At 38.8% G+C, this 113,472-nt stretch overlaps 8 protein-coding genes across 14 annotated transcripts; 3 read left to right on the plus strand and 5 right to left on the minus strand.

Moving 5' to 3' along the window:
• Positions 1-1,591: 1,591 nt before the first annotated feature.
• On the minus strand, positions 1,592-5,089 carry LOC146133383 (actin-related protein 2/3 complex subunit 5-A-like). The gene is made up of 5 exons (XM_083396671.1): positions 4,954-5,089; positions 4,530-4,686; positions 3,607-3,679; positions 3,163-3,342; positions 1,592-2,087 (listed from the first exon to the last, which is right to left on the minus strand). Exons 2-5 carry the CDS (start codon positions 4,676-4,678, stop codon positions 2,025-2,027), a joined length of 465 nt encoding a protein of 154 aa, XP_083252797.1. The 5' UTR covers positions 4,679-4,686; positions 4,954-5,089; the 3' UTR covers positions 1,592-2,024.
• On the minus strand, positions 5,005-6,333 carry LOC146133384 (SAGA-associated factor 29-like). Its single transcript, XM_083396670.1, has one exon. The coding sequence runs from the start codon at positions 6,197-6,199 to the stop codon at positions 5,315-5,317; it is 885 nt and encodes a 294-aa protein (XP_083252796.1). The 5' UTR covers positions 6,200-6,333; the 3' UTR covers positions 5,005-5,314.
• A 5,639-nt stretch (positions 6,334-11,972) lies between these two features.
• On the plus strand, positions 11,973-77,230 carry LOC146133385 (uncharacterized). 7 transcript variants are annotated; one of them, XM_083397997.1, is made up of 23 exons: positions 11,973-13,008; positions 14,091-14,215; positions 30,541-30,619; positions 48,852-48,925; positions 55,694-55,788; positions 58,913-59,084; positions 59,767-59,865; positions 60,144-60,286; positions 60,701-60,871; positions 61,550-61,796; positions 62,375-62,516; positions 65,070-65,217; positions 65,819-66,055; positions 66,695-66,896; positions 67,478-67,647; positions 68,471-68,564; positions 69,016-69,337; positions 70,806-71,567; positions 71,951-72,171; positions 73,157-73,390; positions 73,970-74,086; positions 74,751-74,833; positions 75,013-77,230. In XM_083397997.1, the coding sequence occupies exons 2-23, from the start codon at positions 14,117-14,119 to the stop codon at positions 75,383-75,385; spliced, it is 4,284 nt and encodes a 1,427-aa protein (XP_083254123.1). In that variant the 5' UTR covers positions 11,973-13,008; positions 14,091-14,116; the 3' UTR covers positions 75,386-77,230. The 7 variants fall into 7 exon arrangements, with proteins under 7 accessions (XP_083254123.1, XP_083254122.1, XP_083254121.1 ...); XM_083397996.1 differs by having other exon boundaries at positions 11,973-12,976; XM_083397995.1 differs by lacking the exons at positions 11,973-13,008; positions 14,091-14,215 and adding an exon at positions 26,109-27,834.
• A 1,139-nt stretch (positions 77,231-78,369) lies between these two features.
• LOC146133386 (torsin-1A-interacting protein 1-like) lies at positions 78,370-80,854 on the minus strand. The gene is made up of 4 exons (XM_083397317.1): positions 79,973-80,854; positions 79,641-79,791; positions 79,192-79,401; positions 78,370-79,045 (listed from the first exon to the last, which is right to left on the minus strand). Exons 1-4 carry the CDS (start codon positions 80,500-80,502, stop codon positions 78,839-78,841), a joined length of 1,098 nt encoding a protein of 365 aa, XP_083253443.1. The 5' UTR covers positions 80,503-80,854; the 3' UTR covers positions 78,370-78,838.
• Positions 80,855-82,855: 2,001 nt separating this feature from the next.
• On the plus strand, positions 82,856-88,376 carry LOC146133387 (sialate:O-sulfotransferase 1-like). The gene is made up of 5 exons (XM_083397725.1): positions 82,856-82,879; positions 83,502-83,668; positions 84,572-84,810; positions 85,017-85,214; positions 87,997-88,376. Exons 1-5 carry the CDS (start codon positions 82,856-82,858, stop codon positions 88,374-88,376), a joined length of 1,008 nt encoding a protein of 335 aa, XP_083253851.1.
• Positions 88,377-88,643: 267 nt separating this feature from the next.
• On the minus strand, positions 88,644-90,935 carry LOC146133388 (ATP-dependent RNA helicase DDX18-like). The gene has a single exon (XM_083396569.1). It carries the CDS (start codon positions 90,897-90,899, stop codon positions 89,100-89,102), a length of 1,800 nt encoding a protein of 599 aa, XP_083252695.1. The 5' UTR covers positions 90,900-90,935; the 3' UTR covers positions 88,644-89,099.
• Positions 90,936-94,367: 3,432 nt separating this feature from the next.
• LOC146133389 (deoxynucleotidyltransferase terminal-interacting protein 2-like) lies at positions 94,368-96,513 on the plus strand. The gene is made up of 6 exons (XM_083397726.1): positions 94,368-94,663; positions 94,925-95,042; positions 95,559-95,683; positions 95,857-95,989; positions 96,180-96,304; positions 96,383-96,513. Exons 1-6 carry the CDS (start codon positions 94,368-94,370, stop codon positions 96,459-96,461), a joined length of 876 nt encoding a protein of 291 aa, XP_083253852.1. The 3' UTR covers positions 96,462-96,513.
• Positions 96,514-96,726: 213 nt separating this feature from the next.
• LOC146133390 (uncharacterized) lies at positions 96,727-112,847 on the minus strand. The gene is made up of 12 exons (XM_083396568.1): positions 112,588-112,847; positions 109,562-110,018; positions 108,591-109,026; positions 105,155-105,394; positions 104,163-104,336; positions 103,311-103,430; positions 102,204-102,339; positions 101,249-101,454; positions 100,535-100,677; positions 99,512-99,659; positions 98,573-98,851; positions 96,727-97,838 (listed from the first exon to the last, which is right to left on the minus strand). The coding sequence occupies exons 1-12, from the start codon at positions 112,601-112,603 to the stop codon at positions 97,425-97,427; spliced, it is 2,769 nt and encodes a 922-aa protein (XP_083252694.1). The 5' UTR covers positions 112,604-112,847; the 3' UTR covers positions 96,727-97,424.
• Between the last annotated feature and the right edge of the window lie 625 nt (positions 112,848-113,472).

Here is a 113,472-nt window from a genome sequence, read left to right on the forward strand (position 1 = left end):
TTTTGGCGCTTAACTAATTAGGACAAACAAGAGCAAAATTGAAGAAAAACAAGGTTATACAGGTATGCACGGCTGTGTTTACTTGTGCTTCCTACATTTTGGTTCTAATTCATAGACATGATAATTATTTTATTATTTTGTCGTAAATTAAGTTGGGGTTTAAATAAAACATCAAGCTGAAATAGATAGCTCTCAATCCACACCTATGCAAATGTAATCAACAAAAGATTGTTTCAAACCTCACTAGTAGGGCACAATCACTTTTACTTTGTGGATGTTAATGATTAAATATTTTTAACACGTTCAAAACAGTTTTAACTTACACAAAAGCACATTAAAAAAAACGATTTTATTTACAACAAAAACGACTTCAGTATATCAATAGATTTGCATAACATATTTCTATTCTTAAATCCTAATGTAAAATTTATGGCAAATAAGCAATTCTCGATATCTTATTAAAACAGTGGGGGCTAGTCTAGAAACCACAACGCACATTATTTGGGTTAGGGTGCGGGTTAGCGTTTGGGTTAGGGTGGGTTATGCAATATTATTAAAAAATGAATATAATAATACTTGATTCACCAACACCCTAACGCTAACTCGCACCCTAACCTAAATATTGTGCGTTGATTTAATAACTGTGGTAGGATTCTAAACCAGCGCCAAACGGTGTTTAGAGCATTGTAAGGACGCATATACCGATATGAAACAAGATCACACAAATGTTAGTCATTGTCCTAGCCCGGGGTGATATTTTTCAAGACAAATCAATCGATTAAATTTGTTAAGTTTGCGATTTTTATGAAACTGCAATCAGTCAACAGTTGACGCAACAATGGTCTTTTTAAAACGTCTAGATTTCGACGAGGTTCTTTGAAAGTATTCATGGGAAACGAAAATTTACAAGCGTTTTGATGAACGCTACCCAGCATACTATATGTAATATAACTAACTATACATCATAGATATAACTGCTTAAACTTGCAACTGTCTAACATGTCCAAGAAAGTTTTTGTTATGTCTCAAGGCTTGTCTAAAACTTTCACATAAAATATCCAAAAATGGTGGACGTAATATTGTGAATGCAAACAATGGCAGATTGGCAGGTGATTAAGCAAAGTTAGGGGGCGCTCTAACTTGTTTGGGCGTTAAAATCCACAAAAGCAACGTCATACTTTCAATGGTTTCCTACAATTGCTCCAAAGTACTTAAAAAGTCATTTTTTATGTAAAGTTGTTTGTTATTTCAAATTTCAATTACATAAAAAAAGGTTTTTCAACACCCAAGTTAAATAAATGTTTTCCAACGCCCTTAGCTGCAACTTGCAATACCAGTCACATAAAAACTTGGATAATAATTTGTTTTTTCGTGCGAATAAAATTTGATTTCGTCACCGATCAGAACACTGTGTTTTCTATTAAGGATTCACTGCACTACAATGATAACAACTTTTTTATTTTCCATGATAGACCTATCTTAATCATAGATCAGAACTGAAAAAACTAAAGAATAAATTCAACCTCTAAACTTTAAATAGCAGAATAGTAACATTCTGTCTTTTCTATACTGAAAAGGGGACAACAAAGTTTTAAATCTGCATGAATAAAATGTAATTTATCCAAATAAATTGCACACCAAACCTAAAAAGCTGACACAATAAAGAATCACGTTTTGAGATGGGTGGCAAATTCTTACAAACCAGCACAAGGCAATTTAAAAGTGCAAGTTTGCGAAAAAAACGTTCTAATAAATGAAAGCAGCAAACGCTACACACAAGAAAGCATTGTTAGTGGATATCGGTACATCATCAATAAAAGTACAATAGTTATACAAAATTGAATAGATATAATATTCATCTAAGGGTGCGCAAGTTTTTACAACCGGTATTTTATGCGATAATATAGTTATAATTGGTTGAAATAGAAATGCAGATTAGCTGCTGTCAAAAGTTGGCTTGATTAGATGTGGAGCATTGTCTGCTTCTGTTGGTGTTGGTAAAATATATCTTCTCCAATTGAAAATCACAACCTCTTGCGATCAGCTAATACACGGATGATGCACCCCATCCCACCCTTGGCTGTAACCTAAAAATTAAGATTTATTGTTTTATATTAAAAGTGGTCTATATCAGGGGTGTCCAACTCAAACCTGCCGGTGTGCCAATTTTTATCTTATAATTTCTTCCGTGCCAAAGTTTCGTAACCGAATTAATTCTTTTTAATCATAAGCGCTTTTATACCAAAAATAAGAACGTTTATTTAAAATTGAAAAAAAAACTGTCTAGTAGAAATGCGCATCACTACATCAAAGTGTCTCTCGGTGAGCTCACTTTTGTTTCTTCACACCAAGCTATATAATATTATGTGAATGCTAGCCTCCACACAATAAAATGTTATTATATCAAAAGTAATTGTTGGTTTTCGCGATTTGCCGATTGTTTTATATTGTGAACAAACAATGGCAATTGGCTGTATAACAAACTTAGTATTTTCTGATAAATGGCTGAATGACAAATTGACCTTTTTTGGCAATTGGCTAAATAACAACTTTAGTATTTTTGGGGAGGGCTTGCGTGCCGCTTGTTGGACACCCCTGGTCTATAAGGAAACAAGTGAAAAAGTTTCTTTTTTGACTAGTATAATCTTGCAGCAAACAACTTTTGCACATAACTACAGTCAGACTCCTTTAATCCAGACCACATTGTTTTGGTACAAAATACTGGTTTACAGAGTCAACTGGGTTAAAACCAATTAATTTTGCCAGTGTAGCACTTGGTTCACTAAACTAATTTTAAATCAAAAAAATATTATTAGTAAAACCACAACATTATTATGCATATCAATTGGATAATTGTTATGTCCGACTACTACCGTAAATAAGAAAATGGTAATTAATAATAATCACTTCAAATGTTATAAACCGGTTTGGGTAGATTTATTGGAAATATTTGATGACTTTTTGTTTTTAAGGGATATAACAAACATGTCAGATTAGGGTTATAATGAAACAAGAATAAATCCGTTTCTTTCAGTTTATGTGGAATAACATGATTTTGTTTGTTTGAGGACCCATAAATAATGTCTTAAAGTATATATTTAAAAAAACTTTGAAGGATGGTTTAAAGAAATATATGGAAACCTAAAAACAACCAGCACAAACCTTTTCATGCCAAGTAAGCAGTGTCCCACATTGTCCTCCATCTAGGTTGAGTGAAAAGCCTTTGTAGATGTACTTCATTAGTATATCAAGCTCATCAATGTCCAGGCTATTCACAGCATTTGCAATCTCACTTGATTTCATTGAGGCCATTACACGAATTACTAACATTGTGGAATTTTCCTGCCCAAAATATATTGGTTAAACATAAATTGTCAAATTTCAATAATAATTAAAGACAACCAGCCAAAAAATATGAGGAGAAGGTTTGGCTAGGCTTTAAATAGGAAATATTTTATTTGAACAATTGCATAATCACATTTTTCTATAAAGAGTATTGTAATAGTCTGTGTTGCACCCTGAAAACCAGTATGATACTTATTATTATTTAATAAAGCATCCATTCAAAAAATTATAAAACCAATAAATGTTAGCCAACTTGTTTACCTTTATACAGGCATCTTTTGTTCTTACTGGTGGGCTTTGAAGAGCTGCCTTCAGTGCTGGCATGTTTTTGCCACTAAACATTTAAATTTTAGTAGTTAAGGAAAATGCTACACCGAGGTGAATAAACAAAATACTTTTCTAACAGGGTGGTGCAAATATTTGAGCAACAGGAGCTGCATTGTAAAATTCATAAGTTAAAAGAGTCCCATAAAATGGATTTAATGAGTTTAATTTCTATCGCAATAGCCGGAAATTGTTGATGTTTGGTTCTTGGAAGCAGCAACACCTCAATGTTACACAGGGTGAATTAATTTAATGCGGGGTTCTATAAAAAACACTACTGTTCTGTTATTATGAATTACATTATTAAACGAACGTCGTTTATATATATGGTACACCTCTCTATTGATATTAGTCTTCATAGAAGAGCCGCGAATAACATGCCGCAGAGCCGCATGCAGCTTGCAAGCCAAAAAAACTATTTTTATGTTGCTTTGCTATTAGTATATATATAATACAATACAGGGACAAAACATCAAAGACCTAATACTGTGAAATATGGTTTACACCAGGATTATCTAAATGGGTGCTGAACATAGGACTTTGGGCAGCCATAAACAAATATATTTTGATTTTTTTTTTAATTTACAGTTGTGGTTTGTTTTTATTACAGCTTCACAAAACTCTCTCTTGTGTTATATATTTCATAACAATTTTTTCTGAAGTGTGACCAGGGGGGCACAAATTTTGAGAGACTACGCAAGAAAAGGACAAAAAGCATACATAGATGAGAATCACTGGTCTAAACAAACACCCAATTCCTAATGTTCACAATGATCGGTTTGTCTCATTCCTTTAACAGTCTTATATTTACCAAGTGAACAAATTTTGTTAAACTTGTCAAATAAAAGTTGAAAGAATACCCTAGAAGTAATTGGGAAACTTCTTGTTCATCAGGTCCAGTGTCTCCTTGGTCTGCTTGTTCCTCATTGAACTTTTCTTCGTCATACTGGTCAACGTCGATACGACGAAATCCCTTTGCTACACCGCCGGCTGTGACGTTCTTTGACATTTTGAGTTCTACAACAAAAACCAAATACTTTAGAACTGCAGTAAACAATATGCAAAATATAAAGATTTGCCAAACTGCACAAAGGGATGAACATCCATAAATTCTTGCATGAAATAGTTATTTGTTTTTCACACTATTTTATGTTTCCTAACATCGTTATACATTTCATTTTAGTGTGCTTACTTTTGATATTTCTTTATTTATAAAAAATTATGTGGCAAAAAACTCATATATATATATATACATTTTAAATTGTATAAAGGAGTGCAACTCACCTATAAAAAGAGCTGAAGCCTAGACAATATTTACAAAGATATGTGTATATATCTGCAATAATACCAAACAAACATTTGTATTTTACAAATACATGTAGTAATTTAATACAATATAATAATGTATGTAGCATAATATAACTATCTTTCGCTACAGCGAACGATACAGTAAAAATGTACTTCATTTAGTTTTCAATTAATGTCATTGAGAAGAAAAACACTTTTGAAAATTGTTTAATATTAGTAGTAATGTCCAATCTAACTCTAGTGATGCTGTGACTTTAGCGCTCATAAAACTGGAAAGCAGCTACTAAAAATAAAGCACCACATATTGTAAACTTTAAAGTATAGGTTTGTCCATCGGTTATTTTCTTTTGGAGTCCTTGATCTCCTTCGGAACAACAGTGTATTTCTGGGCCACTCTGAGAGCTGGCGAGTATCCGTCAGCATAAGAATTGTCTTCAAACAAAACAAGGTACTCGTCCACGGCAGATTTAGGCTGCTCGCTAATAATTGCTCTGTAAAAGCAGGTGGTTTGAGGATACAATGCCATGACCAAAGTACCCAACTGAAATAAAGCCTCAGGGTCAGTTTCAGGGTTGGCTTTCCACTGCGGCAAAGGCACAACCCTTCGCTTGCTAAGAGTATGACAAGCCCTGCCTTCTTCATCTATGTCGTCGACTTCATACTTTGTCGATGAGCTATTGTAAGACACAACTTCTGCAAGTATCCATTGTTCCTCTTCTTCTGTCTTTACCTTGGCAGCAACTTTATCTCCGGGCTTTGCGATGTAGTCGGGTGCAGCACCAATTGCTCCACACAGCGCTGGAACTTTTTCGTGTGGCTTTCCAATCCACAAAGGCAATGTCTGAGCAGCTTTTTGTAACATGCTCATTAGCACTCCGCGGCGCATACTTTTCCTGGGCTGTTCTTCTTGTACAAACGCCTGTGATGCTCGGGCAGTTATTCTCTTTTCCTCTTGCAGTGCTTTGATCTCAGCAATCAGCTCAAGGCATTTTCGTAGCAAGTCACATTCTGTGTCAGCATCTCGCAATGCTGAACTATATAATGCTCTTAGTTTTTGCTTAAAGTAAGGTGAAATCTTTTGGTCTGATTGTACCTTTTCGTGGGTCTTTCCAATGTTTTCTAAATTGGTAAACCCACTTCGTCTTTCTGACTCAGTTTCAATAATAGTGTTGTAGAGCTCGCCAAGAAGGAGCTTTATCCTTTGGTCACTTTCAGACGTCATGCTTGGTTGGTTAACTAAACCATTAAAATGATTTAAACAAGTTCATAACTTTTATTTACTGTTCTAGCAATCCAACTTGTCTGTTTACCTTTATATATTACTTTTTAAGCTATTTCCTCTGCCTACATAATCATGCACCTGCAAAACAATAACATTCACAATTAATTTAGATAAATAACCTGCTGTAGCATTTCAGTCTGCATTTTATTATACTTAACGCCAAGTGAACAGCACTAAATTTTGAGACGACCAGGTGTGCAATTAAGGTTTGTTGCACTTGCACACCACAGTGTGAAAAGTATGGCGGATCACAACGAAATCTGGGTAGTGCCCGTCCGAAAAAAAATCGGGGTGTCAGGGTGTACCAAAGGTCTGAAGTGCGACCCCCTAGTATATAGGAAAATCAGGTTGATTTTTTATTTTTTGCAGGGCAGTTTAATGAAAATACATGCGGGTTCACTTGTCACACTTTTCAGTGGTCTATCACATCTCAACTTTGAATTTAGAAGTGAAAATTAGTATTTAAGTGAGCATACACATTAATTAAAAAAAAAATTGTGGTGTGCAGCTGCCACAGAATGCTGAAATGCTAGCAGTGTCTGACCAACTGTTAAGTGAAAAGTTTGAGCATATTGGGTGCTGGTTTAGAATCCTACAACTTTTTTTTAAAAAGCAACGAAAACGAGAAAATCCAAAGAACAAATAAATTATGGGATAATAAATATAACAATAATACTTAACCAAATACTTGAAAATCAAACGCTAATTCGCAATCTAAACCAAACAACGTTGGCAATATAAACCCAGATAAAAATGTGCTAGGATTCTAGACAAGCGCAGTTTATTGTGTTACCATTTCATCATTTACCTAAGGAACACATACCTAATAATCGAAATCACTTTAAAACAGATAAAACAAGTAGCAATAAGCTTCCGTGAAAAAAATTTAGTGAAGTGTTTTACCACTGTTGTAAGTTAATTTTGTAATTAAATGGCGAAAACAATATGCAAAGTAAAAAAAAAATACGAGGAAACCCGACATGGGTTAGTAACTTTTTGAGTTTACTCAACCGTTAAATCATAGAATACTATGTTTAAATAGGTTTAGCGTTTAAATTTAAAGGTTTTGCTTTATTCAACGACATATAAATACTGTTTATATGTCTTTGTTTTGTTGAACTTCTATAAAGTAAAATTTGTTTACTATTGATATGTATTCTTTGACCACCGTGTTGTACAAACTATTAAGACAATGGTAAGCGTTTACAAAAAATCCTAACATTACTTCAGCGTTGCGGGTTGAAGGCTTCTGCAGATTGTAAAAAATACCAAGAAACAAACATATTATTACCCACATCAGCCCATTTAAGTTATAATTTTGACATAGGACACGTTTTACAGATTTTAGTCAGTAGTTGTTGACAGGGTGTCACCGAATCAGTTACAGGATTTCACTAGATCGATGACAGGGTGTCACCAAATCGGTTACAGGGTATCACTAAATCTGTGACAGGGTGTCACCAAATCAGTGACAGGTGTCACCGAATCAATGACAAGGTGCCACGAAAAATCGGTGACAGGGTGTCAGCAATTTGGTGATACTGACAAGGCGTCAATAAAAAGTAACAATTCCTCTATTGGGTTACTACGGGTAAGTAATGGACTGGCCCTTAAGACGAGGGCTGACGACTGCCAAAGTAGCTTTATCTAAATCAAAGTAGCAGGCCGCTAAAAAATACCTGTCCTTAACTTCTTTAACTCTAGACACACTTCACTCAGTCGATATTGCATGTTTTTGAGTATAGTCACAAATCGCAGTAGGCCTACACACGATGGACATAAAAATGCCAAAAAATAATGTGTAGCAAACGCATTAAGTAAACTGACGTTTTAGAAAGTGCCAAATAAATGCAAAGGCATTTGAACTAAAAATATTATTTCAAACGGTGCTGAAACATACTAACATGCAAGAAAAATACCGCACATCACCAGGTTTTTTTTAAGGTTTGGTTTGGGTGACCGATAAGTAGTTTTAAGAGACCGCAAGTGTTTCATTTTATTCGACAAGGCACAGCTTAAATGATTGTGACAGCGAATTAAATGATTGTGAATGCCCAACACGGCCGCCAAACAAGTTTGCTGCATAATCAAACAAAGTGTGCTTGTTGGCTTCTGCTTGTTGTGTTTCCACACGTTAAAACTGATCATTATGCGCTATAAATCAGAAATAAACATTGACGAGTATCGAAGGTGCACTTCTTTGGTGAATAACTCTTTGATTCAGCTGTTAACTGTACCTCCACTTATTCTTTTTTCCGAACGTGAACTATTAATTGTAGGCTATATATTCGTATTATCGACAAGACATAGCGAGTAACAAACATTACTTTTGTACTGTAGTTGCAAGTCCAAATTTTGGCAAAACGCTGGAGAAATTAGGGGGACCGTTTCGGTCCCCCAAAACACCTTAAAAAAAGCACTGCACATCACACAAAGAAAAAAAACGCAACGTTTTTGCAAGATGATTAAAATAGTCGAATTTGGACGAGATGATTAAAATAGTTTAGATTATAAATAAAATAGTAAAAATATAATATATTTAGATTATTAATAAAATAGTAAAAAAAATATAAATTTGGGGGTAATGTGGATACAACATATTTTACCGATACGCCGTTCCGGCAATAGCCTAATCCTTTTGCGGAACGCTGTTTTAGACCATTTCGGCTTGTTTTATAACTACTTTAATGATAATACGCTAATTTGTAAAAATCACACCTTTGAAAGTAGAATACACTCAACTCAAACGGTGGCGGAAATTGTAAAATTATTTCAATAATATAAAAACACTTATTTTCTGCTTTAATCTGACAACGCATTTGTAAATCTATCGTAGCCTGTAATTCGAAAAATTGTTCACTAGGAAGTCAATAACGCACATAAGTAAAAATCAGCGCGCCCCGCTTTTCCCTATATGTTTGGTTTTAACATGAACCTAAATGTATTTTTGCGCGTCGAACGAATATATTCGGTCTTGAAAATATGAACAAAAATTAACATAACGGCCGTTTTAAATTCCATAAAACAACCCAATTTACCTTATTTTAACCAAAGTTTAGTAGAAAATACTATTATGAATTCGTGTTTCGCTCAATTTATACCTAGTCTGCAATATGACCATTGTATCGTATAGTGACACATCTTCGACTAAAAATCTCAATAATCTTGAACGCATAAAAAGTATTTTGGTGCTTTGACCTAACTCTCTAACAGTGTTTTTGTGCAACCTTGCCGACGTTGGTTTAACGCTCCTAAACAACTTGATAAATGCCATATCGAGTAATTTGCATATCTTTTATCTGTGCTTAATGCGTCACATTCCATCCTAAAATCTAAATTAAAGAATTTCTAACCAAATAAATGTTTGACGCTTCGCGCGACGCCAATTAGCATTTTCTTAAATTACACTTTAGTTGGACATACGCCCACAACTCCCATATACCTAATAAAATGTTTCTTAAGCCTATACTTTTTAAAGTGTCACGGTATTACGTCATACTGTGTATGGTTGAGATCCTATTTTGGACCCTGCCCGCTATAATATTTTATATTCATGAGGTCCGCTGTACCCCTGCTTCAGAGGGGGCAGGGTAATATTTGGATGAGGACTGCAAGCGGAACCGGACTCAGGACTTAAAGTTCAACGGATTCGGTTATTTGGCTGGTAGTTGTGCAGTCGTATGTTCTACCCCTTAAAAAAATAAATCCTTAACTTTTTGCTTCCCTCTGCTTTCGTGTCGACCTTTGTTAATACTGGTCAAATATTTCTAAATTGCCAAAAAATAAGATAGCAGAAGCACTGAAACCATATCGCAAAGAAAAAACACGCTGATGTTAATTTGCATATTTTTACACATGAACGAACAATAATACATTTAGGAGATGGCTCGTAAAAATATAATTTAGTAGGCCTATAGGTCTTCCGCTTGCACCAGTGTTTTTGAAGTTCTGAACCTTTCATACTCGGTGGACCGTTCATAATTTCGCAATATTGTGTTAAAAAAATGCGCCATGCAACGTCACAAGTAAGGTCATTAAAGACATAATAAAAACTACAAAGGTAATTTAATGGGACAATGATAAAAAAAATGTTTTCTTATGGCCCCCGAAGACTGTTGCGTGCCCTCCCCCCAAGGGACGCCGGAGAGGGGGGCGCGGGGTCAAGCGCCCCTCCTGCCCTTTGCTAAGGGGGACAAGGGGGGACAAAAGTGCCCTTTTCATGAAAAATGATATATTGCTTTCTACGAAAAGCTACGGAAAAACGCCAAAAAATTCGTAAAATGACATGGTTGACATTTGTTAAAACATTTTTGGTACCATTTTAAGCCAATCTAGAGGGCGTGGCCGCAAATTTTTTTCCGGGGGAGCACCCCCTGACACCCCAATATTTCGGCTCGCTACGCACGCCTGCGGTCTATTTTGCCCTTACCAAAAAAGTCGCCCCCCTTGCCCTGAAATCGCTCCGGCGTCCCTGCTCCCCCCATGGTGGCCCCCAGGATGGAGGAGGGCCAACGTTGAGAACCATAGCTTAGAGTTAGACACTGTCAACAATTTTAATTATTATGAACAACGAGGGGTATCCAACACCAGGCACGCGTGCCAAATGTGGCACGCAAGCCCAAGCCAAAATACCGCACTTATTTGTTATTCAGCCAATTGTCAAAAAATATTAATTTGGTATACAGCCAATTGCCCTTGTTTATTCACAATATAAAACAATCGCTACAATTAAGACAACTAACATTTACTTCTGATATTGTAACATTATACTGTGGTGGAGGCTAGCTTTCACATAGTTAGCCTATAGCAGGGGTGGGCAAACTGCGGCTCGCGAGCCGCATGCGGCTCTCCGGCATGTTTTTCGTGGTTCTTCTAGTTGAATCATAAAATTCCAACACATTGGTTACCAAGAGTAGGCTACCGTTTATAAACTTTTCTCTCTTTTTCTTTTCTTAATTTAGTCCAGAATTTCGTTTATGACCTAACACTAAACATACGGTATAGTCCGAAGAGTTAGTTAACAAAAGAATGATTTTAATAAATTTTGTGCGTTTTATTTTGCTATCACCGTTATATTTATTCTTGATTATTACCGTTTTGTTGTTATATTACAATTCTGTTATTATATGCTGCTAACCTTGCTGCTAAGGCTCTCTGGTACTTGTATTTTCTGCAAATGGCTCTTACGTTGAATACATTTGCCCACCCCTGGCCTATGGCTTTTGGTCGAATATGAATGGTTTGCTTGATTAAAAAGCGCTTTTAATATTAGAAATTAGAAACTAGTTTGGCACGGGAAGAAGCTATAGAAAAAAGTTTGGCACGGAAAGAAGGTATGAGATAAAAATTGCCACGCCGGCAAATTTGAGTTGGCTTATCATCTACTGAAGTAGTAAATTGAGTTGGTAACAAACTACCGCCAAAACATATGTCAACTCTCCTTAAAAATAGGATAGTCCCAAGGGAAATCCCCCATAAAAATGCCGTTGTTATGTTTTCGCTGCTAAAATCAAAATATACATCGACATTTTAGTCAATACATGTTCAGCTGCAATAAATCGAATAGTATTTAATTTAGCTGTTTTGTCGTCAATGTGCTTTCGCTTATCGGTGTCTCCAAGTCGACAAAAAACAAAAGAAACCTTTCCAGGCGATTGCGCGCGCTCCTTTAAAAGAGAAAGAGCAGCAACTCAAATAATTTTTGTGGAAACAACTGCCTGACGACAGATGCTTAAATGTCTGGAAGCCAGGCTAGCGCGAGGTTTGAAGGCGCTTTTTGTTTTCTTTCTCGGCCTACGTGCTTTGGTTACAACCGGTTGACCACTCTTTAAGTTGGTGTTTATGATGAAAGTGTTCATGCGGTCAAATTAATTAGATTCATAGCAATTCATTAGTGGAAGATGGTAGTTCTTCAGTACAAGTTTATATCGTGTATCCAAACGTCACGTTATTTGAAATTTAAAGTATTTTTGAGTGCTTTTGGTTTCCACATGCAGCAATTTCTTCAGTGCTATGTTCATTGTTCACTATGCATTTTTGTCATTTAAATTTCAATAATTGGAAAATTCATAAACTAACAATTTAGATTAACAAAGAAATCCACTACCTCTGTGGCGGATTTAACTTTTAGATAATGTTTGTGCTATTGTACAAAAAAGTTAAGTACCACGTTTTTTGCCTACAAATCGACATATTTTTCCTTTGGTGTTTTAAATCAATTTATCATTTTTCTTTGCATTTGCATTACCAAGAAGATAGTAGCCTGCCATTATTTTTAGTAAAGTGAACATCAATTTTCTTGTTTGTATATATTTATGTTAATAGATTACAAGTGTGCAAACAAATTATCTTACTATAGGTCTGCATTTATGTTTTTTTTTAATTTAAAATAGTTTTTTTGTAACATCTGTCATTTTTTTGCAGTGTAGCCCATATTTTTGCACTAAAAGTTAGCAAAAATTATCTTGCATTTTATTTAATGAATAGCAATTGCATATTAAATAATCCTTTTTTTTTAGAAAAATCTGTTAGATTGGTAGACTGTAGTAAAGCTGTTTGTTTTCATATTGATTATATTGTACCTATACTTAAAATCCTAAACTTGGCAACTAACAAAATATTTCTGCATATGACAGACAACAATATATTCCTGATAAGATTGCTTCTTAATTGAACAGTTGTCAAGCATGGACAATGAAGGGGTGCTTGAGGTGTATGGTAAGCAATTCTAGTTACTTCACCCTAACCATGTTAGTACATTTGCCGGTGTATATGTAGAATGTTATAGTTAAACTAATAAATTAACTATATACAAGGTTAAAAAGGTGTACTTTTTGTTCTTTGATTGATTAGTACATTTGCTGTGGTATAAGTAGTATGTTATTAGTTAATCCAAAAAATCAACTGTACTAGAGATTAAAAAGGTGTACTTTGAGATCTCTAATGAATTATTTGTATTAGTGCACTATAATTTCCAAAACAAAAATAAGTTTTCTGCTATGACACATTTCAACACATTCATAGCCATTTCCTTGTATTTAAAAACTCATTTTTAAATTATCTGTGGTTAATGTTTATCATTATCAGAAGCAAAATCGAATTCTATAAAATGTAACAGATATGAAAAAAAAAACACAATAAATTGTAATTTTGTTTTATATAAACGATAGTTCTTCCTTTAAGTCACCTTCCATGATCTGTGGTTTTACTGGATATTAAAATAACCAGCATCTCAACCCGTCAAATGATTCATTTCTGCCCCGAGTAGGTTCTTGGTCAGGAAGCCAGTGGGGAAGTTATCAAATTCCTATTGATTAGCTTTTTGTAAAGTGTGTAGCCTCCGCACATTCGCTCTGTAATTTAATTACAGAAAATTTAATCAATCCACTGAAAAACTACCAAATATATTGTTTTGTTGTTGCAGTGTCTCAGGTGTAGGTAACATTTGTTTACTAGCAGGTAACTTTGATCATATCAATTATATTAGTATAAATTCGAGTAGATCTAGAGCCAAAACCAATAATTTTTTTTGCATAAAGTATAAACATTATATATAAATATTTTTTTTGTTCTTCGAATCTATAGCTTTTTTATTATTTTTATACTGAAACCATAAAGTTTAAGTTAATATCTAGTACAAAATCTACTCAACTTTTTCGGTATAGTTAAATGTTGTTTTTCATGAGGCGTCCCATATAAGCTATTTATATAAAATCCGTCAGATGCTTCAGATAGCTACCCTCTCTTGAACTGCCATGTTTTTTTGAGATCATAAGATTGCAGTGAGGATAATCGGCTCTTCACTGCTGTTTTTTGTTTATTTCGTGGACAGATATCCACGGCTTGCCGAGCCACCAAATGTCATGCGGTCAAGTGACGTCGGGTGTTTGGATCGTAAAGTACTGTGTACTGACAAACCAAAAGCTTTGGATGTTCGACCTCAAGCAATCAAACAATGTAAGCCTGTGATCTATTAAATTGCTTAATTCTGTTTGGTGTTTTAAACAAGAAGTATGTGTTTAACAGGACACCGTCTAGCTTCAGCTTTTGTAACTTTTTTAGACTGTTTGCTCTGAGTGGATTAGTAAATACAAATATGTGTTTTGGTGCAACACACCAAAAGTTTCCATAAATAGAGTTCAATTATGTACTCAAACTAGAATATTTTTTAAATATATCAAACCTGTTTTTCTTTAATGTACTGTAAGCATTTCTGAATCGTGTTCAAATTTGTTAATGATGTACCGTTGCAGTCAAACTTTATTTAAAGGTGTGGTAAAACCGGCTCTTGATTTTAAGTAAGGAGCGTCACTTGTTGTCAGATTTAGGTAGAGTGAGTCATTTATTGTGCTGTTCTATGTCAGTGCTATTTTAAACCCTAAGTTTTCTTTGTATATAATTAAAACAGTTCAGTTGTCGAATTCACATCGTTCAGCAGGCGTTTGCTATTCAATAAAAATGTAACTATAGAAAAAAGTGTTTGTGTTTTGTCTTACCCTATTGGTGATTTGATACTTTGATCTAACATATAATAGATACATATTATTATGCCAAAAAAGAGAGAAATGCTGGAAAAGATAAATACTGAACATAAATAAACAAAAAAACGTTTTAGGCCCTGTCAATTCAAAACGTTTGATTTTACTACTAAGAAGTCTGATGAGTAGTACACAGGTTACATGTGGATAATCTGATTGTAGGTGATGCCTTGTATAGGTTTCTCTTTGTGTGAGATAAGCATGGGACAGATCTATCAATAATGCAAAAGACAGGCTACGTTTCAAGGCTTACAAAGTGGCGCACCAGGCAACTTAATTTCTACAGTGAATTGATTGTAGTGTCTAAGAGCATTTTACTTCATTGTTATTTTTATATAAAACGTTAGTCTTTTTATATAAAACTTTAATAAACTTGCATCATGGAATGTAAAATAATCTAATTAGTTGTTTGATTTCCGTCATATCAAGTTATTAAATTATAATCTGGCCACTACCTGCATTAGTTCCTTTTCAATTTTTCAAACCATCTTTGACACTCCAGGCGAAATTTGTGGATTTGCGCTGAAAACACTGAAAGCAAAAAGGTAAACCACTTCAGCGAAGTTTTGCGCAGCAACTGGGTACTCGCAAACGCTCCGGTGGATAGCCTAAACGGGCGAACGATGATCTATGCGCGAGCACCGATCAACGCACGAAAAACCCACAGTCACCGCTGCACCTCCATTCCATAATGCACAGGGGATTCGGTGGTGGCGGTCGAAACGAGCCCGTCACTGTCAAAGCAGGGCCGGAAGACGGCCTGTGGATGCCGAATGTGGCTCGCCCGATCGTTTCCCTTCGGCAGCAGCGGCGCCCTTCGTTATTAGTACTAGACCTTCGTTCGCATTCCCTGTAATACGGCCTCTGTTGTGTTGTTGGCTGCGGTTTGCAGATTGTTGCGGGCGCAATTGCAACTGGGACGGCCCTAGCTTTTCTGGGCGCCTTGCTGCTGCGTTTTTAAACGCAACTGCCTTTTTTGGCCGTGCTGTGTATTTGCTCGACTATGAAGTTTGGATGGTGTTCGAGAGAAACTCGATAATACCTCGCTAAAACTTTTAATTACCCAGCAGCAAGTCGCCCAAAAGAGAGCTAACTTTTCTCTTACGATTTTTGTAATTTAATCGTAAGAGAAAAGTTAACGTCAGATTAAGTAGTGTAGGAAAATATAGATGTTAGGTGTAATCTAGTTAGAATGAGATCATAATAGAGAAAAAACACGTGTGTGTGATTCTAAATGTGGAAGTGTACTTTAACGACATTCTTAAAAAACACTTGTTTCTCAGTTACAACCTAGACAGACTGTCCATGAAAATTGTTGTCGCGAAAGAGCGTTTTGCTTTAAAACGGTTTCTGTGGTCGAAGTTCTGCCGCTTATGAAACATTCCTTTTTTCCTATTCATATCATTCAAAGGTAAAGTTTCTTGTGTCCGGGTTTGTGCCTGTCAATGTGCCAAATGCAGATTACGAACAGAGATATGCGAATAGATGATGTATGTAGGCGCCCTTGTGCGGTATTGCACTGTGGTTAAGAATATTTGTATCGCAGCAAAGGCGTTTTTGTCATCCGGGTCATTACTCAAACAATTCGTATTCGCAAAACTTTGAGGCGTGAATTTTTATTGAATTTTACTTAACTTTCGAAAACTCTAGATTTTCAGTGATCGTATTTCCAGATAATGCTTTATAAAATGCGACCTTTGCTGTTGCAAAGATTATTTTGCTGTTACTGATCAGGAATTAAGGTCGACATTTATCTTGCAAGGGTCAAGGTGATTTCCATTATTCACATATCAAGTGCAACTTTGCTGTTGCATACAGGCTTCTATCACATCATGCTGTGCTGCGTTGCTCAACGAATATTACGATTGTAAACCGCCAACTACTTGTCATATTGAATTGCACATCCGCGATTGCTGTCGACGGCAAAATATGGCTGCTCCCTTGGGTTACAATTGTTTACCTAAAGTGCGCGTTTCTCCGAATTTACAGAAAGCGAAACAGCCATCACCGCTGCTTGCCTCTTTATGGCACACCCAGATCGTTCACTGCGAGTAAACTTAAAACGCTTGTTGGCTCATGCAACTCCCTTTCCCGCGGTTGACCTTTATGACCTGATCTTATGCTAAAGCTAAGAGGTCGGAGGTCAAATTGCCGCGACTGTGGCCGCTCCATTCGCGTTCTTACCGTTCACCATGCGACTATTCGCTGTGCTGTTTTCTGAAGTACGCTGTGTTTTTCAAACTTAGTACTAACATGCAAACGTCCGAATGTCAATTTGCCCTATCTGTGTGTTCTTACCCTTCGGGCCGTTGTTCCTAAACTGTGTTCGCCAAATCCAAAAAATGTACCGTCCGGATTTCAATGATTTAGCTCAGCATGGTCCAACTGCAGGCCCGCGGGCCAAAGTTGGCTCGCGAACTGATAGTCAGCTTTGGTTCAATCTGGCAATTTCACTTAATTTTTTGTTTTTTTTAATTTTTTGGTGTTGAAATTATTTCATAACTACCGTAACTGAACAAAGGTATACATTCCATAAAGTTAGTATATATGCCATAGAGCAGTGGTTCTCAACCTTTTTGTTCTCGCGACCCCCTTAAGTTTTCGATAACTCGCGCGACCCCCCAATTCTTTACAAATTTACAAAACGGTTAGTCGTTAACAGCAGTGCAATCTGTCTGTAAATTCTATTTCTCTTTGCCAAAACGACAAGACCAACATTTTATTACCGGTATTCTGTGGATGTTTTGGAAAAGGCTATTTAAAATGTTATGATGCCGCTGAAAAGTAGAAATACTTTGCCTGTAACCTATTGTAAACCTAGCACAAATTTTATTGTTACTTGGCCCAAATTTCAATTTGGAACTAAAAGCGCCATATACTACGCCTGACGCTTTAGTACTGCAGAAAATTATTGCAGAAATACGCATCAAAATCGCGAACAATTTTTCAATTAACGTTGTTAAAGTTGGTATAAACAAAGTTTGTAGGCCTCGTGAGCCCGTGGTTTCACTTCATCCCACAATGTTTCAAATCAATTCGGTCAAATTAGGACAGAAAGCTTACTGTCCTAATTATTTGCAAATCGTCGGACACAGCAGTTAAATTAGGACAATTTATTGTTTTTGATTCAAATTTTAGGCCTTCTGGCAATCCTGATTTGAGCGTCCATTCATTTTTATTAGACATCGTTTGACTGAAGCTAAGTTTAATTCATTATTGAAAAGTGTAATGGTGACGTCATTACCGCCACAGGTTCGCTGCAGCAAAAGCCGCACAAAGACAAATGTTAGACTGGCGGTTCTTTTGCTCAGGGCTGGGGAGCCACCGTAAAATAGCATTAGCTCCGGCTCCAGCTCCGGAGCCATCAGGCAATTATTAAATGGCTCCGGCTCCAGCTCCGGAGTCGTAAAACTCAATCCTTTGGCTCCGGCTCCGGAGTAGTAAAACTCATATCCTTTGGCTCCGGCTCCAGCTCCGGAGCCATCAAACACACATCCAATGATTCCGGCTCCAGCTCCGGTGCCACCAGTCACCTATTCAATGGCAAGTTTTAAAAATTGCTTCTGGCTAACTAACGTTGGAGATATAATTTCTTAGCTTTAGCACCACAAATTGAAAAATGGCTCCAGCTCCACAAAAATAATAAAAAAGGCTCCGGCTCCACAAAAATAATAAAAATGGCTCCGGCTCCGGCTCCGGCTCCAGCTCCACAAAAATAATAACAATGGCTCCGGCTCTGGCTCCAGAGAAAATGCTTAGCTCCGGGCTCCAGCTCCGGCTCCCCAGCCCTGCTTTTGCTCCTTATATACTGCTAAACTGTTAGTTCATATTGCCTAATTCTTGTGATTATTTCCTTAATGAAATTGTACATGGCGACCCCCCCCCCCCCAGACAGCCCTTTGCGACCCCCCTTGGGGGTCGCGACCCCCAGGTTGAGAACCACTGCCATAGAGTAATAGACCATGTATAATTGGCCAGCAATAAGCCTAAGAATAGCAATTTAAAAACATTGGCCCGCAAGATAAAATAAACCTTGTTTTTGGCCCGCGATGAAAATAAGTTGGACCGCCCTGATTTAGGTTGTTCGTTTTTTGTGGTCTGATGAGATGTCGTGAATGAAAACACGTGCATTTAACGCGAACATGCTTGCAACAGTGATTAGCTGAGTGGTTGTAAATGTGTTCTATTAGGGTTCCACTCTACTGAAAAGTTCGGAACCACTGACCAGAGGGTTAAGGCGGTAATTCAAAGCAAAGTACATGATATAAAGGTACCGAAATATCACTGAGCAGAAGCATTTCCTAACTGGTGTATTAATAGTCCCCCATCTTATCTGTCTGCTAAGAAGCCAATGTCGATATCTCGCGACAAACCTGTCAGTCCGTGCTGAGTTCAGCGATGATGTCACTTGTCCGTTTTGTGCGTTGTGCAATGACGCCGTCCATTATTTGTGATGCTTGTTTTTCAAGTTCAGTTTTTACATTTAAAAACACTTTCTGAGTAACGCATTTTTCACCTATTGCGAGGATCTAAGAGTTACGTGTGATTTGTGAATGTATTGTGACAATGATTTAACGCCATGTCTCATTAATGCAAGTTTGGTTGACTAATGAGTCAAATGACTTATGACAAAAGTGCCTTACCGAGTGTATTTGTATAAAAAAGTCAATCCGACTCAACGAACGTTGTTTTTAAAGCCCTAAAACAGTTTCGCTTCCATATACAGTTCATCAATTCATCATCATTAAGCGCATTTACTAAATTACTGCATAAACAAAACATTGCAGTTCAATGAAAACTGACGCTTGTTGTGGTATATGGTCAAAAAAAATACCTTTGTTTATCTTCTATCCTCGCAATGCATTGTAAAGGTAGACTTGGGTTTGTTAAAGGTGATAACCAATCACGCACATCCCACAGTAATACACGTCAGTTAGGTTTCTCTTCCACCAGAAAAAGTGTTTTTTCTTGTAAAACCTTTCTTAGTGTCGAATGAACCCTCGTAATCCTGCCAAGTTAGATTGGAAGAAAATAGGCTAGAGCAGTGCTTCCCAGCCTTTTTCAGTTCGCGACCCACAATTATGACCAAACGAATGAAAAACAAATTAGTGAGAAAAGAAACAATGTATACACATGCAATTTAGTATTAAGGCAAAACTTGAGCTTGCATACTTAATTGTTACGTATTGTTGCATTGTTGCATAAATGTTACGAATGAGAATGCAATAATTTCCCGACCTAATGGAAAAATGTAACATTTAAAAATGCTTGACGACCCACCTGAAATAGCTTCGCGACCCACTGGTTGGGAAGCATTGGGTAGACTACATCAGTGTGCTGGGTGCGTGTTTAGCCTGCGTACCCTGTCGCGCGTTTTTCTATTACGTGCAACATAAAGCGCCGCGTCAACCACAAAAACAAAAGCGTTTGTCAGACAACAACAATTGGTGGACAGAGACAGGGCGGCTTATTAATTGTCAGCAACCCGTAATGCCGAGTGACTGTGTTCATATTCAATGAAACTGCCAGGCCCGATTTCAATGTGGCTTTCGTGCGTATCAGCTAAAAGCAAGGCAGTTTGTAGCTGCAGCAAACCATTGAAGTCCAAGGAGGGCTTTAGTCTTCGCCGTGAAACCAAACTTCGTTCCACGGCGAAATGAAATAGATAGTTAGATAGCTTGCAGTTGAAATGGTTAATTTAAGGCGTAATTTGCGAAAGTTTCAGTTAATATCACGAATGCTATTTTTCTGTATTAGTGTTTACATTGGCGCTGACACCCGCGTTTATAAGGGAAAAGTTTTAAACAAAGGTTAGAGATCAACTGTGCGGGACTCCCCCGTCAAACTAAACTTGGCAAACCGATGTGACCGAACCCTGAACCCTCGAAGTTGTGCTCTTGGTCAGATGAGATCGACACTTAAAAAGCAGGCGATTCTCATATTTTTTCCTTGTATTTGGCGACCCGTAAATTGATACGTCCGAAAAATATAACAAAGCGTGTTTTATATAATAGAAGCGGTCCTATAAATAAACTTTCCGCGCAGCAGCTGCCCATGGCATATTTTAAAGGCAAAACGAACGCAGATTGACGCACACGTGTCATTTTTATTTGAAAAGGTTGGTGTTCATCCGGTTGCGCAGGTAACCATCCGGTTGAAACGTGACTCGTTGGTCATTAGGCACTGGTGTTGACGAGCTGTTCTGTGACGCTTTTGGTAATTAGTCCGGTCGTTAGATAGACTTTGCTACGACTAAAGCCTATAGACAATTGTTCGGGGAATTGGCTACAAATTATTTTCCTGTCTTTTCTGTAGGTTTTTGTCAGCGGTGCGGGTTTCACTAGTTTCTGAAATAAGGATGACATTTCGTTTAAGATTCGTTGATATTTTTCCTTTTTATCTTATGAAAGATACTACATAATGTCGCTTAGTGAAGGAACGCTATAAAGTTAATCGCCGCGTCTTGAAAGATGTTGATTGGATTTTGGCTTGTTATTCGTATATTTTGTTTTTCATTTTGTCGTGTCAGCACAATCTTTTTTTTTTACGTACACTGATAACTGGGGGTATTTGGGTGATCGGAAAAGTTTAAAAACACAAGTTTAGCTCTTCGTCATAAACGAATTGCAATTTGTTTGGTGCCCGATTCATTTTTTCAACTGAATTATTCCACTGACCTTGTCTGGGCCGTATACTAACACGAACAGGGAAAGAACCCACGTCCAACGCAACACTAAACTCATTGCACGAAGTCTGGCCACCAGTGATGGACAACCGCTTCATGCTACACCTCATGGAAGAGCAAGCCCAGAGCTCAATCGGGTTACGGACGAACTAATTGCACGTTCTTTCGCGCAATCGTTGTTCGTGACAGACGTGTGGACACAAGGCACACTTGTCCGAATCGGAATTCGCGCCGGGCAAATCACGTTCTTAGCGCCCGCGCCCGGGAGAAACGTAAACAAAAAAGAATGCAGAATGGAAATGCCTTTTCCGCCTTGAGCGAACGCCCCCGCGCCGATTTTACTGAAAAGAGTCTCAAGTCGTTGTATTTTGTTATTTGATTGAGGCAGAGTAGATCGCAAAGTGATCTTAGCCAAAGGCAAATCGATGCTACGCAAACTCAAAATTGTTGCCGCTTTTCCGCTGCTTTACTTAAAACAAAATCGGCGCTCTTAGTCTAGAAAAGACCAAGATCCCGTGGTATGACAATCTTCACAGGATCACAAAACTAGAAACTGGAAAATCTGACATTTGTACATCGGCAAAACCCTGGCATTCTTTTTAGCCTTGCAAACCGGGGTGTTTGAGTTGATTTACGTGGTTCGGAGACTATATGCAGGTTCTCAGGAATCAGTCTACCGATACATATACAAGTTGCACAATTTTGCTCAGAAAGGATTGAAATGCCCAGTTTGCCTTTCTTTTCAAAACGAAGGCTGGTCAGGCTATTCTGCGGTTTAAATGATATGCAAATGGCCATATACAATTAGGAAGTGGGGCGTCCCTCCTTCCGGAGTAATTCCGCGATTGTTCGATGATCAGCGTTTTTCGACTGACTGTCAGTCTGAAAACTACCTGTTCAAGTTAGGAAGCAAAACCTGCTCGTCGAGCTAAACTTGCGGTTAATAGAAAGAAACTGCAGTGTACAAATGTGCTGTAGAAAACGTGTCAAGCTCGAATGGAAACGATTACGCCTTAATGTGGGTAACTTTCGTTCACGTGAGAAGAGTCCGGTCTCTTGTTCATTTTTTGCTATGATTAACAATTGTTGAGTCTGGCAGTTTCGACGATTGATGCTGGGAAGCAAAGAAATGACTAATTGTTATTTGTTTAAACAATCAACGCTCGTTATAGTCATTTGTTTTGACAAGTCTTTTGAATAAGTAACGTAAAACTTTATCGTAAACCTGTTCAGGTTCAAAAATCAATCTAACCCGTTTACGATTATTATCTGTGTCCACCAAACTTACCTCCAATGTCTTGGAGGCCATACGATGACCACAACCCCACAGTAATAAATACTTGAAATATTTAAGTCACAGGTCTCTTACATGGTTAATAATGACAATAGCAGGAACAGAACGACGTACACGTCGCTTTTCCGTTAAACTTCTTTTATACTTTCTAACAACGTTGAATAAGGGAGATAGAGTACTATTCCTTATTTGTTTGCTCCTATTTTTTTTGGGAGCTGGAATCATCTTTATGTTGTCGTGGTTGCGTCACTGACTCCGTGTTGATGTTTGGACGCCAGTGCCAGAAAAAAGGCAGGTGCATCATTTTGCTGGACGTGTGTTGTATTGACTCCTAAACACGTGACAGAGTGGCATCCGGAAAGGGCACTTCCTTCGATTTCAACTTCTTGTTTATGCTGACGCTACGTTTCAAAAGAAAGAGAGAAGGAGAGAGTTATAACAAGAGAAAAACGCGCTGCTTACACTGCTCATTCTCTCGGTGACGTAGCGATTGTGACGAAATAACGGGCGTGATTGTGCGCCGGGCGTCACGCACACGCGCACCTCGTATTAATAAGGGGGAAATGCCGGCTTCGGTTTCGGCCCATAGTCAGGATGCGCCAGCTTTGATCGCACAGCGAGTAAAAGCACATGGGGAGCGCGTGCCCTGGTTGAAATGTTGGGTCACGATGTAAACAGGGTCCAGTTGTTTTTAGCCTGTACTCGATTAGGATTATAACACTCTTTTTTGCAGTTTAGTTTAAGCCTTTTGTAAGTTATCATAATTGCAGTAAAGAAAAACCGATCATAATTGCAGTAAAGAAAAGCGAGCAACGCAGGGCTTCCAGGTCAGGTCTTTGTCCATTTAGAAAGTCCAGTGAACTTGTATATACAGGCAATCCTATGAAAGATCACTATTCCAGGCCCTTATCGCTGGGTTAAATTTGCCGCTAGGTTTCCGCAAGCCTGAGCCCCAAATGAGTTATCCATTTGTTTCTGCATAGCTAGATTGCAGGCAGTGCTGTGCACTTTCCCAAACTGAGAGTCGAGACTCTGCAGGGATTCGCACGACGTGTCTTAGTAGGCCTACATCAATTTGACACCAAGTTTAACATAAATATGTATTGTATTTTTTTTTTCGCCAAGGGTTGTGGAAACTATTCATGAACTAAAATTGGGTCCATATATTTCGATTATCGAATTGTATTGGTTTTATATTTTTAATTTTAGTAAAAGATGACAAAGACTTAAAAAAGTTTGGGAAGCACTGTTTTTGACAGTCTCGAATAAAACGCATTTGAACAGCCAAGAAAATCAAACCATTTCTTATGTTTTATTTAACCATGTTAAGTTCGCTACTTTGGCCTACCTATTTTAGGTCCTAGTCTGATTGTCCTTACTTACCGCGCCACTCTTGTAGCTTGGGAAATTGCGCAGAGCCCTGATGCAGTACGTTTAATCGCACCGTTGCTAAATTTAACTCTCGCCTTTTTGCCATGTAAGATGGTCGCTCCGGTTGGCTACCTGATTGAGTCACAAAGGGTGCTATTGCATTGCAACCCTTATTTCAACGTGCTCGTATTGGATGTGTTAGCTAACTTTATTGATCAGCGTGTTTTTAAGTAAAACGTGTGAAGCTTTTTGGCCCCTTAGCTCTGTTTAGCTCAATCGTTTTTAATTGTTAAAAAAATAACATATATAAATCTAAGCCATTAATCCTTGGCATTATCTAGCTGGCACACTGTAACCTATATGGCTATTTTTAACAAAGTGACCCGTAGAGGATTTGTTTGTTCGTATGGTAAATAGCGATGCGGGAAACAATAACTCGATACTCGTCTGCCGTTTAACCCCGTGAAGGAAACAGGCAAACAGGAATCACAGCTAAGTCGCATATTTACATGTTTTTGTCAGACTCCGTTAGGCTCCGGTGCGTTGAAAACATCTCCTTTCACGAAACGTAATAAAAAATGGATCAATAAACATACCGAGACACATATCCCAGGGTTCGTGTGCTGTCAGTTTAAAGCCGTGGAATTTGTCACGTAAACCTGCAGGAAAAAAACGAGGGTTTTAAATGACGTTCCATATTGCGGTCCTTGCATTCGATTCTTTGGTTTATTTTAAGTACGGAATCCGGAAATGATCAGCCTAAAATGAGGCTACCTTGATCTGTGTAATTATTTAGAAAAAATGAATAATTGTCTACCGGTACATATAATTGGAAAATAGTGCCTATAAATGATTCGAAATATTGCCCAAAAATGATTAGAAATTAGTTCTTATAAATGATTTGAAATAATGCCCAAAAATGATTAGAAAATAGTGCCTATAAAAGTGACAAGCAGTCGACCGTGTGGCGCTTTGATGTAATATGTTGCACGTAAGAGCCTATATGCAATTTGTCTTACCCGGAAACCTTGTAAACAAACAGGATGCGATTAGCCTTGTGGACTTGGGGTTTCATCGAGGCAGGAAGAGTGTCATGTGTTTGTACGTGCTCTGACAACACTGACAGAAGGTTTGTGGAAGTGATTCATAAACAGTATGGAACGACATGATGTGTAATGTAACTTGCATCAAGCTTGTTGCCAAAATGCGATTAGGAAAATAACAGTGGTAATTGTTTGATTAAAATATTTGCTGAAATTACACTGTCACCGTGTTTGATCTAGTCAACTTTTAAAAAGATAACCTTTATGCCCATTGTCGCAAAAAAACTATCGTAGTATAGGAACTTGGGTTACATGTAGGGCCTACGCATATTAATGCAGCGCCCTACAATCTAACTTTAAAAATTTTACCAAAGCGTTAAAAAAGTATAGCTCAGCATCGCTATTTATAACTAACATAGGTATAGTCAGCTCGCAAAACAGCCGACAGGCCCCCGGTCGTATTAAAACCGACTGAGGTTAGGTTTCTGGCGACAATGACGGAAGTTACATACACCCGCCGTTGATTGAATCTATATACCCCTTGCCGATTCGCCGGCTGTATGTTGGCTTATTAATAGCCTATACTATGATCGGCGTGCACAATCAGTGCGGTATGTTTTTGATAACGCCGCAGCAGTTTGCTGATTGATGGGACTTTCTGTGGCCTAGCGGTTGTCATTATTTTATGAACGGCCAAACGCTCCGTGAAAACCACACTACCCGACCAAGGTCAGGTGGCTGCCGTGCCATTGTCTGATTTTGCTCCTAACTTTTGACTCGTGATGTCCGATAATATCGGATCAGAGCCGATACTCGATATCAAGTGGTAGTGTCGGAGCTCGTCCGAAAGTTACAACCGGAGGTAACTAAAGTTCTCAACGCTTAAATAGATTGTGGCCTAATTACTTGAACATTGTTTTAGCATAGCAATGACGCCGTTTTCTATCGGATCGGATCGCGGTACTTTTGGGCCAAAATATCTGGTATCGTTAGTGGAATTAAAATCAAGTATCGGACATTCCTACTTGTGAGTGGTTAGAAATCAAATTAGGGCACCAAGTCATTTTGCAGTGTAAAGGTAAGAATAATGCAGATACCACTAAAGCTGTAACGCTGGCTGATTACGCCTTGCATTTGCTATGCCTTTTTATCGCACGTTGACCAGGCTAAAGGTTATACAAAACCCTGCATTCGACTAGGACTGTCCGATGCGAAGCATTTTGTTCCGATATTAGATACTTTAAAGTTAAACTGAAACTAAGGCCCTCCCATCTAATACCAAATAATGTACTTACATTATGGCCAGAAAAGCAAAATTGATAAAATAATAGCGTTTAACGGTATTCCGTTTTTAAGTTATTAAGCTAAAAATTTCTCTAGCTTTAGGAAGCTTAGTTACCTTCAGTTATTACTTCCTGTTTTCCAAGTTATTCTTTTAGGCCTTTCAAGGTAATAATTGATTTGTTCGATGGTAGCCAAATGCTGAAATAAACACAAGTTTAATTGGGTATCGGATCTGTACCAGTTATATTGGCTTGCATCGGCAAGTACCGATAGTAGTACTTTATTAAGGGTATCCAACTGAAGTTGAGCATGTTCTACAAAGGAGAAACCTTTGATTGATTGTTAAACCTTAGCGATTTTTTGTCATCGGTTATGTTAAAGATTCGCCGCCAATTTTGTCCATGTTTTCTTCTGTAAACGAAAGGTGGCGTGCCCCCTTTTGCCGGATAGCGTCGAAACAATCGACAGAAGAAGTTGTTTTGTACACAACGCCAGCGCACGTCGGCACCGTAGGACCAGACGCTTCACAATTTGTGCAACTCGATTCGTAGTGAGATCTTGGCATTAGCGCTGCCACACTTTTCCTTAGTGAATACTCCTTGTTGTATAGCAACGACTGCGCAGCAAAATGTCGTATTTTAGGTATTCTGGAACCCCTAAACGCTATGGTTGACCAATTGGCTATTTATGATAGGGTAGACACGAAGAGTCGCTTATGGCATAATTTGTAAGTTTGGGCCGCGTATTGGATTTTTGCAAATCCTGGCTTTTAAACTTACACTCCAGACTGACAGAATATGATGCGCTAATCCCAATTTTAATAATAGACTTGTTTAAAAAACGAAATTAGTTAACTAGAAAAGTATGGCTCTAGAACCTTGAGCAGTATTGCAAGAAGTCGCGTGAACAGCGAGGGGCCAGCTGGTTGCTTTGTAAAGTTGTCCAAACAACTTCGGTGGCGTTACAGTGGTTCTCAACCTTTTATGGCTTGCGACACCCCTCAGAAATAATAAATAGTTTGCGGAACCCCTACAAGATTTATCCCGACTTTCCGCTTTCCCTAATCCCGACTTTCCGCTTTGATTTTCAGCAGCCGCCATTGGCGCTCACTCGCGTAGTATAGTTTCCTCGTAACCTATAGAAGGCAGTAGGCAATTGGCGTATGCTGTTTTCGCTGCGAGCGTTCCGACAAAATGATGCGCACCACGAGCAAGACCAGCTACGACGAGAACACTTGCAGTGAGGAGACGGTCGGCTTTAGGCGCCGGTTCGGGGAAGTACCGCGCCGACACACTTACACCTGCGGTGATACGTCACCCGACATCGAAAAGCGCGGAAAGCTGAGGAGAAGATTCAGAAAGGTGGCCAGCGTTCCTGTGTTGTTTTTTTTGGTGTTTGCCTGCCGCTACCGATTCCGAAAGGGTGTTTTCCATTTAATTCTACGGTTTTATTTTTGGTTTCTTGCCTTGCTTAAGCTTCTGAAAGGTGATTTTCAGCAGCCTCTATTATTTCTTTATTTTATTTTTTAAGATGCGTAGCCTACAGCTGTTTTTCTTTTGTTACGCTTTTTTATTTTTGGCTGGCAACATTCCGAGAGGTGGCGTACTTTCGTTTTTGCATTTTATTTTGGGGTTTTTCTCTAAAAGTCGGTTTCCGATTGTTCCTGCATTTTTTTTTAATTTTTATAAAGTTATTCGACTTTGAAAAGATTAAACCGCATGTTTTTAGCTTTTTAAGTGTACAGTGCTTATAGATTGTAAAAGGCGACCTTGTTATGTTTAGCTATTTGCTTCTAAATTCTAAATGCCTGTAATTTCTTTTGATTTGGATATTGTTCGGTCAAATCATTGGTAATGCTTTTTCTCAAAACCATTTAACGTGATTTGGTCCCGTTATCACCAGAAAGTTAAAAAAAAAAACTCTGGACATTTATTCATAGACTCAAATTCTGTAGAATCGAATACTGAACTATCGATATTTGTAGATTTTATTTTGATAAAAAAGGGGCGAAATGAGTAGTAAGACGAAATGAGTATTTCGTAGACGCGCTGTATTGCTATAAAGTTCGTGAAGGCCTTTTTGTGAAGGTAATGTAAAAGATATGCTACGACATTTGTATTAGTTCATTTCTAGGCGTTGTCTCTCATTTTCGACCAAGGCCTCTTTCCATGCTACTTTGAAAGGTGAAACGAGGTGCGTATGGCGATGTTTGTCAACTCTACTGATAAACCAATGTCTTAGCCAGATAATCCGTCACTGGTAGTCTGCCACTCTTCCCTTCGATCACGATTTGCCATATAGGGAATTATCCTATTAGCATTAAGGGAGAAAGGCGACCGCAGTTACGATTTTTCTCGCGATATATCCGATAGCGCCGTACTATTCAAGTTGTAGACGATGTTCAGATTGCAATTTTGCCAATTAGTTTTGTATATTTCTACAAGGGCGATAAGAAAACAAATCATTTTGGTGTTTTATGCAAAGATTATTTCTACAGATAGTTTGGTAAAGAGGGAACAACCAAAGTGGTGAACACATTCGTATGTTAAAAATATGTTATAGCATTAATTATGTTTTTAATGCAAAATTATGTATAACCATTTTTCATATACTGGTATAGGCCTGGCAGGGCACTTGGGATAAATAATATAGCTCGCTTATTCGTTCGTAAAACATTTCCTAATTTTAATTTTCCCTGCTTAACCTATCTAAAAATTACGGAATTAGTTTTGATTACAATTTGTATCGAATTCATTCAAAATTTACCGCTTCGTACACCGGCAGTGAACAAATTTACAGCGTTTATTTTATAGGTACAAACACCGACATTGGGAGGCGCGTACTGCTTTCAACAAGCCAATTGCAATTCTATATTTGCTAATTCGGTTTCCTCTTTGGCGTGCGGCGTTATATTACAATGCGTGACACCCGCAATAGCGTCGAAAATACGCAGATTTTTGTGGTGTAACCCCTGGGCGCTAATACTGTCGTTTCGCGGTTATATCAGGTCGTGGATGTCAAAATAATGTACAATGCTAATGGAGAAATGTCTGGCCGAGGTTGTGTCGCGGGCCGACAACAACAACAACAACAACAACAACAACAACAACAAAATGAAGAATTTAAATATGCAATGATGCAAGCAGTGTATTAGGGGTGCTGATTTGAGTAGATTGGCGACTCTCGTACCTTTTGCAGGCTATTTAGGTGCACTATTATTAGCAATATACCTCCCAATGAAAAAAACAGTCACTTTTAACCAAACGTATAACAAAGACACTTAAGTAAACGTCCAAATAAGTTCAATAAGCCAAATAGCTTGCACCAAGTTAGCAGTCAAATAACCTTGCCTTCAAGGTTAGTGTGAAGACTTTTAAAACTATAGTTAGGTGAAATTGACTTCAATAGTGTAATTGGAAAAAAAATTAGCCAATTTTTAGGCACAGTTAACTTTCAAAAGCGTTTCTAGAATCATCGACACGAAAAATCATTAAAGATTTTTTCATTTAAAAATACTTGGGGTGCACTCGACCTTAGTTATCACAAAACAGTATTAGGATATAGGTATTAAACAAGGTAATTAAAATAGGATTTTCGGAGATCCACGTGTGTCAAGTTGTAGATTCAAAAAAATCTTAAAAAATTAAAAAAAATATATATGAATGTACTATGCACCACGGGACACATTGTGGGTTCCACGGGCACATTGTGCCCGAAAATACTTTAAAAAATACTTTATGGGTTAGTTTCTTAAATGCACAGGATGAAGTCTACTTTTATTTCATACAAAATTTCCATATATAAAACAAAACAAGCACCCTTTATGTTATATCAAGGGTACGCTGGCACAGAAGAAAATCCTATTGGGTGATCTATACAGCGCATAAATACGCGAACGCTGCAAGTTTCGTTTATAAACGGGGCAAAAGCATCCGGCCTTCCAATTCCGTTTCTTAACGAATCGGTTTGCAGCAACTATAGGCAGCACACGTCGGTTCTGCTGACGCCCACAGCACTCTTAGTCACTTGCATTTTTCAATATTTTTCAACTGTAGTTTCCCTTGCAGCTATTTGGAGACGGGGACAATGGAAAGGATGTCGACGTGTTCCAGGAAGAACGCCTCGACGAATCAGCCTTCTCCGCTGGTGAGTGGACTTTCAATTTGCTAATGTATTGTCTCATGAAATGGCCTATTGTGTTCGATTTAATGAAGCCGAGCGTTGTTGCAATCGTAAGTGCTCCTCTGTCCTTGTGCATATACATACACACTATGTATAGAGTTGTTCAGCGCTTTTACCGATTTTGCATTGAACGTCGCTTTTTTAGTCGGTTGGAAATTACCGTTTGACAACTACGTGGGCACAAAAAAGAAATGATTAGTTTATTTTGAAATTTAAAAAAATTAAAAAATAAATTAAAAAAAATTTGACCAAAGGCTTTCCTCTATCAACTATGTGTCTTTGAGAAAACCTCTTACATTAGCAACGAAATTTCGCCCTAAAAGGTCTAGATGTATCGTTTTATGTTGCATGTTGACTTCCGAGCTTTTTGAAGGTTTATTGATATCCACCGACAATATTAACCAAATTTGACAAGAAATTGACCGCCACGAATTCCTAATTTACAACGACATTCTTCAAGTTTATATTCTCCTTAAGGATGTGAGATGCCACACAACTCACCAATGTTAAAGCGTGGCTCTTTTTTCAATGGGCCAGCGAAACTAGGAAGTAATATATGCCCGGGGATGGTCCACACCTCCTATCGGCAATGTGTGACGTCACGCAACCTTGCGTTCTGCAGGGTGACGTCACGCCTGCTATTGTGTCGTGACAGCACGAGCCGGCGTCATAGCAGGAAACTGGGCGCAATTGGGAAACTCCTTTAGATTCTAGACGGAAATGATGCAAGGGCTGCAAGTTGTAAATTGAGATGGCTTGGATTGCAAAGGTTGCCTTTGAATGACGAGGAACCGGATTAAGACTCACGTTTTAACCTTGGCCAGAACGAATTGTGGCATTGGCCCGTAAACTTCCACAATCAGAATCAAACGAAAAGGAAAATATAAAAGGCAGAAAAAGTTGTTAAAAATTAAATCGTTTTCCTTGTACTGCCGAATCCCATATTGGAATAAGATAGTTTTCAAAGAAACAGCGTGGATGAGAAGTAAAGGTGCAACTAGTTTGTAAACATAGTGTATCGGCGATTTATTATGCGAGACGAACCGCGTGTTTGATGCATGATCTTCGTTTAACTTCTTTATGGCGGAAACTGCCACTTCTCACAAATTGCCGGGGAACCCGAACTGGGCAGTTTTGTTTACACTCGAGAACAAAAAAAACCTTGTGTCGCGTTGAGGTGATCGTCGCACCATCGCTTATTCTTTAACCCGAGTTTATACGCCTTTTCAAAAACATTTTTCCAAAAGGTAACTTTACGCCCTTTGCGCCCACTAGCGGAAATACACGCCAATCATTAACTTTATTAGAAGAAAAAAATTAATTGCGTCGGGTAGCTAAAGTTTTTGGCGTATTTTTGCGAGCCGTTGTGCATAATAATAAAGATGTGTATGAAACGTACTTTCGAATTTAGAGAATCTTTTGCAGAACATAAATTAGAAAAAAATGTGATTGGTTAATAAGAGATGTGTTGTTGACTGTGACTTATTAAATACAGTAAATGCACGATTATTTTTTGAAGAGAGGAAGAAATTTAAATTACGCCGTTCAAGAATTAATCTTTAGGAACGTCCACACAGCATTACACCTGGAACAATTTGTCTACCCAGACAATTGAACATTCACACTAAAATGTTTTCAAATGATGTATACACACATTACGCGCTTTCTAATATTCTGAATCGCATAGTTTTGCCACTCTATCAGCAGTAGCGCTACAGTTGCAAGCGGTGCCAGTGTGCCACCCAACTCGGACGCGAACATCCGTTAATCGGCTCGCGAAACCTAATCCCGAAAGCGCTAAACCTTGGTCGCCTTTTCGCCAAATCGAGCGCGTCAACTTTTGCTTCTTGATGGATTGCGACGAGCAGAACGCCGATTGTTTACGTTTAAATTTGGCCGCAGTTGCAGCAACAGCATGCAATCTGCATTGTTCAAACGCCCACTCGCCTTTCCACCTTTGTTACGTCACTAACGAGCGGAATTAACGGTACAACGCGCTGTTGTCAGCCCTGTACACCGTACAAGCCCACGCTCGCTTTCCCTCGCGCGAGAGACACACACCAGACTATATTCAGGTCGTATTGCAGGCTATGTATGGCAGCAACTCCTAGTTGAAGTCAGCTTAAGCTCAAATGCACGATTTCGCGGTGTGTATTCACCTTGAATATATCCGATGGAAATGGCTAAAGTAACGCGGATTTTGCACCACAATAAAGTCGCGTAACGTGTGAAGGTTAATGCTGCCTCAAGCTGCATTTTCTGTACCAGGGCGATTTTTTCTATTACGGGTGACAAGGTAAAAAATTGATTATATATCGTATTCGTATCGATGGTGTTTGTTAAACCGATTAGTCGGCCACATGAAAATGTTGGCGGATGTTTAAGAGTATATTTGCTGCTGCTTGCCCTAGTTCACTTTACTCCCTAAAACGTGTAATGCATCAGCTTAAAAGGGCATTCAGTGACGATCCGTACTAGAGTGGCACAACGTAGCAACTGTGTCGGTTTCAAGCGGTTCCAGCGAATCAATTGAAAGGTCCCGACATTTGCGGCCTAGCCCTCTGCTCTGTGGTCGCGTTTCGGATGATCTTCGGCATTTCGCGGTGCGTTTTGCGTCACTTTTAAGCCGGTTCAGTTCGAATTAACTGCGGGCCGGGTTTCTGCTTACTGGGCGTGAGCCCTCGGAACGTCAACAATACACGGCGCCGCTCGGGATTAGCGTTTAAAGGGAAAATCGCCTTGCCGACGCGACGTCGCAGCAGCGCTGATCGACGTTTGTCAAGTTGTTGATTGTGACGTCATCAAAAAAAAATTAGGTGGCGCGTTGGGGTGTTCCGCTGCGCCACCTAGCGCATAAAAGTATTTATTGTTTGCTGAGTAAAACTTATTCTTGATTCCCTATCGGAATGTGATTTAAACTAGGAATGTCTGATATTTCCTTTTATCCAATATTCAATATTTTAGACGACGTCATAAGTTTGGTTAAACGAGTCAAATAGTTGAAAATGAAACATGCATAGGTATTTTTACAGGTCATTAGGTCAAAATTAGCTCAAGCTTCAAGTAATTGAGTTACTTTTAGTTGCTAACCTATTGTTTTTTTAATAAATTAACCTTTCAAAGTAGAAATATGTGTGTTGTATTGCAATTCAAGCAGCAATTTCTGTAGAAAGTTGGTATCGGGTGAGTAGTGTAATACTACAAATTGGTATCGAATATGAGCACAGATCCGATAATACCGGACATCCATATTCTAATTCCTTTTCATTGCTCGCAACAATTAAGTTCCTTGTCAGTTCAAGAAAGGTGAAAGTTATGATTCATGCATATCTGTTGTGTTGTACTATAATTGCTGTATAAAAGAGGGCGAATTAGTTCGTGGTACGATTTTCTTTCCTTATAAAGTTTCGCCAGAAGTATACGGCATGCTGTCTGTCGGCAGTGACATCACGAAACAGGCTAAATCGGATCCCATTACTGCATGTCTTATTAAATAATTGATATTGGCAAGGTCTGAGAAGGCTCGTTTTCTTGGCGCGCACGTTTTTTACTTCTAGCGTTTGCTTTTCGGGGAGGAAACGTCTTTTTTTGTTCAGTCGCGCGCGTTTTTTCTCCTTGTGTGAACGTGCGCGAAGTGTCTGCGTCTGGCCGTTTTTCATGTAATTCGCCCGAAGTGTATTCAGTTTGGAAAAGGCCAGTTGGATTAGGCTTGTGCATGTGTTGTTCAAGCGTATGATTTCCTAGACAGGTTTAACGTCTGCTCGTAATCAAATAACGTTAGTAACTTTAGGATAGCGTTTAAAGTAGTTCTTTGCCTGTTTTTAGCACAGAAAAAGCTGTATGATATACATCTTACAAGATTTGGCTTCTTGTAGGTTTCTTATGATACAGGGCGTTTAATTGTATATTGTTTTGCCGAGACGTAAAGCGACGGAGTATACCCTGTAGTGCGAAGGATTTCGAAGGCCGGCTCAAACCCTCTGCTTTTCCACCGAGGCATGAAAAGCGCCGACAACTGCTGTCTGACGTCACAAACGGGTAAGCTAGGAGAAGCGGTTGTGGCCGCTAGCGGCGCCACGCTGCTGCTGCTGTTGTTGTTATTGTAGCGCCCGGTTTTAGAAACGGGGGCTTTGCGTGTGACGCATAGTGTGTTGTTTGAGGGTGTGGAGAAATTGCATGTCTGTCTTGAACCGATGGGCCGAGACCTTTTATTGGGTGCTGTATTATGTGCACACCGCCGCACTTCTGCGCAAGATGCTTACCTGGTTCAGACGTAGAAAAGATACCAATGCCTTTACATAAGTATGTAGCATTTTGTTAAGGTTTTGATTAAATCTTTATTCATTTTCACCATCAGATGACAAACAAATGCTACCTATTGTTGTATAGGCTCTTGAATTTTGTTCTACGTAACTATACCTCCAGCCAATATACATATACCTGGTATTCTTTATAGTTATGTAATACATTCGAAAACTTACTCTTTTAACCTGGTGCGAACTCAGCCCAAACTCGACCTAAAATTCATGACGCATTTGCGCGGTCTTATCGCTTTATGGCATAGTTTTTTACGTGCGCAATCGTGGCAAACCTGTCTCGTTTGACGTGATTCTCGCCAAGCAACTTGAACAGACGTCATGAGTACACCTGAAAAAGGAAAAGTTTAGATAAGGAACACCAAAGCGAACTTTTTCCAAATTGCTCCGTTCTGCCATTATGCAGAATTTTTTATTTTCCAACTTAACTTGCCTGACGACTTTAAATACCGAACATATCATAGAAAATGGTAGCCGACTGTTTAGTACAAACTGGCGGTATTTATCCAGCTTGTTCCCGAGGTTCCGACGCTCAACAAGTCAGTGTTTTTAAACTTGAGAGGAATAACTTGCAGGTTGCATATCTTTTAGTTTTTGTTGGCAAACTTGTTGAAATTAAACAGCATTAAACAGCGTAAAGTAAGAATTGTGCACTAAAAGTGACTGATTTTTTAACTTTATTTAAGTTACTAACGCAGAACCGTTTTGTCAAACCACTTTGATTGATGTGAGACTCGACATTCGTTCATAAAGAGATATATTTACTACTTTCGTTACAAACGTGTGAATTGCATTGACATGATGCCTTAAAACAAACATTCATGGCCTAACTTGTTAATTCCTAAAGATATTTTCCTATGTGTTGATCAGAAGTAATCTTCAGTCCGCTAAAAGGATGTAGTACACAGTAAGTAAATCATCTTTAAATCAGGAATCGGTCCTTGCCATTAATTCAGTCACGTCGGTGTGATTTGTTGCTCACGTCTCAGGCCTGTCGGATGTGCTTTACAAAGTGAAAAATTACCAGCGCTTGCAAACATCGTATTGCTTAAACAGCGACATTGTGTGGTGACTGATCAGTTTGCCTTACGCCTAAAAAAGATATTTTGTGCGGTTTAACAATAAACTATTTAGTTTAAAATTTTGGAGCATAATGGTTGGAAGTTGTAGTAAGACGTAATAAGAATATCAAAGCCCATACAGAAGTAGGTATCATTTTGGTCGTTTCGAATAACTCTTTATTCATTTTCAACATAGTTTAAAATGTTTTTGACAAAACTTTGTTCATGTCGTGGTGCCATCTATATTCCGTTTTTATTCAAAGCTTCCACAATTGTTTTCGGTATAGTTGTAGTTGAAATAGCGTCGACCCTTTGGCAGAGACAGTGGATTAAAGTCATCTCTCCCCTGCCAAGTTATGTATTCCAACTGACAGGATTTTTTAATTATAATAGGTCAAAGTTAATCGGCAATTCATCTGAAAAACTCGAATATGGTTACATTTGTTTTTAAGTTTTTTAAAAATATGTTTAGATTTGCTCTTTTAAGTTTCTTTTACGTATCATCATGTAGAAAAACATCCGTAACGCACCAGATCGCTAACGTTATATTCGGGAACCCTAAAGTGTTTACTTTGTATTTTCTCTTCGTCGACTTGTCATAGGCTGCGAGTCAATGCAGTTAAAAAAATCTGAGTTAAACTTTCTGTCAACCCGCTAGAAACGAGTCGTGCAATGAATGCTCGCTTCCCGTGGGCTTGGCGCACAAACGGTGCTCAGAAAAAGATAGATATACCGGTCAGCCGAACTCCTTCCTGTCCTTACGTCACCCTGTTGCCTCGTAACGTCACGTCAAATCTTAGCAGAGCTGCTGCCACAATGAACGGTGGGATGTGCAGCTCGTGTGAGGCGGTCCTTCACATCCAACGCAACACCCGTGGGCGATCGCGGAGCGCTGTGACGTCTTTCCTATTTGGCTCTTTACAGCTTCTAAAGGGATCCGCGCTTCTGGCTCTCGTGCCTTTGTTCTTCGCTCTGGCAATCTTTGAAGCGCGCTGCCGGTTTGATGGAACAGTGAGGTGATAAAAACACCGCGCCTTTGAGGAAGCTCGTTGCGATTTTTTATGCGCCTGATTGTTCAGTTGTTTGTTTTTATTTTGAAAACGACATTGCGAAATGTCAATGTCGTATTGGAGCTGGAGGTTGATCATTAGGTTTTTATTGCCCAGACGTACTTCTGCTGACTTCATAAAAGTGAGGCTGTATGCATTTCCTCGGTAGCTTAAAAAATATAGCTCTATTAAGATAGAATGTATCTGGTGTCTATTTTTAGCGAGTGTATCGAATGAAAGTGTAACACGTTGTTTTACGATATTGGGACACTTTTGTATCTAGATCGAGCGATATCTCTTCAAAATTATCTTACCGTGTTCCCTTTTCACGCTAAAACCAGATTAAGCGTGCTGTTAGTGCCGTAAAATAAAAATATCCTGGACTTGGCCGCTTGCTAATCTCTGCCAGCGGTGCCGCGACGCACAAAAGCAAGAAACTCTTTGCTCTTCTGACATGAGCTCTCCGGAATCCCGGCGCCGCAGGGACACCCTGGGCGCCCGGGCCTTTCGCCGGTTCCAGCGCATCGTGTCCGTCGCCGACTTTCGGGACCTGGAGTTTTACGCCGAAACGCGCGGCTACCGCGATCTGAACGTCACCAGCAGCACCGGTGGGTTATGCCTTTCATTAAAAGAAATAGACGAATTTTGTGAAAATCGTCAGGCTTTTTATACGTTGCATTTATTTTGTAAGGAAACTCACTTGTTTGATTTTTGTTCTGTTGCGGTTGTTTTGTTCTTAATTGTATAGGTACAATAAATACCCAGAGTTTACTAACGTGTTTACCTTTATCCCGATTACCCAATATACTTTAATATATAAATTATATCTCGTTAAGTTCAAACGATTGTTTTGTAGGCTAGTTCAAAAATAAAAGATACGTTATAATCTGTAACCTTAAAAACTGACAATTAGGGATTTCCGATAATATCGGATCGGAGCCGATACCCAATGCCAAATGGTAGTATCGGTACTGGCCGATAGCGGGATGATATCGGTGCCGATCCGATACCAAATTAATAAAGTAATTTCAGACATAATGTGCGTTCAAACGCAGCACTTTCCACCTTTAAGGTTAACTTATTAAGAACGGAAGGGTAACAACTGAAGGTAACTAAACTTTGCCATAGCAAACAAAATCTGTTTTCTAGTGAACGTTTTAATTTCGCTTTTTTGATTATTTGAGCATATTAGTTACGTCATTTAGTATCAGATCGGATGGAAATACCTTTTGTCTGTTTATCGGGGTATCAGTAAGTATCAGACACTCACAACCATGGTGAAAAGGAATAGGAAGCCTTTACCAGCCCTTCGCATAAGTATTCAACTTAAGCTCGTGGCAATCGTTTGCCTTCAACATATTACGAAAAATCATCAACAGTGTGAAGTTTTTTGTCAGCAGAAGTCATAAAAAATCGCAACGTAAACCGTGTTTAAAATGCGTGTCGTTGTGGCGCCCTCCACATAAGTCGAATTTGCCGCGTTGGTCATGACTAATGACGTAACCCAATTTGTTCCATAAATCATTAAATGTATGCACAAAGGCTGGCACGCCGTAACCGGAGAGCAATTAATTTCGAATTGGTGAGGAATATCAATCGCCGAAAGGTTTGCATTTTGTTGTTGTCGTTTCCTTGACAAAGCCTGTTCCGAATTAATAACTGAGTGTTTATTAGTAGAGATAGCATCAATTTTCTCACGACCACCATAAATGTGGATCTGCAACTTTAACGTTTACCGGCTTTTTAAAATGGACGTTACGTATAAAAGTGATAGCTGAAATTTTGAAATTTTAAAGAAGAGTTCAATTAACGCTTCGTTGTGGGATGATTTGTCTCGTCAACATGATTCACCGTTAAAAATATACAGTAGGAAGAGACTCAAGCACCTGTCTGTTTCTCTGATCAACACTGTGTCTGTTCTTCAGTGATTTTGAAGTTTCTGTCCTATTTCACTTCACTATTACGTGGCATTGTGTCTCGGGTTGCTTTGCGGTTACGTTAAGTTGAGAGCGCTTTTTTCAGACAAAAATTTCCGTTTCTTATTTGAACGATAAAGACTTGTTTAGGTAGACGGTATATTTAGCGTAAGACGTTGTATTTGGCACAGGCAGACGAGAAAAGTGCGTATCTGCAGTGTATTTAAAGTGTTTATTTTTTCGATCCGTTAATATCACTGTGGTAACCTCGTAAAATACAGTCAGTATGTTAACTAGATATTAAAATAGCATAGCGAACTGGTTTGTACTATAGGACATTTAAGACAAACCACATCAACCTGTATTATAACCAAAAGTAACGAGCAGGTAGAACTTGTAGTACAGCCTAATATATATGCAGCGTGGAGTCATTTATCGCCAAAATTTGTACGAACAACGCAAACAGGGGGTGTGAAGTATCATCCACAGTTTTTCAGTAAGTGCAGGAGTTTGACATCGTCCGTTAATCTTAGAAACTTTAGTCAGATTATAAGTAACTCTTGATTATTAGCGCAGTAACAAATACTTTCCTTTTAGAATTTGCAGAAAGGTGGCCAATCACTGTTATAGAGGGATCCCGGTACTTCGTCGCCATCAGTAATACATTGAAGTCCACCCGTCCGTGTAATGCGTCATATACCTGCTTACGGCGACTTTAAGCGCTTTATTCGCCCTGCGGGTTGCCTATTCAACAACCGGCATAAGCCAAAGCTGCAATAATCCGAGCTACACTGGAGCTAAACGTCTATATTTAGGAGCTTAGTCACACGCCTCTGTCTGCTGACCCGCGCCGCCTTTTCTATTGTGCTAGGATTCGTTGGGTGGTCTTGAGACCGAGATTGGCGAATACATTTAGGCCCACTACCCCTTCCGAGTGTCCCATGCTGCGGCATGCGGTAAATAGCGGTGTAGCACGAAACAAAATACTCAACACGTGTGTGTTTTTGTTTTTTTTTGCTATTTGTTCTTCAAACCACGTCGGTTGTGTTCCTTTACAATAGGTTGGGTGAGAAACGAGTAAGCTTCCTGCCTTCGATTTTTAGATTGCGGCTAAGGAATCTTAGTAGGAGACAAAAATTATCCGATGTCAAAAAACTCAAGTACTGAAACTTGACAGGAACATGTCTACAAGCTTATAGAGCAAGACCAGACTGCACAAAGCAATATATGTCTATGTATTGACAATATGTTACATTTTGGCTGTAATTCGCTTCGGAGTATTCGGATAAACGCGTTTGTGAGCAACTTTGTTTGCTGTTTGTCGAGCATTCAGAGAGCTAATTTTAAAGAGTGTTAGTCACCGGAAGAGAGACGTTAAGTTATGCTAAATACACGCGTCTGCATTTAAATCGCCCCACGCTAAATGACAGGAGTCATATACCGCAGCTGGGCTACCGCGGCGCCGAAAGGAATGCGTTACTCAAAAGACTATTTTAAAACGCTTTCGACTATCCAATTATCTTGGGGTGCATATTTTTTAGATTTGGCCGCAATTTTAATCAACCAATTTTACTTACAGTGATAATCGGTTAGTGTACACAACGGGATGATAAAGCACGCTTTTACCCCTGCGATATTCATCCAGTTGGAGTACATTGCTCGTTCATCCAGTTCATATTTTAAAGTTAGTTCCAATTTACAGCTAGTTACATTATTTTGCTGTAGTAGTAATGGGTATCCTGAACAATGTAGATAGCTTACACTTGAGTTGTAGATTGCACACCAGTCGTCAGGAGTACCAAGAAACAACGAGGCTAAACTGACTTTTTACGAATCAAAACTGGCTTATCCAAGTTTAACGTTTGACGAAAATCAAACGTCCAAATGTGCATTTGAAAGTGTTCTTAAGCCTCCAGATTTACGCTAGATCGAGAAAGGTCCACTTAAAATCGACCCGAACCCGACCCACCGGTCACCTCGACCGCTTTACACCATATGGAAGGCCACTTGACGTCCGCCTGCCTTTTGCAGAAATTGTGTCAGTCTCACCGCCTCGTTTGAAGCGAGCGCGTGTGCCCGGAAGGCAAATTGACCGACGAAAACACGCACAACCACGCGGCTCCTTTGCCCACAATCATTCTGCCGAGCCCTCGCCTTGCTAGCGTGATTTGTGCAGTTATACCTCGTTTCGTAAGAGTCCACCTCGCTCCGTTTTGTTGCTTGGCTGATTTGTTGTGATAGATAGGATGATGGGAACCCGAAGTCGTTTTTTATTGACCGCCCGGGACAATAATGTTTTCTTTAGGGCTTTGGCAATTGCTGCCCTTTTGACAAAAAAATCAGGTTAAGCCGTCAGCCGCTTGACCAAAGTGCGATTCAGTTTATGTACACTTTGGTAGAAAGCGTAGTTTAAGGACCTCAAATGCCCGAAATCGTTTTAGGTTGGTTATTTACCGATGAGGTTACAGTTATCGAAAAGCCAAAGGACATTTGTCGCGCGTTAATGAATAGCCAGGGCTTCACGACCGACGCTGAAATATCGCACAGTTGTCCGACGTGAGCAAATAGGCCGTAGCTCGATTTCAAAGATAGCTACAGTTTGATTTGGAAGATAGCTGCAGCTATGTGTGGTGTGATCTACAAAAGCATATACGCGTGCCTGTAAATATAAAACCAGTTTAAACTGCAAACCTTACGAGATATCACCAAACAGGGGCCAAACTCTTTGTTTTCGATAAATGTCTAAATAGATGAGCGAGCTTTAAAACAAACTGACAGCTGTCGCTCAGTGTATACAGCAAAATATCGTATTACATTTTATTACCGTCTTCGTCATTGTTATGAGTTTATGTTACGTTGTTCGACCACCCGCCAGTTAACTATAACATTTTCTGTCACCCAATGTCTCTGGTAGCTTAGCCATATGTACGACAGTTTTTTACAATATAAGAGGATATTCGACCTCATTGCGAGTATTTAAAACAATATTTAAATGGAAATAAAAAATTTAGTCAAAAAAGTAATCAATTGCAGTTGGGTTAGTAATATATACTTTACCAAACATTGCAATAATAATGAAAGAAATGTCGATTTTGATCAAAAACCTTTAAAAGGCAATGCGCTTAAAATCTTTACCGGAAGTTTTCCATTCGGCTCGCACTATAGTACGGGACGTGCAGGCAAGTTACAGGGAACGTCGGCCGCCTAGCAAGTCAGGGTTCTGCAGAGCGTAAAATAACACAGGGAGGACTTAAATTCGGGGCCTCGGGCGCAAACCTGACCCAGGCAAAGCATACTGTCGATGTTGGCGGCGCGGCAGCCGGCGGCAAGGCAAAAAGAGTATTTGAGGATGGATTTGATAGAACGGTCGCGCTTGGCTGCCTGTGAAACGCTTTGCTCGCTGTTGACGTTTTGCTGGGCGCCGCGTTTACGACAGAGCGACTGGCGCACTGGCAACCTGCTATATCGAGCTTTATAATGTGCTGGCGAGCCGTGAAGCCACCAGCTTGGAATTTCTAGAGCGGCGTTCGAGAAGCGTTTTCAGAAACGAGGTTTGCAGAACGTGTCCAGTTAAGGTTTTGCCAAAATCGCTATCATTTCTTTGCGATGACAGGTCAGCCTGGCATTTTTGGTGAGCAGGACCAAGTACGCTTTACATCTCAGTTAGAAGTGGTTTTCATATGTCAACAAGCGACGTATTGTACAGAAGTGCCAGCAGAAACGGAAAGGCGAATAAACCTGTCGAAATGAACTGTTAGCCCGGCGCCGAGTAAACGACTGGCAGTCAGCTAACCACACTTCAGAAATTGTGGAGGTTTTATTCAGGCTATGAATCAGTATGCGCTTTGTGGCGTGTAAAACAAGTTGTTTTTCTAGCCTTTGAATTGCAAGCGACAGAATAGAAGCAGTGGTAAAGCCTATCTGAGAGATTTGATTCCTTTGATAAAACTACTTCTAGCGTGTGGTTTAGGTTCCCGGAAAAGCATGAAATGTCAGTCAAACAGTTGAACTGCTAATTATAGCGCGGTGACTTTTGCCATTATGTTGAATTGAATCTACTCAACCTTTAGAAAAGTTCACGACAAAACTCTATCAATTCAGAACCTGCAGTTGTAGTTTTATTCAACCCTTTTAACATTGGCGCGGTAAGTGTTTAGAAGCGGGTATAAAGAAGTAGAACCAATCCCCAACTGCTTGAAGGGATCGATATTCACTAAAATGCCATTAGGTCGATTCATATCGCAAATCTAATGTTCTGACCCTTGTCCTATCGTAACGCATTTTCCTGCTCGGCTAATGGTAATTGCCCGAAGACAGGGAAATTGATTCGCACGAGTCAAGTTGCGAATTTCGCCCGGTTAATGATTGAAGGAATGCCATTAGTGGCGACAACTTTTTTGTAAGTTAGTGGTTTCGTCGATGAAACCCAAGTTATTTGAGCCCGGTGAAAAGACGAAAACGCTCGTTTGAAAAGCAAGGCGTTTGATTGACTCGAGTAACCGCATAGTAAACACCTTAAAACTGGCAGAAAGGGCGTAGTAACCGCAATATAACATAATTCGTCAATGTTGACAAATGTGCCAGAAAGGAGTCAAAATGGAGCTCAATCCACGAAATTAAAGCCAAAATTGTCTGTTTTTAATCGATAAAACTGAAAAATTGAGTAAGGTTCGTAATCAGCCTCTAACAAAAGGTTAAAAATGCATTTTCTTGTCAAACCGGCTAAGTGTAATCAGAAAAGCTACGTTTTTTTAGTTTGCAATTTTAAAGTACCTGTTGTTCATCGGTGTGTACACGCGCAACCTCGGGACCCCTCTTATCAGGCCTTTATAACGATGCCAGCAATCAATCGGCACAAGTGCAAAATATTGACCGTATTTTTGCCGAACCCAGAGAGCGTGTTTGCTTAGAAACTTTCGAGACTCTATGGCGCGTCGGCAAACAGCATATTAAACCGACTTTAGCGATAACGATAGGTACAATACGCTTCCCAAAGACTTTGTCAAGAAAAAGCAAGCTCATAAGAAGGGAGGCTACATAAGGCACTTTTAAGACGTAATTCCTTTTCAGTCCAAATTTTCCAAATTTGTATAACGCTTTTGTCTGTTTCGATCAATATGTATCAGCGCTGCTGAATTACTTTCTTACCGTGCGTTAAACGTAATTTCCGCTCTGAATCCCTGGGCGGACGAGGCGCAACGCAACGCAACTCAGGAAAGGAAACGGTGTTATTGCGTTCGGCGTGCTAATTGCCGGCAGGTGTCATGAAATATTAATCGGCCGATACATTGCTTTCATTGGCCACACGCAATTCGACCGCAATTTGTGGCGTTTAGTAACTGGAAGTTGCAGTTGAAAACAAGAGCAGACGCGATTGTGGCGTTCATGGTTTATCACCGTGACCTATCCTGTTTAAATAAATCGATTTTGGACGTGTAAAGAGATCAAGTGGCTAATCGTGATTTCCATCAAACAACTGCAGCAGGCCCACGCTCATACAATTGGTGGCGCGCCAGTTGTTTGTTTTGGTTCAAATCAAAACTCGCTTTGCATTGCACTTCGCCGTGCAAGAGCCGTTTCGCTCGTGGTCGTCTCGTACCTTAAAACAACACGTTCGCTTGAAGGTTGCGCACTTAACGAGGCAACGTTTATTGTGCCTATATTCGATTACTCGCCGCAAGCGAGAGGTAATGTAAAAGGATTTGGTTCGTTTCGATCCGCCTGGCTTGCAGCACTGTTCAAACGTTTGAAATTATGAACAAAGCCAAAACGCGAAAGTAAGTTGATCGAGCGTTGTAAGCGCAAAAGTGTTATGTGACTGCATAATATTGATAAACGAGCACACGCGAGCACAACTTCTGGCAGAATGATGGGTTGACGCGTTGTACAGGTTTCAGAGTGACCACTTTAGCACAACATGAATAAAAAGTTTAGGTAAAATGTCTATTCGAGTGCTAGAAAAGTAGTGAAAACCCCGAGAGTGGTTCAGAACGTTTTAGTTCATGTCAAGGCTTTAAGCACAGTAAATCTCAGGACTTCTCAAGAGTCTCAATATAACGGCGCACTTTTGACAGACTTTAGGTGGTAAGGGCCCTAAATCACACCTGTAATCAACAGCGCAGGTCTTCCACAGACTGCAGTCAGCTCACAGGCCAGTTGAAAGCCAAGTGCAGCCGCATGCAATACAGGAAGCTGCATTACGCGGCGCACAATTTTTTTGGGCGTATCCGTTTAAAAAGCCCTGCAATCTTTGCGCTCAAAGTGCCCAACAATTGCTCGATAAGGCGTGACAAGGTACCAGCAGTTACCCGGGCTGCGCTTGTCCCCAAGGCGCGCTTAAACCGCCCAAACACTCGACGAATTCGCCACGTTTTAGTGACTCGCTTGCCAGCTGACCGACGTGGGACGTGCACTTTACGAATTCCTTCATTACTCCCTTGTGACTTGTATCTCGGTATTAACTTTTCGGGGTGGCTTATCGCCGCCGTTAGCTTATCGCCGCGAGGTTCGGATTATAAGTCACGCGCCCAGTAATGTCACTTTGTTTTGTTTGGCATTTCAGATCAAGTTATTACGAAAATTGCGTTTAAGCTACGTCAGACTAGTGCTATATTAAACTGTTGCCGAATTCTATTAGGCTGTGCAACTGTTGCCGAATCACTACACGCTACTGTTTCGCTTTAATCTGCCAATGTGCGCAACGTACTTCACGCCCCACTTTGTACTGTCCCTCCTTCAATCCTGACTTTAACAACGTGTACAAAACAAAATCTCACCCACTGAACAACCGATCATTGTCTCGTAACAATGAGCCGACCGAGGAGCCGAAAGTCCGAAGATTTGAACGTAAACAAAGTTGAATCAGCCGGGCCGTCGAGCCCCACTGGGCGCACTCTGCCCCGCACGCCCCGCACCCCGAAAAAGGGGACCAAAAGGTTCTCATTTGTGTCGACGCGCATCGGAATACGCAGGTCTGGCAGCAGACGAAGGCACAGGAGCTCCAGTAGACGGCGGAATAGCCTCAGCAGACGTTCTTCCGGCTTGTACGGCGTTGACCAGCACGGTAAAGTCTAAAAGTCTTTAAGTCTATATAGCGTACTGATGCTATGGTAGTTCACTACGTGTGAATTGAAACCTTGTTGTAGGATTTATGATTATTAGTGAAGCTTTTGATTGAGAAATACTGAGGAATTGCAATATTAAATGGGTGACAAACCGATAGCCCATAGTGTGGTTTTTGTAATTCGAGTCGCCTGTAAAAACCCTGTTTCATGTGTTTGGCTTTGTGGTGTTCAACAGGGCTAGATATAAAACGCTTGCCAGTTTTTTCTCCTACGTCAGTGTGGAAAACCTCATATATTTTCGCCGCACTGTCCCAGCGGGATATCTCCGAAAAAAATAGTTTGATATGTTTTGCAGTTTCGTATGCTTTCACTATTGACGTAAATCTGTGAGTAAACGTTGCCAACAATAACATTCAATTTCGCTTCTCTAGACAGAATACTCTTGTTGTACGCCACGTAACTGAAAATCGTTTACACAAGTGGCGGGTAGGTGCTGGAACGAGTATATCTATCAGGGTTCGAAACCGTGAACAAGTCTTTTCTTTCATTGCCAGTCATGCGAATGCACCATTACCCACTATTGGGTGCTAGAGGCAGAATTGCGTTTTGTAACTCGAAGTGGCGCATCCCTTGTCATGTTATGGGTGGCGGCTGTAACGCGATAAGGCCACCAAACGAAGCATTTAGCAACTTTTGGTGTCCGGTTGCCTCTATTTTAAATGGTTTGTTTTGTCGAGCGGTGGGAAATAAGTCTGCTGCCGCGACCCTGGCACCTGGTGTCGATTTCATGTGGCTTCAAACCGGTCAGCTGACTTGTTTGGCAAACCGTGGCACCTCTACCCATTTTCTAAAGTTGTGCGTATTTTGTCACCATTTGAATTTTAAAGGCACGCACTGTACGGTACATGGTTTTCAAGCGCAATACTACTAGATTTCCACGTCTGTTGAGACTCGCATCACACCCATATTTGTACTTTAAAAGTGACCATCAAACCTTTGATACTTGTGATGTATAAGTGTTTAAACAAAAACCGCAATCGTCCCAAAATAACAGGCCACGCGCACCTGCGTAACTAGACAGGGTTACCCCGGTTAGTCACGTCACTAAAACGACTCCCGAGTATATAACAAACAGGGTCCGTAAACCTAACACAAACCTTAAGTCACCCAGCGCCGTCTATTCCGCCGACGCTTTTCTCCTAACCTGACGGTGAGCTCTCCCGCGATTTGACGGACGTTTGAAGCAGGTGCTTGTTCGTTTCGTTTCGTGACACGTTCGCTCACATATCGCGCTACACGATTAAAAGCACCTGCCGTCCGTCGCCGAAGCCTCACCCCGAAACATTTGCAAGCGCTTCTTGTACCTGGATGGATGTTGTTTGATATGCTGCGTTTTGAAGCTGCTGCTGTTGACCGACCTTTGCTAATCGGCTGAACGAAGCTAAGGCTGAAAGATAAGCGAAAAAATGAAACGTGGGTGACCTTCTTGAGAGAATAAATTCAGGCGTGTTTTGTGTACTAGAATAAAACAAATGTTAAAATTATACAACAAAATTAGAAAGCTACTTTGCTGGTAAAAAGTCAAATGAATAATGGAACATTCAGTTCGTTTTACAAAACAATTACTTTTCAGTTGTTGGGTGAGAGGTCGACCGTATCTGTAATAAATTTATTTACATCTGTGCACTTTTGGAATGTAGTAAAATAATTTTACATAAGCTTGATCTCAGAGTTATGTGTACGGTGTATCGTTTATGGGATGTCTGTGAAAACCGTCTCTATTTTAGTGTGTTGCCTACTTTTATAGCGTATTTTTTTTGGCAATGCTCTATACTATATTGTTGAAGAACTACCGTCTTGGTACTTTACTAACAAGTTGTAAGAGTATGGTGTATTGATAGGTTTGGAGTGGGTTTAAACAAGAAAAATTAAAAAATAATCTTTCTGAGGTAGAACACATTTAAACTAATATATCACATAAGATCACGGCAGCAAATAATATATCCACGTTAACAAATCGGTTTCCTAATTGCACAGTTGTCTGAATACCAGTTAAGTGCCTTTAATAGGTAAGGTATTCCTGCAACAACTTGCATCGAGCTGAGATTCCCTGCAATATGTTTAAGGAAGCCTACAACAACAAGCTAATGCTATGCGTTGTTGCACGTGAGACTGTGTGTTTGTGTCCACGTAAACGCGGCATTATCGGTGCTCCTAAATCCGATTTATTGCTTAATTGCAATGCTTTGTAATTCTAACGTGCTATTATTATATGGATATAACTACAGCGTTGTTAGAGAAGTTTTACTACTTTCAATTAGCCTCGTTTATGTTTGTTGTTTCGCAAGGAACCTTACGTTTGTTTCGACCATCAGCACAGCAATGTTGCAAGAATGTTGTTTTGATCCAACTATCGTGTTTTGTCGTGTGTACATAAACGTTGTTAGCGCAACCAGGATGCCCATCTGCCAACGCTATGATATTGAAAAACAGCTTTGATCATACGTTGGCTCCAACAAGTGTTACTTGTTCCGCAGTAAATTTGGCAAATTTTAAATAAAGAGTTTTTATTAAATATGGCAAACTTAAAATTATTTTTGCGAGTTAAAACCGCCAAATTATTAAATTTTAAGAACCTTAAAGCACTTCTCCTCTTGTTATCGTTTGACGTAAATTCGGGAAACACCCTTCGGAGAGGTATCCCCATGCCGCGGCTCACATTACGTCAAGTGCGGATTTTTCCCACCCTCTTTGCAATAATTGGCCTAATTTCGTGTATTTCTTCTCCAGATTCAACCTCGGACAACAGGAGACGCAACCAGGCATCGGAAAATGTGCTAAGTCCCACCAAAGATGGCGTATCGGTAAGTCGATCAATTCTTTTAATTATGGCACAAAAAACATACTCTTTTCACTCGCGCATAGACAACAATACAAGCGTGCGAAAGCCAAACTAAAATTCGAATTTCCTTAGTTTATAGAAAAAATTTAAGAATTAATCAATTTCACGAAGACAGAGCTTCACAACCATCGTTAAGTCGCGGCACAACTTTAACAACAATTTACCGAGCAGCCTACTATAACGGTGAATATATTTTTTGGGGTAAAAGCCAAAAACAAATCCTAATGTCTGGTTACGTGTACCACATTCGATTCTTTTGTGGGTAGAGATTCTGGGTTTTTAAGGGTAAACCAGGAGCCATCCTGAAATCCTACTTACCAATATTAAAAAAGCAGTACATCTTTACCACTAACAGCTGTGATTCTGGTATGCAAAAGTTGGCAAAAGTGTCAAATCAAAGACGTAAAATATATGTTCGAAGAGATTACAGCCTCCATATTTGCACCTAATAAAAATAAACAGCTAAGTAAAAAGTACACAACCAACCGTCATGAAAGCTTGACCAAATCAAGCCGAACCAGAAAATATTCTTGCGCTTGGGGGAAAGCGCCTTTGGTGTGTCCACTGCCCCTCTGATGTTCCTTTTTAAAAGAGCAACAAACCCGACAAGGATGTCGGTTTCAACTTCGTGACGATCAGAGCAGCACCGATCGCAATTTGGCCGGTGTGCCGGTAATCAGTCACGACCCACTACCGGTGTTTACCACTCGACTGCCGGCCGCCACTGACCAGCAAAAGCTAGCGCAACCCCCTGAAAAGCTTAATCATATGTCGCGTGGTGACTATTTGTTCCGTCCGCCCATACGCTTGGGTAAAGGCAAGACGAAACAGTTTAAAAATCCTTTTGTGGTTTGTCGAGTGGTTATTAAAAAACATGACATAAATTATTGTCAGTTACTAAAATGTGTTTCAAGCCGTTATATCGAAGTGCTTTTTTTTGGTTAAAGTTTGGATATTTGTTTGCCGAGTTTAAGACGCTTTTATATTTGGCATCCAGACAAAGTTTGTCTCTGTTTTTGCTTTCTAAACAGCTATAGTAGGTGTCGTAACTCCATATACCCACTCTGTTTTTGTTTTCAGTAACGTAAAATCACGGTTGTATTCGCCATTAAGCGCGTTCGAATCAGCTATCTAAACAAATATTGTTTTAAAACCCTTCGCTGAGGCGAGATTTTAAATCGCATTGCAAAATATAATGTGAAATCGGTGTCTTTATACTCCTTGTATATGCATAACATATTATAAACATCAAAAAAGGTCGTTGCCCCTTTGATGTACATTGCGCACGGTTAACAGTGCGGCGTGGAATTTACACACACAAAAAAAAACAGCGCAAAACCGAAAATAAATCAGTAATTACTGCTGTCGCGCCAAAGGTGCAACTTAAAAACACGCATTTCAACAACATCCTGAGCGTCGTGCACGTCAGGACGTGGCAATTCAAAGTAAACCGTTCGCAACTTGCAAGCGTCATCGAAGCCAGTATCCCGGACGCCGCTTAAATGCACGACTGTTCCACAACACTGGACCCCGCCTCGCGACCTTTTCGATTCGATTCTGCTCGAAAATTATGCCGGGAAGCGCCTTTCAGCTTTTTGGCGCCTCGGCCGGTGTATCCCGGATTCGATTGTCACGTACGTTTGTGATTACGACGCGAGCCGAAATTTGTGCGCTTTCAACTGATTTTGCTCTATTTTCGACTACCGCGTCTTTGCAGCGCGAGAATAATTCCAGTGTTTTTCCGGTTATATAGTAACAGAATGTACTGTTAATTGGAAAGAGCAGCCACCGCGTAAAAAAATGACATAAAGAAACATTTTTTAGTCTCTTCTCTTCCTAAAAAAGTTAAAAAAAGGCGAAGACTTTGTGATTTGTTATACATTGTATAGAACGCGGCCACAGCTATGGCGCTTAAATATGTTTTTTGCAACGCAGTATCGAAATGTTCCCTGTTATCGTTTGGTCCCTACAAAAACGCAGAGGTTATATATCGCAATCGACTTCAAAGTGGAAGCAGCCATGTAAACCGGGTCCGCCCTTACAAGGCTTCCCTTCCGTGCCTTGACGTTGCCTTGACGCCAAAGCGCTTGACGCAGCTGTTCGTTCGTTCAAGGTCCGTAACGCGCGTGTCGCGACTTCCAATTGCGCCCTTTAACATGAGACGCGAGACGCGCAGTCTCGGAGGGCTGTCGCCACTGGTTTAAACAGGTCGTAGGCTTCTACGCAATGGGGGCTAGCCGAGTGGGACGGTGGGTCATTTTAAGACGACCTTAAGTGTATTTTAAGGTGTTTCAAGTGACCGAAATGTTTTCCCAATATTTCTGTAGCTGCAGTGAAGAATTAGCATGCGGTACTTGAAAAAAAAGTGAAAACAAATAGTTGCTGTTTTTTTTTTAATTTGTTACCGGCCACCATTGCTAAACCTTCGAAACACGTCGCCACTTTTTATTTTCTTCTAGTTTAAAACATGCGATAATAACACCAGAAGACCAAAAAGTACTCGTGTGAATAGTCCAATATTTTGAAAAAGCACAAAAGTATCTTTCGCAAAGGGGCCCAAACTCTCTGTAATCCATATCTCACGTAGACTGCTCTTGTGAAGTTGGCAATTCGACGGTTTGTTTTTAATGTGTGCTCTTCAAAGCTGCAGCACATTACCGCCCAAGCTCGAGTTTCCTAGCTTTCGCATTCAGGCGGTGCACCTCAGATTCAATGGTCACGTGATCTAGACACACTTCCTGCCCCACGCATCCGTCCATTATGCGACTGAAAAAGAAAACGTCCAGTCAGGGGTATTGGCTACAAACTCGGTTCAGACGCCAACTTGCAGTGCCTGTATAGAGCCTTATTGCAGTGCTTGTGTAGCCTGAGCGCGGCGCAATGTAACTTAGCGCTTTTCGGTTGTAGTTCGATGGAAACTTTCACCGAATTCCGTCAGAGGTTTCGCCTTTTACCATTTTAAACCTGAAACGGTGCTTTCCTGTTTGAGGGCCTTCTGTACAGGACCTGGTGTGTTGTTTGTGTACAGTCGATTTAGTCAGTCGGGCTTTGTGCAGAGTCGAACGTTTGCAAACCAGCGTAATACGCCTTTCTTGTTTATTCGAAACATTTGTAATATTTGACCATCCGTTGTGTACAGTTGTATCGTACGCAACCCAGCCACGGTTAAGTCGATAAACAGATGAAAATTTTCATTGCCCCGACAAACAACTTTTTACTTTCCATCATTTAAGTTGCGTGACGTCACTGGACAGCTAATGACGTCAGACAAACAGGACATATGAACTCGTGCTGGCGTTGGAAGAATGATTGCGGGTTGCATGTGGCGCGTTGTGATTGCCGAAATGTAAACAGAATGCAGGAGAGAAGTAGGCTCTGGCGTCAAAAGCAGTTTCGCATGTTTTTTTCTGGGAAGGTCGCATTCAAATAATACATAGGGCCGTTTTGTTTGCGCTGTGTTTCCTATAAATCGAAGTGTAGTGTCGAACAGATACAGATATCATCAAGTTGGACTCGCTGTATTGCCGAGGGTGGTTCTTTATCCGCATCACATGGCACCATTGGATCTTGATGCACAAGTCGCTGAACGATAAGTAAAACGAAGCGCGCGGACTTCACCATCAATAGACGTCTTTTTTATTATTTTTATTTAATTAGTCGGTGCGTTTCTTTCGCTCAAGTTAAGCGGCGGTTTATAAACAGCGCCACGTCTTGTCGAATTGCCGTCTTCTTTTAGCTGGTGTGAGTGATGACACGGCGCCGTGGCGTGCGTAAGCTGCACCGACCGCGGACCATAAAGGCCAGTGTTTTAGCCGCAGCGCAGTTTCAAGCTAATCTTCCCCCAGCGTACGCAACTTCCTTCCGTATCAAGTGGCGCGGCACGAACTTAGCCCAGATTCAGTCGTCAGGCTAAGCCAGGGGTAAATGACAGTAAATCGAGCAAGCTGTGAGCAGCGCAGCGCATTAACCGCAATGCCTTATTACGGTGTCTACCTGTCACGTTTTACGCGCCACATTTTTGTAGATCAGTCAGGATTGAACGCCCATATTGAAACGCAGGACTGCAGATGTGCATTACGAAAGACGGGCGTGTGTCGCTAGCCTTCGATTGGACTTGTATCGGCAGGCGGTTTCATCGCGCGTTTTATTGCCGCGTAATTGGCGACGCGCTACGACGACGCCTAAAGGGAAAAAGGCCCGAGTGTTTTATTGCTGGAACGGTGAGGGTGAAAAGAGCAACGCTCCGACACCAGCATCATGTCACTGCACTCTTTCTACCACCGACTTACAGTAGCTGTGCAGTCACAAGTACAAGTAGCTGCGTGTGGTAATTGCAGTTGCTCGACAAGTCGTATGGCGAGTCCAGGTCGCGTTAAAAGTCGCCCGTAAAAGGCTTTACCCGGCTTCTAATTGCTTTTCGTTTATAAACCCTCGTAATAACAGATTATTCGATTAAGATTTGTTCGAAGAGTTAAAGCAGGAGTTAGGTCCACGAGACAGAGCCAGTGTGTGAGTGGGGAACAGTTAGTACCGTGGTGACTTTCAGCAAAGTTAATCAGAACGCGTTGCAGCATTTTTAGGCCGTTTTATGCATATATTTTAACAAGCTAGCATGTGTAGACGCTAGTCGATTGGCATACTTATTTATATGCGAACGCATTCAGCTTACAGAGGTCAAAACTCACTATTCCCGATTATCTATGGGATTAACAAACATAAATTTCAACTAGTTTGTCAGCTTGGCCGTTATTTTTTGCGAAGAATGACCTGAACAATCCTGCGTTTTTAATGGCTTCTACTATTGAAGTTAGTTTGTTTGCAAAATCTACGTATTCCCTAAAACTGAAACGATTATCGGAAACTAAAAACGATAGAATTTGCCTTCCAAGTGGCAGTGGCAAGTTTGTTACACTTATCGCCGAGAATTGTGTTAAAAGTGGCAGTTGGACTTACGGTGCTATGAACATGCGCAAGGGTGAATTCTATAGATATGACCCCCGTACTTTCTTGTTTCAAGGGCGTAAACGAGCAAACGGAGTGTCAGGCATTATGGGCGCGCCTTCTTATGAGACTTCATTTAAATTTAGCAGTTTAAACAATCGATAGACTCGATAAAGGCGATGGTTATTCCGGGACGCAAATGAAAGTGTAGCAACAAAAAAGGCTTTTTTGGTCATCAACCAAACGCTTTTCTAGAATGATACCTGTAGCACAACCGGTATAATTATATTTTTTAGAATTCCGACAGGTATAATTATATTTTAGAAGTCTTTGTTTTTCAATTTGATTTGCATTGGACTTACAGAATTTTCGATTTACGTATTCTAAAGTTTGGCGTCACTCATTTTAACGTCGTTTTTGTTTAAACCCTTTTGCCACATTAAAGTTTTGAAAGTCAAAATGTCGCAATTTGTTCCATCGCGATAGAAAAAAAACATAGAAACTTGTCCGGCCAGGCAACTAGCGCGGCCGCAACTACCTGTCGGGAACCAGCCTTCAGGGACACTCAAACACACACACTCAGACACACACAAGCACTTCCGAATGTATTCGCGACTCAACCGGCAGTCGATGCCGCCGCGGACCTTCCACCACCAGGCCGCCCACTGCGGCGAGGGTCGGCGCAAGAGCTTCGAGGCCGAAGACGGACCTCTGCTGTTGCGCAGCCTTAAGAGCTCGCAAGACCAGTACCTGGGCTGCGACCTGAACCGCAAAAAGACCCGCAGCCAGATATACCAAAGCACCGGCGGCTTGCCTCTGATCACCGAACCCCTGTCCGAGTACGATTTCGAGTCTTGCTCTAGTCTTGAGCCCGAGGACGACGTTCCCTCGGCCATGTTTCTGGATTTTCGACGCTCTACCTCTCAGTCGCTGCCTCGCTGCGTGTCCGACTCGAGCGTGGTCGCGTGGCCCGTGCCTATCCAACGCAGCAGCTCCGAGGTTAAGCGCAACAACTCGCTGAAGGTGAATTTCGGGTCAGATTCGCGCTTGCCCCTCGCTCACTGCGTTAAAGTGCAAATGGGCGGTAAAGGGAAACAAGCCATTGTTGCTGTTGTTGTTGTTTGAGGATGGATGGATTAACGTAGGGCGAGCATTGTGTTGCAATCAAAGTCGTGTCAATGTATACCATTTGTCTTTTATATATGCGTCTTATTTAAACACATTTAGTAAAACAATACAGTATAATTTCATTCTTATATGGTTATCCACTATCATGGTAGTAATATAAAAATATGCTTGAACGTAAAGCATAGACTTGTGGGCAATTCTGACTAGAACTGCTAAAGACATGCCCATAAAACATGTCTATAATAGTGGCATCAAAACTCATGCTGTGCATACCACAGACATAAATCCAATACACATATTTAGTCATTGCCACTCTTTTTGGCACTTTGTCTTGTAATTAGGCACTCACAGACAGCAAACTATTACCACATTAAAAGCCATTTATTTTGTTTTTCCAGAAACCATCCCTGAGTTTCAATTGTAATTTTTTTTACAGAAGTTTTAGGCACATGAGTGTGTACCATAAAAACAATTTGCCCTCATTGTTTGTTAACCTTATTCTAGTTATTTGTAGGCATTTTGTGGATCTATAATCTTTTTAAATTTTATATCACTAGTTTGTTAGATTTGCTACCTTAATATTAAAAAGGTTGAAAAATGTTTATTAGAAAAAACAGTTTGAAATTGGACATAAAAGCTAAACTGTTGATTTGTGTTTCAGAATTTCCTTCAAAGAAAAATCCAGCCTTCAATTCGCAGAAGCAAAAGCACAAAACTAACAGCGGGAAAAGAAAACTATCCAATACTTGACCCACTGTAAGTTGAGTCGTTCTCCCTAAATTGTAGCCGTTTCTTAATTCCTACTGCTAATTACACTTGCAATTTATTTAAAATTTATCCCCCTAAAAATAGGTAAATTGTAGAGTTTTATAAACCCTACTATAGTTTTGCAAAATAAAAAAGGCAAATTTTGAGCAATTTTGTTCTGTTTGTTTTATTTATTTTTAACATAAAGTAAAAGACTTTGTAAATTTCCATTTACTGCCGTAAAATTAAAACAATGTAAAGTTATACAACAATGTTGTTTTCAATGTTAAAAAAACATGCATTCTAGTTTAGACAGGAAGTTTTTCTGTCACTGTGTGTCATGTCACCACATCTTCAACTCTTTTCATGTTGGTTCAAACAAGCAGAGCCTGTTCATTTTTGTTAGTTTTATAAAAGTTACAGTCTCTCCTTATGTCCATTAGTGGCACCCTGTTTGGTAAATACACAATATTTTTTAACTGAAGGGCCCTTCATAGTTTATTTGATAATTCAAGATACCCTTTTAGAGGATTTAGAAAGTTTGTAAAACATAGTTGAATCAACTAATGATGTTAACCCAATAAATAATACAAGCATATATAAATAGACGTATTTGTTGTTAAAACTCTGTATTTATAAAAGAACATAACATTTACCTGTTCACTTACTTTTTGGATTTCATTGTGTATTAGTGAAATATAGTCTACTTCCCATTAGTAATTGACTGTTCATGCGTTAGATGGCGCTCCAATGCGTCACACATTCCCAATGAGGTAATGCATCGTTTGTATTAGTAAGCTTCTTATTAAACCAAAGGTGACTATGTAGAACACAGACAGCAGTTTAAGAAAGGTATTTAAGGTGTATTTAATTTAAAAAATATGTTTGGTTTGAAATAATATTTTTTATTTAAGAAATCACTAAAGTTTTCTATTTTAAGAAGCAAAAAAAGTATCTTGTTGGTATTGTATATTGAAAGTTAAACAACACCAATAGTTTCATTTTCAGGGTTTACTTAGCGTTTACCAGCCTGCATTTTTTTCTTGAGCTGCCATGTTCAGTTTTACAGGGTTGGAGCCGGGCACATATTTTTGTGGCTTTCTTGTTTAATCGTTAACGCTGGTTTTAGTTTAAAAGCGTGGCGCATGTTTAGGAGCGCTTCAGCCGAATTATCTCAGTTCCTCATTTGATAACAATAGCCATTGCAGGACATCAGCAGAGTGTCATGTGAAATTTGACTGTTCATTATAGTCGTCATTATGTTGACGGTATACAGTGGTTAGTCACACAAGCGCAGAGTTCTTACGTCCTAAATAACTTCCTGGCATTTTGCCACTTGTAGTTTTTTAGCCGCAGCCGGCTTGCACTGTGCTTGCTTCCAGCTGACAGGAAGCATTTAATGAAGTAGCAGTCACTGTAGGTCAGTTGTTATGGCGCCTGTTAGAGTTGCCAACCGATTGAGCAGATTTTCTTCGTTTTGCTCGCATCGAAATTTCAAGTGAGGATTATTTGCAAGTTCAAGATGTTGCATTTACATGTTGTGCAAAGAAATATGTTTTGCTGCTTTACAATGCCTTGCTATGAGTGAGTAATAAATAAGTCTCTTTTTATATATTTTTTTTTAGATATTTTTTTTAGAATTGGAGCTGTTCATTTTATTAAATTTTATCCAATAAAAATAATACAATTTTTCATTTGACACAGCGGTTGAAACAAATTAGTTTTATCTTACTTATAAAAAAAAATTAAAACAAATCAAAACCAATTAAATGGATATGATGGTATTTCTGTGTAAAAAAAAATTATACAGAAGGTAGTAGGTTTGTACTGGTAATCTGTAAGTCTATCTTATTTATCTCGCGTTGTTTCATTTATTGATATGGTAATTCAAAATTTAAATAATATTTATTCTAAATTTTATTATGATGGCAAAAACTACTGAAATAAAACTGCTTTATAATGATCACTTAATCTTAGCTCTTTGAACAAGTTTTAATTTTATCCATAACTTTATACTATAAGTATCCATTAAATAAATACAAGAAACTTTATAGGTCTGCTTGTTTATTAGTGTTTTATTTTGGTAAAACAAACTATAGCAGCTGGGGCTTATCACAGGCCCATATCTAGCTTAAACGGGTGATGATCACTTGAGTCAACTTGACTTAGTTGTGAATCATTAACATCTTGCCTCTCGTGTCTAGTGTATTGTGTTTGCATAATGACTCTTTAACCATTTGCCTTTGAATTTTCAAAAGTCTACATTAAGCAAGCCACCATAACATTGGTTTAATATTCTTGTTTAGAAAGCCTCGTTTATATATGTACTGTAATTGTTTTCAGCAAAAGGATTTAGGTTTAACAATGAAGTTATGTAAGCCTAGAAATATAGGTCAGCCTATATACAGTCATAGACAAACTCGTAATATTTATTTTAAATCGACTTAACGCCAGCAATTTAATCTTTTCTAATGGTGCTGCTATGTGTGAAGTAAGTTTGGCTGCTCAAATTGTTAGCCTTAGCTTTGTGTTACGAACATTAACCTACAATTATATGATGCTTCAAAGTTATGTAATGCTTTTTAAAAGCCTAGTCATGTGCGACAAAGGTTTTTTGTAGTGCTAATGTGTGTTTCCAAATTAAATTGTTGCCAAAAGTGCAACCATAGGTCATATCTCAAAATGATTTATCTGATGAAATATGAAGGAAGCACCTTCAGATCACCTCAATATATATTCTTATGTCCCTGAATGCTTTATGTGTCATTCAACAGGACTGAAGTCTCTGTTTGCTCCCATTAAAAATTGTTTAATTATATTGTCATAATGATGTTAATACATTGTTACTTCCACTTACAATTTTTAATTTTTTTTGAAAAAAATAAACCAAATTTTTGAAAGTAAATTCACTGACATTGTTTTGATATCGTTAAGATCTTACAGTTCACAGTCATTAAATAAATATATTAGAACATTTACCCATGTGAAGTTATGTTGTCATTTGTAGTTTGGTTTATTATAAACCCAAGTTTTACATTCATGATAATTATTTAAAAAAACGATTAGTGTCTTCCTAGAATGTACAAGAGTTTAGAAAAAAACTTTAGTTTTTAACAATAAATTGACTTTTCAGAACATTCATGGCCCAGGGTGGTGGTCCTTCACGTAACGCCGACGTGGAATTACCTTTCTTCATGCCTAGCATTGAATCTCCCGATGCAATAGACCTCAACGAGGACCTACCTGAAAAAGCGATCGTAAGACCGCTTCACCACAGCATTTTGGGCAGAGAATACTGCTTTGAGGTAAATTCGTAATGTAGTTGGGTACAGCTTTTTTTGGTAAACATTGCTTAATTAAGAATTTAAAGAACGAACCTGGTCTATTGAAGACACCTACAGTTCATAACAACACATTGACTGTTAATCAACTTTACTTTTTTATCTCCATCCAATCCCAAGCACAAATCAATTTATATCAAGATTCCAATTACTTAACTAATACCAACGATAGGTTATAAAAAAATGTACTTTTATGGGTTTTTATTTGTTGATTTGTACTAAATTAATTTGAAGAAAAATAAAACACAGAGCTTAGTATTAATCTATTGGCCGGCCAGCTGTTTTAACTGGCGAGTTGGATATTTGATACCCGCATGTGGCACCGATTCAGGATATTGCGGTCATTTCACAAACATGCAGCTTGAATTTGCTAAATGATAAACTGCGACAGCCTGGTATAATGGAAAATTGCAACTTGCTACTTTGGAGCATCCTGAATAACGGTACAACAAGATTGACATATAAACAAATATTACACTACAAAGAACACTACAAGATTGACATATAAACAAATATTCAAAGATTATTTTATTTTTTGGAATGGTGTGACATGATAATGTAGTTGCAAATATTATTATATTCTGTTGAGTTTATTGTGTTTCATTCATTGTGTGGCTGCCTGTTTTTCATCATGTTTTCTTATTAGATAATCACCAACAAAGGAACGAGATGTTTCGGATGCAACTCAAATGGAGAAAGAGAAGCGTGGATTGAAAAGATCAGAAGAGCAATTAATCCAAACCTGGTGTGTTACAGCGAAAAATCACTTCTGCATGTTTTTGTATAGTATAGCCATTATTGTTAGAAATAATATTAGTCCATTTACGCAATTGTTGATCTATCTTTAAATATCATAGTTAAAAATAAGTTGATGTAACAACTACAAAATATTAATTGGAGGATTTAAAATATACCACATACAGGGCGAACTTGTTGGGCAGGTTACGTGTTGTAATCTATTACAAGTACTTTTAGGTATTTTCTTAAATTAAACTTTTTGCATTGTAAGTATTTCATCTTCAGGACAACTGCCACCGAATCGAGCACCAACTCACGCTCTTTGTCCAAGAAGCGAAGGGCTTGCCTGCCAAAAAGAAATACTTCTGTGAAATATGCCTGGACAGAAAGTTGTGCGCGAGAACCACTTCGAAATTGAAGAACGACAGGTATGTTGCGCAGTACCGAAACTTTGCACATTTGTAACAACGTAAAACGCCCCGTTGCTACATATTCCCTTATAACCATTAGGCAACACAATTCCAAAGTAATATTACCAACATTTGTGCAGTGTGAAATGCGCCCATACAGTTGCTAGCGCACCGCATAATAAAAATGGGTTAATCTGTGCCTTTGCCTCTTCTTATGCTATTTCCATACTGATAAAAAAAAGCCAATAAAAAAATCTTTGCAAAATTTGTTTCACTTATTTTTCATTTAACTATAATTTTAGAGTCGCCACAAAAACACCAGTGCTTTGTCTTTGGTGTTGCCAGTCAATTAAAACAAATCCTTAAATATCGCGCGCAAGGAAATAAAGGCTCCTCAGAAGTGTTCCTTACATAAAAACATTACTTTTTCAGCACTGTGTTCTGGGGCGAGCAGTTTCAATTCACATCGATGCCCAAAGTGGACGACATCACAGTGCACCTGTACAAGGACTCCGACAAGAAGAAGAAAAAGGACAAGGACTACATCGGCCTCGTCAACCTTTCATGCCGGTCACTTGTCAATCAACAATCGCTCGAACAATGGTAGGTTGTCGTTCGATTTGAATCAAAACAAAACGCCTCGTCTTGCCCACTCACTGTGTTGTAACCCCGAGTTTTGCATAGCGGTGATTAGTTTGTGTGAAACGTAAAGCAAAACAAAGCGAAAATTCTGAATTATGTTAAAAAATGTTGATGGTCTACTCATGACTAACATCTTCGATTTAATGATGTAATACACAGACAGAGTTTAAACCGGACCATTTTCATTAGAAATAGGTACAGTGTAGCCTCAATACTTCATGACGTTTGATGATCTTTAAATAGTTTCCTGTTGTCCCTTTACGTAAGTTTACAGTGCAGTCAATATATAACCACTTGGCCAATGATTGACTGTGTTTAAACTGAAATAGCCTCATACCATGCGCACTTCGATTTGCATGTTATTTACAGTTTACTTACGCAATGTACCATTTGCTGTTGACCTAGTGCAGGGGTTCCCAACCTGTTTGCTGCTCGTACCACTTTGTCAGGTGAAAGCGTTCTTCGTACCCCCAAACAAATTCTGATGAATTGTTTGTGATGTGTATTGCTAAATTACATTGGTTTTCTAGCTCACATAAAATTCAAACCGGTATTTCACTAAAAAATGCCCAAGGGATACGAGTACCCTCGGTTGGAAACTTCTGATCTAGTGTAATTTTACAACCTTTTTCAATATAGGTACACTCTGTCGACACCTAGTGGCAACAGCAAGAACAAGGCCGGCGAGCCGCTGGCGGTCCGGATTAAGGCTCGCTTTCAGTCGATTCACGTCCTGCCTACTGAGGTGTACAAGGCCTTTGCCGAGCATATTTCGCTCAACTACCTTCCCATCTGCAAGACGCTGGGCAACATCTTAGCCGTGTCCAAGAAAGACGAACTGGCCAAGATCATGGTCAACATTATGTACGCAACTGGCTGCATTAAGGTGAGACTTTGGGAACTTTTTTTGATTGGTACCGAATTGCAACGTTGAAATTTCTGTTAACTTGTTTATCTTTTTTCGGCCGTGCTTTGTTATTGACTGGTGGTGATTAATGAGCAAAGTTTTCCTCTTTTTTTGATTGATAACCTATTCTGGTAACGATGGACCATTCCTTTATCTAAACTAAAAAAAACTTTCAGTCAACATAAATCAGTCATTCCTGTTACGCTAACAATAACAACTTTGTTATTATCGACAGGCTGGCTGAAGAAAAATGTTTTGGAGATATGTCGATATGTAATTACACTAAAAACATTGCTTCATTATAAATATCATGTGACAAAAACAAGCAAATTTTAGTTTTGTTTCGATTTTAACCTATACTCATTTTTTTTTACCCTTAAAAACATCGAGGAGTGTATTGTAATTTTCTGTTACTTTACGCTCACCGAAGCAAAGGCTTTCGGGAGTCGCCATGTTACTTTTTTCAAGTCAGCTTTCCAGGATTCCAGTTGTAAGCTGGGCACCGCCTTTTGGAAAACATTCCGTTTGCATTAACTTATCCTTATTTTTACTCGCAGGATTACATGAGCGAGATCGTGATGGGAGAGGTGGAGAAGGTGGTCGAGGAAAGTCTCATCTTCCGCGAGAACACAGTAGGAACCAAATCGGTGGAAGCCTTCCTCCGACTGGTCGGCATGAAATACCTCCACGAAGCTCTCGGTAATTTTAGAAGAATTCCACTACCTCTGAAACATGTATTCAACAAATTCCAGATAACTTAACAAATAATAAATTTACCACAGAGCTACTTTTGAATAACATTATGCCTTCTAACCACTGTTCATATAAAACAACTTTCGATCAAAGTCGAATTTTCCACGCTTTTCACCCCAGAGAGGAAGTCTTTTAAAAACTCCAGTAAAAAAGGTTATCTTCACGAAAATCAATTTTAGGAAAATTTCGTTACCATCGAAACATGTATCCCACAAATTCCAGATAAAACAATTAGAAAAAAAATTAAAAAAAAATCGAGGAGGAATTATTTACCAGAGGAGCTGTTTGTTTGACTAACATTATGCGTAACAACAGTTTATATAAAAACTACTTTAGATCAAAGTCCAATTTACCTTTTTTTCTCCACTTTTTTCACCTCAAAGAGAAAGTCCTTAAAACTTTCAGTAAAAAGGTGGTGCGAGCTTTTGCAGTGAAACAGGTCGCAGCTACCGGTCGTGTCGTGTTGTTAGCTTTCCCTCGAGAGGAGGCTTGCGTGTTTTGAATCGGCACGCGGAACCTCGCCTTAGTTACGTCACAAACGGGGCGGCGCGTGGTCACAACGCATTTCCTAAAACAAAAGGCGCGTTGATGAGCTGACTGGCTCTTACTCACAACGCAGAGGCCGCTACTGAATACTGAATAATGACTGGATTCTAAGTAATGCTAATGCTAAAGTCTATAGCAGTGGTTCCCAAAGCTCGCGGGACACTAAAAAAAATCTTAACTATTTCGCGGCACACTTTTATCAGAACAACAATAGAGTAATTTTACAATCGCCCTCAACACAAGACAAACTATATGAAAATGTCGTTAAACTTATTAATTTGGAATGAATAGTGCGTATTTAAGCCTAGAATGTCTGTGTGCATGCCTATTGGTAATACAAATCCTCTCTTTTCCGAAATTGCTATAAGTTTCGCGGCACACTTGACAATCTCTCGAGGCACTCAGTTTGGGAATCACTGGTGACTGGTCTATAGCGTGCTGTCTGCATTGTATGTTCTTTGTGGCGCTTTTTGGTCAACCATTGTAGGGACGTGTGCTATCGCCGCTCGTGATTGAACATTTGAGAAGTTTCGAGGTTAATTTATGGCGGGTGTTTCTGCTCCAAATCGCAGCAAATAACATTTACTCGTGTTTAGTGGCACTTAAAAGGGAGTTCCGCCAGTACTGCCCATTTTTAGCTGCGTTTTAAAGACATCACTCGTTGTTAATGGGAAAGTTTTAATTATAAATGTCAAAAATCTAGCAGTTCGTGCTGTAAATAAATCTTTCCGATTAGCCTAACATGCTAAAATTATGCTTATTTCAAATTTTATCATTTGTGTATTATTCTAAACAAGCTCAAGCCAATACAATTAAAACAACAGCAGTAAAACATTTAACAAATCACGATTTAGTACGTGCGCATCATGCTCAGTTAATTATTGCGAGCTTGCTATTTATAGCTACCTTACATACATTTTATTTGTTGGAAGCAGTTTCTTGAGTTTCATTGCTTTTTATTTGTCTCTAAATAATTTTTGTTCGACGGCAACGAACACACTGAGCATTTTTGTGCTTAGTTCCAGCTATATCGTTTGAATAATATGATTTGGCTCACCGACTCCAATCCTCTCGTTTAATAGTTAGTCACTCTGCTTCGGTAGAAAGTGTTTCTCGGTGACTAGTTGTTGTGATGCCGTGTACCGCAATTCGTTGTGCCATAAACCCGCGTCATGCGATGTGAATTGCCATTGGCGTTTCGGCCTGTTTGGCGCAGATAGGCTTTGAATCACGAGTGCGCTTTGCACGCGGATTATTCATTGCAGTTGTTTGCGAGAGCAATATACGCGCAGTTTTGTCGTTGGATCAATTACCAGATATGGAGAGGAGTAGGCGACCTTTCCCGACCTGCATTGCCGATGCTTTTTAACCGCCCCAGTTTTATGACCGCTGCGCAATATAGTTGTTTGACACGCGAGAACAGTTTGACAATGTGTGAAGCACAGAACTCGCAGTAATTGGAAAAACGCGCCGTAAAGTGTCACGACTGCACCGCACAATGTTTTAACCGTTTTTCGATTGATTTGTTTTTTTACATTTTGTTCTACACGCACACTGTAACTTTCAAAAAACGAAATTTTCCACAAGCCTTATAGTTTGTGCAAGAGAAAACCACAGCTCCTAATCTCAACCGCTTTACGTATCGCCACGTCAACGTTTTTTTAAATAAATAGGCAGTATAACTGCGCCAAACACACAATAAAAAGTTTGCCAAAATGTGAGAAACCGCCTGAAACCCCTTAACAAAAGTTAAACCTACCTTATGCAAATCAATACTGCGCACCCATGTTGACTCCACGAATGATTTTTTTCAAAAATTTCAAACTTCTTTATCACTTGTGAAGGATAAGATAAGCGCGATATATTGAAACAGTATGCGCAAGGTTCACTCTGCTATACGTCAAAATCCAGCACTATAACCTTCGTCACCACTCTTTCCCCCCTCTTCAACAGGCGAGTTCATCCAGGCGATCTTCACAATGGAGGAGGAGTGCGAAGTGGACGGGAGCCGTCTTCCTCCTCATGCGCATCTCGAAGCCAACCAGAAGAACCTCCACATGAGCTGCGAGATCGCGCTCTGCAAGATCACCTCTTCGATCGAGTGAGTGCTCGTGAAATCTCAGTGACTTGTTCAAGTTTGCCTGTACACCTATGTTTGGAACCTAGTATTGGCGAAAGTGCATAACGGAAAATACACGTAGTAAAAATATAAAAGCCCATACAGAAGTAGGTGGTGTTTCGAATAACTCTTTATTCATTTTTAACATGTGTATTTTGTACGGACTTTGATATTCTTACTACGTCTAACTACAACCTTCAAACATTGTATTCTTCAAAGTAAATTGTCAGCCACTATGGAAAACTACACATTGTGTGATGAAACATATTTCGTTCCACATTCACAAGTTATGTCCAAGACATTTAAAACCTATAAACAATACAAAACTAGGAAAATTCAATTGAAGAAGACTCTTTTTTTTTATGGAAATTGAAATATTTTTTGGTATCTCCAATTGTAATCTTTTTTTCTCTTCTGCCTCAAATTAGGTCTTTAAATTTGGTGCTTAATAAAAATGCATTATATTATTCCTGTGCATAGCATTGTCAGTCTATCATCAAATGGTATTTATCCTTTATCAAATGGTAAAAACTGCCACTCTTTAGCTATCACCAATCCAATTTCCTCCTCTTCCTTTATCCAGTTGCTTCCCGTCCGAGCTCCGAGAAGTCCTCTCCATCTGGAGGATGAAGTGCGAAGCGGCGGGGCGTCCCCGGATCGCCAACCGCCTGGTCACAGCCTCGCTCTTCCTGCGTCTTCTGTGTCCTTCCATCCTCAACCCGAGCCTCTTCGGACTCGCCAACGAGGTTCCGGATCCGAAGACCTCCAGGACCCTGACGCTGATAGCTAAAGTGATCCAGAACCTCGCAAATAGGAACAGGTAAGATGCCAGAATCTTTTTGGGGGGATGCAGGGTCTCATAATTTGTTTTATTCTTCATGCGATTGGCGTGACTTGAACTGTTGGCACGAATCAGTCGGCTACCACTCAAAGCACTAGGCGAATTTTTTCAGTTAAATACTTTTTTGGGAAGGATGCAAAATGCTGTTTAACTGTAAAGCGACTGAATAAATCGACAAAGGATGGGGATAATGCTGTTACAAAGCTGGGTAATAGGTGCCAGCTGTTTTAACGTTACATGATACCTTTGAACGCTTATAAATGTTCTAATGGTATTTGTTTATTGCTCAAATGAAATGCATAGTTGTTATTGTCTTCTAAAATCTAAAATTTTCTAATGTCGCCTTTATAAGTTATGCTACGTTCAGATTAGTATTTTAGCAAAGAAAACTACCGGTTAACCTAAAGTCAAACTCGGCAACTTTGGTATTACTCAATAATTACCCCAATTCCAATGGAGAAAAATATGTATTTAAAACGTTATAGTTTTCCATCAGTAATAACCAAATAACGTTTTTTACCCTCACGCGTCGGTGTGTCGCCTTATCTAACTTCTAACTAATGACTTGCCATCGCCTCGGAGACACCGACCCAACTATATAACTGCCCTCTCGGCCAGGTTTGGCAACAAGGAGGAGTACATGCAGTTCATGGACGCCTTCGTCCGCCAGAAGTGGGACGTTATGGAGGAGTTCATCGGCAACGTTTCCGACCCCGAGTACCCGGCCCTAACCAAGGGATTCGATGGCTACATCGACCTAGGCAAGGAGTTCGCTCGACTTCACGCCTTCTTCGCCGAGGTCTTGCCCACTTTGAACGAGGTTTGTGTTTAGTAGTAGTAGTAGTAGTATTGTTGGTGATAACTGGCTGGCGGTTAAAAGGCTTAGAGTGAACCACAGCAGCATACTTTTGACCACTTTAAACGATTGACATTTTGGAGCTAATATTGGTAAAACGAGTGTTAGTGGTGGCTGCTAAAAGGCCAGCGGTGAAACACAGCAGCATGCAACGAGATTGTAGCTTTAAACGACGTTTTTAATTCTTTTCTATGCATGATGATTTTTTTCGGGTTTTGTGGCTCAGTATTTTTCCCGGGTTTCGCTCAAATAACTCACAACAGGGCGAAGTTGTGCTTTCTAGCTTTATCAAATTAATTTTAATTTTATTTTAGAATCATTTTGTGACTAGAAAAGTTGGTTTGTGTCTTCTGATTTGTTTTCATCGTTTGTCGAAATGGCCAGTCTTTGTATAGTGGTTGTTAATAAACACGGGGACGTCATTTAAATTCTCCATACAGAACTAGCTTTACTTGTTGCTGAATTGTTCGAACTAGCTCATATTTCTATCGTACCTATTTCCTTGCAAGCAAATATGCAAAGTATCATGTTTCATTTTTCTCCAGAACGTCGTCTCCTGTCTCGGCTGTCTTCCCGACATCCTGGCCAAGATCACGATCCTCCTGGAGAACCCGTCCCACGCCACCTCCGCCACATCAGAGTCCGCCATGAAGAGGAGCCAGACCGAGTCCTCCCACGACCTCTCGAAGATCAACGAGGATCAGTCGATCAACATGTACGTGCATCGCTTTTTCTCTTGCTTTCGTTTGCATGTAGACCAGGGTTTCTTAACTTTTTTTACCTTTACCGCTGACCCCTAAGAACTTTTTTTTTTGCTTCGCATGGGCCAGTGTAGGTAAGGAATTTTTAGTGATGACGTCATAAATGTACGTCATAATACAAACAGACTTTATAAATTTGCTGTTTCCGGTCAAAAAAATGTGAAATGAAATGAAGTTCTATTAGTATATTCAGTACAAAACGTTATATTTTTAACTAAAGCCTACTCTTTTCTTTTGAAAATGGATTGCTTGAATATTCACTAACAGCTCAAATAGGCCTTCATGGACCCCCTAAAACTAGTTCACGTACACCCAAAGGGTCCTTGGACCCCAGTTTAAGAACCCCTGATGTAGATTGAAGATCAGAATATCAGCATATTTGTTAGCCGTGGATAAATTAGGGCTAGATTTCTTGACTCAGTGGTTTAAAACAAATGGACCATCAAAGGTGATTCTGTTATAAAAATTACGACGAAAAAAGGTTAACACTTTCCTTATTGATGGATAACATTATAAAGCCATTCTAATGAACATTGTCTTGGCTCTTGGGTATAATTCGAAAAAAACATTGTGCATTTGTCAAAATGGTGATCTTCACGGAGTACAGTTATTTCGACGTTTTAATACAGAATTAGCCCTTACTACCCAGCCAGAATCGCGTAACTATATACTTTCCTTTTTCTTACATGCAAAATAACGCGATTGTTTGTTTGATTGATGCGGCCCACAAGCAAACAATAACCAACCATCCTGATGAAATGTAGTTTCTTAACACAGGACTACCTCTGCCTCAGTGCATGGACTTGACGATGGGAGTGTCACCAACGGGTATTCCCCGCCGCCTTTGCACGGCAGCCGGTCTTCAGTGGCTGTAAGTGGACGTTTATTTGTTTCACTGACTTTGGAATTTTTGTTTTGCAAGTTTATAAACTTAAATGAAGGAAACGTAAATTTTTTGAAACGATCAAATCAGGCGAGCGAATATTTGGATGTAGTATGTATTTGGATGTGAAGGGTATATTTTCAGCCTTATTATAACATTGGGTTGTAAGTTGAGCATTTTCACAGAGTGCAACATGTAAAACTGAAAAATTAATGGTTTTTAAATTAATTTTTCGGCGAAAAACCATGTAAAGAATATAATGTTTTGCTGCTTAACATTCAGCTTTTCCCCGCCTAAAAAGTTGAACACCAAGTTAAACAAAAACTTACCTTTACCTCGATTAAAAAAAATTAAACATCAATTTACAACAAAAACTTACCTTTACCTTGGCTAAAAAAAATCTAACACGAAGTTTAACAAAAAAAATATGTTTGCGCAGGACGCCAGCAGCTGCAACAACAGCAACAACAACACGGCCAGCTCCCGCCATCGCTCCACCCTGCTTTCCACTGAGAACCTGGAAAAAATTGGCGGCGGCGTGGTTCGCGAATCACCGCCGCTCATGTTCAGCAACCCAGCCTTCCAACTCCAACAGCAGAAGCGCTATGTTCGCGGCGTCAGCTCACCGGCCTCGTTGCCCACGTCCGAGCTGAGCGCGGCGCCGGACCCGAAATACGGCGCCCGAGGGTCCCCGGGTTCCGGCGCCAGTCCGGCCCGCGTCGGGAATGCGGCCAACAGCAGAGAAAAGTCGTTTGCTGGAGGTGGGTGTGAAAAACTCTTTATGTTCTTCTTATATGACGCTTAGAAAACCCTACAGGAGCAGGTTGTATGTTGTTGGTTTGTTTTCTGTTTTTTTGCTAATTTAACAAAACTTAAATAGCATCAGTCCTATACAAGTATTATGATTTTTCAACGAGTGACTAATTAACTGGAATGGGTTACGGATTTGCATCAAAGTCTAGAGTAATCTATCTAAAACATAGTCAAAGTCTAGAGTAATCTATCTAAAACATAGTATACTGTCACACTTGGCACAACCAATTTTGGACAATTATTTTTACAAATGAAGGTTTCAGTTCTTTTTTAAATTTTGTAAATAATATTTTTTACAATATAAGGCTTTTGCTCTCATCACTTGCAGAAATTAGCGCAAAGCCAAACGTTGTCGTAAAGCCAAATCAAAAGCGTACCAAACGTAGTCTTTGTACAATCAAAACTTTTACACAGAGTATAAATCACATCTTGTACACTCGTGCAGTTACGCGAAAAAAACAGACACCTCAGCCTCGCGACCCCACAACCGTGTTACCAGTCAGTGCTCGCGTACAACAAACACATATTTGCCTTAGTAAACCATTCCGATCACAAAACGGACACCCTACCCCTAATGAACAGTAACGCTGCAGCACCAGGCGTCACGACTTTAGGCCCTTAAGTAGGTCCCGAAAAGACAATTCCGGTATTTTGCGCAGACGGCGCAGTTTTACCGCCGCAGAGCCACTGACCCAACCGAAGTCCGCCGCTAATTTAGGTTTATTCGCGGTACGTGACAAGCGTTCGTGCCTCGGCCGCGAAACGTCAATGTAGCATCGTGATAGGGCGAGGAAGGGGCCGATGTCCGATTAGCAGTTTGATATTTTTTTCTTTGCACCGAAAGCCAGCCTTTCGACGAAGTTTTTTTTTGCTTTGCGTGTCAATATGATTTTAACAGTTTCGCCGTAGCGCCATAAACGCACCACGCCCTTTCACCTATTTTGCTTGACAAATGTTGTTCGAAATTTTTATCGGATATTGGCGCGGTTGCGTCGCGGCATTATTAGCTTGAGCAAAAAATACTTTTTCTAGCTGTGTCTCTGCATGAATAATTAATTAATTTCCATGAGCAGGCGGCATTTGTGGTTGCACACAATGCCTTGAAAGACTAGAATCATAGGTTATACTACGGAAGATCAGTTTTTCAGAATCGTTTTTTTTAAATATATTCTTGCAATAAATTCTTACAATAAAAATCAAAAAAGATTAAAATGACTTGTAACAGCGTTTATCCGAGTGCTAAAAGTCAAAACACTTGGTGTGTTATAATTGCCTGGGATACTAATAAAACTAATAATTCGCCTACAGAGGTCCATAAAATTTCAGAGCCATACCTACTAGTACTACTCATCCTATATACTCGGTTTCTCGGTTTGCAAAAGCGTACTCCTCCAACAACAATCTATTGTCCCTTAGGCCCGCTCGCCTTCTCCAACCCACTCCAAGTCCTCGCCATGGGCGGCAAATCCAACAACCGTCACCTCGAGACGGTTTTCACCACCGAGACCGTCACCTACTCCGCCCCGCGCCCCACCCACCTAAAGCCGACCAATCACCGTCCGTTCCGCCTCGGTGCGCACGACACCGACTCGAGCAACGACTCGGACGACGACAGCCACACGTCATCGCTATCCTCGCGCCAGTCGTCCACCACAACCGCCGACGACACCGCGTCGAGTTCTGAAAATTCGCCGCTGCTTACCCGACACGCGGTGGCCTCGCAAAGACAACACCGCCATCATCAACAACAGAAGCAGCCTCATCAGGGCGTGTCAAAATCGGTCGCCGAACGAATGGATGACGATGGTCCGATGGTGTCCGCTACCACCGTTCCCTCTTCGCTGTCTAGCGCCGGCTTGCGGACAGGTCTGCAGTCATACAGTAGCCACAGGGAGTCGCCCACGGGCCGCAACCCGCCGCAGCCAAAAGCCAGGACGAGCTTTATTGACGCAGACGGCAACAAGAAGCGAAAAACGTCGGCACCGAATCTGCTTCACCCCGTCACTCCTTTGACCCACTACAACTCACCCAAGCGTCTCAGCATCGGGGTGGTACCCCTGAGCCGCGATGACGTGGCCAAGAGCGTGCCCAGTCTTCAGTTCGCCCCCAATCTGGACAGCGCCATCTTGCAACTGAAGGAGGACACTCTGGATGAATCAAGACAAACAAAGTCCAAAGGTTAGTGTTGCGCTGTTTGTGCCGCTTTTACCTTTTGTACTTTCCCGGTGGCACGAGACTTGTGTTCTGTATATATTCGTTTTTAGTGGACTTTGCGCCCGCCTTTAATGAATCCCTGGTTGTAGTAAAATGCCTTTCTGTGCAACACCCTTAATTTGGCAAAAGTTTCGCTTTTCCAATTGCGATCTACGGCGGCCCAACGCTCAATACTCGTGAAGGCAAGTAGAAATCCACACACGAGTACTCGAGTAGGCTAAATGTATTTAGTCAATTTTGTATCCGGTTAGGGCATTTTAACCCTAACCTTTCCACTTGACACGGTAGCACTTATCTTATCCTGACACGAGTCCTTTTATCTTACTGTCGATCTTTCCTACCGGCAGATGGCGTTGTGAGCGATGACCTGGTGTCGGCCTCGGTTCCGGTAAGGTCCCGGGTCGTGGTCTGCTCTTCGAACGCGACCAGGGTGAAAACGGCCAAGCACATGACCGGTCAGCAGCAACAGAAGCAAGCACAACAGCTCCAGCTGCAACTTCAGCAGCAACAGCCAGCCGTCCAACAGTCGCCCAAGCAAAGTCCTACCGCGCAAACGGCGCCCGTGCAGGTAACATTGCAGTAATTTAGAACTTACTGCTGCTATTGACCAGCTACATTATTGTTATCGTACCTCCAATACTTAGGGTTTCTAATAATCGACCAGCTACATTTTTGCTATCGTACTTGCAATAGCCAGTTTACCGTTTGCGTGAATAATTCCTAACGTTCCTCTAAGTTTGCTCCTAGAGAATCTCCTATAAACAGTAAAATTAAAAATTCAGTATAAACACGCTACTGTGAGAACCAAAGGCCTATTAAGGGAATTAGTTATTGACTTAAATGTTTTTTTATAGATTTGCAAATCTTAAAATTAAATGACTTTTGTTAACTATTCTTTTTACTTCTTTTTGGTATATTTTAATTGCACTAAATCTATGTCAAAACTGTTGTAACACCCGATTTTGTAATAAACTTTATGCATAACTACGATTACCCACCACTGCTTGTAGCATTATTATAAAATGAATTGCCAAACATAACAAAAATATAGTAACATATTAATGTAAAGCGTTGTGGCAGGCAATATATCCTGGTAGTAGTCCATAATACAACATTTAAATAGCCCAACGATTCTTTTGAACTTTACATATTTAAAATGTTTTTTCCGTTAGACATATATTATAATAGAATAACAACTTATCATTGCTTGTCATCGTAACCAGAGTTAAATCAATTGGATTTTGTATTACCGTTTTTAGTGTAATTGTAATTATAATGTAATTGGGGAATATTTCATTCATTGAGAAAAAAAGTCCAAATAATGTTTCACGTTGCTTATTTTCTTTGGGAAGCGATGAGAAGACATAAACTGTTTCCATATTTCAGCAGCAATAGAAAACTTTTAATTGATGTAATTAATTTCAGTTATAATTTAACTGTAATTGGAATGTAATTGAAACATTTAAGCGAGTAATTGTAATTGTAATTACAATTGAACTGAATTAATGTAATTGATCCAACTCTGATCGTAACACAATAAAATTCCCCAACAGCCGGTACGGAGAAGTTCACAAAAGAAGATCACCCCCGTCCACAAATTCCAGAGGGTGGGTGACGATCCGGGCGCCCCCGTTCAGGGGAACTCCCTGCCGCCGGCCACGTCGGAGGACCCCATCTCACCCGAGGCCAGAACGGCCCAGTGGATCCTCAACAACGTCCCGGCCCCGGGAAAGGACCCCAAACGGTCGGGGGAGTCCGAACATCACCCCGTTCTCACACCGAAAGATGTGAGTTGACGTTGAATTTTCGAAAGCAAATTAATTATTGGTGTTTTTGGAGTAATTTTTTAGTGATTTTTCAGTGGTGGTTTTTAGTTATTTTTTGTCCGAAATCGAGTTTTTAAGCTACATGCATTTGGGAGCAAAATGCCTGACATTGTGTAGAAAATTGTGTAAACGAAGTTAAAAATCAAAACATAGTGCTGGTTTTAGGGAGCATTTTAAAATTAATCTCAAATTAATCGATTCTATTTGAATAAGAAACTGACGATGCCTTATAGGCGAAATATATATTTCTGGAAAATTTTAAGAAATTATTTTCTGTTTTATCTGTTTTTATAAACAGTCTTAAGATCATCTTATACGAAACAAGAATCTTTCTTTTATGTTTTATTGTCTGCGGGAGATTCCCTACTTTCCTAAAGCTTATTTCAAAACTAATACTTTATTCCTATTTGTGCAACGCTCTTTGAAATGTGAGAGAAGCACAATGTTAAGTTATACTTGCAACAAGGAGCTTAAAAATTAAAAAAAGATTCTAATATCTCTAGACTCAAAGTTAAATTTACCAAACGTGTTTTCTTTCAGTACGAAGACCGAATCATCCGACTTGAAACCGAAGTCGAGCGCATGAGGTCGCTGTTGAAGGCGAAAAATGAAAACCAGAGATCACAGGAGCACAAGGAAACTCAGCTCAACGACAAGGTTCGTGACTATCAAAAAATATGTTTCCGCCTAAACTTCCTAAATTAAAGCATACCTGAAAAAACTAGGGCCTGTTGGGCAGGCAATTTATTCCAGACCGCGGCCCATTTTTCATTTTTTTAGGCCCAAAATAAGCATATATTTATTTTGATTTTAGAACATTTATTGAGCAAATTACACTTGTATGTCATCCTCGCAAATTCCTACTATACGAGCTAGTTAAAGCCAGGGTATTTACAGCTTTATTTTGAAAGAAATCACGTTTTATTTTATGTGTATTGCAGATATCCGTTTTGACCAGGCCCTTCAAGACATTTCCTGTTTTTTTATGCGGCCCCTTAAAAAAATAATTTCCCATCCTGGTGTAAAGGAACGCTGTAATCTATTTCGTCACCGCCGTTTTTCAGCTTACGGCATTAAAGGAGCTGTGGTCAAATATTTAAAATTTTGCAAAAATCGGGGTGTAATATATGTTTTTACTACGATATTCAATCTTTTTTTTGTATTATGTTCCTAGTTTTCTATTTTTAAAACTCAATGATAAAAACCCATGGAGACTTATTACTTTTCAAAAACGTGTAAAAACTTTTTGATTCCTTACCTGCTTGGCTAAGTTTAGTTAAAATTTTGTTACGACTGTTTTTTACCATTTTCTTTTCAACAGATCCACAAGCAACAGCAAAACGGCGAAAAGCTTCGTCGTGACCTCGACGCGAGAGACGAGCAAGTTCACCAGCTTATGCAGAGGTAAGGATTCTTAGCTCTGCCTATTTTATTCTGCCTCGGATTGACATTGTTTTAAAATGCCAAAGGTCACATTGATTGTATGTGTTTTAACTTTTTTTATTACGAAAACAGCAACTTTCCCTCTTAGTAAAACCCAAAGCCGTAGCTTTCCATTCACCACCATTTCATCTCGTCCACAGTTTGTTTGAGCTCGAATCGAAGCAGCAACGCGAGCGTTCGGAAACCCAGGCCGTGCTCGAGTCCAAGGACGGCCTGGTCAGCGAGCAGCTGGCGCTCATCGACAAGCTTAAACTGGAAAACGCGCGCCTGCTCGAGACCATTGGGCACCTGAAGCTCACATCGGCAGGATCTGAGACACCGAATTCCCGCCCGGATCCGAAGCGTCGCTCTGACAAGTTTCGGCCGCATATCGCGCTCACCGGAGACCACGGCTCGTCGCCCGGCGGCACTCAAAACTTCGGGCCCTCGGCCTTCCTCAGCGTCTACAGCGGCCCACCTCTGGACCGTCGCGTGATCCCGGGGTCAATGACCTCGACGTCGTCTTCGGTGTGACCCGGGGTCAGCTGATAACCCTTAGCTGCAGACTTTTCGCTATACCTTGCATCTGAGGCTACTCGAGGCCGTCTCCTGGAAGTTCACACCCGGGTCATTTACTTCACCCAGAGTTACCCCTATAAATCAACTTCGACCTGTAGTGAACCCTTTTGATCGTAGAAAAGACCTGAGATTTTAAAACAAGACCCAGTCGCCGCGAAATACCACTATTCTTAACCGCTGGTCATTCTTCGGGTTTACTCGGGATCATCAAGATAACCTGGGGGCACTCCAGATTACCTGAGGTTACTGAAGGTCATTCGTTTTTTATCTCTGTAGTAGTCCAAGATTGTACACTGTGCTTTGTCTAAGCTATAATAGAGTAAAGCAGTCGACCCCCAAGTCTTTATTTATTATTATTCATCCGTAAAGTGTTGAGTGTTATTTTCTGTGTCTATTATTTTCTATTTTCTAGTTTTTCGTTTTCTCTCCTATCCTCTTATTGAGTTGATTTCCCACTTTTTGCGAGGTGTTGAGAAACTGCTTCTTGCGTATCAAACTCAAGCACATGACAAAAAGTCGAATAAGACGGCACGTAGCTGTGCGAAAAAATCGCACAAGTTGCAACTTTATACAATCATGTCACATAATTTATTTGCGGAATTGTGGAAATATTGCATCAGGCTTTTCTTGGATATAATAGTGGCCTATTCCCGCCTTGTAGATGAATTACGCCTAATTTGTAGTAGAAACTGTCTAGTGTCTATCCTAATTAACATTTCTATATTAGTTTAAATTACATTCTTTTCCCTATAAGATGTATCCATGTTACTAGGACAAAGCGATAACCACTGTATAAAAAGCCAATTCAACAGTGATTGTTTTGAGTCAATGTTTGTCAGGAATATTAAAACGAAATACACAAACTATATTTCGCAAATCTCGACTCATGCAAAAATCATCCTTTTATTTCAAAATACACACCACCCAGTAATGCAGTGTATTTTAAAAATTCACATTCGCGAAGCGAAATGCTGTACTAGAGTTTAAAGTGATGTCTTCGTTTCTGATTATTGCCTTTATTCGTTTGCGGCAGTTTCAAAAGTTTACTTTGTTCAACAACTTTTGCTGCTAACCCTTTGCTCGTCGTTCTGCGATATTTTCCTTTTTTTCAAAAATTCGCTTCGTTATCCCTAGATCGCAATTCAAAGCATTCTGAAGTGTTGGAATTAAACAATCGCATAAGTTCCCGCTTCTCTTAATTACTATATTGCTACGACCGCTTTTTGGAGTTGAATTGCTCCAACCATTTCTGTTTTTGTCTTGTTACGAATCGTTACATACTTTATGAATATTCTGACTATTTCTTGGAGCCACATTGATTTGTTTCTTGTTTTGGCCAAAAGCATGACCGTCGCTACAAAAGCCATAAAGATTTTAGAATCGAAATCCCGCGAAATCGCATGACTAACTCACTTTATCCGTTAAAGTTGATAAATTAGCGTTGTCAGTTATGTTTCAATTTGCAAAAGCCATAACAATCTATAAAACATGCAAAATGCGATTGTCGCATTTTGAAAAAATTCGAAAGTTTTAGTTTTGATACAAGAACAAAATTGTCATGCGAAAAAACATTCCGAATAAAAGCGTCTAAAACGGGGAATTACCTCAAAAATATATATTTTTTAAATCGATAACAACCTTTAAAAAGACCGCACGATTTGTCCTTTAAAGTTTCACTGGTTATTCTTATTATTTTAGGTCGTTGTTTCGTCATCAACTGTATACCCCTATTTTCTGTCCCACCCAAATGTCGTATCCCTATTCCTTGTTGCGCATTTATTAAGCTTCATTAAAAATATTTTGCGCATGAGATATTCGGTGGTGGTTTATTTTTTGGCTAATTATTATAAAATCAGAAGCCGCGTAAGAAACGAGTCGTGGACTTACATCTTTCAATTTAGAATACTTTTTGTTTGCATTTTACCAAAGTGCCCACTATTTGCAGTATATATCAACTTGCGATTGTTTAACAGAAATCTTGCTCCAGGGGCTTATGTTATTTTAAGGCATGTCTGCACAAGCCAGCTGACTGTTTTAATTTTATACAGTGGAATCTACAGTATAAAAGCGGATTTACGCAGTACAGTGTGCGAATTCTCAATGTCGTTACTCAGTTTACAAACGTGTTTTTAGGTTGCTATTTCGCGCAGATGTTTGTACATGCTTTTCATTAGGCGAGGAATCCTATTGATATAGCCGATAATTACTTGATGTACTCTGGAGCAGTACTCCGCAACCTTTTTTTTCACTTGTGGCACAATAATAGAGCTAACACAATTCGGCAGTAAGATAGATAGATAGATTTAAATTTATTTCGGAACAACGGTACTGGTACATGCATGCAAAATTTGAAATAATAAAGAAGTAAATAGATTATAATAGACCACATAAGCAAATTGTCAAGGTAACCAAGAGAAAAAGGAGCGTTTCAATATTAAATTCGCTAAAGACGCCAAAAATTGGCATAATACATTACTTTATTTTGGGACGTACGTTCATTTTTAAATATCCATGCTTTTCGAACAGCAGCCAAGTTTAGTTTGTACAAGGCAGAAAATCATGGACAAAAAAATTATGGGTTTCAAAGAAATAGTTAATCTCCCTTTTCGCTATGGTATAAAATTTGAACACCATTGCTGTATATGTATAGTTTAGACTTGTTAATTGCCTGGTAGTTGGTTAAAAAATATTTTGAAACTTGACTTCCGGCAATTAAACGTAAACCTAGTGATTATTAAAATGTGCCCTTAAAAAAGTAGAACACACCTGGCAAGGTCTCGCTCGCTGCACACCGGTTGCAGAGCACTTACTTGAGGGCATTTTATCACTTCCTCTCATGCAATATTACATACATTTTCTAGGTGAGATAAATCAGCCATAACACTTCATTTGTAATATATTTCAAAATATGCAAAAATGTTGAACTTTTTATTTCTTGAGTGAAAGGGGAGACTGAAGCAAAATAAGAAATCACAGCCAGATAAGGAAACGCGTAACTTACAACAGACGGTTCAGCAACTTTATAAAAAAACGGAAATTATATTCTGTATCCAAGTGTGTTTCACACAGAGTTGAATGCGATTATTACTAATAGCTTCCCAGTGCATAGAAAAATATCGACAATTTAATAAAAAAATAACAAAGCCTGTCTACAAGTGCAACAAAACATGAGTTGACAGTTAATCAGAGAAACATATACAAGCACTGAGCAGCATATTTTAATTCCGCGTGGTATGGACTTTTTTGGCAGGCTTGGTCATTGCAGCACTGATTTGATTTAAAATCACCTAACATCAGGGTTGGCAGTGTGTGGCGATTTGCCAATTAATCGCACAAGCTTTCATAAAAAATACTCTTAAGCCATATTAAAGTCTAGCACAGAAAAACATTTTTTTAAGTAAATATGTGTTAACATGGCAGCTTCTCTTCTTTCTGTACCCACGCAACTGCAGGAGTGATCCTTGATAGAAGGCCACCAATCATGTCTGTGGTCATTATTACTGGGTCCCTCGATTGAAGGGAATCAACAAGAAATCTGTCCACTGTTTCGTCCCACAACTTGGTTGGTAAATCGCTGAACTGTTTAATGGGTAAGCTCCAGCTTCCAGGATTAACCTAGATGGATAAAATCACAAATTTAATTAAAATATAAAATTTGTGAGCCGATTTTGCAGGTACTTTCAGGTTATTAAAACATATTCTCAAAAAACAAAAAAAAAATTGATTGTTTAACAGCTTTTTTATATAAGCTTAACACATACCTGCAGGGTGAAAATGATTGCCACGTTCTTGAAAGGGGCATTGTCGTTTTCACAGAATTGGTAAAATACTGTAGTAGCAGCAGCTGGAATAAGGTCAAATCGTTCAACTACCACTGCACATGAGCCTTTGGTGAACTTCTCTGTAATAATGCTGTCTATGGCAACCTTTGCACCATTTGCATCCAGTTTCTTAAGTTCTTCACCAGAAATCTAAATCGACATGCTTTACATACAAAGGTTATTCACTGAGCATTTATTTATGGAAGTAACATATTGTTAGAAATAGTTCATATTTAATAAAGTGTGGGTATTACAGGTCTCAAAGCAAGCTAAACATTATTTTAAATTTAATACAAGGTTTTTTTACGGAACAATTAATGAATGTTTAGCAGCCAACAGGATCCTAAAAATCTTATTACATATACTTTCTAGACTTATAATGTAATTACCACTAATTTATCTGAACAGTTGTGTGAATAGGCTTCTGCAAGGTGTGAAGCAAGACATCCTGCTGTTGCAAAGCTTTGTTCTGTGGCAGCTAGCATTAGTACTGCTGGCTGTTTGTTATCACTGCCCTTTTGATGGTTATACAGAGTCACCCTGAAACACAGATAAGTATTTATTTTATGTGGGTCAATGGTAAATCACAAGTGGCAACTTTCTATCGTCCAATAATTTCATTACCCTCAATCAACTAATTTTACAGATATTTTTACAAAAAAAGTTTACACTTTTTGTCATCTTAAAACTTGAATCTATAACTGAAAACATTATTAATTACTTGGAAGTTCTCCATAGTTTTTGATGTTGATTTGGAAATTTTGATTTACTTCTGTTGAAACTCCTCATAAATTGGTCCACTTTGTTTTCCACTGAAGTTGTTTTATTTGAAGGGAAAGAAATGTAAAAAATTGCAGCAATAGCAAGTATCACTACAATAGTTATTGCAGTAAAGTTGCTTGATTTGTTTTTATCATTGCCCAATAATTGACTATCACTGTTTTCAGAGTCAATTAGGAGGCTGTCATCACTTTCAGTCATACTTGAAGCAGAATCAGGTTGTATACTTTTGGTTTGATCGAAAGTGAAATCAGCAGCTACAGATTCATGTATTGAAGTATTGGAAGAATTTACGTTTAACGAATATTCTTTGAGACTAATCTCGTCTTCTGCTGAAGACGTTTGATCAGAAACATTTTCAGATCGTTTTTTGTTTGCCCTTCTTGGCGTTTTTTTCTTTTTTTTACCTGAAGATGAAGGTGATTCAGCTACACTTGAAGATGATTTACCTGCTCTTCGTCTGGTTTGCATACTTCTTTTTACAGAACTGGAAACGATAAAAGAAAGTTGATAAAAATCGCTCTGATAACTTATTTACAAATCTAAAGGAAATAGTAGGGTAACAGAATGCAGTAGCAAATGTGTGGAATAATTTTGGCACTGGGCTCGAATCCCACAACATTTTAGCGAGCGGGTTATGTGCTAACAATTCTTTGATTAGGGTGCGTGTTAGCGTTTTGGTTTGGGTTGGTCAATTATTATTATTATATCTATTCTCCCATATTTCTTTCTTTCTTGCATTTTCAATTTTGACAAGTTGTTTCGTTACTCTGAAAAACTTAGTAGGATTCCAGACAAGCGCTAAAAATACTTCGAGTCATAACGCAACATAACATCTCGCAAACTCTTAATTGACACTGTCAAAATCGAAATAAGAAAATCTTGTTTGCAATTGCAATATGATAAAGTAAAGTCCTTTATTATTCATGTTATTTATAATATTGGTGTCGATGTAATACAATATTTTAAAAGCCTTCGCTATAGAATGCTAATATTATATTGTAAATACATAAAATTTAATATTTAATTAAAGATAAGTTTTCCGGCTAATATTAAGATATATAGACTGGTGAATTTCCGATCTGGTTGGTGTTAATATATACGATGTAAGCAATGCTTACGATTTTTCAAGTCGCTCGTAAATAGTTGTGGATCACATTACATGCTCGGCGGAAAGAATGCGTGAGTACCTTTTGTTTCTGTTCTTCTGAGCTAAAGAAAAATAATCTTACCAAATTTATTGTATAACTCAGCCTTTCGTTTACACTGTCTGTGTGCCAAGACGTTTCGGTTATCAACAAAACGCACCAGAAAAAATATAGGAAAGACGTTTAAACAACTACATCGGCCTATATTGTGGACCAAACAAATAGCAAGAGGTTTTTTTGAACCACAGTAGAGAATTGAGTAAGATTCAAAAACCAACTCAATTACATGCGAAAGTACTTATTCTGTTAGGGAGAGTAAAGTCAAGGCCACTTCTGTTTGCTGTCTCAAGGTTCTTTCGCAAAGTAGAGTTGTAGGCTACATCGCTAATCACAAATATCAAAACAGGAGGTAAAGGTTTTTTAGTTCGTCAACGCTTTAATGAACAGGGTTAAGCATATATCGTGTTTTATTTCCATAACCATACCCGATATTGTCAGCAAAACTCGAGAATCTGATACCAAGTCCTTTGATATTAAAGCATAATTAATAAAAAATCGAAACGTGAAAAGGTATTTTCCAGGTTTATAAGATAATGTAGCCTATAGGTTCCAGGTTATCAATATGGGTTGCTTAGATTGTTTATTTACCTATATAGGCCTATTTTCCGTCTTGATTCGATAGGTATTATCGGACATTTCTAGTTACCTGGGCCTACATTAATAAAGCTCATGACGAAACCAACATGTTGAATACGTCGCAAAATTTTGTGGTTCATTTTATTTTAAAAGTTGATCATTTCTGAGCCAGTTTTCCCTGTTTAACAACTTTATCATTTTTATTTTTATTTTAATCCCATATCATAATCTGAATACAATTGGCAACTGGTTGATATAAGACAAAATACTCAGAAGATAATAATAATAATATGAAGCAGAAGCTGCTGTCCTGTGTTGTTATTTGCTTGATTTGCATCGTTGTTTTCTTAGCATGGGCACCTAAAGAATTCCACAAAAATCTTCAAGCTTTGCTAATTAACTCAACTGCCCTACGGTGAGATATATGTTTCTAGATGTGATCTTTTGATAGGCCGTTAAACATGGATTTAGTAAACCAGCCAACTGTTAGTTTAAGGCGGTTTCAATCGTGTAGGAATTAGAAGTGGTTTACTGTCAAAATTACCGTTTACGGTAGTTTACGGTAAATCGGTTCCATACCTCATACTGTGATTACTATAATAAACTAAAAACGTACTTACTAAAAGGTGACCTAGGCTTAGGAAAAGTCAGGAAGTTTCAATATTCTAACAGTTACCTATAAGCGGAGATATAAACGATAAAAAAACAAAAACGGTCAAATTGATCGCACCGGTAATCCTAGTGGTAATAATATTTAACTTATGTTGAAAAACTGTTATATTTTTTGGGGTATGATAATACGTATATCTAAACTGTTCTTCATACATCCACAGAACAGGCAAATTCATTCTTACACCAAAACCTTCGAATTGTCACTTAAGGTCATCCGAATATTACTGCGAAGGTAACAAACAGGTAAAAAGATTTATTAATATTAGTGGCTCAACATGTTTGCGTTTTGCAGTTTCAAACCTTGGGTGCTTTGATTTGGCCACCAAGCCAAAAGTTGAAGCTCAAATTGACTCGTTGACCGTTGATCTATGTGTGCAGTTGTGCAACTCCAAGTAAGTAAAAGGTCGTAGTTGTTTATCTTTAATCTTAATAGGCAGCATGTATACAAGCGAAAGCTTGGCATGCGCATTGTGGTATGTACCTTAAGCTTGAATCGTTCCAGTTTTATCAACATGTTAATGAGTCAATAAAATAACAGAGCTTGCTTCAAAGGCGCCTGTTTCATGTTGGGTTGTCGAACGGTTCAACGTGCTTTTGTCACGCCAGCGTTTTTGTGCACGTGACCAGAGAGACACAGTGCGACACCAAGTGTTCAGGATCAAGCGAGAATTGTGGCGGGCAAAACGCGACCCGATACTTGAGAATATTGTCGCCGTGTCTCAAAGGTGACTTTTTTCTGTATTTATCCTTTAACTGTCAGTTAGCTGTTTTAGAAGAAAACAAAAAGAAAAAATGGATATTTCTGTCACAAGTTGGTTTGTCGTATTTTTCATTGAGATTTCTTATTATTAAAACTTACTCCATTTGGAAATTTACCGAAAAAATTGTTAATAAATAATTTAGATACATAATTGAAAACTAAGGTGTTCTGTTTTGCTTTTCTCAAACAAATCACAATAAACTTTTTGTTGTACCGATGCTAAATCAGGACCGTTAACGAAAAAACAAATCCAGTCGCGTCGGCTCGGAAGCTTTGAGACCCCGAGCCCCGCAGCAGGCTTTCGACCGGCGCGCGTTTATTCCCCCGAGGAATGCGTGGAACGTTGCCACAAGTTCTGCCACCCGCTCGCGGCCTTTTCACGACAGGAAGCCAAGTGCCTTTGCGGCAAGATGACCAACAGGTAAATGCGATTTTGATATCGAAGCTGCACTTCGAGTATTTGGTCAGTTAGAAATGCGTGTCGTTGTATTTGTTTGTTTGTACATTGTTACGTTATGGGGTTCGATATTGGCAATCAGATGTGCAATTTGGCAAAATCACTTTTTTGAGCTAGCAGGAGTTCTCAAACTTTTAGCTACGCACACCCTTTCTTTTTATCTGTATGTATGACGAACACTTAAAAAATAAGAATTGAAATAAGAAAACGCGCGTTATTATGGTTGGAAGCCATTTTTGCTCTGTCTGCTATAAAGTTATAAACTTTACCCAATAAAAATGTTTGGCCAAACAAAAACAGTGCCGATGGATTTTTTTCAAATAACCCGGGTATATTAGGCCATCATTAACACGGTAGTAGATGAAATTCACAAAACTTATTATAGCTGGGGCCAATAACGTTATACAAAGACAATATGACTCTCAAGGGTGAAAAAAGTGTCAAATCAAAACACTGGTTATTTTAACAGTTTTCTATACTTGTAATAGCATTCAAACAAAAGTGATATGTTGTTGACTAGCAACATGTCGCTAACATGCGCAGAATAGGCCTATAGTTGTTCTAGCTTGTATACTGCATTTAGAAGGGCGTTTTTCTCGCCGGTCTAATAAACTTGAGCAACAATTTTTTAAATCATTGTTGCGAAAAATTAAACTTACTTACGTGCCCCTAAAATTTCTCTCGTACCCCAGTTTGGAAACCCCTGAGTTAATGCGATTTTGTTAAAAATATTGGTTTTCTGTGAATTGACGCTGAAACTCAAATTACTCGACTTTGATTTGCATTACTTTTAAATGGCTTGGTAGCCAGAATACCTGTCCCAGAAAAAAATATGCTTTTTAAGAAAGGAGATTTATTTTGTTCAAGGTTTAACCTGCAACAACAGACGAGATTGGGCGGCAAGAGTGCAATAGAAATCTATCGCACCTTCACTGAAGATGAGCGATGCGCAAAATTAAGTTTTCTACCAGAGCGTCGTTCTCATCGAAAAATCGCAGTCACGTCTTTCCCGTGTTCGGGGAATACCTGGATTAGATACCTGCTGCAAAAGGCAACTGGATATTTTTCTGGGAGCATTTACAGCGACCAGACGCTGTTTAATTCAGGTGGGAAATGAATATGTGTTTACTTTGTTAATTCGAAATAAAAACGAAATTACCAACAACGTTTTTAACATTACGTATACGACAGTTGTATATCGAAAAGACGAAAGTCTATAAACCGCTGGATCAAACGGTTTTTAAATTTCGAAAATGTACTCATTATGTAAAACAACGTCGTTAGAACGGATTCATTGTTAAGTGTATCGCAGGGTTTCTCGGTGAAAGTTTGTCGAGTCTAAATCGTACAGACATGATCAGTGACCACATTATTATACCTGGCTACGCAAGAGCGAAGGTTGGTCAAACTGTCCTGATCATTCGCAATCCTTACGAGGCATTGGTGGCAGACTTCAGCAGAATTAACGATGGCGAAAGTGGAATTAATAACATAGAAAATAAATTGGAATGTAAGTTAAATTATAGAACATAACGAGTCTTTAGGCCTACACGAATGCGTGCCGACCTATATACCACATATATATATATATATATACTAGCATGACTTACATATCAATATGCTTTTAGTATTGAACTACGTTGGTTTCATAAAAATCCACACATGTTTATAGCACACTATAACTAAAATACGTTGATAAAACGCAGCTAGTATTACAAAGCCACAAATAAATATATAACGATTGTTTAGGTTTATTAAAAAACAAAAAAGTTATGTTTAAACCTTGCTTGGTAATAACATGGTTACTTATTAGGCCTAACGTGTAGGCTAAATTAGTTTTATTCTAAACACATGTGTACAGGGCCGGATTAAGGGTGATATAGGCCTAAGGCTATTTACCAGGAAAGGGCCTAATTTTGCAAACGAAGTTACAAAAAGTAGTAAAAATACATACATACATGAAAAATTAAAATTATTTACTGCCAAATAACACAAACATAATATAAATTTAGTGTCATAGACTCATAGTGTAGGTGAAATGTGGGACCAGTGGGTCACTTTTGACGCTTTTGCATCTTCAGGTTTATTTGCGTCGCAAAATAGGATTTAGAGGTCGTAACGTGAAGTTTAATCTACCCTTCAACATACCACAGCATTTAACTCAAAATGTAAGAAGAGAAAAGTTGAATAAATGCACCTACTTTCTAATTATTTAACAAATCAGTCATTTTAAATTAAACCAACTTAGTTAGTCATTGCAAAGCTTGTTTTGGGACTCTACCGAGGTATTTTTTGTATTCGACTCTGTTTTTTCACTACATTCGCCGAGATGATTTTCTATTTTTATTTAATAATGCGTTACTATTATTTGCCAAACGCTGTGCATAACCTGGCTGAATATTGGCCTAAAAGTTCACCTTAAGTAACCCCGTAGCATACCTTGCGCGTTTTACGATGGAATGTTCATTTGCAAACTCTTAAAGAAAATGGGGAAATCTCTGCACCAGACATTACACGTTATAGTTGCGTGCCCAACAGCATTTGACGGAAACTTAAAGATTAGGCGAAGGTTATCGTCTAGTAATTGGCTGCCCGAAAAATCGCTGACGCCGCACCACATGGTACATATATAAAGCAGCACAGTAATTGTTTCGCCAAAGCGACAGGCCTTTATCCAATTCTTGCCACTCGCAAACGTAGGATTAGGCGTAAAAGTTTGCGATGAAACGTAATAAAAGGATACAATATTATACTTTGAACATCCCTATACTTGCGAGTAAATCGAAGAACGTGTCAGAAAAATATGTTACAATACGTTACAAGAAAGGTCATAATTGAAATCACAAATTTAAGTTTACAGGCAAATTTTATAAATAAAGACACTTGTGTAGTTGGGTTTTGTATCCTACTACCTAGCCAGAGAGTTATGCCCGTGGCCCCCAATGACCTCTCATACAAATTCTATACGATGACATAATTTTACTTTTTTGCCTCAAAAATTGTTTTATTCTTTCAAATCTTCAAATATCTATTTTAAATGGAAAGAGGAAAAAAAGCTCCCGAGTCACTGGTCCCTGTGATCCACTGGTCCCACATCTCCCCTATTACGATGTAGCCTATATTTAAAATTACTTTTTCGTTACCATACGTAGGCATATACTTTTTTAGTTCACACTAGACGCATTTTGCTTTTAGCGTTGGCGTCTGGCGCACAACCCTAGCGTCGTCCATTTCATACTGAAAAGGTTGCCAGCGTCAATGGCAAGTTAAACTATTTCAACTTCCGCAACAGAAAGCGTTTTCTAAAAACGTTTTACGTCAACGCCAGTGTTCAAACCTCTAACAACATCACTATCTATGCTTAAAAGAGAGTCAAGCCATAAGACCGAAATAGGAACAACATCGATGTTGCAATAAAACATACTTTTAAATAAGACCAAAATAGGACCAATACCTAAATAAGTTCAAAACCCGTCAGAATAAGACCTAAATGGCCAGAATCAGGCTAAACAACCCTTTAAATAACCTCAAACCTCGCCCCTACGTACATCACTAACTCCCGTAATAATGTTAACCTCTACCCATTACCCACCAATAACCCCAAACAAGGCAAAAATCCAATGCAAAAACAGCGGCGCCCTAATGGAACCGCTCACTAGGGCGTCCAAACGTCGACACCAATACGGCCTATGCCAGGCCTAACACACAGCACCCGATCGCCCCATAGCCTCTTCCTACAGCTTCAGGCGTTGTTTTGGCCCTTTAGGCAATATTACGATGAATTTAGAATGTGTTTTGACAGTTTTATGTCGTATTCAGACGATTTTGATCTTATTGTGTACTGGGCAGTAGGCTAATCTGCGTGTTTGGCTTTATTGTGTCATTGGTCTTAATACTATGGGTTAATAGATTTTTCTGATTTTGGTATTGTTGCTTTTTAGGTTTTATTGTGCATTCTCCTTAAAATTGACAACACAGAACATAGATAATTCTTAACTCGTTTGCAGCATAGATGAAACGATTTATTTATCTACTCACACACAAGGCACATATTTACTTGACTCTGTGATTCGTTTTAAGCAAAAACTATACTGTATCAGTACTAGATCTGATCACTATCAGTACCTTAAAAAGTTGAGGGCCGAAATTTTCCAGGGCCTAAGGCTATAGCATTACTAGCCTATTGGTTAATTCGGCCCTGCGTGTGTAGTAGGCCTATACCAACGATTATGACAAACATGCAAAACTTATCTTGATTATTGGCTGGTATGTTTTTTGTTGTTTTTTTACAGCATTTCATGACTACGCAAATCGCTCCATACTTTTATGGAAGAAAGTAGCGGTGATCGTTGCAACCGAGAATAAGCCATTTCTGGCTGTATACTACGACGATCTGACTGCAAATCCCATCGACGTGGTGAACAATATAGTACTTTTTTCGGCCAATAGTCTGCTGAAACCGGAAGATTTTAAGGAAAGACTAAATTGCCTCAGTCAGGAGCTGTATGGAAGTTATAAACTTGACATGATAGCGTTATCTTTAAACCCATACTCTATCGAGTTGTGTAAAACTATAGATAGAGTTGTTGGCGAAGTGCGAACAGTGCTTAATAACGCAGGGGTCATGCGAGAACTTCCAAAGTACAACAATCCCTACTTAACGCAACTATAACGACCGCAAGGGGCTTTTCCAATGGCTAGACGTTTTGCTGCAAAATCGAAAAATGCCTACAGCTTCAGAAGACCTTAAATTTGCGCGCTTCAACAAATAGAGTACATTATACCTTAGTAAACTTTTGGTTTTGGAATTCGTACAGCGTATGTTTGGAAACAGAATTTACATAGAACACTGTTTGTATCTTTTACATCTATAGTAACTATACGTACAAGTAGGAACAGCATTACTGCCTGGATTTGGTAGCATTTATTGGCAGTTGTACTTCGTTGTAAAACACTTGCGTTATGATCCATATATTTTACTTTTGCATAATACACAGTGATACAATCGTAGTTTTTTTCATGGCCTAGTTCGACAGGTTTAGGTCTTATTTAGAGACGATTCTAGATCTAGTTCTGTCGTGTTCGCCTATTTGGCTTTATTACGTCGCCGGTTTTAAAAGAATGGTATTATAGATTTTACTGCTTTAGATATTGTTGTTTTATTATCCTTTTTTGCTTTGTGCTAAAACTTTTATCTTCTTGCGCGCTGAGAATACATACGCAAGGTAAGACTACAAAATTATCACTAAATTTTTCTTTCACCTAAGGCCTAAAGGGTTGTATCTTAGGCTTCTGTCGTAGTACCTCAAAATATTTTTTTAGAACAAAAACATTCGTTAAGACTTTTAATAATATACAGCTTTTAAATAGCGACAAAACGTATACTTGAAAAATCTCATCTAGAAAAGTTTCTTTTATCTTGATTTTTTCTTCCGACATTTTTATAGATCTTTGCCTTATGGCTTTGTTGGTTTCCATACTGATTCCGCTTTACATTTCTACTGGCCTTTTTACTGTGAACATTCAGGTCAACAAAAGGTGGTACTGTGAAGCCAAATGAAGATGCTACTTTCTGCAAATCCAGGGTCTCAACATTGAAAATCGATTTCAAGGAATGTGATGCATATGCTCGAATGTAGGACTTGTAGGCCTCCTGTGAAGACTTGTGGAGAAAGTAGTTTTTCTGGATCAACTTCTCCAGTTGGTTTTGGATGTTAGCTATTTTGGACCAGGAAAACTCAAATTCGTTTAGAGGTACTTTGGCGTGTCTCAAGTATCGAAGGAATCCAAGCTCCTCTGGCCTTAAAATCAGCAGAGCATGACCCTTTCCATGCACGCCACGAGCAGTACGGCCAACCCTGTGAATATATTCCTTTGGATCATCTGTAGGGTCATACTGCACAATCCAATCAACCTCTGGGATATCCAATCCTCTGGCTGCAACATCCGTACAAAGAAGTGTTCCCTTTTCAGCATTGCAGAATTGAAAGAATGTGGTGGTTCGTTTTGTTTGTTTCTGCTTGCCATGAATGCTTAAACAAGGCAAATCGATGTAGTTCAAAAGCTCATAGTGGTATTTTACACTCATGCACGATGAAAAGAAAACCATAATCTTTTTGTCACGATTTCTTCTCAAGAATGTAAAAAGCACTAGGAAACGCTTCTCTGAAGGACAAACAACATATCCTTGCTCCAGACCCTCTCTTGTAGCTTCCTCTTTTACATCATCAACTCCAACATACAATGGCATCTTCTTTAGTGAAACTCTTGCAAGATCCTCAGTTTTTTTTGTTTGTGTAGCAGAAAATAACATGGTCTGTCGTCGCTTTGGAAGGAGGCGAATAATTTGTTTCATTTCTTCCTCGAAACCAACCTCGAGTATTCTGTCAGCCTCGTCAATAATTAAACATTGCAAATTTCTATGCATAAACTCGGGTGTGTTTTGTAAATGATCTAGCAATCGTCCAGGAGTTGCCACAAGTAAATTGACCCCATTTGCTAACTTTTTTGCCTCTGAGGATCTGTTACTCCCCCCCATGATCAGACCAAATGTTTGACAGTGGTATTTCATAACATCTTGGCAAACTCCATAGATTTGCATGGCAAGTTCTCTTGTTGGTGATATGATGATAATTCCAGTTCCATTTCTTGGCATGAACTTGAGTTTGTAGAGAAGCTCGACAGCAGGAATTAAAAATGCTAAAGTTTTTCCACTTCCAGTTTTTGCAGCTGCCAATAAATCTCTGCCTTCAAGCAATGGCGGAATTGACTTTGCCTGAATTTCCATCATATGGGTAAATGACATTTCCTCTATTGATTTTAAAGTTAGATCGCTGACACCTAGTTTGCTTAATGAGGCAAAAGAAGTGTCCTCAGTTGGTGTTTCTTTTATAACCTTAACAGGTAGCGATGTATCAGGGGCAACTGTTATATCCAAAGGTTCCGGTTTAGTTTCTTCTTCTGACACAACAACGTCCTCGGTTGAACTTTCTTCTGGTGGTGGTGAAGACTTTTCTTCCATCTTAATATTCTGGTCATCTTCTGCATTTTCTCTTCCATGCAATTGTGAGTATTCAGTATCAGGAACAGAAACAGACTCTGCCTGCAATACTTTTTCTCTCAGAGACTTTAGTTGCATTTGTCGCTCTTTGCGCTTGTTAAGCTTCTTTCGAACTTTTCGCATGTGGTCAGCCATAGTTATGAAAAAGATTTACAACTGTGGTAATCCCTAATATCTATATATACACAAATTATTTATTTGTTTTCAGGGTATCTGCGTAACAGGTTCACAATGCAAACATGGGTAAAATTTTCATCCTGTGCTTATAGAATTCTTAAATACACTCTCATAGACTCATGACAGGACGTTAAATTATACAAAACAAATTTAGAGTATTTTATTTCAAATATACTTTTACTAACACTTCGGAACCCCAATTAAACATTGTTTCTTGTTTTAAGAATTTAATAAATTTTGTATTGAAATCAAAAAAATAATTTTTTCAAAAGAGGTAAAAATATTTTTCATACACTTTTAAAGCCAGCACAAGTTAATGTCTAGACTGCAATTCGGGGTATGTGTCATTTTTCTATTTTTAATGATTAACTCTGCAAAATTAGGAGCTCTTTCTATTTGGTTCGTAGAAAGTAACACAAAAAAGGTTTACAAATACAGCATACTGCAACACACATTATTTAGTATAGGGTGACAGTTAGCATTTGGGTATAAGTGGGTCAAGTATTATTTATTTGTTATTTGCGTTACTTTCTACCTAAAATTGCTGGAGTGCCCAAAATTATTATATGATAATATTATAAGAGTCAGCTGGGCAAATAACTTTTATCAATTTGCTCATTTAATTTTCTTACCAGTGGAAAACTAGGTTATTGTTTGTATGGATGAAAGTATAGTACTATGGAAAGTGCACCTGCAAGTGTGTTTTCAGCAGAACCAACTTGCACCCAAAACGTCAAATATGTACCCTAATTTGTGTGTTTAACAAGCCGGGTACATATTTGACCACTTAGTCACACGATTTATTTTGATGCACCCAGTGAGATCTTGTGATCTGCCATATATTTCAGACTGGCAAAAAAATCTTACCTCAACTAAACTTTTGTTTCAAATTTTGGTGTGCAATTACTAATTCAGGTATGCAGTGTACATGGATGGCTTTAAAAAATTTAATTAACGAGGAACATAATCCCTTAAAACATATAAGCTTAAAACATGTAAAAAGCAATAAATATACTTAACTGAACTCATTATGTCACAACCACACGTGTTTGGAATTTTGGCTACAGCCAAAGCGAAAATTATTAGTATCCTTGTTCGCTCAAAGTTAAAAGGTAGTATTAAATTATTACTACTAGATATACACTTTTAACTGTACTAATCTTGTATAATTATCCTAATTTTTTTATTAGAAAAATTTAGAATGTTTAATTAACTGCTATATAGACTGTAGAGCGACATGGTGCCAACGCTAATATGTAAATAATCCCCCTTTTGTGGGATTTCCCCTTAACTTTCGGAAATATTTATTTACAAGTTAAAGAAGCCATTGGATTTAAGTTGCGACTGTCGCTTGAGTTATCCAATTCGACGTTTATTACTGTGAACACTAGTTTGAAACAATGCCAAGGCGGAGCCTACGAATCCGTAACAGAGACAGCGAAACTAGTCAGGATGAAACAACCGTAGATCAAGTTGAACAATCTAAAAAGCTTACACCCGTAAAAGAAAGCATCAGGGTTGGTAGCCGAGGTCGCATATACGGGCGTTTATGTCGCATATACGGGCGCTTGTAGGTCGCATATACGGGCGGAGATGTCGCATATACGGGCGTTCGCATAATGTCGCATATACGGGCGAATTTCTCTACCGAACATACTGTGTGGTGTAAGGCGTCGGAATGGCGTTCTATCAAATTTTAGTAGGCCATTATGAAGTGTTTGTGTTGCCTGACAGTTATGACGTCATATCATGTCTTCATCGTGACGTCACACTCATCAAGTGCTGTAGTAAATAGCTCATATTTGGCTAGGTCGCATATACGGGAGTTCGCATAATGTCGCATATACGGGCGAATTTCTCTACTGAACATACTGTGTGATTTAAGGCGTCAAAACGGCGTTCGAATGAATTTTAGTTGACCATTATAAAATGTTTGTGTTGCCTGACAGTTATAACGTCATATTATGTCTTCATAATTACGCCACACTAATCTAGTGGTGTAGTAAATTACCATACTGTAATACTGACGGTCCTAACGATTCTTGCTAACAAAATACAGCAGCTGCCAATTAACACACTCAAAATACATTTGTATTGGATAAATAAAAAATATAAACAAAACTATAAAACAAGACTATAAATTAGCAAACGGTTTATATAAGGTTATTTTGTTACATCATACATTCGATTTTTGTTCTGGTAATGTATTTCACATTTTGCTTGATTTCTTGTCGGTTAGCTGACCGTCATAAAATATGGCTTTGTCTCCATGGTAAATTTCGATATACAGCGAGCCAATCCAAAATTTGGCAGCAAAATCGTATAATCTTTTATTTAAAGAAAACAATTACCAAACAAATACTGTAAAACGTAAAATAAAATACCGCGAAATCCAAAAAAGAACGCAACGATATTGCAATAATAATAGTATATACTCACTTGCGGGAGGCTATTTGTATGTTTAAAACAACAGATAAGTAAATGAAAAATAAATAACAGGCGTAGTATATATCAAACTAGATTTTTTCATTAAACACAGTGTTTCTACTGAGGACCGCGACTGAAGTGACAAGAAGGATTAGGAACATAAAAAATGAATTTATTTAATTTTAAGTTAAAAAAATTATTCGAACGCCGTTTTGACGCCTTAAACCACACAGTATGTTCGGTAGAGAAATTCGCCCGTATATGCGACATTATGCGAACGCCCGTATATGCGACCTAGCCAAATATGAGCTATTTACTACAGCGCTTGATGAGTGTGACGTCACGATGAAGACATGATCTGACGTCATAACTGTCAGGCAACACAAACACTTCATAAAGGCCTACTAAAATCGGATAGAACGCCATTCCGACGCCTTACACCACACAGTATGTTCGGTAGAGAAATTCGCCCGTATGTGCGACATTATGCGAACGCCCGTATATGCGACCTAGCCAAATATATGGGTAATTTACTACACCACTAGATTCGTGTGACGTCACGATAAAGACATGATATGACGTCATAACTGTCAGGCAACACAAACATTTTATAATGGCCAACTAAAATTTATTCGAACGCCGTTTTGACGCCTTAAACCACACAGTGTGTTCAGTAGAGAAATTCGCCCGTATATGCGACATTATGCGAACGCCCGTATATGCGACCTAGCCAAATATGAGCTATTTACTACAGAACTTCATGAGAGTGACGTTACGATGAAGACATGATATGACGTCATAACTGTCAGGCAACACAAACACTTCATAATGGCCTACTAAAATCTGATAGAACGCCATTCCGACGCCTTACACCACACAGTATGTTCGGTAGAGAAATTCGCCCGTATATGCGACATTATGCGAACGCCCGTATATGCGACATCTCCGCCCGTATATGCGACCAACAACCGCCCGTATATGCGACATAAACGCCCGTATATGCGACCTCGGCTACCAACCCCTCTCAAAGAAAGAACGGAAGCACCGCATGACAGTGTTGAAGTTAGTCCACATACTGACGATACAAGTGAAGAAGATGATGTTGATGTTATTTTTAAAAACGTACACAATGACAATGATTCTAACGATTCAAGTGATTCAGACAGTGACATTGATTCTTTTGCTGACGATTTTGCAGAAAAATTGGCAAAAAGTTACAACTTATCTCAACAAAAAGACCCCATGCATAATCCATCACATATATATTCAACTATCAATGAACAAGTAGAAACCTTGTAAGAAACCTTATTTTTATAATTTTGATAATGTGTTCTTACTTTTTATTATTCTATTGCTGGGCAAATTTGAAAGTTTTGTTTGTTTATACCTAAGCAAACTTTAAAAAAAACTCGGTAGGCCTACACTGTGCAATGTTTACTGCTCAAAACATAAAAACTGTGTTTGGAAAAATAAATAAAATATCTGAACAACTAAATTCCATGTCATGTGTTTTAGGATTTAAATTGCTTTTACAAGCCTTTAGTGTTTTTATTCAGATCATCTTCCATCGATGTTGGTGATTTGAATGTGGAGGGATATCTTTCTGTTGATTCTCCAACTGAAGGGAATAGGAAGATATTGAACCTATATGCCCCAAATAATAAAAATGATCCAGTAAGTTATTTCATTCAACGGATTTTTTAAACATTTTAATTAATATTAATTAAATTGATAAAGCTTGAACATATAGAGAACTATCATTATATTCTACAAAAGATGAACAACTATATCTGAGACAGAAAATTTAATTTATTTTCTTACTTACAATGAATATAAGAAAGTAAATGATTTGAAAGTGCTAAATACAATTATGCCTGTTTTTTTTTTATTTTTTTCAACACATTGTTAGTTTGTTCCTTTTTTAACTAATATACAATGTTTGAAAAACCATCAAAAGTCAATGCAAGTCATAGAAAGACACTGTAAGTCATGGAACAGGAAGTTGACGTGAAGGCAAATTCATCCTCGCAGTTAGATATAAAGATAACATTGCTTAAAAAGGCAAAGAATGGTTAAACATCTCACTGTGGAGTTAGATTTTTGCCATCACAACATTCCATTCAACATTCATTATTTGACACTGTTGTTTATTCCCTACTTATTTGTTATAATATTTTTTGTTTTTTAAAGGTTTTGAAATATTCAGTTATCACTCCTGACTTTGAGGCAAAGCATCAAGTACCAATAGAAGCCGGAAAACGTGCCCTAAAGAAACAACGAAAGCAAGAGCGAGACTCCACATCCGGCAAGAAATGGTAATTTCAAGTATTTGCCTAAAACTGATTTTTTCACAAATTGTTGGGTTATGGACAATTAGTATAAATTATACTTAATTTATAATAAATGAGACCTAAACCCGGTAATTTTTTTTCGTATACTGTAATTCACCAACATGATCTGCCATTCCTAACTTATCATTTTTTACTAGGTTTAACATGAAAGCTCCAGAAATGACGGAGGAAGTCAAACGTGATATGAAGATCTTACAAATGAGATCAATACTTGACCCCAAGCGATTTTACAAGAAAAATGACAGAAGAACGGTTCCAAAATATTTCCAGGCATGAAGATTTTACACTGTTCTAAGTTCAAGTTGCCATCTTACTAATAAGATGAACATGTTAAAAACATGTGCTAAAATATATGTTTTTTTACTTTTAAATGTCTGTTGCTAACCAATGAAAGTTTATATAAAACTAAATGTAATTGCTGGCACTTTATAACATTATGCCCTCCCTATTTGGTTTTTAGATTGGTAAGATCATGGACAATTCAGCCGATTTTTACAGTTCTCGTGTACCCAAGAAACAAAGAAAAAATACGCTTGCAGATGAATTGCTTGCTGATGCTAACTTTAAGCGCTACCAAAAGAAAAAGTAAGATAGATAACTTATTCCCTATAATGTTTTTTTTAGCGTGGTATCAGTCACTGTATAAAATATTTCTATTTGCAGATACAATGAAATCCAAGCAAAAAGAAGAGCGATGGGTGGCTACCATGGTTACAGAAAAAGAAAAAAAGACAAAATGTGAAATTTTACTGTTTTGTCTGAAAAGTGTTGCTTACTTTGATATTAATAAAAAGGTAAAAATGAAAAGATGCAGATTTCTTATCCTACTTGAAGAACTGTTCTTTGTTTAACTTTTCCTATTTATATTATATGGTAGTTTTTTTACATAGGATTCATATCACTTACACCTAGCCATATCCCACTCTAATTTATAAACTGCAACACATACTACATCTTTTAAAAATCTATATTTAAATAAGACAGGTTTCATAACCGATCAATGGCCATTGGTTTTGAATCAACACCACACAAATTTAACGAATTTTAACAAAAAATCTGTTGCACAAAAAATAATAAATTAAAGATGTTTGAGGCATTTCCTTATTATGTTTTTTATTTTAAAACTTTAAAATGGCTAAACATACGCAGTATGCAGTTAAATCAAAACAAGATTAAATATTTATTGCCCTTTATCCAAACAAATTATCTTCGTCACTGCACCACATTGTTGTGAAAGTTCTGTCGTCAACTTCTAAATTGATGATAATACAAAGGGATTGAAATACGAACTACAATTTCTAACTTTTGCATTTCTCAAGTTCTTATTTAAACGTCCTTATTTTTTTAACACCTCAAATACGTTGTGCGCTATTTTTTTCGCAAAATTCTGTGATACCACAAATCCTTGCACAAAGATTGCAACTAAAAAACATGAATTGTTCAGCGCAACAGAAGTAGCGTCGTCCTCACACAACGATCTATGGCGTAAACAAAAATAAAATCTGTGCGACAATGCAGAAAAATATATCTCTATATATATATTATCTTTCAGCGTACAGATTGGCGAGGGACAGAAATGGAAAGATTGCATAACAGTGCTCAGCGTAAAAAAATCAGGCGCCGCGAGTGGGTAAAATAAGCGCGCGTGTCAGACTCGCGAACGAAAAAGCGTAGTGCTAGTTTGCATTTTGATCGCCGGCGAAAATCACCGGCTGAAGTCCTTGCAATGAAATACACGCGCCTCTAACAAGGGCTGGACTTGCCACTTGAGCAGCTCCGGACTGGCTTCACGCTCCCGAAGCAGAGCCAGGTCGTCGAGCGCGTGCATCTTCAGCAATTCCTCCCTCAACAGCGCCAACTTGTGGTCATCCGCACTGTCCGCGGCGTTCCGCTTTCGAGGAAAAGTGATAAAGTTTGGCGTGTGCATCGCCTGCGACTTGCTGGCGGTGGCGCCGCCGCCTTTTTTAGCGGCTTTATTGTTGTTGGCGTCCAGCACCGGCTTCATTGACTTCTTGATCATGGTGATGGGCTCCTCGTCGGGGGCTTCCCCGGTGAAGGCCCGGTACGGATCGGCGCCGTCGCTTGACGTCAGAGTGCGGCCATCTGGCGAAACTCGTATCTGAAATATGGTGAAGGTACCGTTGTAAGTATACAAATACATTACCCACGCTTTCTATGTTTCTTTTCATGATCAAGTCTATAAAACACTCGTATATCTGTGCTCTAAATTCTGAAAATTTCGCAATTCACAAAGTAAAGTGGGCTGGCCTTTAGCCCAACCTGTCGTTTCTTGATAGGTGCTATTTTTTATTCTTCGCCGTCCTTCTAATTTGTTGTTCCAGCGTAATAAGAAAAATATGGTGAAGGTTTTTTGAAAAGATACAGGGAAGTGCACGTATAAAGTTAAAAGCTCACTGCTACTTGCTGGTTGGCGAAACGTAACTGCTTAGGTTGTTGAATAGTTGTTTTTTTTTTCAGGGTGTGTGCAGATAACACGATAGGCTACGTTTACACACCCCTAAAGAAAGCTCTATTTTTGTGTTATGCAGACGTTTTACTTGTTATAATTTTGATTTTGTTATAACTTAGCAACTTTGAGCTCGAATAAGTTGAATACGCGTATAGGAACCAACTTGTACACTGTTAACAATCAAGCATGCTTTTATAATTTTATGAAAAAAAAATGGTATTAATTGGTGTTTTTATTCGAGCGTATTCGAGAAAATAACAGTACGCGCCCAACAGTGTAAGTTTTTTTAAAGGTAAAACCACACTGACCGTGTTGCTAATGCAATCGCAGCCATAGGCTAAATTAAACTCGTAACCCTGAACGAAACGAACATCGGTGCTTACCTCGCATGAACCAGCCTTTTCGAATTCGAGCAGTCGAAAAACGTTCTTGATGTGGTTCCTGACCACAGTTGAAAGCAGGGGCCCTGAGTCGGGGTCGGTTTTGATCTTGCAGTTTTTCAGACAATCGTAGCCGTCTTTTCCGCGGGCTACGTAGGCCTTGGTGGCCATGTTGTAGACCCGATCGGGTTCCACCGGCGCCCCGCCGACCCTGACCGTCTCCGCTAGCACCCTTTGCCCGGGAGGGTTTGACGGGTTGAAGCCGAAGCACATGTTGGACACCTATAGACGAGGGAAAATACGTTTTTCATGCGACCGAGTTTTCTATGTATAGCTTTTTTTATATATATATATTACGTCTCAAATTGTTTAAAATGCTTAGATTATCGCGTTTTAAGGCATTCTGCGAACTATTACAACTAATTCGTATATTGCATGATACATATCACATTTATAGTTTCACATTCATGTGTGTACTTATTGTACTAGTTCCAAAAACCAAGGTTAGGCAATATTAAATATATAGGTTTGTACAAGGGTTCCCAATATTATTTACCTAATTTAATTTCTGGTGGTCTTTAAAGACAAACAAAACACACTAAAGGGAAGCAAAAAATAAATAAATAAAATCCATTTATTAAAAAAAAACATTGAGAGTTTTTTGGTGTTAAGCACCGACTAATCTCGGTACTCTTGGTACATTAACTGAAGCATGCATATACAAAATGTGTATTCTGTGATCAAGCCCTGCTTGAGTAGTAGCCTACTGGCCAACGATAAAGGTCGTCACCCCCGGTGTGACGTACCATTATGTGTATTCAGTGAGAATTTAAAATACACAGACCACAAAACATTTTTTAATAAAAATAACATTATTAATACAGTAGTAACAGAATATTACGTTATGAGACAACCGATTATATATTTATGAATGACTCTGACCTGCGGAAATCTCCCCTCTCGTTTGGGATATTTGCAGACTCCGTTCTCTAGCGCCTTTAGCAGCTGCTTGCCGGTGACCTCTATAATGACGACCGTGTCATTAATGGGGAGGATCTTCATCAAGTCGTCCAAGCGAAAATCTCCGCTCCTGATAGTGATAAAGCTCGTTATAAGAATTTCATGCAAAAGTATTAATGTAGGGCAAATTCGAAAATGAATATAGACTACAAGTGGACAGTGGTAGATTTGAAGCAACGACTTTATTTAAAAGTTTTTTTTTATTTTTAAAAGTTTTTTTTTTCTTTTTCGTAAAAATTTTCACGAGGCTATCGTTAACTAAGTCAATATTATCAATTGTTCGTCACGATATAAGCGCCTGCTGTGTTCTTGATTGCTTAAACACGATCAAATTGCGGTCGTAAACCCTGTTAATTGGACTATCGGGGATAACTGTGTCTGTTCGACCAGCCATGGTCGTTAGGTTTTACCATGAATCTAATTAAATTAGGCCTTAACAGCTTGGACATGGACCTGGAACAAAGTAGAGAACTATTAACAAAAAAATTATTTAATAATTTACATTTTTTCTTAAATTATACATTTTTGCGAATGTTTCCTTCAAGAAACTACCAAAGGGCTAGTCGTCAATATGTACAAGTCGTAGGAAACTAACACTATTTTTGGGGGGACGTTATAGTATAGGCCTACACAATTGAATTCATTTTCAAAATAATACATTACGAATATAACATAGTCTTTTCGATAGCACACCAATGAATGTACACTGTAGGCTACATAAAATCGCATATCACTTGGTATGATAAAATTTTGTAACATCGCCTTTCAGCGTTGGCCTGGCGACGAAAGCTAATTTGCGTTTTCGTCGTATCTTTTTTTTTTTTCACTCTAATCTAACACAAAAATTTGTAATAATTGTACAAAAGCAGATTCTTAAAGATTCCCAAATATCGCTCGGCACCCTTGAGAATTAGAAATGGCAAGACCAAGTGTAGGTGGCCTTACCTGTGAATGTCGTCAGACCTAAAGGTCCCAGAGTTGATTAGCACCATGTCCGAACGTGTCACCGCCGCCATTATGTCGGCCACAAAGTTGCCCAGACGGGTTTCCTTGGTCCTGACTGACTTGAACGTGCCGTCGAGGTCCGCCTACAGTTAGACAAAAGAAGGGCGTTACCATTTTTGCCACAACGTATTGTTTGCTTTGACTGCGGTTTAGATAAGAAACACGCGGCTTTGTTTCGCCTACAACAGTCAACATTAGGAAGGTGATATTTATTTCGATGTATTAAGGTAAGCTTTTGTCGACCGATCTAAAGTTGGTGTTTCAACTAGTATTTAGTAAAGATCCATTTCAATAGCTCAACATAGGAAAAACAGGTCACGTTTTTATGAACAACAATGCAGCAACTTTTGTGTGAAACATTTGCGCTTTTATCGAACTTTTACACAGATGGCGATCCCAGACACACAAACAGTAGACTTATTTTGATTTCTATTTAAAAAAACATTAAAAAATATCTTGAATAGGTGGGCGAAATATTCCCCGCTTCGTTCTCACGCATATTTTAGGGGCCACATAAAGTGCCAGATTTTAGGGCAGAGCTTCACAAAGTGTCCAACTGGCGATGAACTGAGTAAAATAGGCTGTAAGTTTGTTTCGCATTTGCAGCAAAAACTGCAACCTTTAAAAACACGTTTTTTAACAATTATCACTTGCCTTGATTTCGCCAATCTTTCTGTCCAAGCCTCGCTCGAGCGCTTGCATGTAAGTCCGAACGATATCCGCCATTTCCGGGTCCTCGGGTATCGCACGGGTGACGTCATGTCGCGTAAGTCTGACGTCAACGCACTCGTCGTCGCGCATGAACACGTCCACCGTGGAAAAGTTACGGAAATCGGCGCCGCTTTTGACCACCAAGCATTCTGACGTAATAATAGGTAATCGCTAGAAATCTTGTTGTTGTAAATACTTTTTTTATATTCAGCCACAATTTGGCTATTCAATTTGGCCCTGATAAAAATTGTTTCTTTTTTTTTGTTAAAATATTTATAAATATTGCCGACTTGTCGATTTTGGATTAATTTGTAATGCTTGTTTCTAGCCTTGTTAGTTGGCCAAGTAATTTACAAATTGCCCTACAAAGCTATTACACAAAAGAACACACAATATTGTACTTAATTATCTTAATACTCTATTACGACGTTTAATTTTAAATAAAAAATAACAGTAAAGGGTCAAAAAACAAAACTTTTCCAGATTTCAATAAATCCACAAAAAACTTTTTGTATTTTTTTTCCGATAGGGATATCTGGGGTATCGTCTCGGTTCCAACACTGTTGGTTTGATTTATCGTACCAAATACCATTGCCAGTGTACTGTATTACGTTATGCGTCTATAGTGCTTAATTTGGAATATACGATTGGAACCAATATATTCATATAACTAGACAAACAAACAAATATTCTATATTATACCAACTGAAATGTGTTTTTTTTAATCCCATATAAAACCGTAGAACCACGTTCTTAAAACTACAATGTTTTCACATGGTTAAAATCCAATGCCTGTTTCAAAAGGATCGGCACTAAACAACCGCAGTGCCGATGACTCAATACTCATTCTCGACTGACTTAATCCATTGTTCTCAACATTCACTTTCCGATTTCTTACCATCGATTTCCTTGACCCCGTATTCGTGGTCGTGTCCCCCTAGTATCAGGTCGATGTCGGGGACCTCCTTGGCGAGCCAGGTGTCGTTGGGCCACCTCATGTGGGTCAGGGCTATCACGAATTCAGCGCCTTCCTCCTAAAATGATGCGCTGGGTTAGAAGGATATAGACCAGCGGTTCCCAAACTAGGGTCCGCGGACCAACTGGGGTCCGTAGAGCAGTCAATGACAATTAGTTTTTAAAGCTTTAAAGCAGTTTCAGAGGGTTTGTAATGTACAGCAATAATTGTAATTCGATAATAAAGCTTTTTCGGGTATATCGATGAGTTAATTGCAGCAAAACAAGTGCACCCATCCAATTAAACGCTTACCATATTTGTTAGTTTTTGCTTTTTCTTTCTTTGGTGAGGTTTTTGCATTAGCATTTTTTTCTATAGCATTCTTTGATTTTTTATAGGGCCGCGAAATATCAAAATAATTTTTAAGGGTTTACCAGGAAATTTTTTTAGAAAAGTTTGGAAACCGCTGATATAGACGATGTCTCTGGATATTGGACTCGGTCGAATAGCGCGTGTTGCACATTTGCTCGTCCAGTGGCAAAAGGCAATTTTAATATGATTTCAAGCGTTGGATTTTGAAAGTTTGGTAAATTAGTTGTATAAAACCTTTCGGGTGGATTTCCAAACACTGTCAGGAAGCATCGTTTTAAACCAATAAGATTACTATATTTTTTATTAATAAAAGGATGTATATTTAAGATTTGTTTGCTGTGTTGCTATTTTGTTTTCAAAAAAATACTGCAGTGGAATTTAACGAACACATTTGAGCGTTGGACGAAAAATTATTTTTTAACATATGTTGTATGCATGGACTTTTCGTAATCTGGAGAAACAACTTTTTCGTATTAAAATGGCAAACATGCAAAACTGAATAAACGCTATTCAGTAAATAACTGATAACATTTTTGTATTTTCCTATTGTCTTTGTCTTGTAGTGAGAAAGATTGTCAATGTGTTAATATTTCTTTGAACCAAATGTGCCGCGAATATTCTATTAATTTTCTTAAGTGGGCTGAAATTTTAAGAAGCACTGAAGTTAATGCTTGTTACCCGCAGTTCGGCGGCGATCTCCCTTCCGCGTGTGACGTAATCGCTGAAGTCGAGGTCGCTTTTGTCGACGGTGGCCAGCGTCTCCAGCCATTCCTCCTCAACGAGACCGAGGAAGCCGATCTGGGGAAGTACCGCGTCATTACGAGAGAAATTTTATGAATCGGAAAATACTTTATTAACTATTTTTTTAAGATTTTTTTTTTTTTTTTTAGTTTTCACGTTTGAACACCAAACATTCTTCGCAATGCTCGACTAGTGCACTAGTTAGAAACACACATCACTGATAGTTCAATTTCAGATTAAATAATTTGTAATATTATTAACAAAAATAATTTTCCGCCACGGTATAATAAAACCTTAGCCATTGAAATATAAGAATTGATTGTCTTCAATCGGCTAAGAAATGGTGAAATAAGGGTTTTTAACATACATCATAACTATTACTCCTAAAAACATTCGGAGAATGTAGAATACATTTAGTAAAGTGTTAACGTTCGTGATATTCAGTTTTTTTGAATTACTTAACTCAATAACTTGAAATCAATCCGACCGGGAAAACGACCTACAAGATTTATTTTTTTTTATAAAAGGCGACCAGTTTCGTGGAACTGTACACGTAAAACTGTTTTCCTGTGTTATGTTTAGTTTGGGGTGTTTGCTTTGTCATATTGCTCAGAAAAAAGTACTAATTTAAAGTGTTTACTGTTTAAGATTATTTGATGCCAATGAATTAGACTGGGACTTGACATTTGTTCAAATAAATGTGCTTGTAGTAAAGGTACTAAATTTGGACAATTATTTAAAAACATCTTGCTAACAACACTGGTGTAATCCACAGTTATTTTAACTTACTTTCATCCCGTTATGTTCCTTGATCAGTTTCGTCTTTCCCTCGACGAGGTTCCGCTTGGTGAGCTGGTCAACCACGTTGCTTAGCAACCAGGTGGAGTCCATCTCCGAGATGCACTTGACCGCGTGCTCGACCCCAAAGTCGAACTCGTGGTTCCCAAAAACGGCCACGTCGACCTTTGTGCAAGGTCGAAGTATTAGGTTGATGAAGGAAAATCGAATATGGATGAACCATCGAAGTCACACATGCAACTATTTAACTATTGTTATTAAAATATTTTTATTTGGTAAGTCCAGTTAAAAAATCGAAACACAAGGAACAGGGTTTTGGCAAATATATGTCGATTTTACTGAACGTTGTGGTTATAAATATAAATATTATTTATTAAAATTTCAACATCCTTACATCGTACTACAATGACAATCTGTAGCACGTAAAAAAATAATTGACAGCTGAACTATATATGTGTTTAATCGAGCGTAATAGGATCTTTTCTATAAATGCTTTTTTAAGCGAAATTGACAGCCAGGATAAAACGTGTTTAAAAATTGTAATTTTTTTTAATGCAAGGCTATTATGGGTCAAAAAATAAGATATAGACAACTTCTCCAAAAAGTGGCTGACCAATAAACACAATTTGCATTTTTTTCGTGTGAATTTCGCAACATTTCTAAGCCTTTGGTCTGCAGAAGAATAACAAATCGGCAAAGCTTGCATGCATCATCCCGAACATTCCAATTAATAATGCATAGCGACATATGAAGTCAAAATAATTATCCACATATGGCATCGAAACAACTATGGTATAGTGTACAAAGAGCAACTGCATAACATTAACAAGGCAAGTATCCATAATTCATCCAAACTTTGTTGTATAAAATACAGTAACTATACAAGCGCGTTGAAAGGGTTTATATTGGTTTTACCTTTGCACTCTAAGAGTCCAAGCTACGGCTATTACCTCGACAAACAACGCTAAACAGTTAATACTCACCTTGATTTTGTTGAGGACTTTCACCATGTGAGCACCCTGGGTGGCACAACTTAGGGTGGACGGGTTAAGGCAGTCACCCCCGAACAGAACCAGGGGCCTGACCCCCGTTTCGCGTGTCAGACGTTCCGCCTCACGACGCATGGCCTCCGCGAACCGCGCTGCGCCACCTACCGGCTCTTTGGTGCGCTCCGAAATCTCGTACACGTCATTGAAGTGAAGGATGCTCAGGCGGTTGCGTACCTGGTAAAATACGTCGAAATTCGTGTAAGGGAACGGGTTCGAATGATGCTTTATTAAGGTTATCGCCCTAAAAAGAAGTTAAAATTCTTATTTGTTGTTTTAAAATAGGTTTAACGGATATATATAAATATAACGGAAGCATTTGCGTTAGGGGTGGTTGAACTTGGATGACCCTAATGTGTGCCTAAAAATTTATTACTTTAAGTAAAATTTGAACAATTCTAACATTACAGTTGTGGCTTATTTAACGCATAACAAATAACAGAAAAATTAAAAATTAAAACTTTATTTTGTGAAGAGCACTAGTTTTATGACCTTCTGTGTTTATTCCGTTGGATTTTTTGTGTAGTCGTGTATTGTTATACAGAATTAATGGTGCTGCCGTAAGTATTCCAATTTGTTGAGGTATTTTGAAACTTGAATTTCAGCTAAAAAAAGGTCAAGTAGATCGACATCATCTTGAATGAGACGTTTTGATAAGAACTTAAATTATCTTATATTTAACTGAAGATGATACAAGTTCGTATTGAAAGGCCTTAATCAAGATAATGGCGATTTACTAGCCGTTTTAGGTTTTGTAATTTATTGTCAAGCTGCATTACAGATCCGTGCATAGTGTACCCAAGAATGTTATAACTTGTTTAATGACGATTTTACAGAGTATAGCAGTTAGGACAAAGTGCAAAAGTGCCACGTAACATACAAAACGGTGCAAATTGGGACGTTACGCGAACCATAAAAATACGATTGTCACCTTACAGGTGTCGTTCCTGGCTATAGTGCGACAACGAGAGTCGAGCGCTATTTTTAAAAGATCTCCTGACCTGTGTCATGCGTCACGTGATGAAACACGCCTAAGTTCACACATATTTACGAAGGCGAGTTCACACAACCCGAAGCGAGACGAGAGTTTCGCGACTGCGTATATCGCAAAAAAAACATCTTAATTGTCGGTTCGTCTCGACGGGCCGGTATTCGATTACGGGAAAGTACCGAAAGCGCGAGAGCCGTGCAAATCGGTGATTTTGCGGTCGGCATTGTGTGATTTGCAACGGCGCCAACGACACACTGCTGGAAAAATTGCAAATTTTCTGTGTTTTTTTTTCGGTTGCTGTCCGACATGTTGCTAAGATCTGTTATCCAAAAAAATGACAACAAAAATCTGAATAATCCTGTTCGGGTTCAAATGAATGTAAGTGAAACATTCGCGATCAAAAGAAATGCCTATTAAACAAAATTAATAAGATGATAGCTAAATTAAAGCGTAAACAGCTACATTAGTCCAACTTTATTGTTGAAGTGATTTTGGATCACATTGATACATCTGAGGTTATCCTAATCATATAAACATGGTTTAAAATTGATCACTGCAGGTGAAGCTACCCAGTGCTGTGGACAGCAAATGGTAGTTTATATAAATGTTAAAATGAGTAAAGTCAATGACTTGCCTTGAGTTACTGATTTTAAATGACTTGACTTAACTTAATCCGTTTTGGTAAAACTATCCCACTTGATTACTTGGACTTTATAATGTATTTTTTTCATTTTAAAATACATTAAATATAATTTGGTTATTCATCTCAATTTTTACAATTAGTTTGTTACATGTTAAACTTTTGTTATTTTTAGTTGAGTTATTTTTTAATTTAGTTATTATAATCATAATTGGATAAGTTTACCTACTTTAATAGTTTACCGTTTTGGTTTCATAACAATGACTTGACTTGGAATTGACTTGTTCTAATAACGACTAAACTTGGACTTGACTTGGGCATCAGTTGTCGTTATTAGACTTGGACTGGGACTGGACGTGTTTTTTTTACAAATGACTTGACTGGGACTTAGGTTCTTTTTTGAAATGACTTGTTTACCACTGTGGCTTATATCGACTATAGTTCGACAACACCGGACACCCCTAAATAATTAATTAGTCCGCGATAAACCCAAAAGTATCGAATATTCTACGTTGTGGAGAATAGGTCGTCAAAGGTTTTACAAAATAAATTTGCTGTACGCCTTAGCTTAAAGCCTTTTAACAAAATATAAACCCAGTTTATATCATAGGCACTTAAACCCAGCTTTTTGTTCTGTCCGCTCTGTTTGTGTGACATCCATTCGCACGTCTGGAGAAAATAGCAGTGGTCTTAAAGCGAGCATGAAAACAAAAATAAATAAATAAATAAAAAATAAAAACTTGTCAGATGGCAAGAGGATGGGCGGGAGGTACAGCAGTACTATTGGGTCTGGCATGAAGTGATCGCTTGAACTGTCCTACAGTTTCTGTTTGTCACTGTTGTTTGGAATGTAATTCTTAGTGAGGCAAGCAAGCTCTCGCGTTCGGTAAACTCCCTAAGTGACAGCTGTTCTGAAGGTAGAAGCAGCCATCAAAAGTTCGCAACGACCTTGGGTAAATAGCTATGCCGGCGACGTTAACGTTATTGATATTGGGGGAAACTTTAGTTGTCAATGCTGAATGTATATCTACAACGCCGCGACCAACTCGCTTATAGTTAACCATTGTTCGCACTTTGCAGTAATTATAGAAATTCACAAGGATATGTTAATGTGATTGTGTTGCTGCGTGGAACATGTAATGTTATTTTAGACCATCTTGCATCCCAATTATAAATCATCAACGCTTTATAGTTTACTAAATAACTAAAGCGATTATTTCTCAACCCGTAGAACAATAACGACATTCGCAATATAAGCATTGATGCTCTCGTCAACTACACAGGACTATTTAAGTTCGTATCGATGGCAACACGTAGCATCAAATCAATGGATATCGCTTATAGGAAATTTCGTGGTATTAATTTACAAATTAATCTTTAAACCGTAAAGAACTTGTATATTGGAGTTTACTGTATTTTTGTTTATCTATAAAACATGTTATTATTTTTTTCAATGCTGTAAACACCGAGTCCATTTTTGGTTTGAATGAACAGCTTTGCTAGGTAATCAAAACTTACTTTTCGCTATATGTGATGTTATACCTATAGGTTTCTGTTTCGTTTCCCCAAAATGACTGAAATCATTGACTTCATCCTTTACAACACCGAGGTATACCATTAATATCGATGTAACAAAACGCAAAAAAATAGTGTACCTTACAAGCGTCATTTTTTACAAGCGTCACCCAGTTTGGAAACAGCAAACAAAAACCTTAGCAGTATATAGCTAGAAAAAAACCTACCCCTTGCGGCAGCGCTTTGCCAGACCCGGCCAGCGAATTCTCGTGTCCGGTCGACGGAGCCTCGTCCAGTTCCGAGCTGGACAGGGTGGTCCGGTTGCCGCCCTTTCGCCTCTTACCGGGCCGCGAGTCTTTCTCGGCGGTTGCGGCGGCGCCGTTTTCGTCGGAGGGCTTGACGAAGTGACTGCGCAGCCAGCGGTTCTCAAGGCCCCGAGTAACGTCAGTCGGTGCCAGGCGCTGCGTCTCCAGTAGGTCAGCCTTGCTGGCCGCTTTCAGTCCGACGTCGGCCGCCCCCGTCTCCGGGTTGCGCTGGTTGTCGTCCGAGTCTTCTTCGTCCAACGATCCGTTGCCGCTGCTCGCCTGTCTCGCCAAGTCGCCGCCCATCGGCTTGACCTGCTGGCCTCTTCCGCTGCTGCAGCAGCATCCCATTTTGGGAGAACTGCTTGAAACCAGCATTGGGTTAGTGGTTGTGTATAATCTGTATACTTTTAAAAGTCGGAACGCTTGTTGCGGGCGACGCGTCGTTACTACGTTTTAACAGTTTGACGTTTCACTTTTGAGAGTTTTTTAGGGAATATCAACGATTTTGATGCACGTGCCCTAAGCGTTGACCGTTTTTTCGTACGGGTTGTATATTACAGTGACACACGTATGTATACATGGTGAGTTTCGGGAAAACCGTATCAGTATTTAAAATACTTATAATGTAGCAGCAGTGCCTGCTTAAACAAGTGAAAAATTAATAGTATTTGGTATAATAGCTATATAGAAAGAAATTCCTATATATATTGTATATTAGACTGCATGGCTACATGATATTTCCATACGCAATTAGTCCAGCCAAAAATATACGATTAAACTGATGTGAGTGATATATGCCGCTACTTCTACACAATTAACGATAATATAGTAAATCTATTCACTTTAAAAATAAAAACAATATGTCAAATACGTTTATAAAAACTACTTTTTACCTGTTTGTGTTTGGATGGTTTACTTCAGACAGGCTGTCGATCCCATTGCGTTCGAAAGGACAGTCAAAGATATCTTCGTCCAGCTGGGAAATCGGAGATTCGTTTACTGTCCGTGAAGCGACGCTGATTTCGCTCTGACTTTGCGTCCGTAGGCTCGGCTTGCGAATGGAAACGTTGTCGCCGATCCGGCACAAATGGAAAAGTGCGCTGCTCGAATCCTTGCAGTCGATAAGCTTTTTCTGGCAACAGCTGAGAAACGATTCGGTCCCGGTCGATTTGTGACTAAACAATCGCTGTTCTGTGCCGTTCGAATTGCTTTCGACCGACGTGCGAGCTTGATCGGTCGTTTGGCTAGCAGCAACCAAGGGCAATGCTTCTGGCGGCTGTGTTTTGATTAGGCTCCTTTCGTTTTGGGAAGACGGCTGCGGACTTTGCGGTCCTTGTCCCGTCCTAATCTCTGTAAAAGGCATAAAAATCGTATTTTGTTTTTTAAGTAATCAGTTATCTTTATCAATAGAGTGAAGCACAATCATTTCGCACAGCCTATACACTTCAACAACTATGGGGTTTGGCAAGACCCAGTGCTGAGAACAGCCCCTGTTATACATATTCTAACCATTAAAATGTGTAAAATAAAATGACACCGTAAACTTTGAGAGATTATAAAAGCTATGTTTATAAAACTTATGGTGAACGTGTTTATATAGAACAGTAAATTAACTTCGTTTTCGAGAATTTCGTTATTTTTCATTTATAAATATAATTGCTGGGCCAATTTTGCAAAACATCCATTCAGATATTTTCTATAGACAGATAGTTTTTGGCACGACTAATGACTTTAGATCACAGCTTTATATAAACCTAATGTTTTGAGCTGATCTAATCTTTAATAGTAGTGTACTATCGTTCGTAAAGGTATGACGCATAATGTTTTATACAGCCTCCTCGTAACAGTAATGATGAATCTGGTTTTATGGCTAGGGAAACACTTAGTAAAAACGCCAAATACACCTAATGCATATTATACTACACACGATACTGCGTAGGTACAAACGTGTGGCGTAGTCGGTTAATAAGCTATTTATCAAGCCTAATGACGCTTGTAAATGACGAACCCAATGAGAGGCTCGAAATAAGGCTGACCCTAAAAACACGCATTGCTCACAATTACACACCCGCCTCTGCAGAAAGTTATAATAAATAACGTTAAAACATAAATTGGTTAAAAACATACTTATTTAGAATTAAACTAAACGATACTCACACTCCTCGGCGCAATTTCACATTCTTAAATGGCAAACAAGAGAGTTAAAGTTACACTGCAATTAAACTACATTTTGTCATATTTGTGAGTTTCTATATAGTTATGCATTGTTATGACGTCACAATATAGTTTTATACAAAAAAGGGTACTTTGATTTACTTTTTAAATTACATTGAAAAAAGGGTTTTGAATTTTTGTATAATATAAAAGACAGTGCCTTAGTACCACGTACATTGGTCAAATACTCTAATCTAAACGCCAAAGGACTATTTGTGCTTAATTTGGCTCCATTAAGCCATCATATGAATCAAATCAACTTGGGCTTTGTTACCAGTTATGTATTCGTTTGCAAATAACGATAAGACGAAGGCTTGACGCAGTGTTGTGGAAAAGACTGGGTCAAATAGTATAATAATTTAGGTATTTTAATAAATGACGCAACTTAGACATGTTAAACATAGCATTGTTGTGTCAACGCTTTAGTAAATCCCTTAAATATTTGGGTACCTAAAGCTACCTGTTTTCTTGCAAAACGTCATCGCCTGTTGTTCTGTATTTAGATAGGCCATATTACTACCATAAGCCCATTTGTTGAATTTTTTAAGACTCGTTTAAAACAGGCCTGCGTTCAACGACGTGTGCAAAATTCGGTAAATAATTACCACTCGTTTAATGTTGGACAAATGTCGCCAGTAGTTTATTGGTGTGTTGGGTGCAGCCTTGTCACGCGAACAGTGCACGGGAAGGGTTTCGGGGTATTTTATGTTTACATATATCACGGGATTAACAGGACCCTATAGAAACGCTCTACGCCTGCAAACAAAATAATTTTTTTCAGAAAAAGAAACATAAAAAAGTTCATGAAGTCAAAATACCAATAAAGACGGAGGGGTGTGTAGCCTACCATTGTTTACGCCCTACCCAGGTAGTGCGCTTAGATATAATTTAACATTTGACGTTTACCGAGTGGATGCTAAACGCCACTATGTAAAAATGTTTTTAAACCCAATGCAGACCGAATGCAGTAAATCTTAGAATAAAATGTGAGTCATTTATCTGGGCTTAGAAGTGTGCAAGAATAAACGCGAGAACTAATGTTTTAAAATGCTGCACGCCAACTTTGTCAAGTGGTTTGTTGCGAACGTTGTCAGGTCGGCCAACGGTCTCTGGGAAGGCGCACGTCACGAGCTATCATTCATTATTAAGGGAGGGGTGTCGACAGTTCGCCAAACAGATCACCGAAGCTACACGTGGGGTGACCTTGCGCGACCTTGGTCTGTGGCATTACGTTCAGTCATGTTACCGCGCATAATCTTGCTGCTGTCAGACCTGGCAAAGCGAACACATTACACGCTGCCCCTGGGTTCTTATCCAGTTTAATAAAGCGCACCCATATTTTCACTGTTAACATTTAATGCAACTTGACAAAAATAAACTTAACATTTAACGAACGGGTAAATTATTAATTTAAGTGCAACGATCGGACATATTCGGCTGAAGGAGTAGCTTTCACAAAACACTAAAATTAAACCCTTATAAATCGATAATAGCATTCGTATTCTGGATTGTGTTGATCTTTAGCACAATCCTAATGCAAATTGCTGAGCGCCGGCCATTTAAAGGTTGTTAAAAGCATTTTACCATTAACCTACTTCGACAAGTCATCGACTGCGATTTATCGAATAAACTACGCACAACACAGTGACCTAACATTAGCAGACTACAGTACAAATTTAACCAACGTTTAACACTATGTACTTACCGCATAGGTTTCTCATCTTTTGAGCTTTAATTCTTTGACTTTTCTTAGTCTAACCTCAGCAGAATTATCTAACAACCTATCTTCATAACTGGTAACTGCATAAAATACGTTGTATGCGCCATTGTAGCAACAAGCATACGAAAACACGATGCAACAACGCAGTAGTTGCGTGTAAAACGAATTTTACAACATACAAAACCTTTTATTATCTTAGGTCGATTTAGGTAGAGTGGTGTTTGCGCAAATACATATTAGGGTACTTAAAATATCAAAAATGGATACAGTTTTAACTCAAGGGCGCAAAAAGCAAGGATGTAGCCAGTACCAAACAAACTGTGCTGTTCAGACCGAGCTATGACAAAAGGAAACGAAGCTATGTGTTCCTCTGAACATAAAGAATACAAAACATGTACGCCGTGTCAAAAAACTGTTATTTAAACAATTATTGTTTAAACAATTTATATAATTTAAATACAATCTATCTAAATCAAAATTATATTATAATAACAAAATTTTATCTATTTTCATACGTCCTAAGTGCAAAATACAAAATAGTTAGGAAGTATACGAGTACGATAATAATTTTGATGCGCCCTACAGCTTGGTTGCCATTGATTTTCTTTTTTCTCAGTCAGCCGAACAGCTGACGCGAATGGTCACGTGATGCCGTTACGTCAAAAGCATAACAAAGCTGCGCAGTGCGTAACATAGCCTGTGCGTAAATTGGCCATACGTTACAAAAAAACGACGTATTATGTTTTTTTTACTTGTTATGACAGGTTTAACGACATTTTGTGTCACTAGTTCATAAAAATACGTGGAAAACCCTAAATTTATAACTTGCTAGAAAAACATCGATCTGGTTAGCACGATACCCTTGGATAC

Source organism: Ascidiella aspersa, chromosome 9 (assembly GCF_963924565.1).
Source record: "Ascidiella aspersa chromosome 9, kaAscAspe10.2, whole genome shotgun sequence".
Taxonomy (NCBI): domain Eukaryota; kingdom Metazoa; phylum Chordata; class Ascidiacea; order Phlebobranchia; family Ascidiidae; genus Ascidiella; species Ascidiella aspersa.

Bases quoted from the DNA above. Each gene is read 5' to 3' on its own strand.
- LOC146133383 (XM_083396671.1), bottom strand. From the start codon at position 4,678: ATGTCAAAGAACGTCACAGCCGGCGGTGTAGCAAAGGGATTTCGTCGT. The intron at 3,343-3,606 runs GTAAACAAGTTG...TATTTTGGGCAG, and splicing joins CAAAAGATGCCTGTATAAAG to GAAAATTCCACAATGTTAGT. The intron at 2,088-3,162 runs GTTTGTGCTGGT...CTTAATTTTTAG, and splicing joins TGCTTACTTGGCATGAAAAG to GTTACAGCCAAGGGTGGGAT.
- LOC146133384 (XM_083396670.1), bottom strand. From the start codon at position 6,199: ATGACGTCTGAAAGTGACCAAAGGATAAAGCTCCTTCTTGGCGAGCTC.
- LOC146133385 (XM_083397993.1), top strand. From the start codon at position 54,508: ATGTATTCGCGACTCAACCGGCAGTCGATGCCGCCGCGGACCTTCCAC. The intron at 60,872-61,549 runs GTAGGTTGTCGT...TTTTCAATATAG, and splicing joins CAACAATCGCTCGAACAATG to GTACACTCTGTCGACACCTA. The intron at 67,648-68,470 runs GTACGTGCATCG...TTCTTAACACAG, and splicing joins GAGGATCAGTCGATCAACAT to GACTACCTCTGCCTCAGTGC.
- LOC146133386 (XM_083397317.1), bottom strand. From the start codon at position 80,502: ATGCAAACCAGACGAAGAGCAGGTAAATCATCTTCAAGTGTAGCTGAA. The intron at 79,792-79,972 runs GTAATTAATAAT...TCTGTGTTTCAG, and splicing joins AAACTATGGAGAACTTCCAA to GGTGACTCTGTATAACCATC. The intron at 79,046-79,191 runs GTATGTGTTAAG...TTATCCATCTAG, and splicing joins CAATCATTTTCACCCTGCAG to GTTAATCCTGGAAGCTGGAG.
- LOC146133387 (XM_083397725.1), top strand. From the start codon at position 82,856: ATGTGTGCAGTTGTGCAACTCCAA. The intron at 82,880-83,501 runs GTAAGTAAAAGG...AAACAAATCCAG, and splicing joins GTGCAGTTGTGCAACTCCAA to TCGCGTCGGCTCGGAAGCTT. The intron at 85,215-87,996 runs GTAAGTTAAATT...GTTTTTTTACAG, and splicing joins CATAGAAAATAAATTGGAAT to CATTTCATGACTACGCAAAT.
- LOC146133388 (XM_083396569.1), bottom strand. From the start codon at position 90,899: ATGGCTGACCACATGCGAAAAGTTCGAAAGAAGCTTAACAAGCGCAAA.
- LOC146133389 (XM_083397726.1), top strand. From the start codon at position 94,368: ATGCGACCTCGGCTACCAACCCCTCTCAAAGAAAGAACGGAAGCACCG. The intron at 95,043-95,558 runs GTAAGTTATTTC...TGTTTTTTAAAG, and splicing joins CAAATAATAAAAATGATCCA to GTTTTGAAATATTCAGTTAT. The intron at 96,305-96,382 runs GTAAGATAGATA...TTCTATTTGCAG, and splicing joins AAGCGCTACCAAAAGAAAAA to ATACAATGAAATCCAAGCAA.
- LOC146133390 (XM_083396568.1), bottom strand. The intron at 101,455-102,203 runs GTAAGAAATCGG...TTATTACGTCAG, and splicing joins CGGGGTCAAGGAAATCGATG to AATGCTTGGTGGTCAAAAGC. The intron at 98,852-99,511 runs GTCAGAGTCATT...CCTCGTCTATAG, and splicing joins GAGAGGGGAGATTTCCGCAG to GTGTCCAACATGTGCTTCGG.